The sequence below is a fragment of the Nyctibius grandis genome, chromosome 3 (genome assembly GCF_013368605.1).
Source record: "Nyctibius grandis isolate bNycGra1 chromosome 3, bNycGra1.pri, whole genome shotgun sequence".
Taxonomy (NCBI): domain Eukaryota; kingdom Metazoa; phylum Chordata; class Aves; order Nyctibiiformes; family Nyctibiidae; genus Nyctibius; species Nyctibius grandis.
Window position 1 is genome coordinate 12,497,703 of NC_090660.1, and position 124,493 is coordinate 12,622,195.

General features: G+C 43.5%; 2 protein-coding genes across 2 annotated transcripts; one reads left to right on the top strand and one right to left on the bottom strand.

The window, feature by feature from the left end:
* Positions 1 to 16,576: 16,576 nt before the first annotated feature.
* On the top strand, positions 16,577 to 56,669 carry NEDD9 (neural precursor cell expressed, developmentally down-regulated 9). The gene is made up of 7 exons (XM_068396130.1): positions 16,577 to 16,644; positions 33,716 to 34,156; positions 49,382 to 49,483; positions 50,692 to 50,793; positions 51,240 to 52,463; positions 52,803 to 52,892; positions 54,054 to 56,669. Exons 1-7 carry the CDS (start codon positions 16,633 to 16,635, stop codon positions 54,561 to 54,563), a joined length of 2,481 nt encoding a protein of 826 aa, XP_068252231.1. The 5' UTR covers positions 16,577 to 16,632; the 3' UTR covers positions 54,564 to 56,669.
* Positions 56,670 to 75,014: 18,345 nt separating this feature from the next.
* Positions 75,015 to 89,149, bottom strand: SMIM13 (small integral membrane protein 13). The gene is made up of 2 exons (XM_068397169.1): positions 88,646 to 89,149; positions 75,015 to 78,669 (listed from the first exon to the last, which is right to left on the bottom strand). The coding sequence occupies exons 1-2, from the start codon at positions 88,719 to 88,721 to the stop codon at positions 78,476 to 78,478; spliced, it is 270 nt and encodes an 89-aa protein (XP_068253270.1). The 5' UTR covers positions 88,722 to 89,149; the 3' UTR covers positions 75,015 to 78,475.
* Between the last annotated feature and the right edge of the window lie 35,344 nt (positions 89,150 to 124,493).

Consider the following 124,493-nt stretch of genomic DNA (forward strand, 5'->3'; position numbering starts at 1 on the left):
ATAAGGCTAATTTAGCTCATAGAAAAATATGTTAAGATACACAAGATTAAACAGTTTTGTGTCCTAAAGTAGCAGCCATTTATAAATCTGCATAGAGGAAAAACATAACATAGATATATTCCCAAAACTAGGTAGCAGTTGTATATAGGTCGTTCATATTCCACGAGAAATAAGGCTTGCCATTCTAAAACCACCTGCAGAGGCAAGGGGAAATTCCCGAGTTCCTTAATACTTGGTTTTTTGCTAGGTGAATTGCAATTCTAAAATACTTTTTGAAGCAGCATGAGAAGGTAGGAAACAATGACTTTCAGCAAACAAATCCTTAGCTTTAAAGAAAACCTACGGAGGGAAAATGGTGACCATCTTGACGTTTCCAGATCTTCCTTTGTTTTATCACCCAGAAGGGGATCAGCTGAAATTTCTCCACATCTGTTTACCGCTTTTTAAATGCTGAACTAGAAAGATGGAAAGATTCATAGGCGCAACTTTTGGAAAGGGGGCAAGGGGGACAATTTTTTCTCAGTAGCCACCCAGAAGCCCATCCCATCAAGGACTAGAGACAGCTTCCAACCAGAAACAGCTGTGTAAACTCCATCTGATTTTTGTCCTTTTGCAGAGGACTAGCAACAACTGCAGCAGTCAAAGATCTAAATGGAAGTAGAAGGGAAAAGAGAGAGAAGTATTTTGCTTGAATCTCTTAAGTAGATGCAATTGAAAGGTGGGAAGCAGCATGCACTAGAGGCCTGGTATCTATTGCAATCTAGTAGGAAGACACTGGACCTTAATCCAGCTCAAATGAATGTGCAGCTTTGTGGGTACGGAGTCAAGACAGGATGCAAAGTCTAGTTAGGTATCTGCCACAGAGGATGAGAGTTGAGATTTATTGTGGTGGCACCTTCAATATGAGCAGAAGCCAAAGCAAAGAGTAAGCAAGGGCTGATTTTACTAAGCACTTGGGCAAGAATCATTGCACTGCATATCTCCATTTGTCCCCCTGTCCTTATAGTTATTGTCCTATTGTCCTACTGTGCCCAGCGTGCAAGTTAAACCTGAGTCTAGCCTTCCCAGTGGGCTAGCTGCAGTTCAGAAGACTAAACCAGTGGGTTTCACCCTTTTGTGAAGAATAATGGTGAAGATTTTGTTACAGCTGGCACTACACAGCAAGCTTTCTGAGAGTCCATTTTGGTGCAGCTCTGTGTTACAACCCACAGAACAGGAAAACCACATCCTTTCTGAACGTGAGCATATGACCTAGAAACTCCCAGTGTGAGGTGTGATTTCACTCAAAAAAACTCAGAAAGACATATTATGTAGCTGCAGCTAGCAAGGTAGTTAGATTGCTGGTGCAGAGAGCAGGATATTGATGCAGAAGTTACTGAATCAGTAATGGTTTAGGGGTCTCTTGTTTTTAAGTATGGCACAAATTAGCAGAAACAAGAAACAACTGAAAAGAGTAGTTTTGCTCTACCGTATCTTTGCCTTCTGTGTGCATTCCATCAAATGAGAAGGCTTTTCAGAAGTCCTGGGAAAAACTTACTGTCTACTTTGAGAACTGAGATGCTTGACTGCAATGAACCATTTTCTGTTCCTTGCTGGACCAGGGAAGAGGCCACTTTGTATTTACAGGATGAAAGTGGCAGAGGTCACGGCCGCCTAAGCAAGCAGGCTGTGACAATTTCACAATGGATGAATTTTCACTTGGCTGATCCTTAGGGACCAGAAACTGACCTGGATTTTTCTACTATTACTCTGACTACCAAATCTCTCCTGCTCCCAGAATTGCTGGACCAATATTTTACCTGGAAACAGCTCAAATATATTTTGAAGATGTGATTATTATTATTTTATGTATTTTCTCCTATGCATGTCTGGTTTCTGCCAGAATAAATGCACTTGTGGACAGGGAGATGCAGGGCTCAAAATCCAGCTCAGCTTTGCTGAGCCAGGACATTTGGGTATCTTGGCCATGATCCCAACAAACATTCAGGGGTTAGATTCAAAAGGTTCAGGCACCCAACTCTCAGTCGTCCATGCAAGGGTGGGCATAATGCAATAGGACCTATTGGATACCCCTGCCTTCCTGGAGTAGCACCTATACGTCAGCTGGGACACCCTAAGATAGACCTGTCCATAGACTCCATGCTCAGGCAACCCAGACCCGTCCCTAGCAGATCCACATCTACTTTTGAAAATCTTGCCCTCAAACATTCATATGCCTAAGTGAACTGAACCTTCAAACCACTTTGATTTTTGAGAAGGACGACACAGACCCAAGAGCAAGGGAAATCCAGCCAGGTGCTATTTGTAGCATTACAACACAGCCAAGGATATAATGGGGGAGATTCAGTGAAGATACAGCAGCCTCATCGAGCAATGTCCATGCTCCCCTATTAAGCAGTGTTGTTACAGCCGAGCAGCCAATTCTCCCTGACATTCAGCTCACGGCTGCTTGTACCTCAGCTGTTTTGCACTTCTCGTGTGATCATTAGCAAATGACTAAGTGCCTCAGTTTTCCTTCCTGCAAAATACTGGTGATACTACTATTCTACCCCAAAGGATCATCAGCAGTTCAGAGATTGCTCACCTACCACATACACCAGGGGAAAACCTGTAGTAGAGGATGCAGTAAATTTTCTTAAATGCAAGGGACTACATGATCAAATAGGTGTATTACATCTCTGCCATATATAGGTCTAGGTCAATATATATTTAAACACTAGAAGATGTTCTTTTAACCAAAATTCAACCGCAGTGTGGTCAATAAACCATTGACAGACTATAATGTATGCAAACCTTCCCTTACTTTTCCTCTGCTAAAGAACACAGTTAAATGAACCAACTTCTCCCAGCGCTCCTTTTATCATGTTAGTCTTGGTTGTGGTCTAGAGGTGGGTTCGTATTAGCATCTCAGCACTTGTTTTCTAACCTCACCTGGTCCAAAAATGTCACCCTCTGCAATCAATTCATTTTTGAAACCTTGAAGGGGAATGGATCATAGAGTCATGACTAGCAGGAAAAAAAAACAAGAGATGATTTTTCTAATAAAATGGAGCCATGATACGAATAAAAAAAACACAAATTATTTTGAAAAGAAATGGGCCAACCTGAGAAATATCACAAATTGTTTATAAATAACTAATGGAGAGAGAAGGAAGCAAAATTCTTCCAGCTCATATTAGCCACCTGGCTCTGAGCTTTGGAACTTAATACTGTTACGAAAAGACACGTCCTTGATTAGAGAGAAGGTAGTTGTGCTTTGAAGGCAGGACTCACGCTTAAGTTAAATCTTCTTGTACCCTGACAGATTTTTCTGTATCTAATGACATCATTTATGGTAAGCATTTAGAATTCATCTATATGTAGTAAGTCAAAATTATTACCCTACAAATATGAATGCAATGGTCACCTACTTCAACATAAGCTGGACTGGTCCCAAGAGGCAGTAATCACTCATAAAACTGAGCAGCTTTCAGTATAGCTTGAAGGTTCTCAACACCACCAAGATCCTGCATGAATCAAAGACAGATGCAGTCTTTAGGACGTATGGCTAGTTCAATTAAGTGGCTATATCATATATATCTATAAAAATGCCACACCTGATATATTTTAGTCTATCTGGGGAGACCTGCTTACATACAATACACCTGAAGTCTAGAACCATGATTATATAAACATGTCACATGCATGTTTGTTTTTGTTTTCTGAAATGCAGAACAAACCCTGCAAGAGAAAACAACACGATAAACATTAAAGCAGAGCTGAAAGCTGTCCAGAGCTGCAGGTGGAAAAATTCCTCTCTGCATCAGGTGTCTTTCGTTGTATCACTGTTCAAAGAAAAGGCTGAAAGATACAGATGTTCTTTACCCATATATTTGGGTGAAATACTGATAAATAGCAAGAAGAGATATAAACTCCCAAGTTTTTAAGGAACTCTCTTATTTTTCTAAAGAGTGAAATAATGAAATAACCCGTGTCAACCTCAAAGAAGAGAACTGAGTTCAGCAAACAGAGCAGCCTCAAAGCCTGAGGGAAGGGGGCAGGAGGAGCACTTGCTGCTCACCATATGAATGGCAAGCAAAGAGAAAGCAGACCTGACCTTTCAGGGAGACCTGGAAACAGCCTCAAGAGCACTGGTCATTAAAACAAAACAAAACACACAAAAAGGCATTAAGAAAAGCTCACTCCAATGGGAAGAGGAAGTGGTTTAAGGGGACTAGTTCCCAAAAAACAAAGCTCCACTCTTCCTCAGACTGCCGAGGAGTCCTAGAAATATTCTTCTATAGCATTTATGGGGCTGTGAAAACGGACAAATGTTGGCAACTACTCAACAAATGATAGTAATGAGAGGTGACATCTCTGGACCTGAACCAGCTAGCACACAATTGTCTCATTTTCATGGTGTGTCAAATTAAATTTAGACTTTAGTGCTTTGCTTGTCTTGCGCCGTTATCTCCTTTCCAGAGCAGAACACAGAAGAACATTTACAACTTTGCACTGACTTTGACCTGCAAACACAAATGCCAGCCTGCAAAAACCAGTGCTGAATCATTTCTTTTCCCAGCTGCGACCTTTTTGCCCTCCTTCCCTTTCATGTCGGTCGATTTCTTCATGAGTGGCTCTCTTGAATCTCTATCACAGAAGCATTTGAGAAGATTCAGTGGATTTGTACTTGATGAGCTGCAGGGAAATTTTCTCAGCCAGGAGCCTTTCATGTTGGGCAACAAACACAGTTCCCCTTTTCTAACAGTCCTTCTCCAACAACCATAACAACAACTACAAAACCTGCAACAGCCTAGTAACCAGTTTCACAAAACTGAAATGCCCTAAAATCTTGGGATGTTACAAGCAGACACAGTGGCAAGGCATACATGGATACAAAATAGACACCAATTTTGCCTTGGCACCGTAAGACTGGGGCAGTCTTCTCTATCTTGAGACCACAGGGATGATACCGTGGAGTCACAGCCACACTTGAGTCAGCTTTGCTAGGATCAGGATTACACCCTCTCATTCTTTTACTGAAGTAACAACCTCTTCAGCTGCGCAAACCGAACTCATCTGGAAGTACTGCTGTTGAGACCAGACACTTTAAAAGCATCGGTGCTTTTTTTGAAGCTGGTATTAAGAGTCTGATGTCTTGCTGCATCAAGGCAAAAAATATCAATCCCTTGAGCTTCAAAATTACTCAGAGATTTGGGCTTTAAAATGGGTGGGAGTTGATAGACTCAAAACAGGGCTGAAGGTAAAGTCCTTGATGTTGGTTAGTTGGTTGTGTGTCTTCAGGAGACTGTATTTGAATCTAAGACTCAACAGAGAGCAGTTGTAGAGACGGGTGAGGAAAGAGAGGTATCAAAACGAAAGCAGGCAATACAAGTTTCAGGTAACTGCATAGGGACTTTTGGAGAAGAGGTATTGATATGAGTGCTAGATTAGATCTGAATTAGTCTGAGTTTACCCCAGAAGAAGAGGGGATGTCTAATACCACCTACTTCTGCTCAAGATGGAAATACCAGAAAAATTCCCTCTGCTTGTGGTATTTCAGCATTTCTGGGTTCAGAAGATCAGTATGCAGAGAAGAATTAAAATTAGGGAAAGGCCTGAACCAGAGCTCCATCCAATATCCATAAATTTGAGAACTCATTGCATATGGTGCAAACTTTGTGGATAACTTCAATGGGAGATGGATGCAGGAGAAAAAAAGCTACAATGACTTCTAAAAAATCTTGAAAAACGTAACTTCTGGAACACAATTTTGTTGCACAAGGGGACAGACTCATCAAGGACCTAGTTCAGTGAAGCACACACATACAAATGAATAAGGAAGGACTTGAGCACATGCGTAAATTTAAGCACACGTTCAATCACTCTGCTGAACACAGGGCATAGGTTCTACGACCTAGCAGTCATTTCCCATTTGGAAACCCTTGTCAGGGAGAGAAAGGGGAAGAAGGAAGGTTGTTTAGAGTAACATTTTTAGATAGATTTTTAATGGAATATTTGTTTTCTTCCACCCCGGCTCCCCCCTGCCTGCTGTCTGGGTTTTGTGTGTGTTTTTTTAATGGTTAGCAATGCATCACAGTACGGCTGCTGTTTAAATATTTGTCTGAAAAAAAAGTGGTCTGTGCTTAAGAAAAGTGGTTTGGCACAAACTGGACATTTTCAAACATCCATTTACCAGATGGATCACTTTGTTCAATTACAAAGAAAAAAAAAGATGGTGAAGGAGTTGAAAATCGAGTGGAATGTTCCTAAGCACACAGCATTGTTTACTATCTGCATGTCTCTTGGCATCCTGTGAGAAACTATCAATAAGCTCTTCAAAAATGTTCCTCTCCTTTAAAGAAGTCTGCATTTTTAACAATAATAAAAAGGCAGTAAATATACTCTACAATAGCCTGATGGAAAAATGTGCTAAAGTATTTCTATAAATCAAATGTAACAGTTTGGCATTAGCTCTGAGGCAGTAAATTTAGTAAATTAGGACCAGATGATTTTAAAATAGAATCTTACATAACTCTCTAGCGTGATATATATATTTTTTAATTTAACACAAGTTTGTGTGTCTTCATAAAGGGATCTTGGCTGCTACCAGAATGTGGTTCGGCCTTTAAAAAACATATTTTTTTTGTTATTTATCAAGTGCAGAATGTTTTAAGTATCAAAGTAAGGAGGGGAACAGATTTCTCAAAAGACAGAAAAGGCTATAATCTGTTCTGATCCACATAAGGTGTGGGGTGCTTTGTATCTCTAATGCTCCTGACCATTTCTCTCTCATTATTTTGATTAATAATAGTCTATTTCTCTATCCATCTTCCTTTTCTTGCCCTCTTTCCCTTTTTCCACAAATTCAAAGAAATGTCTCCCTCTGTTCCTCCCTGCAGTGGTTACAGCTCCTACAAATGCAACTTGGTCTGACAGACTTTTCTTTCACTCATGTGCTTAGGGCAGGAGTCAGCATTTGGGACCTTGCATTTCTTATGCTTTCCCACTTTTGATCTCTGCACCAGAAGATCCATCTCTGAGAAATAAGGAAAATTAAATGATAAGACCAGTCTAAGGAGCCTATTCCACCAGCTTTCGTCCCAACCTTTTGACCCTATCTGCACATATATACCTGAAGCCTGCTCTCCCAGCACATCTTTGACTTTCATGTTTCTGAGCCAGCATTCACACCACTAGATAGTCATGTCAGACCACTGATTATATTCTGAGGAGAGGGGACTGCATACAAATGACCTTCATGGCCTTCTTTTTGGGCACTCATCCATACCATGGTCTTTCCCTGGAAGCAACAGCTTCTGGAATAGCTACTGTGGACCCATCCCACGGCAGCTGCGCTCACTATGGCATGCTACAGTGCCTTACTTTTGAAAGCATGACTAAGGTCCTTTTACAGTGCCTACTGACTGTCTAGAGAGCCAGAGCCAACACACTCTATCTCAAAACTTTAAAGTTAAAGGGGAGCCTTTCCAGTACCCTGACACTCCCAGGGATTTTTAGCAATGCCTTCCAGATGCACATTTGCCAGGACCTTATGGCACAACAAATGAGCTAAGCCCCTCCTCAAAAGCCATGAGTACACATGGAGATCTTTACAGATCTTTACAGCTCCCAGACAGGGCTGAACTCTGAGGTGGCAAGGAGTCAAATCCTTGTGTCAACCCTTATGACTCAAGCCCTCATCAGACTTCAGGAGCAAACACCATGAGTCAACCGGGATGTGAGGGAAAGGGCAGACAGAGCAGAGAACGTAGGTGTCGAAGGAAAGACCAGCAAACGGTTGTGTGCAGCTTCCTTTCATGTGATCCCAAGACTGGTGCTTCTATCAGTTGTGCAAGTGAAAGTATCCAGACTGAAGCAAGCAGAAGAATAACTGTGGTGGATACCCATGAGAGCTGAGTTATCTGCAAGCGCTGCCTCCATCAGCAGAGACAGTCTACTATGAGGAGCCAATTAAGCCAAAGCCAAGGCTTGGGATGCTACGCAGCGTGGGCCAAATCCTGGTCCCAGTGAAGTCAAGGGAAGCTTTGCCAATGGGAACGTGCTCTGTCCTTTTCACCCTGTCTTTGGCTACCCTGTTGCTGGAAGCATTCAGAGTTTGCAAACGATAGCAATGGAAAAGAGAGGGAACAGAGTTCCCACGTTCCTTCTCTTCTAGTATTGTTTCCTGAGAGTCCTGCAACACGCAGTAATGCAATGATCTTTTCTTTAAACGACATCGTCCTGAATTGCTTGTTAAAAATAACAGAAGAGGAGGAGGGGTTTGGAAATCAGTCATTTTCCTTTAAAGAATGATTTTGTGAGAGCAGACCATAAACAGATTTAGATGGCAGCAAAGATAACCATTTTTGGCAGTTTTGTGGAGATGCAAATTTACACTGAGTATGAGATGAGAGTTTAAACACCAACACCCAAAGAAGAGAAAAATAAGTCGGACAGTGTGAGATGTTTCACGTGCTGTTCTCTGTTGTTATGGATATCAACTGACCTCCACAGATCTGACTGAGACGAAAGAGAGAAAAGATACTCACTTTCCTACTGTATATCCTCTCTCCAAACACTTCCAAAAGAAGCACAATTCCTCAAGCCTCAAATCAAACCAAGGCTGATACTTCACGGGAAGCTTGGTTGTAAAGGCGAAACAGGAATGTCCCCTTTGGATGGATCTTTTTTTAAAATATCCCTAATTTGCATTTTGTTAAATTTTCATTTTTGCTTCCCCTCCTCCCACTGGAAAGAACTGGTTGCTGGCTAGTGGGCAACAACCCAGCTGCTGGCCCTACCAGCAAGAAATGCTTTAGGTACTATGAAAGACTTGCTGGTGAGAGATGGGGAGAAGGAAAACGTGAGGATATAAAATACAACAACAGCAGATTACCTTTGGTAAAAGAAGTGTAGGACATATTCAACAGAGGGTTCCTAAAACCAGAGAGAACAAAAATAACAGGCTTTGCAAAGAAAATGGACACAGTTGGCTAGTCCAGTCATAGGACAATTCCTTGGATGATGTGTAAAGCTGACAGACAATTAACAGTCAGAAGAGACTATATATTAATGTCAGTTTTGAGTTTTTGTGAAGTTAAAGTAGTGTGCATATTGCAAATCGGGGGAAGGGGAGAGTATTTAGACAAGGGCTTCTTTGGTCCTGGGTCCCTGAAATGGAGCTCAGATACAGAAATGCTCTGCATAGAGAATTCATGGGATTTCAGGAATTTTGATGCAGTATTTTAGATCTATGTAATAGATGTGTAAGGACTTCAACGCACACCCCTCTTTATATGCCATTTTGTAGCTTCATGTTTCTGTACAACATCCGTCCACATAAATTCAGAGGAAAGTGCTGGCACATGTGTTTGGAAGCGGGGCTCTCCACCCTGTCGACTGCAGGACTGGGAAGGCAGAAGGAGCAGAAGGAGAGGCAGGCAGGAAGAGTAGGCAGCAGCAGAGCACCAGAGACTGGAAAGAGCAGAGCCATGCACTACCGTGTTCAAGACAAAGCTTCTGAGGTGGGAATTGCTCTGTGTGTGTATGCATGGAGGTGAGAGAGATGGCACCTGCTGAGAAAAAAACATACTGATGCTAGTCTACAAAACCTTGTCTTTCCAGACATCAAACAGGATGTCACAGGAAAGCAAACGTTTTTACTCCAGACTACTGTTTCCTAATTAATTGTCCACACTCACACTCCTGCTTTCATGAAGGAACTCCTTTGCAGGTGGGTTATGTGCTATTTGAGTCAGGACTTCATTCCCACAAACCTAGTATGCTGGATGCGCGTATTCAAAAGAGCCTGGGGTGTTTCCAAACTGGGATCACAGTAATGTGGTGGGCTGGTTGGCCTCCACCAAAAAAAACCCCAATGCAAAAACAAGAAGAAAAGAAAAGCCTTACTCAATTCACGCCTATTTTAACAATTTTAATATCTGATGGAATAACATAACATGATCCACCTGGATAAAATATCAGCTCCAGAGTTTCACCCAAACTGGGGAAAGTTCAAGTAGAAAGTTCAGGTAAAGATCTGAGCTTTTGGATGCCAGCACTATGACTTCTTATGACTGCATGAAAAGCTTCACATGCCTAAGCTTTGCGCCTAAGTTTCTTGTCTGAGGCAATTCCGGTTTCAATTCTGGATTTCTTTCATCTTAAACAAGCTGTGATGGCTAAACATACATTTCCTCTTGAGCAACCTCCCTGTATTACATTTATCATATTTCATCCACACAATCGTGAACCAGAGAGAACAGAAGGCTTTTGCAGTCTCCATAGTTGTGCTATTTCTCAGTTTTTCTTAAGAAAAACAAAAAAAACCCTCTTTTGGCATCCGTAGGTTGAATGGCATGCACGCCACACGTCTGGAAGCAAGCCTGTATTTTTTAACCCATGTATTAAAAATATTCAGTGCCGAAGGGGAAAATAAAGGAGTGTGTTCTGCGAGCATGACTGTTAGACTGGTTTGTTTGTTTGGGAAATGAATAAGCCTTTGACAGTATCTCTGGAAGGAACAGGCCAGTGCGTGCTCCATCCTGACATTCTTTTCCCTCTCCAGTCTTCCCCGCATACCTTACATATTTCTTGTCCTCCCAACACCACCGGCTCCTGGGCAGGCAAGCACTGGGGACTCAGTCTGCCACAGCCCTGCACCTATCTTGAAGCCACCAGCTTCTGCCATCTCTCCTACCCAACGCACCAATGCTATCCGCACCAGCACATATTAAGGTTCGCAGAGCTCTTACTTGCTTCAGCTTTGCAAAGTGCATGTGGCAGCTCAGCTACAATTGCTACCGTCTTCCACAAATTCCTGCTGAGAACATGAAGTCGCCCTGACCCACACGCTCTACACCAGACGGATGGCTGAGGAGCTGCTGTGCTGCACGGACCTGGCAAAGCTATTCTTTTCCATCCTCATCTGCAGTTAGTACTCAGCATTGGACCAGAGATAAATGTACTTAATTTTGATTTTACATTCTCTCCTTTCCTTTCTCTGGGGTGAGATGGGTCCCTCGTGCTGTTTTAATAACGATTCCACCGTTTCCCTTTCCTGTGTTCATTTACCCCTGAGAAGGTGACCGCCTGCTTCTCGTAACAAGTGAAAATCGTAGCTGTATTTATTTTCCTTTTTTTTTTTTTAACTGAACAGACTTTTCAGTTTTTGTTTACTGGGTCAGGCTGGTGGCTTAGTGACAGCCAGTGCCAGAATACCTAAACTCCAACTGCCTTCCGTGATTTCTCAAGCTAACAAAGGTTGGATTCACTTTTGAAACCTTTTGGGTGGGAGGACACTGGTACATTTCTTTCTGGCTGGCATTTGAAGCAAAACAGAGAGAACAGAAGGAGCTGCATTTATTCCCTTTATCTGAAGGAGGGTCACTAAACAGGGCCTTGATGGTTGACTTACAAAGTTAAATGAGCGATTCCTGAAGAAACACTGCATGAAATGCCCTTCTTGAGAACGTGAACAGCTTTTGTGCTTTCTTGTGAAAGGAGGTGGGATGCCTGTAAGATTAGTTCATATATATTAAAGGAAATGCAGAATTCTAGAGCAAGGCAAGTGAACTAGCTCTGTGGTTAAAAGCCTTCTTAGGTAGAATGGCAAAGGACAGTCAAATTTAAAAAGATACTTCTGTTAACAATTTTTATTCTCACAATTTGACCCTTGCATTTAAACCTGATTTTAAACACTACATTTTTAAACCTGCATTTAAACACTACAGCGACCGCTGCCCACGCCTCTGTCTGCCAGGACAGACTTCTGTTACTGTTAAATGGAACAGACCACTTGCTTGAAAAGATTTCCATTGCTGGCCAAAGAGAAACAGAGCAGACTTTGTTTTGATTTGCTGAAATGCAAAATATTCCCTTCTTTGGGTGAGAATGAAATCTTTTTCTCATTATCTCCTAGCGAGGTGGGAGAGGGCTCCTTTCCGTGCAGACAGAGACAGAAGCCTGCCCACATCAGTGGTGAATTTTTGTTAACGTTCTTTTCAGGAAACAGCAGCGTTTCATCTTTTTTAACAGATTTGTCCAAGCAAGCAAATTCCACCACTCTGAGTGTGTATAAAACCATTCTATACTCAAGAAATTCCATCCACTGCACACCCGCTGAACCAGTCTGGGTAGCGTTATAGAGGCAGCAGGACCAAGCTAATTACCACGACTCCTTTGCTCATAAAGTGCAGTGGCACTATAACTAAATTAGTTTTAATCCCAATGCCCTGGCCAAGTATCACAGCAAGAAGTGATGCAGATGCCACACAACATTATCCAAAAGATAGTTAGGGCTTTGTGCAGGAAAAAAAAGAAAGATAGCTCAGTGTTTCCCAAACACAGAGCTCACAGACCCTTCCTGAAAAGACTCTCTCAACTGTGAGGGAGACACTCTGCTGTGTCTCTCTTTTCTCAGGTTGTGCCATGGGGAAATAGGAACAAGGGATTTTTGTTTGAATAACCTTTCAGAGCAGGATATCTGTCTCGTGTTCTTCTCCTATCAATTGTCACAGGGCGATAGCTGCCTGATTTGCTTCAACGGGTACCCCCTTCCCAGCCCGGCTGACAGCTGCGTTTCCCGTTGTGTGCCGAGGGTCGTGGCGGGTGAGCTGCAGAGCCTGGCTGACAAGCAGCCCCTTTGGCTGCCCTACCGTTTCACCTACTGCTGTCCCCCAAGTACCCCAGAACCCCAACTGGCAATCAGGAGGGCACTGGGAGGACATAGGCCAGTGGTGCGGTGAGAAATAAAGCAAGCGATAAACTCACCAGGATGGTGTATGAGAGTAGCAGACAAGCAGTAGGTTGTCCAAATGAGCAGGGAGTAATATTAATTGCCCTCGGCAAAAGCAAAGAAACAAACAAAAGCCATTGATGTAGGCACAAGACAAAGTCACAGAACCCATTTGCTACTCTGCTAGAATTGCAGCAGCATAAAATATGAGGCGGTGAATCAAGCCATTGCTGTGCTGTGAAGCAAAAAGACACATTACATGAATTACCCTCCTGAGAAGTTCAATAGGGCCCTGTAGTTATAAATCCTGGCAATATAGCTCAAGCTGCCTCTACAACACAGACATCAGTAATGCCAGGTCTTGTCTTCCTCATCAGCATGTTCCATTGTACTATTGAGCTGATTATCCAAGGCAACCAACTCAAAACTTTCCTAGACTACACCTGAAATACAATATTACATAGTAAAGCCATGGCAGTCGACAAGGTCATCAAGAAAAGCAAAGTGCTTGCACTAACCACGAATGCGTGCTTGCCACAATCCTGACTTCTTACAGCAATGCGTCAAGGTTAGAGGATCATATTTACAAATCGCTCTTTCAAGGTATATCTAATTGCCGATATCCGTGATAGATTGGGGACCTCCACCACGCTGCTAGCTCTGCTAGAAGTGTTGCACTAAGTGGGAGTATTTCACCCCTGGGGAAATTAAAAACTCCCTCAAAGTGCAAAGAAAACCTAAGACGGTAAACGGAGTAGGTGAGAGAAGGGGAGGGAGGGTGCAGGAATAAAATGAGCAGTGGGACTTCACTGAGGAGGTGGTGTGCAATGGCAATCTCTTTTTCTCCCTGTAAAATACCAACTCTTGTATCTGCTGCTTCAGAATTGTAAAGTATAGCTATCAACACCCACAGACTTCGTGTTTTCGTGACCCTAGTATCATTCCAGTGGCATCTAATTAAAAGTTTTTAATATGAGTCATGGAGAGCGATAAAGGCAAAACAATATATAAAAGGGAACAACCCAACTAGAATTTTACATTAACACGTCTGTTACCTCATATTAAGATCAGTCAGGGACATTTTACATACATTAAAAACAATGCAAGCTAAAACAAAAGCAGAAGGCACAGCTTCTCAAACATGCTTAGGTTTCAAAATGTGATTGTAAAGCATGCTGAAAAAGGGAAAACGCCAGTTACGTGAAAAGTATCACTATTGGCGGGATGACTGGAAACCAGATGCACTCTGCATTTAAATATAGGTGAAGCCAGAAATATGATTCTACTTTTCTTATTTTTGTCTCTGATACGTTTCTGTTTCTTATTAATGTGGTTTTACAATCTTTAATGCATTTGTCTTCATAACAGTGGTGCCACATAAAGAGATTATACAGAGTTTAGTCAAGGAAGGGGATTTGGACGCTAGTCCAACACCATTTTCTTTTTCATCTAAAAAGAAAATCAAAGGTCAGTTAAGAAACACTCCAAAGAGATTTGCACTCTCCTAATGGTAAGCTAGTTATGCATAATCACTGGAAAAATTATTTTGTTAAATAAAGTGTCTAAGGACACCACATACAAATTATTCTCTTGCAACTCTCCAAATTTCTTTTGATGTTACACTTAAAACAACGCTGCCCCAGACTTAGCAGATATAAAATATTATCTACTTCAAGTATCTTCTTGGAAAATCACAAGAATCAAGAGCAACAACCAAAACAGACAGAAAAACCCAGAGAAAAACCCCTACGAGGGGTTATAGCCAGTGAAGCTATAGCTCTGCATAGGGAGCCCAGTCACAGTGGCATGCTCTGCACCACAGAAGGCAGAAGCTGACTTTTCTCACTAATAGCTGGGACATCTTTTGTACTGACAGGGACTCATACCACGGAACTATTAGGGCATGTGCAGTCAAGAAAACAGTATAGAAAAAAATGATTTTGCATGCATTTAGCAAATTTATATAGTACAACCACATATTTTATCCTGGAACCAGAGAGCAGAGAGATTACAGATAAAAGTACAGCATTCTTTAGAAGCCATGAAGGCATTTCAGCAATAGGATCCCTCTCTAGAGGATTAGTCACATGAGAATTTAAAGATATCACTGTGCTATGGAATAAAGTTACGTTTGTAATCTAGTAGCGCAAGATTATTCTTTGCTGTTTTTCCTTAGGCCACTAGAAATAGTCTTGAGTCCATCTGTGACCTAGAAATGTTGGGTAAGATCCAACTTGGGCAAAAAGGAGAGAATTTATTTCCTGTTCATCTAAACAAGCTGGAGTATGTCCCACACACAAAGATTCCTATTTGTTGCACCATATTAATCATGCCTCATTAAGGAGTCCGACTTAAAAAGCATGGAGGATCACTGCACATTTATTTTCCCTGCTCTTTCCTGCCCCCAAGACAGCAGAGTTAATTATTACTCTCTTCCAAATAATCCTTATTTGCCATGGTCACTTTTTATAACAGACATCTCCGGATCATTAAAGCCATCTTAACCTCTGGTGTCTAATCAATTTTTAAATACCAGGCTCTTCCCAGGCAAAGTGAAGAGTTGGCATTTTGATTCTAGAGGTAATAGTTAAGAGACCATATTTTGGGGACAAACGAGAACAAAAATCGATTAGAAAGATGGGAATGGAGCTGCACAAAATGTTCAACCCCTCCAAAAGCTGCACAAGAAAAAGGCAATTACGGAAGGGAAGGATGGAAGGGGTTTCACAGCACCAGGTGTGTTTGGCAGCATGCAGCGGGGTCCGTGCAGTCCGGCTGGTGGGGCAGGCCCCAACCCTGCAGGCCCCAGCCTAGGCCAGGCTGTGAGGGGTGTTTTTGGTGCCTCGCCACTTTGTCACTTGAGCGCCACTCTTCCCAGGGCTGCCTCCACTGACAGCCTGGGCACTTTGAACCTTGACAGGCCCAGAAATCCCCCAGCACAGGAGGCAGCAGCCGGGGCGGGGGCGGCAGACAGAAGGCCTTTTGTTCTGAGGGTCTGTTTCATGCGGAGAACTCGAAGTGAGCGGCTTTGAAAGGGCACGGGCAGAGTGGCCGGGTCACGATAAGCAGGGCTGTCAGCCCTCGCCCTGTGCGGGGCTTTCTCTGCCTCTACACGGAAGGGAGAGCTCTGGGAGGCTCAACATAAGAAGGACATGGAGCTGTTGAAGCAAGTCCAGAGGAGGGCCACGAAGATGATCAGAGGGCTGGAGCACCTCTCCTATGAAGAGAGGCTGAGAGAGTTGGGGCTGTTCAGCCTGGAGAAGAGAAGGCTCCGGGTAGACCCGGAAGGCTGCTGCCTTCCAGTACCTGAAGGGGGCCTACAGGAAAGCAGGAGAGGGGCTTTTTACAAGGGCAAGTAGTGACAGGACGAGGGGGAACGGTTTTAAACTGTAAGAGGGTAGATTTAGATTAGATATTAGGAAGAAATTCTTTCCCGTGAGGGTGGTGCGACACTGGAACAGGTTGCCCAGAGAGGTTGTGGCTGCCCCCTCCCTGGCAGTGTTCAAGGCCAGGTTGGATGGGGCTTTGAGCAACCTGGTGTAGTGGAAGGTGTCCCTGCCCATGGCAGGGGGGCTGGAACTAGATGATCTTTAAGGTCCCTTCCAACCCAAACCACTCTTTGATTCTATGATAAGGGGGGCACAGCCCGCCCCAACCCGCCTCCTCAGCCCGCTCCCCTCAGCGACTCCGCCGCCCCCTCGGCCCCCGCGCGCGGCACCACCGGGGGCGGAGGGGAAGGCGGGAGGGCGGGGCCGGCGAAGGGCCCACCTTGTTCCCGAGCGTGGCCAATGGGAGGGCGCTATGCAAATGAGCGGGGTAGCCTGGCCGCCGGGCGGGGAGCGCGGCCCGGAGAAGCGGCGGCGATGCGGCGGGCGGAGTGACTGCGCCGCGGGCACCCTCAGCGCTCCGCAGCCATGAAGTACAAGGTGAGCCGGCGGCGGCGGCCGGGGCGGGCGTTCAGCGGCTTATGGGCTTGTCAGCCTTCGCCGAGGGGCCGCATCCCTGACAGGAGGCGGGCGGCGGCCGGCTCGGGGCTCCCCTCGGCACCCCCGAGGGCAAGCGGGTACAGCCGTTGGCCCGGGGGAGGTGGCCAGGTCTCCCCTCGCCTGCTCCGGCACCGGGTCTCCAGGCACAGAGAACACAAGGGAGGTGCCTGGGCGGCGGGGAACCGAGGGGACTGAAGCGGGGCGAGCAGGAGGGGACCCTCGGGGTGCTCTGGGGTGGTGGCGATGAGGGGGGAGAAGGGGGTTTTCTCCCCCCCGCAGCGCTGCGGGTGCCCGGCCGATGGCTCGGCGCCTCCCGCTAACGCCGGCGCTGGCTGACGGGGCGAGCCCGGTACCTCGGGCAGGGCGGGTTCGTGCGCGGTGCCCAGCGTCGGTTTGCGGTCGGGTACCGCCGCTTCTCCCCGCGGTGTCACTCGCCCGTTCCCAGCCCTTTGTGAATGGCTCGTTATCACAGCGCAGTGCTTCAGGGCGGTGGGTTTGGCGGCTCACAAGCAAGGAAAAAAACCCAATACAACCGTATATTTAAAAAAATGGGGTAGCCTGTGCACCTTTCCCATGTTAAAAGGTTAAGCTAAATCACTTATTTACCAGAGGGTTGTTTTTTTCTTTCGGAAGACACAAACGTGGAGGCTTGCATCCTAGTAATACTCTACTTAAAGACGTCTGGGCAAGGTCCTGAATTGCCCACAGGGCATTAGATTACTGTGCAGACATACCGTAATCGTGTGCGATTGGAAAAAAAAGGAGGAGGGAGGAAAAACTTTCCTTCCTCCGCCAAAAATAACTCCAGCATCAATAAAAGGGCGATTTGGAAATGTCACACGTTATATACTTACTTGGAGGCTAACTTGCTTTGGAAGTGAAGTCCGTCTTCTTACTGAATTTAGGCAGTGTAGTGTAAAAGAGCCCTGATGCTATAACATTGCATAAGGCTTATAAAGCTGGGCAGAATGAGATGTGCGGGTGATACTTAGGTAAACATACGTGGAAAAGTATGAAAATCTGTGTGTCTCTGAGCTCAGCCCAAGCTTTCAGGATCTTTCATACCCAAACTTTGGGAAAGGTCAGAGTTAAGTTTTCAAAGCTGCTGCCAGTTTTTCATGGTGGTTAAGAATAACTGGGAAGAAGAAATTGTATAAGATATAGATAGACAAAGATACTCCATGACTTTGAAAATTTTGATCTGGATCTGATGGCCTTTTTTTTTTTAATTCTATCTCAAACAAGTGACTGATTTGAAGTCTCAAATCAGATTAATCTCCTGTCCTTTTCTCCTCACCCTTTCTACTCTACCCCTTCAAATCAGTTCAGATAGACTTTATACCTGCTTAGAAAAGCTGTGTCTCTTACCACAAAACATCAGGCACTTGGGGATAGAAGAACAGTGTCAGTGTTAGTCCAGAGCTCATAAACTGCTTTCCAGCTGCCCATGGCTAAGTGACGCTTGCATCCCAGTGGCAAAATAATGGTCCTGCAGAGTTATACAGCTTCCTGACTTCTAGTGTCACCATCCATCCGTCCTCTGCTGCGAGGAGATCATGCTTCATATGTAGCCCAGTGGCACTGCAAGAATAGGGACCGATAAGGTGGCTCAAAAGGAGGGAGTCTTCCCTGCTCTGTAATGTTTCCTTTGCCCTGTCTGGTTGGAATGAGCATTTTGGTTTGGGTTTGTGATTACATCATTCTAGACAGAGAAAGCTAGACAAAGAAAGAACAAGCCATTTAAAAAAAAAAAAAAAAAAGATGACTGAGGGTTTTGGCCTCAAAAACCTTGTCGGACTAGGGTGTTTATTTTCCCTGGGAAATGTGAAGTAGTTACTTACACTGTTTAACTAGGACAAACATCCTTAGATCTCTTCTCCCTGGAGTAACATATAAAGAAAATACCTGCACATTCAGTCTCTGTTATTTTCTTTCTTTCTTCTGTTTTTCTATAGGAAAACAAAAGTCCTGTAGTTTTTATCATACACAGAAAATAAAGGAAAAGAGCATGCTTATGGCCATACCATCACTTCAGAGGTGGCTTAGCTTCCAGGTGCAGAGTTGGGTCTATTTAACTGCTCCTGATGTTATATTGGGGCCTGTCATTCTTTACTTTCATTGTGATAGTCCATAAGTTAAGGCCTCATTTAATGAAATTATTGAGTTGCTTGTTATAGTTTAATTAGAGTATTAACAGTTGGACAGAACAGGAACTGACTCACGTGTGAGACCCTGAGTACGTCTCTCCATCACTCGTGGCTTCACTTTCTGTGTGACTAAACCCAAGGTCCTTTCTGGTCTAGAAATCCTTTCTGCTACTCAGTCTGCCCTTTTTTTGCTCAAAGATTTTGAAAACTTGTTCCCTCTCTTCTTTCACCTAAGTTTCTTTTATTGTCCATCCCACTCTTTAAACATTCTTCCAACATAATACTCAAATCTGAGTCCTCCGAAAGCCAGTGGGAAAATCCCTGTGGATTTCAGCAAGTTCAAAGTTTTGCCTTATGTATGTCTCTGTACTTCTGTCTGTCTTTTGCACACTGTGTGCAGTTCAGTGAAGATGTGACTGTTTAAAGCAAAAGACAAATTTGACCTCTGGGTAGGTCCTGTTGTACCATTCATGTCCTAATTAATTATTGGAGAACACAAAAGTTAGAATAACTGAGCCATAGGAAATGTTAAGCATAACAAATACTTGTATGTTGGTTTTGAGTATTTCTTAGTCCTACTTGTCTAAAAGCTACTTTCAGAAACTAATTCCTGTAGGGTGCAGTTGTATTATGGCAATACCCCAGTTCTTCACATGATGACAACAGCATCCTTTTGCGCTAAATCTCCACGTACCACAAAACTGCATCCCATCAAGTTCTCACAGGATGCCATTCCAGTGTTCTGTAATCCGGAAGGCAGGATCAACCCCTTCTGAAACCAAACCCAGACTGTCATTCCAAGGATGAAGCAGTTACAGCTAAAATGTACTATGTAGGAACAGAAGTACCAGTGGGTTACCATGATCAGAGAAGAACATGGATGGGAGAGGATACATCTGGCCAGCAATTCCAATACCCTTATCTCAGGCAATAGGAGAGTGACAGAAGCAAAAGGGAAAAGACATTATCATAAGAAGGCTTTTGTAGCTTGTTGGCTGTTCACAAGCAAGACAGAAAAGAGGGGGAAGGAGAAAGGGGAACTTACCTGTTTACTAAAAGATCCGAACAGTTAGTGAAAGAGGAGAGGAAAAGAAAAATACATTCCTTACCTCATTTGAGCCAAAAAGAATGACGTAGATGTAAAGTACGAGGTCTTGATTATCTATTTTTAGACAATTTGTTGGGCAAGGAAGAAACCGAAATAAATGGGGTTTGAAATGCCTGCCATTTGTGCTAAGGCACAGTCCGGTAATATATAGACTTGATTATAATGCCTGCACGCCAAGATAAACAAAATAGTGTCACTAGGAAGAAATACTATATTCCCAACCAGGAATGCTTGTGGAAAGCTGCTTGTAACCCTGGCAATGAAAGACTGTGTCGGGCCATGTCAAGGGAAAAGAACTGCCTGTACTTTACTAACCAAATCCTGTTTTGTGTATTCCTCACACTCCTCTTTGTTTTCCTTTTTTTTTTGGTAACTCAGCAATCACAGGGTGACAAACGTAGAAGTAAATAGGAACTGTAAAACCTTGTAAAAGGTAATACTAGAGGAACAAACCAACCAACGGAAAAACTGTCCAAGTTTGTGCTGTCTCTGCTGCCGTTGTGAATTTGCGATGGAAGTTTTGTGATTTGTCTCTCCTCTGTGCGTGTATGGAGGGAGGTGGCAGAAGTCTAGCAGGGTCAGGCCTAAATCAGCAGCAGCACTAGCGAGATGTAGCAGTAGGACTGTCTCCTTCCCAAAGCTGGGAGGGCCACTGTCATTTTCAGATTCCTGCTCTTCCCCACTGTGGCCTCTGTGTGTGCCCCCGCTCCCTGTAGACTTATGTACTGCTTATAAGCCTCCAATTTGGGGTCAAGTATGTATTTGTGTACTTAATAGAGGTAACTGCCTCAATACCTCAGGGTATTTGAGAAACTCCCACAGCAGAATTCTGTTCTGTCAGCAAGATAGCAAGGTGCTGTTAATTCTGTTTTACAGATGGAGGTGCTGAGGCTTAGGGATGTTACAGGACTTGTTGCAGAGGAAGAAGAGCCACCACACAAAGCATTACAGCTAACAGCATGCAGTTTTTTTTCATGATTTCTAAACTTCTGTGTTTTTATGCTAACAGCTGCTCATGAGTAATGTGGCTGTTAAGTCTATTTCATCAAGAAACTGGTAGTCTAGTCTGTCTCTGTCCAGTAGTTCCTAGTATATGATGGGGAAGCAGAACTGCCACGTGAACAGTCTTCCTTATATTTTGATAGTTCCAATTCAGTTTGATCCTAGATAGTACAAGAAGCATTGGATACTAATCTGGGGGTTTTGCTTGTGCTTTTAAGATCCTGCTAGAGGTTGCACTCCCATTAAACTATTAGTTTGCCTTGAGATACCTTGACCCCACATTAGACCTTCCAAACAGTGCCATATGATCACAGAAGATCCAGAGGGGGTCTTACCGGATCAGAGAACAGGAGAACTACCTAACAGTAAGACTTTATGGAAATATCTTTTGCAAAGGAAAAATTAAAGTACATTTCAGGAGAGTTCTGCACCCTTCTAAGCCAATAACAACTGTTTTGCAGAACACAGGCTAGCCTTTGGAGTAGTCTCATGAAGCATTATTGTGAACTCATTAAGTGTTGGACCACAATTTGTAAGACCACATACAAACTCACCTTTGGAATCTTATGATCTCAAGCGCAGCAACAAGCAGGGTTAGAAAAGATTATACTTGCACTGATATCTTATCACTGAACATTGAACTCCTACAAGTGGTGGCTCAGGAGTTTATATTGTTGAACTGCCTGTGCTCCATTACAAATACCAGAGTCACTGCAGCAAGGCCAGGTGCATCTAGTGACCCGAGTAAAAGTTCGAATGAGGCAATTCTCCTGAGTCACACACACCTCCATGCACCATGACTGGCATGGGTGTACCTACTAGGTACTTTAGCCAACTTTAGAAACGGTAGGAGGCAAGAAACCTATTTGTCTTCTCTCCAAGAGCTTGCACTTGTGGTAGTCCTCAGGCAAGCATGAGGTCCTGCTCTTGCACCGAAGTGCAGGAGAAGAGGATGTTCCCTCAGTATCTGGAAATAGCAAACAGCCTTGTGCCTCTGTGCATACAAAGAGTAGAAAACCATGACTGGGGCATAGGGCTTCCTCCGTGTCATATTGCTGTTATCAAAGATGTTAGGGGCATGGGAATGACTTGCATACAATAGATGGGCTTAGGTGACTCGGGGGCCTAGGTAAAGTCACTTTTGTTCTGCTCATTTTCTTTGGACTAGCTTATTGCAGACATTTAAGTACTTAAATCCCATTCATACCAACAGCAATTAGGAACTGGCCTGTCCCTTAAGATCTAGAGTTTAATTTCATTTTTAAAGCAACATAAGCACCTAAGAGGAGCATGCACAGGTGTCTGCCTTAACTGCAGCAATGGTGAAGAACCCTTATCTTCTACTGTTCCCATTTCTGGCTGCATTTGATGGAGACAAGTAGCCAAACTTCTTGAGACACTGAAGTCTCCACAGCTCTCTAGGAGCCTGCATTCAGTGACATTTGGAATTGTAAATGTGGAAGTCACTTTTCAAGGTGCTTCTTTATGTAACGTGCTCTCTGAGCATCCACAAAAGCAATGGACATTACCTGTTACAACAGTACTCTGACTACTGAAAGATGCTGTATGCTAGGTCTTCAGTAGGATTGATCAGACAGTCCTCTGGGACTGTACTACAAAAAAAAAATATTTATAGCATGTATTCAGCAATATTGGTTAAGTTGGGCTACTGCTGAGTAAAGCTGCAATTAGAGGTACTCCTTGCTGCCTGTAAACGGCTGCAACACTCGGTATGAGTGAAGCTGGGTCACTTTATAGCAGATAAGAATACAGCCCTTGAATATTGCCGCATGTCTATCACAGGCTGTTCTTGGCAAGTGACCTTTTCCTTTTGGTCTAGACATTACAATAGTGGAAACTGTCTTAATTTTAAGGAGTTCATTTTTCCACAGCAGATTTGGACGTAGCCTGAGTTTGACAAGAAACAGGACTGCTAAAGCTATAGTTTGCAGTCCTAGAAACACAAGTGCATAGCATGACAAAAATTGTGTATTTTTTTTTCTCTCTAGGGATGAGGCCCGTTCTTGCCTTTCTGTTTTTGTGTTTGTTTTAAAAACACTTCATTCACAGTCAGAGTGGATTAGCCTGCCCGGAAAAGGAAGAGTAATAAGAATGGATTTACCCTACAGGAAAGCAGGCAGCGCATCGGAAGCCCTTTCTTAAGCAGTCCTCATTCATAGCAAGGTTGGAAATTTTAGCAGGAGCAATACTGTGAATCATTTGGTGACAACAAACTTTAGAAAATGCTGAAGGATCCTAGGAGTAAATCTCAATTCTTCCAATGAAGGTCCTGCTTAGTTGAGGGCAGGGGGAAGAAAATACAGGCCATGAAAATTCAACGATTTTCTTTCAAAGGAATTTTTTGATCCAAAGGGTTAAGTGCAAAACAACTGGAAGCGTGCACTCTGTTTAACATACAGCTTGCAGTAGGTAGGGCCATGAATGCCCTTGTCCTATGGACTTTACATCCAGTTAAAATGCTTAGGGTAATAAACCAATTTTTACTGTTATAGAAGGATCTAGTTTACAAGCAGGTATCTTCTCTTTTTTTCTCTCTCCCTGCTTATACTGCTTTATCTTGTTTGCAGCCCAGAAACTGCACAAACTGATCTCTCACGCGATCAAGAACACAGTTTGAAGTTGTATTTCAGTCTGAGACTAAGCATAGTAACTATGACTGGTTAAAACACACCCACACACTCTCCCTTTCCCTTCTCCAGGGCTATGCTTCCCTAGAAAACGTCAGCTTGCCAAAATTGCGCTGTTCTGGGAGGCTTGTTGACTTTTGGCCAGTGCCCTGTGGTATGGAGAAGACCCTGACCAAACCTGGCCGAGCGTCATCTGCCAGCTAGGACCCTGCTCCCCCTGGAAGTGTGTCTGCTCCACAGGCAGCTTGCTGCCTGTGCCCCCACCAGCCTGCTGAGGGCTGGCAGGAGCCTGGAAACATGAGTTCCCAAGCTTGTTTTTCTTCCGTAAGCTGGACTCTCAGGTCATCCCAAGTTGCGGCTGCTGTGTAGTATCCCAGATGGTGACACTAAAGTGACAGAGAAGGCTGGCTTTCCCTTCTATGGAGAATTTTTGGAGAGACTTGGGGGAAGAGCATGTCCCAGTTCAGCTAAGCTCTAGATTAAAAAATAAAAAAAAAAAAAAAATCTTCCAAAGCTGAAGACATAAGACAGAAATAAGTTGGTGACAATACTGAGGTCCTGTGTCTACACAGCTATGGTTTCTTGACAATGGAGTTGTGATTGTTTCCCCAGAGCTGCACAGAGAAGGGTTAAATTTGGGAGGAGGTTTTTTTTGGGTTTTTTTTGTTTGTTGGTTTTTTTAAGAAAACTTTGTCTGGGAGAAGACTGCTCACAAATGCCAGAAAATGGAAAACTGAGAACTCAAAACACACGTTTCAAGACTCTCTCTTTTTTTCCATCCTTTTCTTTTTCCTTCTGCTCTGCTCCTTCAATTCTTAAGCATTCAACATCCGATCTCCTTTCATTAAGTTTTTAATTGCTTGCCTGAGGGAAAGAGGTTAGGTTCTCCATCTGCATTTTGATGTACTGTGGTTTAATCACAGTGAGATCATATTTACTCTAAGGCTATTGTTTGCATGCTGTATTTTTTCCCCTTCCCCCCCACCCCCCCGTTGATGTCACAGAAGGCACACAGCCCTCAGACAGATTTGAAAAGGCTTGTTAAAGTCATGGAACTAGATCACACCCTTCCTTGGGTGTGGGGAAAGGAAACTGGTTAGGAGGGTAAAACATACAGAGAAAACTTTGCGAGTGAGGTGTGATGGAATTTCCCAAAATATTAATAGGTCTTGAAGGTAAGTCAGGGGTGTGGTTTGCATTCCCAGAAAGAGCAAAGAAAATGGTATTTCAGCACTCCTGTAAAACCCCAGAAACTCAAGGGGCAGGGGAATAAGATCAGGATATGTCATCAGTGGATCCCTGCTCTGCTTCACTGTAAACGTTACAGTCGCTAAGTGTGTCAGCCTTCTGTGATAGCTCCACAACAGGGTGGGTGGTCTGACAACACAGGAGCAGCCTGCATTTAATCTCAGGGGTGTTCCCCAGGGCTGAGCAAAAGAGCATTACCTCAGATATGCCCTTTATGAGCATAGCTATGACGTGTTGCATCTCACTGCACAGACTCCAAACAGAGGGTTGCTATGTAGTGAAAGGGAGTTGCCACTTCTGTTAAACCTCCCCTGCACGCTCACTGAGCGCCTCAGAGGTTTTGTGCAATTCAAGTGGTGTTTGTGACACAGTACATCCATCCTTCACCACATCAGAAACAGGAGGAGTAAATCAACTCCTTGTTTAACAACTGACATAAAATTATATTTCTCTCATTACCTTTGTAATGCCCACGAAAGCAGAGCAGCACCCACACACCTCACATCCCCTCTAACTAAAGTAAAATAAAACCGGCCAAGCCAAAAACCAAAACTCAGTTAAGAGGCAGAAGAACATAATCCGAGCAAACAAACAAAGCCTGGCGTATTGTCCTTCTAGCCAATGCAGAGTTATCATTTTGTTGCTCTTAATAGATACAGAGACAGAAAACTTCCTTTTCAACTCACTTGTCCAGTTTGAAACATCAGGCACGGCAATAAGCTGATGCACTCAGCACAGAACGATGAATTATTTTATTCACACAGGCCAAAGCTTCAATTAGGATCTCTTGCTCTAACCTTCATTTTTGCTTTTTTCCTTTTTTACTTGCCCCCCCCTGCCCCCCTTTCTACCCTCCTAATTCCCTCTTTTGGATTCCTTCCCAAGTTGCAGGTTCATCACTGTGCCTCAGTTTCACAAAGTACTTTGCCAACTGCCTACAAAAAACTGGATACACAAATATCTCCTGTTTGCTTAAAATGGAACAGCTATGCTGAAACAAAATATCTCAGACCAGAGAGCACTCGATCTCTCACATGTTTATGTTGCATTTGAATCCCAGTCTTGGGTGAACTGATGGACCACATCAGCATCTTGGGCAGGAGCGTGAAGTGCCTGGGGCCCTAGTCGGTCTGCTCGCTGCCTGCCGCCCCTGCTGGGTAGGGTATTGTGCCTCCAAAACCCACCGGTAAATATATCTGGAGCATGACAGCCATAATGCCTACTTTGGCTTACCCAAGTGTGAACCAGTAAGGAGGGGACATTCCCTTTTTTCATCCTTACTTTCTGCATAACTGGTCACACTACAAGTTAAAAAAACCATCCAGAACAAACTCTGAAATTCAGACCTCTCAGGCCAGACAGAGGGGTTGGGAAAGCTTGGTGGAATGCTGAAGGAAGACACTTGCCTTTCTCCCCTACAGACCCAAGGTTTTCCACATCACAACCTCCAGGCAGCCGGTGTACTTTAGCGTGACTGACAACCTCTATTCCAGAGATGCATGGGACTAGGTCACAAGGATACTTAGGGTGGATGAAGATATGTCCTCCTTCAGGCTCTGCTCAGGCTCTTAACCTCATAGCTTACTCATTAGCTGTAAAATCAGCCTTCCAAATCAGTGCATGGAAAACTGCCTTAATTTCCATCCAGCAGGACTTGTAATTATTTGGGCTCGCAACACTTGACCAGAAAAGTGTCCGCACTAAAACAAAACTTGTTTTTTGGTGGAAGAAAGCAAGAGAGTGCCTAAAAAGCGCAATTGTGGGCTTTGCCTGTAAGTCAACTGAAACATTACTATGCTGAGCATTTGCAGCCAGGCTCCCTCTTTTGCCGTTAGCTGTGAGCCAAGGAAGCTCACGGTTCCCAGAGCCAGCAGACAGACCCACAGTCTGAGCTAGATGCTAAGGACCTTTTGGAGTTCTCTTGCTGAAGTTGTGGTGACTGCAGCACCCTGGTAGTGCAGCGAGCTCTTTCATACATGCTGTGGTAGCACTTCCTGCCTCCTCTACACAGCTATCGACTTAAGATAAAAAAGTACCTGCTCACAGCTTGTTGCTGGCTGTTAGCTGTTACAGGGCTGCACGCGGGTGGGGGCTGTTACAGCCAAGCAGCAAGGCGCCATCTCACACTCCATTCCCCACGTCAGTGCCCACAGGGGTATGTCCAAGAACATGCCAGCTGTCATGTCCCACCTGTGAGGAGGTGGTGGGGGCGGTGACTCAGATTCACAAATCCCCTTGGTTTGGATTAAGATGAGATGACACTCAAGGTCCGTACATAAACATCTACTTTAATAAACAATCTCTGTGAGACAAAGGTCCCCCTAAAGCATTAACACTCCTCTAATATGTCTGTTCGGGCCACCCATACCCTTCTGAGCAAACAGTTCTTTGTTTCAGGGGGTTACAAGTTAGCCTTGGTGTTTAGACTGTTTGTAAGCCCAGTTGGTCTCCTACACCAGTGCGGCTTTGTGTGTACTAGATACTGCCTTTGCTGTTCTCACTGCCTTCGTCCAGGTTTGAGGAACCAGCAACAGACATTTTTTCAAGGCTAAATGCCTTACTCAATGGCCTCTGTCAACTTGTATCAAGTAGCCTTCGTGAAAAGTTGCTTATTATAGATAGACCTATTACCTACTGTGCCTCAGTAGTTTCTTTCCTTGCAAACACAGCACAACAAATTCTTCATTTCAGGGGCAGTGACAGTGAGAAACAGAAAAGGAGATGGGAGCTAAAAAGCACCAATGTTAAACTGTCCAATGACTCTTGCACTGGAGCCCTTCTGTCAGAAGGCCCAACAGAGCCTGAACTTTGCTGTCTTCTACCAGTACTGCTTGTAGTCAAACTATTTCTCTCAAAATAGAACTCAACCCTTCACTGGATTTTCAGATCAGTTCTTCAGTCTCACAGGCAAATCGTTGCTATGAGGCCTGTTACAACCACAGGGGTTTGTAAATGCTTAAACTTACTTTGGGATGGCAGTGATTCATTTTAAAGAAATCTGAAGCAGAAACAAGGTGTAATGAAAACCAAAAGGAGAGAGCGGAATCTCTGCTAAAAATATTATGTGATTGATAATTAAAATAAATCCAACCAAAGTGAAGCTACTGGTTTGTGCATAGACACTCCTTTTGGGTGTCTCCCTCCACCTTTCCTTCTTTTGTTCCTCTCTTCCTTCCCTCTCCTAAGAACATAGAAGAGAAGCCATTTTGCATTTTAAGAAACAGCTTGTCCAATAATAGAAAAAAGGGGTCCCACCCTCTTTCAGTTTGAGGGAAGAGGTGATTTTTCTGGTTTTATTTTCACATAAACTCTACACATATGAAGCAATATTTAAAAACAGGACAAAGCAGAACAAAACAACACAGCCCACCAGCCAAGCACAGAGCAGGGATCGGTATCCACAAGCCTGTGTGCTCTGGAACATCCTTATATTGCACCTCTGAGGGAAGTGACTGAAATTCTTTGAGCTTATGGTTGGTTGAACCTTTTCCTCGAGCATTCATTCATTACAGAGCTGGCTGAGGAGTCAAGTCGGCAGCCCTGCACTAGGAGCTTGGCACCGTGACACTCAGCCCTTAAAGAGTCCATTGTATTTAATCTCATAGCGTGTCATTTATTATTCCCGTGTTTGCTTCCATGGCTGTGGGCACCTCACACGGTCTTGTTACACACGTCACTGGATGTGTTTAACAGAAAGAGTAGATGTTTCCACCACTCTCTTTAACTCTTGCCTCTGCCCTCTCCTGTCACTCAGCCTCATCAACAAACAGCCTTTTCATCCTCCAAGCCACAAATTACAGAATTCTATCAGTTCCCTTTGCTGCAGGGAAGGCCAGCCAAAACAGATCATATTTTTCAAGGTATTTTCATGCATCTTTATTCATCTGCAGGCACGTTAACCACCAATTGCAGTCAGTTAAGGAGAGAGGAGACAGCTTTGACTGTCCTATAATAGACCTCATTTATGGATCTGAATCCGGCCTGTAATCCCTTCAGCATCTGAGAAGAAAAACAGTTTAGAGAGTCTTATTTTTTCCACTTCAGGTTCTCCAGGTAGAACAGCTAACACCTTTCAGGGCAGCATCTTTTGCTCTCAGTGAGGTTTCACTAGGACATGCATCCTGGTCACAAAAGAGAAAAATCTAAGGTGTGCAGAGAATATGAATGACGCCTTTCTGGGGTTTATCTAATGGACTTGCAGCTAGCATTAAAGGGAAATTCAGATAGAAATTTCAAATTCCAGGTTCACTTTACCTAGAGAGAGCCTGAAAGCTTTACTTTTGTCTCAACCAATGTAGAAAGTTGGGACCACAGGCTCTGTAATCTGCATTTAATCTAGAGACCATCCACTTCAGTACTAGTTCTTTTACACAGAGTTTCTGACACAAGGCATCAAAGTCTGTTGAGCCTTTTCCTGCAGCACGTTCCAGCTGAAATCCCCAGTCATTAGGGTCAGGCTCCCTTTCACTTTGACCTGCTGATGACCGAGGTAGCACTTTATTTAACAGAAGACTGAAAAACTTCCTTTTTTTCCCCAGTGATTTTACAGAAGATGCTTTCTACTGCACTCAAGAGTCCAAGGTTAAGAGGAGTTTAAGCTTCTTGAGAACAAATTTTTATTTTTTTGTTCTGCCTGTACAGAGTATTAATACAGTGGGGGACTGGCCCTGACTTCGACTTCCAAACATCCCAGTATTACTAGCAAGGCTAGAGGATACAAAAGCTGAATGGAATCTTTCCAGTTAACAATTAGTTGTAGAGGAGCACTCATTAACTGAAGTATGGCTACTGTAACACAGCGGGCTCAGGAGAGTGGAGCTGTATATAGACTGCAGGTACTTTCAGATTTTGAGGAGAGCACCACTGCACCTATCATGCAGCTGATTTAATTGGACCAAAGGAGAACAACAGACACTTCTATCCTTAATCTTATTAAAAGAAGGTGGTAGCTTCCAGTGTGTTCATTTCATGAAGCACAGCTGATTTCTATGGCAAACCCAATTTTTTTCCCTATCTAGGATCAGATCATTTCTCCCCTGCCATTACAGAACTTGAATTTGTAGTTCTGAATCTGTTGCCCTCCTTTTTTTTTTTTCCTCTTTGTATTAGAAATATAAAGGAACTTCTGTGCAACTTGCCAGTTGCCAAAACAAGCTCCAAGACAAGCTTCTCATCAGCCCTTTCTCTATTGCCAGTTTGTTTAGGAAATGGACAAGGGTTTTTTAGCACTTAGTCATGCAAAGTCATGCCTTTGCCTTCCCATATCAGATGTTAGCGCTTCTTTGGTGCCCGTTTTACAGACAGATGAGGATCCGTGCCTCCAAGAACAAGTCCAATTAATTCCAGATAACCCTCCCCAGCTGATGAGACTGGTAAGAGGGAGTGCTGAGATGTGAGCCATGGTGCCCACAGTATCCAAAAAGTTATTTGAATTTGTCAACTCAATCCAGATAAAGCCCACAAGTGTTGAGGTGTGTCTTCGATCGGGACTTCTTTCTGTGTGTGGAAAAGCAGAGACTACTATTTTGATCACTGCAGCAGGTTAAAGGGACCTCTGTGGTTTTCAAAAGCTTTCCTGATGACCTTCTGTGGTGACAATTTCTTTTTTCTCAAGACTGACTCAGCTGACTAATAAAAGCAATGGTGACACTGTTCCTGAAGCTCATATTAAGAAATCCTGTGAAGGAAGACTGAATTCAGGGAAATACGCAACACACAAAAGGTTTGCTTAGCAGGAACAGTGTCTGTGTTGCTGGCAACAAGCAACAGGCTTAGTGTTTCTGATCCCAGTGCTTATTTGGAGGAATATTTTGCCCGCTTCACTGCTTCATCAGTGGCTGATGCTGGTGGCATGGCTCTGGGCTATTTAAAAGGCCTTGGGGAAATTGCTGCGAAACAAGTGGCAACCAATTAGTATAATTCACATGCTGGTGCCTGAGCTAACACTGACAAGAAGAATCTGAAGCTGTTTGCAGCAGAGAAGTTCTTGAAGCACATCCAGAAAGTATTAACAAGCTGCACGCCAGGTGGTGAGAAGGTCACTGGGACAGAGATAGTGAGCAACTGGAAAAAAAAAAATTTCACATGGGAACTTTTATCTGCTCTAATTCTACAACCGTTCCAGCTTCGTTCTGAGAATTGCTTTGCTGTAGAAGCTACTCAGGCTTTTCAAATACCTTTAATCACCAAAGTATAAAAGAATAAGCATTTATCATTGATTCTGCCCGCTTGTTTTTTGCCCCGTCCCTCCCCCTCTAATCTTTTTCTTTAAACAACATCCTCTGCAAAAGTCCCCTTTAAGTAGTCAGCTGCACAGGCTGAGCTAGCCATGTTAGTGTATTTTGCCTGTGGAAGGTGCATTAGAAAAAAATGTACAAAGATAAGAGATAAACTTGAATATTCAGACTAGACGGTGGGAGCTTTTCTTTCCTGAGCTCCTTGGGCAGCCTGGTCAACACAGCAAGAGCGCAGACATAGTGTTCAAGAAGAGATCACTGGTTTTGACCATGCTAAAGGATAGTTTTACACTTCTGCCAAGGCATGGACAAAATTGCTCCCTGCTTTATCTCTGTTCACATTTCTTAGTGATGTTGACTGATGACCTGAGGAGATGTACATCAGAGAGAATGGTGGGCCCCAGTGCTGCTGTTTACATGGGGGTTCAAAATGGCAGTCCTGCTTTTCCAAGCCATGGCTTAATTTATACTGACCTCACTAATGATGCTGATGAAAGACAAAGCCAGGGTTTCTCATACATTTGAAAGCTGATCCCCCATTCAGAGAAGAGAAAACTGATCTCATGCACCCTGTTTCAACACCATGTCTTGGTAAAAGCATATTCCTCTACCTTTTATGTGACATCTGAGCTTCCCCTTTCTCCATCCACCAGTCAGCCCTTCATACAACCTCCTGGCCGTATGCTACACTTAAGAAAAGTTGAACTGAGCAAAGTCAAATGGAAGTCTGCTGTCTTGATGAAGCACAGAGATGATGGGAAAACATCAGTGTGTGTCAATGGGAAAAGATATAACAAGTGGGGCATAAAGAGAAGAGTTCTGATATGTCCAGGAAGGAGGATAAATATGACAGATAAAACCACTAAACTGTACTTGACGCTGTCCCTTTAACAGAGGGAAGATAAATTTTCAAAGCAGCTGCACATCCTATGGTACGGTGGATTAGCACCATTTCAGTTTGTGTTCTGCATCCAAGTACTTTAGCTAGAATGCTCCAGATCCAGGGCTCCCTATATTTTTTCAGGTGCTTACAATTACTTTATAACCATCTCTGCTGACTGCCTTCACCGAAAAGCAGGCAGGCATGGAGCAGTTGTTGCCAACGCATTTGGGAACATCACCAGAGCCAAGAAATTAAAGTGTTCACAGCCTTTGTGAGGGGTCCAAGAATATCAGTATAGACAGCCCGTCTACTTTCCATTGAATACCTAAGCTTGGCCAATTATTCAGAACTGAATGTGCCATACAGGCCTGCAAAGAAAGAGAGAAGGGAGCTGGTTCAGTCCAGGAGAGGAGATGGCACTTGTTAGTAACACACCTGTACCCCAGAGACCACAATCTTGACATCAGCTCGGAGCTGGCTTAAAAGTTCTTAGCAGAGGTACTGCTGGTAGCATAGGCACAACAAAATGGAGGTCAGGCAAGCTGCAAAGCCAGCCTGAAACACTAGGGAAATGCTTTGAAGTAGACCTGTGTGAAGTTCCCTTTATTAATGTTACTGCTCCACTTGACGTGATCAAGCAAAATGCATATAAGAGTGCTTCAACTATGTTGACACAAGTCAAAGACACTCCTTGGCTGCCCTTAGGCTCCTCCCAAGGTACGTATAGACACACTCTATGGTAATGTTTGGTGCCTAAATTCTTACGCTCTTTGATGTAAGGACAGGCCCACGTAGATTGGTACAGCTTCTCCAAGGGCAAAGGCATGACTCCAGCTGGGGTCACTGGGTACGTTTTTTTTTTAAATAATGTTCTCTTCAAGATCTTTCTACAGAGAGTGGGACTCTGAGGAACCTCGTCCTTTGAGGTTGTGGGGGGGTTTTCTGTGGAGGTGGTGGTTTTGAGGCAGTAGGGCAGGAAGCTTTTTACCCGTTAAGCTAGTGCTATGCTGTGCTGTGCCACCGAGGAAGTTTACAGAAAGAACGAGAAGGCACAGAGCTACATACCAATGTGAGCATCACAGTTCAAAAACTGTGACATTTTGTCAATTTGTATTTTAGGGTGGTTTTTCTCACCAGGTGGTCTACAGATCCCTGACTTTAAGGAGCCTGCAGGTGGCAGCTAAGAAAAGCCAGCCTGCGGCCTTTACACTAATGGGATCTGCACCTCTACTGGAAAGTCTTTTGGGACCCTGCAAATGTAAAAATGTTTGGAAACAACTGCTCTGGATTATGTCCCCGAGAGTCTTGTTCAAGTTTTTTTTTGTCCCAAGTGTTTTATGTATCAGCTAGCTAGCTGTAGCAGTATGCAGAGCACATTAATAGGGAAATCCATGTCAAGAGATGAAAGTAGAAGCCCCTAGTCACAGGAAGAACATCTCAATGCAAGAGCAGAACTCTCCTGACTTCTGTCCAGGTGAACAGACGATATAAAGAGCTTCTATCTGACCTAGTATTACTGGAAAAGTTCTCACTAGCAGTGTTGCTAATGCATAAGCCTCTCATTTCTCCAAACAGGGACAGAGATATCCTGTGCTGCATAATTTTCTGTTATTCTGATTTTCTGCACACTTCTTTTTCAAATTCAGTTCTTATTTCTCTCCACCTAGAATGTGCTTGAAGTTTTAGAAAAATTCTAGCGTGTTTGTTCATTTATTTTTCTTGCCCTTCTTTCTCCACAGAATCTTATGGCAAGAGCCCTGTACGATAATGTCCCCGAATGTGCAGAAGAGTTGGCCTTCCGCAAAGGAGACATTTTGACAGTGATAGAACAGAACACCGAAGGTCTTGAAGGATGGTGGCTTTGTTCCTTACATGGCCGACAAGGCATCGTTCCAGGCAACCGTGTGAAACTCCTGATAGGTCCTGTGGTACAGGACAGTCCTTCTGGCCAGGATATGTCCAATTCAGGACTGATGCACCAGTCCTTCAACCAGCAAAAGATCTACCAAGTGCCAAGCTCACATGCCTCAGCACGGGACCCTGTCTACCAAGTGCCACCTTCCCATCTGAATCAGGGAATTTACCAAATACCCACTGGTCACGGTCTAGTGGGACAAGATGTTTACCAGGTGCCACCCTCCATGCAGAGATGTATTGACGGTCCAGCTTTGACTAACAAGGTGCGTGCATTAGCTTTCACGTCATAGCTCCAAAGCCAGGCACTTGTGCTGACCACCAATGAAGTGGTTAATGTCTAGTGATAGCCTGTGGACTTTATGTATATATATTTATCCTTCCTATATCTTAACTATATGAAGTTACAGGATTAATGTTACTGCTGCGGGAGGAAAGAAAGGTTCAGTCCTTACCAGCTTGCTTAATTCGCAACTGAGATACATAGTAGAGCATTTTGGAGCTGTGCTACTGCAGCTGCTAAAGGTGAGGGGAAGTGCGTGATCTTGGGTCCTTACAGGCTCCCCAGGGAGACTGAAGCACATCTGGCCTGTGGCACTCTTGCATTATATTCTCAAAGGAGAGCTGCTGCGGTAAGATTAACTCTCCCACAAATTAATGAACAGTTACATCATCTGCCCAAGTAATTTTTATTTAATTAAAAATGATATACTGCCTTGCTGCAGAAGTCCCAACGGGTCTAAACTACAAAGAGAAAGCAATGATTAATGAGACAAGGGCTGCACTTGGAAGAGTGAGGGAGCAAGAGGATGATGATAATAAGGGATGCTTTAATACCAAACCTAAAGTTTGTAAGAGTGCGCTTGATATTTATCTACAGCTAAATTTCTTGATTGAAAGTGGGAGCTGCTACAGCTCCATGATGCAGCCATTGTTGCAGCAGCTGAGAGCTCCCAAAGGTCCAGTGAGAGGCGTTGCATTATGTGGGTCCCCCCCTTATTCCTGCTGTCCCTCTCAGGCTCTCCCCATCTCCTGTCATTCCCTCATTTTACCTTCACAGGGTACCTGCCAGGTACCCTGGTGGCAACACAGTGCCTTGGTGGGTGAAAAGGGTTAGGGAAGGTACCTGAAGGAGGAAGGAGATTGTCCTGGCCTTCCAGACCCCTTATTGCCAAGCCAAAACAAGAAGTTCATGCAGTCCCTCCATTCCCAGCTCAACAGCTCCAGCTATTAGCATCCTCCTTACCTTTAGAGCTTAAAGCATAGTATTTATATCCAAGTTACACGAGCAGATGATGTCTCTGTCAGGAAGTTCCTGACTGGTTTAAACTTTCATCTCCTAATTTAGATTGGCAAGACAGTCTGTTTCGTGTTTTTCCTCCAGCTCAGCCCCAGCTCAGCCTTTTTCATATCAGGTCTTTGGAAGCCATCTTCTAATGTTTTTATTTCCTTGTTATAATTTCATTTTCCTTGATAAGAATAAATGGATTTTTTTTTTCTCCTGAGCAAGAGAAAAAGATCTGTGAAATCATTCCAAGTCAAGTTATAAAGAAGTTTGCTCAGCTTTTCCACAATTATTCTTTGTGGGGTGTGCAGGAAGATAAAATGAGAAAATTGCACTTGCTGCACAGGCAGAGATAGGATCTTCACTGGAGCAATTACGTGAGTTTTCTTGTGAAATCTCACATCTTTTCTCTCCTTTTCTCCCTTCCCTATAGACTAGATAAATCTTTTTCATGGACAGTACAGTTTACCTGGTCACAATAGCATTTAGATACCCTCCAAGGTAGTTAGTGAACACCTGGTAAATAGCCTATTGATGTGACAGCACAGGATAGATCACATCTTGGTGTATGTCCGCCTGAGACATCGTAGCGCTGTGCAGAGGCGCCTCAGCTGGCTGGCTTCGGCCACAGGAGATGTGCCGTGCTGCAGAGCTACACTGAAGTCAGTTGGGAAGCCCAAGATACTAGCTCAGAGTAAGTGCTATGTACTTTAATTTTAGGACCTGACCTGTCTAAATGACTCTTAGCATACCTTACTTGGCATAATGCAAGAGTGTGTGTACTCTGCACAGTGAAAGCCTGAAAGGAAAAAATTCTCCAACTGCAAAGTCTCTTCTCCCTCCCCCCCCAACCTCTCCAGCTGCACTGAAACTAATAGGACATTCTGCGTAAACCTGGTTGCTACAGGGACTGTGTTAAACCCTAGATACACTGAGAAAATTGGAACAGAGATTTCAGTTAAGTGCAAACTTCTTGATGAGATGCAAAAATCAGCGGCACTAAAGCACCTGTTTTCTCTAAGTTTTTCTGCCTAGAAATTTTTCAGCAAGTTCGAATATGCATTTTTCTGAATTCAGCACATCTTAGAAAACTAAGACCATTTATTTGGCTGACTTATAACTTGTTTCATTTAATTTCTTGCAACTTATGGCAGGTCAGCTATGCTGCATAAGAACAGATGGCTACGCTGCCAGCTGTAGAATAAACTAAACACACACATTTATAAAGCATTTTACCCTCAGCAAAGTAGTTACCAACCTGCTTAGCACTAACCAATTCCTGTTACTTAGGATAGGATTGCCTTAATCCTGGCTTTAAATTTATTTAGCCTAAAAGCCCTGAGACTCAGTATTTACTGTGTATTAGTGGCAGCCTTGCTGGATGGCAAACCTCATGGCAGTGTCCTGCTTTCATCAGAGGCAGATGTGTCTCTGGTCCCTTGGAATGGCTCAGTTCTACACTAAAAAGACCCCATTGGGATTGAAACCATGATAGGCAAGAGAGAACTGTAGCATGATTAGTAACAGAAGAGTCTGAGGTAGAACTGCTCCATTCTTTATCATCCTAACCTTACAAAAACTGATTTTTACTACTACAGCTGCAACTGTCTGCTAATGCCTTTGTGGAAGAAAAGCCCAGTTAAGGGGAAGCACTTTAGCACTTGTCTCCTTTGAGGAAATAGTCTGTCCTCCAAATCCTCCTCCTCCTCTAGGGATCAGTAAAAACAATCTTTAGTATTAAGGAAAGCTGGAAATCTTGAAGATTTGATTTTGGAAATCTTTGCTTTGACTTCCAAAATGATGAATCGTGTTTCTCAGACTTGTGACACCTGCCCCAATGGCTTGAGTGAGCCCCTCTGCCTTCTTCCATCAGCAGAAACAGCTGGATAGCAAGCTGTGCCTTTTGGCAGTTTTAAGGACTTTGAAGGGTTTTGCTATGTGGTTGTCCTATATGTAAGTCTTCTCCCTTCCAATAGCAGTAGCTAGAGAAGACCATGTCCTCTAGACACCATTCTAAGCAGGACCAGCAGTGGTTTCTATCCTGTCCATTACAGATTTGCCTGTTTTTCTTGTGCAAACGTGTGGTTTGGCTGCCATACAAGTTTTACAGGCAAAGCTTAGGAACTGCTGTCAGGCAGGAATTGTCTAACCTCAGGCAACAGTAAATCAACAGCAGGCATGTTCTAAGGCTGTGCTGAGGTAACGCATCTCGTTAGCCAGAAAGGCAAAGCAAGTCAAAAAGGAGTCCTGAGGCAGGTAATTACAGTGATGAATTGATTCTGGCCAAGCTAGTTGTTGACAACAGAGCTGTATTGGCTCCTTCTATCAAACAGAAATACCACATTCTAGGGTGAGTTTTCACCCTACAAATGACAGAGATAATGAGGGATGGTTTAAAATTAGCCTTGGTTAGCCCCAAGCTTTTATAGCTGTGCTGCAAGTTTAGTCACAGAATGGTTACACCTGTAAGCGTGAAGAGTATCTGAGGAGCATAAAGATACAAAAGCTGCATCGTAGAATTTATTCCTTCTCTCTGTGCTCTGCCTTCAAACTTACTCTCTTTTGCTGCAACCAGCAAAGAGAAGGAACCTTCAGACAAATCTGACATTCGGGAAATCTGGGTTTTATCCTTGCCACAGACTTCTGCATAGTCTCGAGTGGTGTTTTTGCACCTCAGCAATCTTACTTGCAAAATCTGAGAGGTAATTATGAGGGAACTAATTATGTACACAATGCTTCGAGAGCATCCTTTGGGAAAGGTGCTGCCAAAGCACAAAGCTGCTTTTGCCTCTGTGATTAATCACTAGCTCATACATGAGCTTTAAACGAGGGAAAGTGACATGTAAAAAAAGTCACCACTGTAATTTAAACACTCTTTTTCTGGTTCAGTGTTTCCCCTGGCTGATCTGTTGTGCGTTCCCTACCATCCTGAAAACAGCATTGGCCAAAAAATTTAAGGGAAACATTTCTTTGTTAGAAAACAGTTCTGACAAATTCTGATAACTTTCTGTAGGAACCAGTAGCTTTCAGGAGAACTTTTGATCAAGCGAAATCAGCACAAAACAAAATATGAGGCTGATGCACCACAGCTGTTCGACCAGGGAAGAGGCTGCACTACAGTGGTTACTGGCCCTGAACTACAGCTCCCACAAGGCATGGACTAAGTCAGGCAAATAGAGATCATTGCCAACTTGGAACACATCAGGTTTTTTTGTTTGTTGGTCTGTTTGAACTAGAACTTTACAGTTCAGGAAACACTCAGATTTATCCACCTTTTAAAAGTGGATAAAGCAGAATAAGGAAGGAACTCATTCACACATGAACATCCCTGGCCTATTTCCAAGTATAAACATGCCCTTGACAGATCAAGGGTTTCACACCCTGCCATCCTGTGATCTCCACCTTTTTCAAGAGTTCACAGCATTCAGCAGGAGGTTTGGGTAAACCATGGCTAAGGGAACAGACCTTGTTCCCTGGTCTTTCTTTATGTCAGAGTCATGTTGGCTGAATCCCTGAGAAAGTGGAAACACCACCCCACAAGCAGCACCACCCTGACAGTTCTGGCACAGACTTCAGTAGCAGAAGCCAGTTAGCCACGTTATGACGTTTTTCCTTCCAATTCAACAAGCACTGTCTTAGCTGGGAGGAAACAAACGGCTGCATATGACGTTTGTTCCAGATATAAGCCTGCCTTTACATTATTATCTTTTTTCTTGCCTATTTTCAGATTTGTGAAGCACAAAGAGATGTACATTAAGCATAGTAAAGAGTTGTATGGCAGATGTATTTTGTCATCGAAAAGAACAGGAGCGTATCTAGTATTCTGTAGTTCGTTGGCAAAAATGTATTTACATTCCAGGGTAGAATAATGTCCCCATTTACCCTCAACCCTGAAATATCACAGTTTCATTTCCTACAGTTTACTTAAATGGGCCAGACAGTCATCTTATAGTCCCTCTTTTCCTCTGCTTTCACATTACAGATTCTGCTTTGGGGATTTTTATCCCTCGTAACAACATATTGCTTCAGTGTTGTAAGTGCTGAACACACAGCAAACTGCTGAGTGCAGCGGGAATGGTAACATACACCTCGACACACAGTGCTCTGTTTCACAAAGTGCACTCTGAAGGATGAAATCTAAAGGATGCAAACTCAGTGGTAAAAACAGCACACAGCCTTTTCCTTAGACTCAGGAGTTTCACTTGTAACTTTCCGTGTGACATTAATAGGAGAAAAGCCATTTTACTGATAAAAAGCCTGTACAGTTAATCTGTCCTCAGTGGTCTCCATGAAAACCACTGAGTGAAGAAACCCTCATCCACAAGTCAGAGGCAGTAGTTAGTCACTGATCTGATTTGTACAGAAGTATTTTAAGAAAAAGACTGCATTTTATTAGGCTGAGCAAACAGATGAGCTCAACATTACTCCCCATTTCTCCCTAAGCACAGGGCTCTTTTTAATCAGTTCTATTTGTAGACCAGGAGGATGCATTTTTTCCCTGTAGTATCAGAAAGAAGGCCAGTCCTGCAATCTCATCCACCAACTGAGGTCCCCAGGGACACAAATCTGCCTGCACAGGCAGAAGTGCAGGATCAAACCTTAGCGAAAAAAAAATAATAATAAAAAGAAAGATGCAAGCTTATAGGCTCTTTTAGCATCAGAATGTCATCATTCCACATGTCTGGCGTGAAACATTTCCATTCTTCTTTTAAATAGCAGTGGTAATATATCAGTTAAAAAAAAAAAAAAAAAAATCTAAATTAAGCTTTCTCCCAAAACAGATCATTAGAATGGAATCAAAGTGAAATGAATGTAGTTAAATTCTTAGGAGACAGAAACCTCCTGTAAGACAGTCCATCCCTAATCTTTAAAAGACACTAACATATTCCCATCAGGTCTTATCATCACAACTTTTTTATACACACAATCAGTCCTGACTGAGGTCTGCTGTAATTATTGTATAGATGCAACAGACAATTACAGATGGAGTTTATATCTGTTTAATAGATGTCTGTACCGTCCATAAACTTGCCAAAGCAAGCTATGCTAATCTAAACACCAGTTAATCGGAGCACTTGTCTGTACAGCTACCTTGAGAAACCCATACAGAAGTGGAGACACGAGTATAGCTTGTGAGCCAGAGAACCTCTACAAATCAAATTAAATTGAGCTTCTTCCTGATGGAGGTTTTATTTGACTACTTCTCTCGGAGCAACATAGTTCCCAACCTAAATGATTTAGGTACACTTCCATTGTGTCTGTCCAAGGGTACCTCTGACATCAGTCTTGTGGAATTGAAACTCTTTGGCAATGCTTCATCTCAACCATTTTTTTTTCCCTACTGGGAAATGCCAATTCACCAAAACTGAAACTGAGGACAGGGAAGGATCTGTTCTGAGAAATGTTGTAAAGAAAGAAAGAAAATATCTGAAGGGAAACAAGAAGTCATGGAAATACCCTACTTTAACAATTCCCAAATGAAGCTTCCCCTCCTGCCCCCCCAACTTTCCATCTAGGAATTCAATATAGGAGGGAAGAAATAACAGAAATAAGATTAAGCTCCTCAAAAGAATTAAGACAAGTTGTTTGGACTGAACCAAACTGATACATTGTTTGTGAGCCTTTAGGATTTCACATCATTCACAACCATAAGACCACTCTGCCCTACCTATCCCAGCACCTCGTCTTCTCATCCTTTTTCTTCATTTCCTCTCCTCCTCCAAACCTACCCTAAATTTAGGCTTCAGTCTTTGAGACAAGACAGTTAGAGTAATACCAGTGTAGAAGACAAGTGCATGTTTGCCAAATGGTTCTTCATGTGACAACTTTTTGAAATAGGAAGAGTAGACAGACTGGGGTGGCCAAAGCAAGACTCTGCTTTAAATATTTATCATGGGCAAGATACCAAAATGCTGAAGTGCTGAGTTTCGCCACACACTTCTCATTATTTAAAACTCCAGCTCAAATTTAATCACAGGTTTCTAAAGAATACTTCATCAGATAAACATATTTCTCCACTAGAAGAACTTACCACACAATAATTTGGGGATTTTGTTTGTCCGTAAGATCCATCCACAGACATTTATTTCAGAGTGCATGCGTGTTCTATCACCAGTACTGTAACACGTCAGCTCATTAGCCCTGTTGGCCAACACATGCAGAAACGATGATGTCCCTGTCTGTCTAAAAATGAGTAATTGTCATGGAGATGGCACTGGTAAAACTCTTAGCAAGACAACTGGACAAGTATCCTCTCTCACGCTTCTCTTACAAACAAAATATACCCATTATTATTAAATTATTAGCATTTTTATCTCTTGTTCTCTTCCTCTCAAAAAATGGGACATCCTTAGAAGTGTTGGTTCGACTCTTTTTAATCACATTTTGTAAGCAAGAATGACTCCACCAGAAGCTAGGAAATACCCCTTCTCAGTCAGCCTTGCGATTCGAGGCCAGCCAGCACCAAGCCTGTTCCACTGAAGCAAGCAGAAATGTTGCTTATAACACAACTGGCAGAGAGCCCTAGAGTTGTTGTGCGTTAGAACAGGAGGAGGTAACAAAAGCATCATTAAGAGAAAAAAAAACAGGCAATAAAATCTTGTCAGTGACAAAATTATTGGGCTTTTTTTGTGCCTTGTAATGCTCATTTAATAAGGTCTGTAGAGAGACAGACCTTTGTATTTGCATTTAGTTTGTGATCATGAACACCAGCAGCAAGCAAAAATTCAACACCGTAATCCAAAGCTACAGCTGATGCAAGTCATCACCATTCCACTGGACTTAATACAGCCCTGTCACTTTATGCTAATTGGAGCTTAGGTCATTTATGTAACTCCATAGATTGTTAAAAAAACTTGTTTGGAAAGACAATGAACCTGCACTTTGGATTTAGGAAAAATACAAAACTGAAAAATAGCGTAATGAACCTGCTTTTGTGTGCTGGTTAATGGAAAGGGTCACACCAGGAGCTGAAGAGTCAGGGTTAGGCTAGTTGCAAAGCAGTTGGCTACGCCCGTATCACCAGCAGTTGAGGGTTTGAATCAAGACCAGCTCATGATTTCACATTTTTCATTTTAAATCAGTTTCACAACTTCTGCTCTACATCTTCAAGACTCACAACCCAAAACTTGCATAAATCTGATTGAAATAATGCAATCTGAAAAGGAGAAAAAAAATGTAACACCCATTTTCATTACTTCTTATTTGCATTACAATACAGTGGGGGCATTTTTTAAGACTGAGCATCTACTGGTGAGGCACTTCACAGCCACATTTAAAAGTTTCTGTTTAAATCCTTGAGCTCGACAAGTTAATAATTTTTAATTTAACACACCATGAATCAGTGACATCTGGACATGCTTTAGCCCTGAGAGCACGTACAGTTACACTAGAAAAGCAGATCTTCATAGATACAGGTCTTGGCCAACAAATGGACATAAAGCGCAAGAGAAAAATAAGCGGGTATTTTGAAGGTAGAAACAACATCAAGAACTATAAATCTGTTCTGTATCAGGGTAGTATTTGTCACTTATCCTTATCTTCACACATCTTGAATATTACTTCTCAGAAAATTCACGGGGGAACACCCAATCAAAGACGAGTGGCAGTGCCACTGTGTGTGTTGATACCGCATTTCTTTCCACCACACAGCAGAGCTGATAACTCACTTAGCCCAGGAAAGAAAATACAGTCATTTCTGGTGATTTCCTCTTGCCTTGCAGAAACGTTCGTGCTCACAGCACTAGAAACAACTCATAGTTCCAGCCACAAGCCTGGTGCATTAGAAGAAATACATCTGTAAGCTTCCTCCCCTCTCTTTCAGCTTGTGAGCCTTGATCAAAAGCTCTCCAATGGTTCAGTCTGGGCAGAAAATACTCTACTAGAGCGTTTTATAGTGGCCCAATGTTCATACATTATTTAGGCTAAAATAAAGTGTTATGATTTGATAATCCTAAAACCTGTAGCAACGTACAAAAACATTTATAAGAGGGAGTATCCTTAGCACAAGTGAGAATGAAACTCCAATCTTTATTCACTGACAGCTAGGAAACACGTTGTATGTCATCATACATAGCAAACAAGGAAGTCAAGGCTACTGCTTCATGAAAACATTTTTGCTCTTTTTTTTTACAACAGACAATACTAAGTGATACAATAGGTATTACTGTCCAGAAATTCATTATCAGTCACTGCAAATCTTGATGCAGCTTGCAAAAGACGGGAGAGCAAACACTATGTGCTTTCTGTAAGAAGGACAGGGTTTTAGCCAGCTAACCAGGTTCTTTCAGATACACAGATTACCTTAGAGACTCTTTTCTTTAACACAGCTTTCTTGCAGTTCAGCTTAGCCACAGAACCTTTCCCAAGAAAAAACATTTCAGGAGACGCACATGGCTTCCTAAGGACATGCGGCAAAACAGAAAGAAGGGCAGAGAGGTGGCTCAATGCCTGATCCAGCATCATTCAATGGCTCCTGCCTTCCAAAGGACTAGGAGTTCAAGAAAGTAGGGATTACGTTTTTCCCCCTATTATAATGTCCTCATATTCTCTTTGGCTATTTCATTCTCCTTACAAGCTTCAGAGAGCCTAGGTAGCTGTTATATATCCACCTAAGAGGCTTAGGGACAGAATTTCATCAACTAGAGCTTGGTATTAAGTTTACAGAAATACTTTACAACAGAAAACAAACATGATTTTTGTTTTCCTTTACTTACATTTTGATTCATTTTTCCCATCTCCAAGCTTTATAACAGCCCCATTTTATGTACCACCACTTGGCCTCCTCCAGGGCAGGACTCTTCTCAGGGTAGGCTACAGGTGATTTTAATGGATACAGGACTGACAGCTGAGACTAGCAGCAGCTGATGGCAGTAGCTCATCAACTGCTGGGAGTTACCCATGGGGTGAAGAGGAGAGCATCATGGGGGGAAATATATTTTAATACAATTCTTCATCCAGATTTAAAATAAATATATAAAATTTACCTCACATGCCTCTTCTTTTCCACTTCCAAAAAGCACTGATCTATTTTAAAAGCAGTCAGCAGGCATCAGCAGGTTTTTGGGGTTAAGAGGCCATACTGGGAAATAGCAAGCCACCCTTTTCAGCTCCGCTGTCTGCCTGTGGTTTGAGTGGGACAAGGTGTTGCAGAGGTGCAACGTACCTCTGCTTCAGTTCTCTCGCCTGTAAAGCTCAGCAAAGCTTGTTTCCCATCATTCTGCATATCAAGCATTGCTGTTGACGGGAGCAGGCCGAATTCTGCCCTCCACAGTGCTGCTGTAAATTCAGAGTAATTCTGTTACTTCAGTAGGTTTATTCGCTCTTTGTCCGTGTTAAGCAATGTAAACTGCAGCGTTGTGCATCTGCTGTAAGCACGAGAACCGTCTTGTTGCTGCCTTAGTTAGGAGTGTTCTCTATTGCAGCCTAACATCCATTTTAATCCTAGAAGAAATAGAATGGGGTTTTTTTCCTTATATTTAAGGAAAAGGGATTTAATGAACCACAGGACTGGATATTTTGCAAAGTACATGCACATTCAGCTCTTTTTCTTGGTTAGGAACATGCCATTGGCATGGAAAAGACCCGAGTAATTGCTTTTGGAAGAGCATGGTCTTCAGCAAGAACAGAACAAACTTTCTGCTCAATTGTCTTTGTTTTGCAGTACTGAAAGTTTGAAGTAGTCTCATTACGTGTTTCACCAGAGCCAAACCTGGTCGCCGTTAGTCACTCTGCATGGATTAAGCGGTTAACAATGTTTTGAGAATGTTGGGCTAGATAGTTTGTGGGAACACCATCTGTTTCCTTTAACGCATAAACAAGGAAAATTACTGGTTTGAAATGCAGGATTGTTTAAACTCGGATGACCACAGGCATTCTTAAAGGAGAAGAGGTAAAAGGAAAAAGAATCCTCATGAGGTCTGTAGTTCGGCCACATTCGTTAGGAAATAAATTCCTAAGTACCAGACAAGGCTGCTATCCCTGTTCCAGAAGTGGGAGAGGGGAACTTTTCTTTTGCAGCCACTTCCTTCCTTCTGAAGTCCATCTTCAAAACTAAACTGCCATCAAACATTCAAAACCGTAAAAAATGTTTCAACAGTGCATTGAAAGGGCTGAGCATCCCATTCAGAAGCAGCAAGTTCATTTCATATATTTATGGGTGAATATCCAAAATCAAAAGTTACTTCTGAAAACAATGGCTTTGGTACCTTTCTTACTTCACCTACCCAGCTACCTCCCTCCTCCTCATACAGAAGAAGCAGCACAACCACATGTCCTGGCTTCCCATGTGAGGTGATGTCTTGAGGACATAAGAGTCAGAACAAATGCTCCGTATTTCACGTTTTGTCAGGTAGCATGGGTATTCTTTTAATTACTGTTACAAAATGTTTACCCAATATATGTTTTGGTGATAAGCTGCTTCAGTTCTGAATTGACTAGGAACAAGCAGTCCAGAGGCACGTTTAACCTAATGAAAAGTGTTGGAAGGGAAGAGGAGTGGAGGTACAATAGGAAACGTTCTTGTACTCAGTGCAGACCAGATTAGCATTTGTAGAGGATTTTATGGCGAAATCGCTCAGAACACGTTGTTACTGGATAATGATCCTCCACACAGGAAAACATACCTGAGTCACTGGGAGAAAAAAGTTGTCTTTCACATTATCAACAAACCTTAGTTGTTGCTGGGTTTCTTAAAGTGGTATTTTTCTGTCTTTTGTATAGCTTTTTCAGAAGCCTAAAAAGGAACAGATATAAAAGCCTCTGATGCATTTTTATTTGGAAAGTAAATGCCACCTTAAGTAGAGTGCGCTGCTAAGCACAGCCCTGCAGACAGCTCAGTCTTCTGTCCGCAGTCACCCATGTAGGCAGGCTGGACTCATGAATACCCAGAATCAGGCACTTGGTGCTTTAACCTCTCACTTGCGTTGACAGCAGCCGGAAGCACCCAGAGCAGGGGTTTGTTTCACTCAAATAAAGGAGTGACCCTGCTTGACCACTGCTTCAGGTTAGTCAAGTCTGGGAAAGAGCAAAAGTGTCAAGATACATGACAAAAAAAGTCCTGCAGCGCTGGGTGAAACTGGCTTCCTTCATCTGGCCAGTCTAGCTTTAGTGTAGTTCTTTAGGATTGTATCATAGCACAGTAAATAAAAACAGCAGCCTTGTAGTACTGTAACCTTTCATATAGCATCTGGTATGTCAGCCTTTTTTGAAAAATGGGAAAGGTGTCTAAGGATGCGCTACAAGAGTAACCACAGCTGCATGATACTCCTGTATGCAGAGTGAGGGAGGAGCTCATTGTAAATACTGGGCATGAGCACAGCTTCTCTTCCATGTATGTTCCAGGCTCCATGGTGTAAGGTTATCATCTGCTTTGCCACTGGGGCTTCTCTTTACAAAAGCAAAATATCATATTTAACTATAAGAAGAGCAAGTGGTTTTACTTGTGTGTGCTGAGGGACATGGCTCAGTGGTGGACTTGGCAGTGTTAGGTTTACGGTTGGATGCGACGACCTTAAAGGTCCTTTCCAACCTTCTATGACTCTGTGCCTTATTACCTGTGCTGCTCGGATCAGCTCCCTTTTTATATTAGAGGCCTGTGACTTTTCTTTGGGTTTGCTCATGGAAATTAATTCTCAGAGCAAGGAGAGAGTGGTGGTGTGTTGTATCCTGAATGAGTTTAGGCATGAGATGAGTAGGACAGTTATTGCTGAGCCTGTGTAAAGGCGCTTCTCTAAAAGTGCTGTGCAAACCTTGGAGAACTGAGGTGCCATGAAGCTTCTGCAGAGGTGCCATACATTGCCTCCATGGGCAAGGCTGTAAGAGGCATCACACATCTGAGGCCTGGAGGTGATCTGGTCAAATTCTACTCCCGCTCTGGATTTAGGATAGAGTTCAGCTTCTGGAGTAGACCACAACGGAGCAAGGGTTTATAAAAATTTCAGACTGAGGGACCAATACCTGTCTTTCTGGAGCCTGACACAGCCTGACCTCAGCCTGGTCCAGCTAGGCAACAACCAGCAGGTAAAGCAGAGCCGAACTGCACCGGTCCTCCCTGCTTCCAGGGCTGGTGTGGGGCCTCTGGCTGCCCGCCATGAACAGGCTGTTTTCTCTTCTCTGGGATGGGCAAGCAGTTTCCCGGCATATTAGCAAGCAGCCCAATGCCACAATGTTCACAGTAGCAGAAGGTTTCGTGAAGATGGGCTACCCCCGAAACAGCCCTTTGTTTTTACCGTGCATTGTCTGTTCTCCCGGAGGATCATTTTTAAACACCCAGTGACTCATAGAAGCAATGCCATGGTTGTAATTTTGGAGCCCCTGGAAAGAACCTCTGAGTAAACATTGTTTAAAACCAAATCCTTCTGTTCCTCACTTGTGTGGAAAGCATTTGAATGGCAGCACCCAACTGGAAAAAAAAAAAAAAAGATGCAAAAAATATATGGCAAACTGTGCTACTCTGATCACTAGCCCTCTTTGGCAGAAAAAGCGTGAGGAAGCAATGTTGGTACAAGTTTCTCAGGCAAACAAAATAATCCCAGTATTAACATGAGAGGCTGCCCTGGGAGGGATAATGTCTGGAGTGATCTGTTATGGGAAGCTTCCAGTAACTTAAGGGAGAACTTTAAAGAAAGTTCTGTCTGTAGATACCTTTTACAGTGCAGTAGGTGACTCTGTGGGAGAGGAATGGTCTGTCATAAATTCAATACTTTTTTAGATTCTTTTTAAAAAGCTCTTATATATGTGAGCCCTATTAACCGCACACCTAGTTCAGCAGGAGTTTTCTCGTGGGCAGCAAACTGACCCAGCACTCTGGAGACTGTATCGCTTCAGTTCCTGTGCTCTGATGCTAATTCAAAGAAAAGCAGCTGCAAAACCCACTGTCTTCCCCTGTCTTGCCAGGCGTGGATGTTCCTCCCTCACCTAAGGCACGTGCAGTCAGCACAGTGGCTGGCACCAGAGTGCACTGCCTTGGGCTGCTCACATTGAACCCGACCTGTACAGTGTACTGGTATGGCAGTCGCCTCAGGGGGAAAAGCCAGTGGTTGTTTCATGCTACAGGGACAGAGATTACACAGCAAAAACTGTTACAGGATTTTTACTGAGTATTTGGGCAGAAACTCTGTTGCACGTCTTGCATACGTTTCCAAAGACGGTTAGGTAGCTCCGGTAGAGAATTCTCCCCAGCCGAGTACAAAGCCACATCTTGTACAGGCCTGTGTAATGTGCCGTTTTATGCCTTTGGGTTACAGTATTTATATTTTTTGTCAGAGCTAAACAGCACCAGCAGAGAAGTTAAGATGTCAGCACTTCCACTATAAACCCAGCTTTTCATTGGGGTTAGGTAACATTTATTTTATACCACACTATACTGAAATTCTGCTATGCAGGTGCTCTTTAAGACATAAGGCATTTATTTTTCACCAAATTTTATTTGAAGTCATTATGGTAGTTAATGGTTTAGAAAATGTCAGAAAATGTAAATTCTAAGCTGCCTTTTTTCAGAGGCTGTTCTTGCATTATGTACTTCAAGAATGGCTTAACATTTCCTATCTCTTAGGTGCTAATATAGACAAACCAAACGGAGACAGCAAAATTGAGTGTCCCACTTGGGAAGGTTTAAGCATAGCCTTTCTATGTAAAGAATTTCGAAAGCCACAGCTCACACTCAGGTCATCCAGGATGTTGTGCTGTGGAGCACAGGAACACAAGACATCCTCCCAGACCATGCGGGAAATACCTCCGCAAGTAAAGGGGTAGACTCCCAGAGCCTGAACGTAGTATTTTAAGCGTCTGTCAGTGAGTGGGGACACTCAAGACCTCAGTAGGATCAGCGTGTACATAGCCCTGATCTCAGTGAGTGGGTGGTGAAACCATCACCTCGTGTGGTCTGTGCTAACAGGCGGTCAATGGGAAGAAGGGACCAAGATCTCTTAGACCTGCTGGAGAATCTGTGCTTGACAAATAGGAGATACTGTAGCACTAGCAAGCAGCCTTGTAGAAATGGTCTGAAAGGAAAATATGGTGCTTTTGTAGCTACTAACAGTCATTTTGCGGTGTTCAACTATCAGAAGTGTATGTAGACTTGTGTTACTAACATTGCCACATAGAGCGTGAATGTTAGTACTGGGTTGTTTATACCCTGTGCAGTTACAGAGAGAACATGCCAAGATCCTCAGAGACTTATGTTTCCTCTTTTTCTTTTATCCCACAGGTAATAACTCCAGTCAGGTCAGGACAAGGTTATGTTTATGAATTCCCTTCCAAATACCAGAAGGATGCCTACGATATCCCCCCTGTTCGCCCTCTCCAAGGGGTAGGTACCAATAAAACTGCTAACAGCACTGACAGGGCACAAAAGGTGATGAATTTCTACCAGAAGTTTACGAGCAAAGCAAGTTCTCTCATTTCAGAGAAAAAATATGTTTTAATTAGATGCTGTGGCTTATTCACAGAGCGCAGAAGTATTTCAAAGTTGTATTTGATGTTGACTGAGAGTTGGCAGCACACCAAACGCAGAAGTCCCATTTGTTTTCTGTGTTTTGATCAAAGAGTACATCTAAATGGAATAAACTTGCTGCCTGGGAACAATTTTTTTTCCCTTACTTTGTTGTTGCATAGTTGACAGTAATTCACTCAGTGAGGGTAAAATTATTGCCTGGATGAACAGCTACTATGCAGGGAGTTGTTTTCACCACGTTATCTACTGCACCATGTCACTGAACTTGAAATATATCTTTGTTCTGGGGAACACCCTTAGCATTCAACCCCAAAGACCACAAACATCTAGAACGGATGCTTGCAGGACCTGTAACTCAACAACCCTGCATCTCTCCATGGCTCTTTGACAGAGCAGCTCCTCTAGGGAACAACACTGAAGCCCAGTAGTACATAATACAGACTGACACCGAATGGCTGGAATCGTTGGGAAGTTTGGGTTAAGAGACATTCAGACAGTGGCCTTAGACCACATGCAGAACCCATTGTAATGTAGGACATGCCACCAAGTGGGATACTTGAAACATCTGACAGCTGTGCTCTCTGCTATTAAGACAGCTCACACTGCACCTGATAAAGCAGATTGGTGATGCTGACAGGGGCAGCATTAGTTTTGGAGAGTTTAGTGTGTACTAGTACAATGTTATTCCTTAACCCTTCTAATCTCTGTCAGTAAGAGTGTGATCAGTTCTGTTCACGTGAATTATACTGCTCCCCTGTTCACCCCAACAGGTTATCTGTGATAGACTGGCCTTGATTTAACTCTCGGGATGGAAGTCAGCCGTGACTTCATCTCTCCAGCCTGCTGTCCACACAGGTGCCCAGAGGGGACGTAGCAAAGTGCGTTTCCTCCTAACTGTCCAAAACACCAGGCAAATCCAAGCAGCTCTCCCATATGAAACAAAGTTGAAGAGCTCTGATCATCTCTAGGCTGTTTGAGAGAAAACATGGAAAACAAGAAAATTCATCTGAGATCAGGCTTTCCTGAGGTGACGTGTTTCTGTAACCAGTTTATTCTTTCTTTAGGTATATGACATTCCCCCCACATCGGTTAAGGGGCCTGCGCTTCCAGTTCCCATGGGAGAAGCAAAACCTTTAGGAGTCTACGACATACCACCTGCCAAAGGGGTAAATATTACACTGTTTCCACAAGATCCTGTATTTTCCTGTCTGACCAAAGACATGTTTAAACAAGAGTACATGTATGATCCTGGAGGAATAGGAGATTCAGTACTTTAAAGATTTCCTTAGGTTTTTAAACTGTTAAAACTGGTGAAGTGAAGCACTGCATCAAAATTATTAACGTTATGGAGTGTGACTTGATAATCAGACCTACATTATCCTTGTGGCAGTGTGCTGCCTTTTGGATTTTGCTGCTTATGAGAATTTGCATCAAGATGAATGTTAAAAAGTGGGATATTAGGACTGACGCTCAGTCAAACTTAGGCTAAGTAATTGACTCCATGAAAGTCAAGGGCAGATCTTCCATCCCAGCATTTTATAGGCCGTATGGAAGATGTAAAATATTTTGCTATTTTAGCCAAAGGTTTCATGGTTTGCTTTCTGTGATCCAGGTCTATGCTTCACCTCCATCTGCATGCCGAGATGATACAGGCCTGAGGGAAAATTTCCAGGATTTTTCGTCTCCAGTGGGCCACAGTGCAAGACCAGAAGGAGTATATGATATTCCTCCTCCCATCACCAAAGCAACTGGGAAAGAACTTAATAAATTTTCTCCTGAGAGCCTTTTCTTGCCGGATGGAGTGCCACAGAAACAGAGTGTTTATGACATCCCTATGAACCATCAAAACCATTTTCTTGGACAGCAAATCGCACCTCAAAAAGATGTTTATGATACCCCAAGGGGAATTGCATTCCCAGGACAACAGACAGGACTCAGCGAAAGTCTCATCTCAGAAGGAAGAGAAGGTGTATATGATGTGCCACCACCAGTCCTCCAAGACACTAAAGGCTTACAGGATGTGACTGATGGGATAAATAGGTTGTCTTTCTCCAGCACAGGAAGCACAAGGAGTAACATGTCCACATCTTCATCAACGTCAAAAGACTCTTCTTTCTCAGCATCAACTGCACAGGACAAAAGACTAATCCTTGATCCAGACAGTGCTATAGAGAGGCTTTATCGCCTCCAGCAGATGGTGGAGACAGCTGTCAATAACCTCATGGCCTTCGTTACAGCAGACTGGCGGTCTTATGTATATATGGAGAAACACATCAATGAAATTCACACTGCTGTGGATAAGGTGGAGCAGTCGCTTTTGGAGTACCTCCAGTTTGCGAAAGGATCAGCAGCCAATGCTTCCTGCCTATCCGAGTTCAGCCTCCTCAACAAAATGAGGAGGGAGGTGCAAAGGCTGGAGGACTCTCACCAGATCCTTACCCAAACCAGTCACGACTTGAACAGCTACAGCTGGTCTTTGAATGTTCTAGCTGTCAACAGACTGCAGAACAAGTGTGATGACCTAGACCGGTTTGTTATGGTGGCAAGGACAGTCCCGGACGATGCCAAGCAACTGACCACTACCATCAGCATCAACGCAGAGGTGCTCTTCAAACAGGCGTTGAGCAGCTCACGCTTCAAAAACATACCGGAGAATATAATGAACACTCCTGACTACGTATATGACAATCCTCACATGCAGCGTCACGGAGAAAGAGCACAGAACCACTGCAGTTCCCTTCCTCCACTCCTGAGTAAAGGTCAGCACCCTCACAATACCACCAGTGAGAGCTCAGAAAAGAGCTGGATGGATGACTATGATTATGTTCACCTGCAGGTAGGTAAACCCAACACCTTGTTCTGCACAAGGCCGAGTAAGAGTTGTCTGTGGTTTTTGCAGAAGCTTTTTGCAGGAAAGCAGCAATCAGGTTGTCACGCTGAGACGTGTTCAAGAGTAATTTCACCAGGGTGATTACTTCCACTCTAATAGGACTGTTGCATACATAATAGCAACAGCCTTTTGCTCTGCCACGCTACCCTTTTCTTCTCCATGAGCTTAGTGGTGCACTACTCGTGAAAAAGCCAATACAAAGAAGCCTGTTACTTGACCTATGAGTTGTCATTTAGCTTGGGAGCGGTTTTGGTTTAACACTGTGTCATGTGTTATGCAAAACAGGGGAAAGAAGAGTTTGAAAGGCAACAGAAGGAGCTGCTGGAAAAAGAAAATATCATCAAGCAGAGCAAAATGGAGCTAGAGCACCATCAGGTACGCTCGCTCGGGTGCAATAATCACATTGAAATGCAGTGTTCCTTGCACGTAAGGAGTACTGGTCAAATAAGGCAGGAGGGGCCCTTCCCTTAGCAGCGTGCAACTGGTGGCATCGTGGCTGTGAGGTGTGCATGAGTGCCAGCACACACAGTTGGAAAAGTCCCATGTGCTAGATGGTGAAGACGGCAGGTATTGGGTCTTGGCTAAACAGGGTAGTTTCTTTCCAAGTGGGATTTGTGCCAGTCAGGCTCCACCATTAATGGATTTATCAGTGCAAAGGACAAGTGTTTAGAACGACATCTCTTGTGGCAGGAATAAGCCTTTCCCTTGAAAACTTATTTCCAGCCATCTCAATTTAAAAGACTAATTATTTTTTTATACAATGCACCATTATGGGGGGCCCAGTGTATACATATAATAAAAAGCAGTCTCTCTCTCCAAAATTTTACCACAGAGGAGAAGCAGACTTCCGCAATGTCTCTCAGTGGGTCGGTCACAAAACCAGCTTGAGAACTTGGCTTTCCTGACCTGCAATCCAGTGCCTTAATCACTGGACCCCCCTGAGTACACGTGCCACCTGCACATGTTCAGTGAACATCAATACCATTAACTTAAATACTGTGCTTAACACCACTTTAAATGCTAAAAAAGTAGGTCATACAAGATTGAGGGCCGCAACTTTGCCCTCATTAATTCTTCAATATGTTGTTGCCATTAGTACAGCAGAAAATTGTACAAGCAATGTGGAGGTGAGAGTTGAAGGTTTGTCATCTCAAAATCCCCCAGAGCTGGCAGCTTTTTCAACATTGTGTAGGAGTCGATGCCCCTTGGATCCATCTCTCTCACTTGTGATTTCAGAATATTCCAAATGAGCAACAGCCTGTAAATTCAGGAGGGGTTTTTTTTAAATGCAAATGAAATATTTTAGATGTTTTTTTCTTCTGAACTCTGTGAATTTGGATTTATGGTAACCAAAGCACATGATTACCCCTCACTCTCCAAGATAAGAGATCCTAGAAAATGTGTATGTACTACTTTTTATTTAGCATAAGGTCAATCTACAACACCCAGGGGCGTCCTGAGGCATAAGGTGAGACTGTAATACATAACATCTTACGAGAATATTCTTTGAAGAGAACCGTTTTATCTGCCTTTCAGATCAATCAGTTTCAACGTCTGGAGCAAGAGATCACAAAGCCAGTAGAGAACGACATCTCCAAATGGAAGCCACCTCAAGCTCTCCAGACTGCAAACAGCACTGCCACCTCCCGTGACAGCCAGCTGCTTTTATTCTATTCTGACCAATGTGAGACTCACTTCAACTCCCTGCTCAATGCCATCGACGCCTTTTTCAGTTGTGTCAACGCTTCTCAGCCCCCCCGAATCTTTGTGGCTCACAGCAAATTTGTCATTTTGAGCGCTCACAAACTTGTGTTCATTGGGGACATGCTCACGAGGCAAGTGACGACTCAGGACACACGCAACAAAGTGATGAACTCCAGCAACCAGTTGTGTGAACTGCTGAAGAGCGTTGTTCTGGCTACCAAGATGGCTGCCTTGCATTACCCCAACACAGCAGCCCTACAGAAGATGGTGGACCGAGTCACAGAGCTGTCTCGTCACGCCCAGTTGTTCAAACTCTCGCTGGTCCAAATGGCCTCCTTATGAAAGCCAGTGGAATCGAATCTGTGAGCAGCAAAACAGAAAAGCAAACAAACTGGAGCTATTTTTATGTAAATGTTTTTTTGTTTGTTTGGGTTTTTTTTTTAGATTTTTTTAATGAAATATTTTAAATACATTCTTGTGCGTTAGAGAATCTAATGAAATCAGGGATCTGGGAATATGTCTGGTTCTGTATTATGTTTCTAATACACATTTAGATTTGCATACACTGCATATATGTATATGTTGCTACATTCCCTAAAACGTCAATTAAGCACCTTAAAAATTACGCGTCGGGTAAGCAGAGCATCTCTTGTATATACTGCCCGTTTCCTCAGTATATTTGTTAACTGGATGCTGCACTCTTCTTCTTTCATTCCATCTTGATTTTGGCACGTGGACTTGGTTGTGAAACCTACTTGTAGCAATCCATGAAGCAAGCGTAATGGTTCTCATAGAACTCCATTCTCTTCGTAGAAATTACTTTCTATAGGTTTTTCCCATGAAATTTAACTCCCCTCTTGATGTTACTTTGTTACGTACAGCATTCGATCATTCTGACTAGCATATGTGCACCACTGCAACAAGCAACACATTCAAGCAAGGCATACAGACAGCATTTGGGAGAAAAGCCTTTTTAGGTCATATAAGGAACAGAACCTTCTAAGGAAGAAGGCAGAATTGTGTATATTTAATATCTTATGGCATTAAAATTTTGCTATTTCTAACAACTGAGCAACATGGGATTTCAAAACGTGGATGGATTCCCAGCAATGTAAATTCATACACGTTTACCTTGTATGTCCTTCCATTGGCAGTTATATTTAACAGTCAGGCTCGAAAGCCTTATTGTTCATGGACTCAGAGTTATGCTGAGAGCATCCCAGCATCCATTGGGCTCACCTTTGAGGCTGCAGATGAGCAACGTCTCAAAATACCAGTCCCTTCCAGAGGGATTAATGTACAAATTGTAATTTGTATGGAAAGAAAACCACTTAATTTGAAATAACAGATATTTAAACATCTCTATAGCATATACACAATTTAATGAAGAAATAGCACTTATTTTTCTAGGAAACATTCTTGGGAATTAATTGCATCTACTGCAATTCTGACTTCCATTCAACTACTGGGATTTTTTTCCAAATTCTGTTGCATAGGTGCTGGTCTTTCTGCACTGCACTGTGGCCAAAAATGACCTCCTGTTTTAATGGGCCCATTCATCAGTACGTACACACAATCCCCCCCAGCAATTTTCAATTTAGAACCTTAAAAGTTGTTAGCAGAGTGGTAGACTCCTTTAGAATTTCATGTATGCTGGCAGCTCCAAACATATATATAAGCTTATTGGTCTTCGTTGCCTTTTGTGAACCTCCTAAAAATAAGTCACAGAACACCATTTGCCTGTGGTCCTCAGACTAAAAGCCGTGCTTCAAAGCAAGCAATAGCTCAGGTAAACTCCAGGTGATTCTGGCATTTTTAAAGCAGAAACACTACTGTCCTTGCATAATTCGAGGTAGTCCCACATTGATGTGTTCTGAGCGTTTGCATCAGCAAGCAGATCACTGGTAAACACACCGTAGTGAGACCAGTAGCACCTAGAAAACAGGCACTTCTGCCTAACTTCTCGCTTTCCCAGTTTGTATCTGAACACGTGCCTTATTGAAATGGGATTTGTCATCTTAGATAACAAAACCATTTCAGCAGTGTATGAAACCTTGCAGCCTTAATGTATTGTCTCCGACTAAAGACCGCTCTTAGCTACCATAATGTCGCTTCCAGAGTCTGCAGGACGTTCCTGTAAGGGCAGCAGGAGCCACCACAACCTCAGCTGGCCCAGGATGGGCTCCAGGGCTTGGCTCTGGCCTCACATCCAGCAAGGGCAGTTGTGCTATTGTAAGCGACAGCCAGTTGCCGAAAAGCAATCCACATGAACCTGTTTTGTGCTCGTGGTGTTTGGGATTCGTTTGGATTTCCTTGTCCATTTTTCTTTTCACTGTATATTCTTGGAAAGTGAAAAAGTGTTTTGAAGCTTAGTGGTTACGTTGATAGTTTGTGCTTTCAAAAGGAGAACCTTTATTGCAAGCCTGTATCACAGTTTGTAATCTTGTAGAGAGTCATTTTAAAATTATTACATGACTAGCATTTTTTATATAAAAAAGCGACGCTTGGTCTTATTTTTTCTTGTTTTCAGAATCCTCTAAGCATATTAACAGGAAATATTGGTGCTTGCTAATACTATCAAAGCCATTCTAAAATGAGGAGTTCACTTTCCATCTTTTCACTGCTCAGTGCTTATAGTGTGAAGTGAGAACATGAAGATATAAGAGGGGACAGACAGTTTCTTTGCCTGTCCGGAAGCAGCAGGTGAAACATTTACCCAACTCAGCTACACAAGGCATCAAGTCCAAAATACAACCATCAGGGTCTACACCACACCAGGCCACACTCCTGCCCCATTCCCAGTGTCCATTCCTGCTGCGTGAGCTGCATCCCGAACCACCTCATCGTAGCACAGGCACCGGTCCTTGAGATGGACAGGGCAGTTCCTCTCAACACAATCCCACAATAAGGGAGGTGGCAGGACACAGATGTGACTGTCCACCCATTCTGGCCTGCTCCCCCTCTCCAGCATTTACTGGTGAAGCCATGATCCACGCAGGAACTGGAAGGTAACTTTGCTCAGTGTAGCCATCCTTCCCCCCCAGCCCAGTGGTAAGAGCACCCTTCTTCTACATGCCAAGTTGAGCATTATCTGGGTGTGGGTTCCATCTGAAACAACCACATGGCTTTGAGGATCACAGAGCCTTTCCCAAAGGTTATTTTCCCATGTCACTGTTGCCAAGGCACTGCCCTACCTCCTGTCAAACACCCTAAGTGCGCAAGGAGGAGAGAAAAAGCCTGGGACTGGCTCTGTGCTTACACCAGTTCTCAGCTGCCAACAAAAGCCGTTCCTACTGGGGAGTGTAAGCGCAAGGAAAGCCTCGGGATCGAAGCGCTTGGTCCTTGCAAGGGGACAGCCAGTGATGGAGGGTTGCTTCCTGGGAGTGCTCCATTTTGTGCCTTTGCTAAATTTAAAAAGGTCAACTAACAACAAAGGAGAGACTGGACAACCAAAACAGTTCAGAATAGAAACCAGAGCCTCCTTGGTCTCCTCCCTGAGCCACAGTGTCCCCACACAGTAGCCAAGAAACTGCTGCTGTTTGGCAACCAAGTTGACGGCCAGTGTGAAATGACTGTCTGATGTCCAGTGTGAGGAAAAAAAGCCTGCATCACACTCGTGGCAAATGTGGAACACGCTTGGCTCCTTACTCCAGCCATTAAGTAAATACCAAAAATGCTTCCATTCTCTTCCAGGATGATGAGCGAGGGAGAAAGAGGAGAGACAAAAGCCACCCTTGAAAGGGGCAGGTTTTAGAGAAATTATCAATTCATACTGATACATGACACAGGACATGCTTCATTGCACCCCATACTGCACAACCCCCTGCTGCTACCTCTACCGTTTCTCACAAGCCAGGACTGTGCAGCTGCTATGTTTTCATTAGCTGTGCGTTGCTGCAGCCTTGGCAAACCCACCGTCTGACATTCCAAGAAAGGCAACACGAGTGAAGGAAACCAGGTTCCTACACCATCGCTTGATGCTAGATTACAGGCCAGCATCTTCACATCCCCCATAACTTCTAGGCCCTAGAGTCTTGGCACTCACTGACATGTACATCTGGGCCATGTTTCAGAAATGTCCCTCCCAAATCTACTGCCAGCGCTCTCCAGAGTATTGCTGCACCAGTAACACCTTCCCTCTGCCCACGAGCCAAGCATCTGTAGCTGTTCTGCTCCAAATCCAGCTTTTCCTTGTTGAACCCCGCTTCCAGGCTGCCCGCTCCATCTTAACATGCCTCAGTCTCAATCAAAAGGCTTTAGAAACTCATAGGATTTACTCCAAAGGTAGTTCTTAACCCTCCCTTACCCCTTTCTCCTCTCACCATATTCACAGCATTAGTCCACATTTAGACAGGAATGTTCATAGGGCAAAGATGGAGTCTTGCCAGTCTCAGAGGACGACACAGTGTTCCTCCCAACTCAGAAATGTGCCTATTCATTTCATCTTAACCTGTTAGCTGGCAGGTTCGAAAGCAACATATACACATCACTCTTAAATCAACAGAGCCCTTTTTCTGCTAGAAGATTTTTCCATCTCAGAGACGGGCTGTCCAGATAATCTGGATTTTTTTTTTTTCTTTTTAATAATTTCTTTTTGTTGTTTGCACACAAATTCCACCCAAGACAGCAGCTTTCTCTGTCTGAGGAGCCCTGGATATAGCTGTGTGGCTTTTCAACATCAGAGTTAATATACAGTTATATCTAGCGCTGCAAAGTCCTCCCAGAACTTCTGACTCAAAGAGGATGTTGAATCCAGGCTTGAGAGTACCTGGATAAACTGAACGGCAGCAGGAGAAAAATCTAATCCAGCCCTATCACAAACCTGCTGACTCCAGAGGCAGCAGGATTGACATGAGACTTAACCTTCTGGGAGTTAGCATGAGGGCTAGCACAGGCTCTTAGTAACTCCTACTGCCTCAGTTTCCCTCCAATGAACTGCCCAGAAGCAATTTTACTTTGATTAAATCAGAGCTAACTTTGGAGTGTACTTCACATCACTAGTAAGGCCTGATCATGCCGGGCATGCTGCTGGCTGTTGGAATCGCTTAGGAAACGCAAGGATATTGTTCTCCCTTCAAAAACCAACTATTTAGTCTTCAGTGCCTGTGAGTTATGCAGGGCATGAAATAATCAGTCAGCAGCCTGACCTCGAAGGAGACACCTTCCCAGGGCATTGCCTTGTGCCTCGGGAGCAGCTGGGTTCAGAGCAGGGTGCTCTTCATCCCACCACCTTCCAGGTCAGGGGCTAGGACCCCTTAGGGGTGGCCTCCCAGGGCAAAGGACCAACAAGGACAGTTTCAGGTCAAAATGTCAGGGCACGGCTGGGCACGCACACTGCTGGCTGTTGCAGAGCCCTCCTCTTCAGCCTCGCAGGGCAGCAGAAAATCAGGAGCTGGCAGTTCTGTGGCAAGAGGCGAGAGAAAAGCTCCTTGTGCCTCCTGAGAAACCCACGTCTCTACAGCGGCATCGTCTTGGCTCGCAGTTGCCGTGGATTTCCAAGCAGGAGAAGCTGCAATGCTCCAAGGGAGAGGCAATGCTGAGCAGAACATGACTTTCCCACCTCTCCTGAGGTTTAATTTGCAATAGTAACCTCCTCACAGGAGTTTGTCCTTCAATTCTGTCTTTTCAGCAGACAGTATCAGGCTCAGCCTGAATGGATCTGCAGTTTGCTTTCTTCTTTCTGCATCTCTGTGGGTTTAACTTCTGACCCTGCACACCCACAAGCGAAGTCCATCAAGTCAATGTTCCTCATAGGAGTCCGCCGTGTTGCTGTTGACCTCTCCATCTCTGCGAGTCCTCCGAGTCCCTGCTGAGGGTGAAGCCCAGCACCTGTGAAACCTGCGCCCAAGGAGCACTGCTGCAGCTGCAAGGGACTCGGCACACCTACCTCCTCCCTGGCAGGGGTTTGTTTTTCTCTGCTGAACACCAAGAGACACGGTATCTTTTTCTGCACAAGCAGCAACTCAATACATCAGGCTGACGACAGCAAAAGCAGAGCGGGGGAGCACGAAGTATCAGGTCTACAGGAGAGATATAAAGCTCATCTCATCTGCAACGCGCTGCCTCGGCTTCGCGGCACAAGCAGCAGCAGCCACCTCCGCACGCAGCGGGCTCCCAGAAGGCTGCACGTACCATAAGCCCAAACAAAAAATCACAGTTCCCTGGTGGAGTCACCATCTCTGGGAGGAATCACCTCTGGGAATCACCTTCCCTGGGAGGTGGTGGAGTCACCATCTCTGGATGTGTTTAAGAAAAGACTGGACATGGCACTTAGTGCCATGGTCTAGTTGACAGGGTGGTGTCAGGGCAACGGTTGGACTCGATGATCCCTGAGGTCTCTTCCAACCTGGTTGATTCTGTGATTCTGTGGTCCCATGCACGCTCGTGCCCACAGGGTATCAGCTCCTGTCAGCCAAGGGAGGGATGTAAAAATCTTGCTGCTGGGTGGGGGGGTTGTACCCTGAGATCAGGGGGATATTTTTCTCCTTCCCTGTCATCTCCCTTAATTACAGGAAAAATGATCAGAGCTCTTTCCTTGATGCAAAGCTGCAGGAAACCAAATCCAAGAGGCCCTTCGTAGCTTCCTACTTTGCTAGCTTTATCTTGCTCAACACCGCAGCCAGGGCTACCCAAACCATTGCAACCAGGAAGGCTCAATAACAATGTCCCAGAAGCATCTGCTATTTATATAAAGGCAGACTTAAGCGTGGTTAAGTGAAGGTTACAGTGAAGGACTGTCACGGTTTAAAGCTGGGCTAGCTATTAACCAGGTGGCAGATGCTCTCTGTTAACCCTCTCCCCCCCCCCGCCCCCAAGGGAAAGGGAAAGGGAAAAGGGAGAGAGACTTATGGGTTGAAAAGTTAAAACAGTTTTAATAAACTATAATAATGAAAAAGAGTATAATAACAATAATAATAGAAATAATCAAATATATACAAATATATACAAATATATACAAATATATACAAATATATACAAAGCCAAGACTGAGAGCCTGGAAATCCTCCTCAGGCAGAGTTGCTCCCCCCAGCACGGGCAGAGGGGAAAATGCAGTAGCTCCACCCAGCACGGGCAAAGGGCAAAATGCAATAGCTCCCCTGCCATCACACCTGCAGGCTTTTAACTGGAGAATTGGCAAAGCTGGTACCAATCAGTGGGAGACAGAAGGGCCCCTCCCTCCTGGGCCCCACCTCCAGGAGGCAGGGGGTTAGTGATAAATAGGAAAGTGAGAATGATGTGTATGGGATGGAATACCTTGTTGGTCAATCTTGGGTCACCTGCCCTGTCTACTACTCCCTGCAGGTACAACCCCCTTCGGCTCTTTACTCGTAAGCAGTGACCTTGGGTTCTCTAAGACTATTTGGCCTGGTTTGAGCCAAACCAGGACATTCCACCCCTTATTCCATACCATTCATGTCATACTCAGATCACCACTACCTTTTCATTTTCAAATATATATATACATATCACTAGTCTATGATTCATCTTTATGCAAAAAGTCCATCAAGTTCATTTGGTTCAGGATTGTGGGTTTGCATCTGGTTAGCAGTCTCTCAGCAGTCTTTCTGGCTAGCAGTCTCTCTTTTGTCATGGTTCGTGCCCACGGGTTGCAGGTTAAAGATGTCAGACTCGAGGAGGTTACTGGACGCCACTTGATGAAGCTAGCTCCGGTCGCATCACCACTGTCTTAACCTAAAAGACACTTATGCAGCAACAACATACAGTTCAAAATTAAGTAGTCTCACCCAGAATCAGATCACCTTCAGGGACACATCGGACTTCACCATCTTGCAACATCACCCACCAAGTACATCCAGGTCCCTGAGCAAAAGCAATCCCACGAATGGGTTTACCTTTGCCCGTTACAGGAAGAATCCAGACAGTTTTTCCCAATAGATTCCTTTCATGCACCACCGGGACTTTATCTCCTTCTACTGTATGTAGAAGGTCTGACTGAGCAGGGCCAGCTCGATTGATAGATCCCCTGGTGTTAACTAACCAGGTAGCTTGTGCCAGATGTTTATCCCAGTTTTTAAAGGTTCCACCCCCCATTGCTTTCAGGGTAGTTTTTAACAGCCCATTATACCGTTCAATTTTCCCAGAGGCTGGTGCATGATAGGGGATGTGATATACCCATTCAATGCCATGCTCTTTGGCCCAGTTGTCTGTGAGACTGTTTTTGAAATGAGTCCCATTGTCCGACTCAATTCTCTCTGGCGTGCCATGTCGCCACAAGATTTGCTTTTCAAGGCCCAGAATAGTGTTCCGGGCAGTGGCATGGGGCACAGAGTATGTTTCCAACCATCCGGTGGTCGCCTCCACCATGGTAAGCACATAGCGTTTACCCTGGCGGGTTTGAGGGAGTGTGATATAGTCAATTTGCCAGGCCTCCCCATATTTATATTTCAACCACCGTCCCCCATACCACAAAGGTTTTAACCGTTTGGCTTGCTTAATTGCAGCGCATGTTTCACAATCATGGATAACCTGTGCAATAGAGTCCATGGTTAAGTCCACCCCTCGGTCACGAGCCCATCTGTATGTTGCATCTCTCCCTTGATGACCTGAAGTGTCATGAGCCCACCGAGCTAAAAATAGTTCACCTTTGTGTTCCCAGTCCAAATCTATTTGGAACACTTTAGCAGCTTGATCCGCTTGTTGGTTGTTTCGATGTTCCTCAGTTGCCCGACTTTTAGGTACGTGAGCATCTACATGACGTGCCTTCACGACTAGTTTCTCTAGCCGAGCAGCAATATCTTGCCACAATTTAGCAGCCCAAATAGGTTTACCTTTGCGCTGCCAGTTGCTTCGCTTCCACTGCTTTAACCACCCCCACAAGGCATTTGCTACCATCCATGAGTCAGTATAAAGATACAGCCTTGGCCACTTTTCTCGTTCAGCAACGTCTAAAGCCAGCTGGATGGCTTTTACCTCTGCGAATTGACTTGATTCACCTTGTCCTTCTGTGGCTTCTGTGACTCGTCGTATAGGACTCCATACAGCAGCTTTCCACTTCCGATGCTTTCCTACAAGACGGCAGGATCCATCGGTGAACAGGGCATACTGCTTCTCATCCTCTGGTAGTTCATTATATGGTGGGGCTTCTTCAGTACGTGTCACCTCAATTAAGAAATGGATTCGTGCTGCTCACAGGGACTGGACCTTCATTTCTCCTATTCACACTTGGGAAAAAGGAATTTGAGGCCCATCTACCCTGGCTGCGGTCCTGCTCACTGGTAACTGGAGCAGCCATCCTCCTAGAAAAATTCTCTCTGGTATTTCTTTTAGCTTGCAACTCACGTACTCGTGCCTGTAGGGTACTGGTAGGTTGTCCATGCCACCTGTTCATGTCCTCCCCATAACCACGCAGGGCAAACCACAGGATACCTCGTGATGTGTTCCGTTTCCTTTGAGCTGGTCCTGTAGGAGAACGTTTTCTCTTAACAGCTGCAACGTGCGCCTGTGTAGGTAGAGAGTCAAGTTTATTCTCGATCCTGGACAGTTTGTCTGACAGTTGTTTCAATGAGTCCTTGTTCTCCTTAGTCAGTTTTTCCACAGCCGAGATGCGTGCCTGCAGTGGGGAAGAAATACTATCTTCATACTGTCGCATACAGTTAGCCATTTCGCCCACAGTAGATCGTGCCATAGCATCTTCTCCCCATACTAATATTGACAATGTATGGGTATATGTCGGTGGAGCATTCTTCACAACCTTCCGGAACATGGATCGGTTGCATTCCACTTCATCAGGATCTACAGGATCTACAACTTCCCGTGGGTGTCTATAAATGATCTCTCTTGCACAGCCAGTTCTCTAAGGTAGTTAATACCTTTTTCTATAGTGGTCCATTTGCTTAGGTGACTCATAACATCATCTTTATAGGGATACCTGCTCTTTACAGCTGACAAGAGTCGCCTCCAGAGACTGACAGTGTTTGACTTTCTTGCAAGCGCCTTATCAATACCACCATCTCTGGACAGGGATCCCAACTGTCTGGCTTCTCTGCCATCTAATTGCATGCTGTCTACCCCATTATCCCAGCATCGGAGCAGCCAGGTAATAATAGGTTCACCGTCATAACGGCTGAAGTCTTTCCTTATATTTCTCAGGTCCTTCAGGGATAAGGAGTGGTAGGTTATCTCTACGTCCGAGTCCTCTTGTGATAGTTCTGCTTTAGAAGGACCTTTCTTCTGTGATGGGTCTGCTTTAAAAGGACGATCGAGGAAACTCCCATCTGTGTCAGGCCCTAACTCTGCCTGAGAAGGGCCCTCACCTGGGTCATGTGATGGCTCTGCCTTAGAAGGCTCTGAGTCATCATTCTTCACTTCACGAGCTGATTTCTTTTGGTATTTCTTCCTGGTTACAGGAGCAATTGGTACAGATTCGATAGATGCTGGGGTCTGAGTAGATGCAGTGGCTGTCGTGGGAGTGCTGAGAGTCTGAGTAGCTGCAGTGGCCATCTTGGGGGGTGTAGCAGCTGTGGTACAGGCTGCCAAGGTTTCAGTGGGTTTAGTGGCTGTAGCGGCAGTACACACTGTAGGATCTGAGGCTGTAGCGGCAGTACACACTGTAGGATCTGAGGTGGCTGCATAACACCTACAACTGTCCCTGCACCGATATTTAATCTTATCCCACATCAGAAACACATTCAGGACAACCAAAAATAAAAACATACCACCTAGACAGCACCATCCTAATTTCACAAAATCTAGTGGCATCAGCTTGGCAGAAAAGGAAAAGGTACTATTTCCCGAAGTAAAACTGGAAGTGTAATCATTAACAGAATCAGCTAAAGGACGCCTGGAGCGTGCAGATGAAGTCGCCGCTAATGATTCACGATTAAAACTGCCCATCATTGTGTCATAGAGATAAGAGATCGGAATAGGAACTGCCCAGTTTATCACAGCATAAATCAGTAGCAAACCCCATACCAAAACAATACATTTTGACCAGCGCCCACTGCTAAACTGCATGTAAACATTCATAAGAAGCAAGCAATAACACAGTGCCCACGGCAGGTAAGGCATCATTGCAATACTCAACTGTGAAAGAAACTCCATAAAAAGATGAGATAACACAGCATTCAAAAATGACATCACCATTTTCACTATCTGTTTTAACTTTCCAACCCCTCCTAAATCTCAAAGGAAGAAATCTGATACTCTCTCAGCTGAGTTCTCCAGGTCTCCTCCCACCAGAGCCAGGATTCAACTTATCAGAGCAACCTGTTGGAGCTTCTCTCGTGCCCCACGTTAGGCACCAATAAATCTGTCACGGTTTAAAGCTGGGCTAGCTATTAACCAGGTGGCAGATGCTCTCTGTTAACCCTCTCCCCCCCCCCGCCCCCAAGGGAAAGGGAAAGGGAAAAGGGAGAGAGACTTATGGGTTGAAAAGTTAAAACAGTTTTAATAAACTATAATAATGAAAAAGAGTATAATAACAATAATAATAGAAATAATCAAATATATACAAATATATACAAATATATACAAATATATACAAATATATACAAATATATACAAATATATACAAAGCCAAGACTGAGAGCCTGGAAATCCTCCTCAGGCAGAGTTGCTCCCCCCAGCACGGGCAGAGGGGAAAATGCAGTAGCTCCACCCAGCACGGGCAAAGGGCAAAATGCAATAGCTCCCCTGCCATCACACCTGCAGGCTTTTAACTGGAGAATTGGCAAAGCTGGTACCAATCAGTGGGAGACAGAAGGGCCCCTCCCTCCTGGGCCCCACCTCCAGGAGGCAGGGGGTTAGTGATAAATAGGAAAGTGAGAATGATGTGTATGGGATGGAATACCTTGTTGGTCAATCTTGGGTCACCTGCCCTGTCTACTACTCCCTGCAGGTACAACCCCCTTCGGCTCTTTACTCGTAAGCAGTGACCTTGGGTTCTCTAAGACTATTTGGCCTGGTTTGAGCCAAACCAGGACAAGGACAAGCAGAAAAATCTGAAAAAGGAGATCAGAGAGGAAGGGAAAAAAAGAAAAAAGCCTGCTCTGGCTTTAGATTATCTTGCAGAAAGGAATCAAAGTATTGCTTAAAAGTTTTTGTGCAGGTAGAAGTCTCCAGGGCATTCCCCCGTGCAGTGATTCAAGTCTGCCTTTATTCCCAGTTAAGCTCAAAGAGAAAAAGCTGCGAGGGTAAGTGGCCATGAACATGAAAAACAAAAACCGGACTTTTACTGTTTTTTCACACCATGCTTTGTTTTCATGAAGGATGGTAGGAGCAGCCCACCCAAAAGCCTTTTATCTCAGGAGCTGATTTGAGCTGGAAACAGGTACCTGTAATTAACTTGCATTCCAGAAGGGGAGAAGTTAGCTTACTTGGCTTTTCTTCATGCTGCATTTCAAAGAGAAATTAATTTTTGATAAATGAGAATGAGCATGTGCATTCTGCAGTGCTTGACCTCCAGTTATTTTCAGGCCCCACTGCTCATGACACAGCTTTCGGTTGTCCACTCGGAGATTTACTCAAGGAATGAGCACAGCCCTGCTGGCAACTTACATCACTCCCATAGGAATTGCTCCAAGGCCCAAAAGGACATCCCTAGAGCAGGGCTTCACTGCACAGGACACCTCAATCCCCTGCGTATGTACACAGAAGGAGGTGGATGTGAGATCCCCCATTTCCATCCTGCAGCAGCAGCAGGTGGAGCTGCCTCTGCACACTGGGGAGGTAAGGTGGAAATCCACACGTGCCATGAATGTGGGCAGTACACAGAACCACCAGCTCCATCCAAGGAGTAAAGCTGCTGAAGAGAAAGCCTCTTTCTCGCTCCCTCCTTTCTTCTCCATAGGGATGGTGATGCTCAGAAGTGCCCCAATTTGGCCCATCTCTGCTGCCAGTGTGAGACACCCCATATGCAATTCATCTTGCCTACCTGAAGACATTTGTATGTGAGATAATATCAGGGTCCCCTTTAAACTGGATAGAGGCCAAGCCATATGATTAAATCTACTTTAGGATGAAATAAACCCTCTCCAAGCTCCAATGATTAGATCTCCTTAGGTCTTCAAGGGCAGCTGAGACAAGGAGCTCAGCTGCAAATGACCATATCATAGGCTCCTAAATTTTGCGGATGATGAATCCTAACCCCCAGACCCTACACCTGCCTCCTGAAACTTGGTGTGGCCACATATATCATTCAAGTCACAACCTGAACACTAAAACACCTTAGAAACTCACGGACTCCCACTGGCCCAGCAAGCTTGAAGCTGGTATTGGTACCAAGGTTTCAGCAAGTCAGAGCGGTCCTGGAACCTGAGCCTGCAAGTGTCACAACCCACATCCGAGCTAAATCCTCCCAGTCCTGCCACCTGTGCTCAGGCAGCCTCCAGGCTTTGGGATCAGACCCAATCGACCAAAAAGTGCTCTGTGCCAGATGGGGGAAAAGCTGGACACGCAGGTAGCTCACACCTCTGTGCCTCCAGTCTCCCAGCAGTTTTCTTGCCAGCTCTGGGCTCGTAGCAGCGCAGAGTCCAGGTAGTTACAGAGAGCTTACTTAGGAGCTCACAGCTCCCAGCCTGAAGGCGTTCCTGGGTTGGGTTGCTCTTCCTTGTACCGGGGCGGAGAAACACAGGGGACAGGGCAGGAAAATCAGGCAGATGTTCTCAGGGTCACAGAGATGGTTGTTTAGGTGATGCTTAGCTCCCCTTCAATAAGCAATCCTGCGCACGTCCCGGCCTCGCTGGCAAAGTGTAATACACTAGTTCAGACACTCATTTCCAGGGAGAGCGTGAGCCAGATGCAGAGCTAAGTAGCCGCACATCTGGAGCAGATGTGCTTTGGCATGGGAAGGGCTGAATCACCAAGGAAGGCTAAAGGAGCTTCATGGAATTGAACAGCATTTGATTTTGAAGTGTGGGTTTCAAAATGATGTGCTGACAAAGTGAGTTTGCTTTCTTTTACTAGTTAGAAATGTTTTGTGAAAGTTCATTTCCATTTACTCCACTGCCTCTCCACAACCAGCACACATGGCTCATCCCATTTTTGTCTGTTTTTTTTTTTCCCCTCGTATGGGGACGAGGATGACACAGCTGCAAACAACATGTACCTTACACAGCGAGTACGGACATCCAGCTGAATGAGTTTCCACTTCTACAGCGTTTGCACATTTTTGTTTTTCTCTTCACAATATTTAGGAACAAATTCTCAAAGAGCTTGTTCTCAACGCTTTATCTAATGACACAAGCAAAGCCTCATATCAGCAAGGAACTGCCTGTGCAATGAACTGCAGGAGCAGCTGGCAGCGCAGGAATAAACAGCCAGGTATTTGGGCACTGTTCTCATTAGCAGTTAACCAGACAGGGAAGCGTCGAGACACTCACAAGCTGCTACTATACCACAAACCAACAATGCTGCTGTTGGAGGAAACAAAAGCAGCCCCTGAGAGGCCAGCACAAGATACCAGACCATTACCATGCAGTCCAGACTCCTGCCATTGCCTAGTTTTCCAGCAGATGAATCTGCCTCAGGCTGTGCTAGCGCAGGGGGAAATCGCACAATTCATGTATTTCATATGGAGCCTTTACATCTTATCAGCTACTTATCAGATGGGCTCTGCTACACGTAACTTTTTCTGCTCAGAGTTCTATAATAGGGCAGTAGCACAGCAGCCTGGGGCATCTCTTCCAAACCAAACCAAAATCTTTGGAGCAACCCGTCCAACCCACTTCACAAGGAACAACTTCAGCAGAAAATACCAACCTCCACTTCCAGGCAAGGCAACAGAGAATAAAATCTCCATACCCTGTGAACATCACTCAGTTTCCTATCCTTTAAAAAAAAAATCAAGTAGAAAAGTGAAATACAGTGTTTTCTACCTGAATGCATCCATGGCTTCCCAGGAGGAAAGTGTATGACAAGCAGCCAGAACACCTCAGCAGGCTCCTCTTCCTCAGCAAAGTTTCTTTTCTGCAGACACAAAGATGAAGGCACAAGCCTTATGCACAGAAAAGCCACTACTGTGGCCCCATCACCAGCTGAGATGCATCTATTTTTAAAGCTCATTCCAAGCACACAGCAGCGAGTCCTCCAGGCCTGATTTGTCTCTAGCCCTTGCACTTTAGGTAAAGAACACAATTTTTTTTTAAAAAAAAAAGAAGATAAAAAAGAGGCTTTCTAAACCCTATCTTTTGCACAAGTAGAAACTAATTAGCTTGTCACAGCTTCCTTATACAGGTGAAATAAACTACAAGGAGGGTGGGACAGTCTCACACCTGCTGACTGCAGCACAAAGCCCAAAGGCAGAGCTGAGCTCTGATCTCTGCTGACCCTGCTCGGTGTGCAGAGCGTCCCAGGCCATGGGCACGGGTGGGCAGGAAAGGCTGTGGTCTCCTCCCGTGTGCTGCACTGAATGCTGGTTTCTTGCTGGTTGTTCATGGCAATAAACACAGCAGCTATTTGTAGAACAAAGGATTTTTTTTTTCCTTCTGGACTTTGGAGATGTTTTTAGCTGAGGGGATGTGTGTGTGCCATGTTCCATGGGTTTTGTTCTCTGAGCATCTCTAGCTATCAGCCTGGCAGCATTTAAGAAGGTAAAGAACTGCCCTGTTGGATCAGGCCATGGTGCACATAGCCCCATATTCTAACAGGGGCAGATGGGTATGTTCAGGGAAAACTCACAAACCGGACTCTCCTTAGTGCTCACAATCATTGGACCAGGGATGTTAGGAAGTACAGCCCTGCTTATACCTCTCATTCTCTTATGAACTTGGGATTTGCCCATGGAAGTGTCCATTAGCCTGTATTTGCAGGTTCACAAACATATCTTCATGACCTCCTGTGGCAGCAGGTTGCAGCCTTTCATTACCTACTGTATGAAGTGCTTTTGTTTATCTATGTGGGACATCTCAAGAAACCTGTTGCTGCAGCCACCACTGAAGTACTTGGTGTTCCTACAAAAAACACCGCTCCTGTCATGTACCTGCATCTTGAAACAGTGTCCCCAGTCTGTTGTGTCCTCTTCCCAGAGCAGGAAGGTGCCCACACACCTTTTCCTTTGCCCACACACTGAACTGCACCAGCCCGACACTCTCTTCCCCTCAGAACACTTTCTTCCTTCCCCTAGGACAGGCTCACCCCGCTGTCCCTCACAATTACTTTTGAAGCATTCTCCAGTCCTGGTTGAAGTGTGGTTGACGAGCATGTCTCACCTAATGTGAACTGAGAGGAAGGGTCTTGGAGATGGGAGAAAATCCAGCATGATTGTTGTATTCCCTGATGTGGTGGATGAATCTGGGCTAGTCAGCCTCAGGGTGGAGTCCGGACAAGAGAAAAATAGAAGCCCTGTCTGTTTTAGGACTTTAACAACACATGCAAGAGGCCGGCTTCAGCTGTTCCTCCTGCTGGCCATAGGGCAGAGGCTTCTTCCTCCTGCCCAAGCCCCTGCAGGGCTTGCAGGCGGCCACAGCTGCAGTGGTCCAGCGCATGGGCAAGCAAGTCCTTTCCAGCGGTGGTCCCATGCCCCCAGCAGCACTCCTGCTCCCCTTGGAGCTGCCTGCTGCCAGATGTAAAAGCCAGTGTCACCCTCAGCCCTGCTAGGTGATTACAGACAGCTCAATTTTTAATCCCAACACATTTATTCTCAGTTTTGAGTTAGATGGTCTTGCCAAGCGCTAGGGATGGTTAACACAAGAGCAGCAGCCCTCCAGACCCAAACAGCAGACGAAGGACTCCTCAAGCACACACCCACACAGCTGGAATAACCCTTGTTTCCTTGGCAAGCCACACAGACTGAAAAAAATAATTTTTTTTTTATTTTTGAATGCCAGCAGCTCTCTAAGGGTAAATCAGCAGGATAACTCAACACGGCTCCCACTGTATCTCTATCTCATTTCTCTCCTCAAGGATTTTGGTCTTTACTGCAAAGAAAACGTGACGTGGGATCTCTGTCCCCAAGTCTAATATTAATAATGGGGGGAACATTTTAGAGCGAGCTGATCATGAGCCTTTGTTCTACCTGCTTGGTAACCAGGAGGATTTAGAACAGCTCTGGTGGGGTGGCATTTCACCCCACATCTCTGCAGTGAAACCCTGAGAAGCACGAGGACACGCAGTTGTGAACTGGTTTCGAAGAGATCTGGATGGCAGGCAGCTTGCCCTTGTGATTAGTCTGGGGGAAAAACCCACAAACCAAACCATTTCTTCAAGCTGCCGTTGACAACATTACAGTATGTTTGAAACCCTGAGATGTGAAGAAATGCTGCTGTGATGTTTTTTGGGTTTTTTTCTTAAATACGGTGAGAGGTAAGAAAAGCAGATCCCTCTTGGAACTTTTGAGACCTCCCTTCTCAGGGCAGATAATTTTTGAGGTCACTCGCCTTTACAAAGCAAAATCCAGTGTTCCTCCTGTGTCGCAGAGCAACGCGCGAGCCCCCCTAGACACAGGACTCCACATGTCCCACAGCTTTTTGGCATGAAGCATACAGCCAAACAAGAACCAGGCTCAGCCCCTGCAAGGAGCCCTTGTACTTCCCAACCCCGCTAAACACCAGCAGAATTACTAAAAACAGCAACAGCAAACGCAAAGGAGCTCAGCGGCGTTGGCCCTGATGGACACACATCGTTCCTCCTGCGAGGTGGCCCTCTACCCGCAAAGCTTGAAGACCCGTGCCATCTAGTGGTGAAAAGCCAGCCCCAAAGCTCCCTTTCTGCCCAACTCCGATACAAAAAGCCTCTGGGGTTTCAGACTGGATCTGCGCTGTGAGCAATTCACCTGTTTAAGCAGCCAGTCCAGGGATAAGCACTTTCCCCTGCCCACGCCGTCAACTCCAGGATTCAGGAGAAACGTGAGGACACCTTGGACAAGGAAAAGCAAAATCAAGTCTGCCCTCAGTATCTGAATCCTTTGGAAAGTGTGAAAACTAAGGCTGCAATAAGCATCATTGCTCGTACTTAAATGTCGCAGTTGTTGGATATACCTTGTGATTTTGGAAAATAGAGACGCTAATGCAGAAAGTCAGTAGCAGACCTGCAACTCAGAGCCACAACGTGAAACTCCCAGCTCCCTGCCTTCTGCCTTGGCACGCTCTCTCCGCTGGTCTGGAGGAAGGGTGAGCATTTTCCCACGTGGCAGTAGTACCTGTGGCCAGTTGTTTGCAAACGTGCCCCCGGCCCCACCAGCACCAGAGGTCGACCAGACCTGTTCTGTTCCTGGAAAGACAAAGGTCAAGTTGTGCCAGGATCAGAAGTCACAGCAGATGCGGTGTCGTCCAGCCACAAAACCAAGAGGGCTTTAGGGGGTTATCAGCGTTGGAGGACGCTATTGATGCTGCAGACCCAGCATGCCTGAGCTAACCGTGCCGTCCCTCAGAGCCGCCTGTTCATGCCTGGCAGACACCAGCACCCTATGCCAAGCTCAGTCCTCTCACAACCGCTCAGGTCCCCAGGCGGTGTCTCCTGTTTCTTCCAGGATGTTCTCAAAGCGGAGTCTTACAGAACTTGAGGGCAGCAACTCTTTACATTCTTAAAAGCCAAAACCACTCATGTTGGAAACAACTGGTGTGCAAGAGACTTATTTTGACACATTCTACCGTGGCAAGGATGTTGCCTGACATTTTTAAACACAGAAAAGGCTAACAGCTGATCAGCTGGCATTGAAGGGCTGATTTTGAGATACAGGAACTGCAATTAACTCAAAATAAGCAGTTCTCAGAAAGACAGAAGGCTCCTGATTACATCCTGAAATAAGAAGGAGCAGGGCACTGTGCTAGGAAGTTCAAGACTGACTGTAATAAAATAGCGTTAACGTAGCCCCAGTGGTTCAACCTAGCAGAGAGTAGTAGCAAAACTTGCTTCAAGCCAGAGCTAGCGTTATTTGTGAGCAAACACGTTGCTGACAGGAGGCTTTCAACTCCCCATACAAGAAGTTAAAATACTCTGGCACAGAGGAGAGGAAATTGATACAGCACACAGCAAGCTATCCTCCTCTGCAGCGGGTCTGAGGACCCAGGTTACACGTACCTTCTCCTCTTGAAGCTCTGCAGTCATCATCTGCACGGAAGGCTGGAAGTTTTAATGTGGTGGGGGTGGAAGTCGGCTGCATGACTTGTACAGACCCAGGCGTGAGGGGTTCACAGGTAAGTACCTCTCAGCCCACAGCTCCCTGACACAGGGTACTACCTTCTCACCCCTCCAAGTTCAAGTACACTGCCAGCGTTCAGGATGAGGCCCTGTGGCAGCACACCCAAAGCATGCTAGCAGAGGGGGGCACACCACAAATGGTACGTGCGCAATACTTTGACAACAACCTCGAAGTGAGAACATTTTGGCCCCATCCCATCCTCGCCTAGCTACTAGGGTCTCTTTGCTACCAAAGTTAAAGGAACATTTGTATTATCCATTTCCCATTGCGGAAGCTGAAAAGCCCTGGGAATAGAAATGCAGGAAATAAAGCCCAAGATGTATTTCATCGCAGTGTCCTCATTTGTAAAAACCAGGACATTAATCTTGGTTTGAGTTCTACTGATGAGAGCTCTCCTGCCTTTCAGAGGCTTCTCCCCCAGATTTTCATAGCTGTACATCCTCCAAAGGTGACCGCACCCCAACAGCACTGGTTAGTTCTTCTGTTCGCTCCGTGATGCTGCTCTGCCCACCCACAGGTCCATCTTGCCCTTCCTTTTGCTGGAAACCAAGTCCAACATCACTACATGTCAAAGTAAGTCCAAGACCAGATGCAAACCGTTCTCACAGGCAGTCTACGAAGCACTGTGAAAGAGCCTCCATTCTATCCAGCTTTCAGAGAGAATGCTCTATTAATTACAAACATGCATAGAGATAACAGAGATGCTCAAAACATAAGAGCTTCTGATCGACATGAAGAATACAGCTAACATACATCTTAAAGGTTTAATATAAACCCCAGCATATTTACACTGCCAACTTCCAGCCTAATCCTGCGTAAAAACCTCCATATAAGTATTACCCAAGCAAGATGAAACACTGCTTGTGTTTTACAAAGATTGTGTATTTTAATTGTGTAGGATCAATGCCACAGGAGAGCCCTGACAGCACACAAGTGCCTGTGGGGAAGGGGCAGTATCAGTTAAAACAGCCTTTGGCAGAACTTTTGGCAGAGTTGTACAATGGCACCTTTATTCATTCCAGGGGAACAGACCACAAAGCGTTTCCTTGGGATCGGTACCCAGGTAGACAAGCAAGCATGTCTTACAAGCACCTGACACCAGTAGCCCACCACTGATCATTCCCACTTACATTAACCCCCCAAACACACACCCCCACATACAACTCGAACTTTTTGAGGTCAAAAGACCCAAGTGCTCAAGTTACACAATGCCATGGCATTTTACTGTACTCTGTTAGAAGCCCGTTTTTACAAGTGAGAAGAGTAGGACAACAGCAAAACAGCTCACTCCCTCTAGATGGAAGATGTTGGTTTTTTTCAAACTCTTCTTTTAGTCTCTTATTATTCAGTAAAAGAACCCAGGATTCAATTTATGTATTTTAGTTAACAGAAGCAAACAGGGATGAAGCATGTTGTCATTTCCTTCTCCTGTACATCTTCAATTCCAAAAGAACTTCCTACTTTACCGACACACTTACTTATGTCAACTTTCAAGGATAAGGCAGAAAAACCACCTTTAATGGTCACTCTACAAGACATACACTAACTTGCCCTTTAAAATGAAGTCATTTGTAGGTATTAAACCAGCTAGAACACGACTTTTGACAAGTTGTTTTTTGTAGTATTGCACACTCAAGCAAGAAGTCTTATTCTACAGGCAAAATCCCGTTCAAAAAAAAGTCAGAAAACCACTCAGGTCAAATATTCATATCAAGTCTGGTTACTTTATTTTTCATCTGTGCAGTCAGTTAAAAGAACAGTTAATGACGAAAACAGACAACCACAGATGCTTTTGGTACAGTATCATTACACTGAAGCACAAATGACCACACTGAACACATTCTTTATGGTGGTCATTTCCAAACAAAACAGAAGTACGTACACAGGTCTAGTTCAGTGTAAAACCTGGTAGTAAGCAGCGAGTTACTCACAAATGGCAGCACAGTACACGGCATTTACTGCAAATAGCCACAGCAGCAGCGCTTAGTGGATGAACTGCATAGAATTAGCCTCATGGGCAAATGTTAAATCACCATGATAATAAACTTAGTGGCTACCTAACAGGTCTGAATTATGCAATTCAGCATGAACAAAATGGTTTACACCACTCAAATTTTAGCAACAGCTTTTGTATTTTTTCCACCAGTCCACTGTGTTTGTTCCGGCCTTCATTGCAGTAACTGTTTTCAATTAACTGTCACATATAATATCGGTAATTACTGCTTATTCAAAGTTACACAGCCCCTGCAACAAAAGTGATATGACTACATTTAAAATAAAAGCCCAAAATACATTCAAGAGAATGGCTGCAACAATAAGGCAATAAAGTTTTAAAAATAGATCCTACTAAACAAAACAAGACCAACCGTGTAACCTGTTGCCTTCATAAGGTTTCAGACTTGAATGGGTCAGTTCAAAGTTAAGTGCTCACCCACCAGTAACGTTTCAGAAGTACATTGGTAAAAATATTCAAAGACATGAGTATGTTGGACTGCCAGCAATCACAACCCAGGTCTTATCACAAGTACGCTTTCACACATACACCTTTGCTTTTACAGGTTTGCATGAAGTGCCCTGTACAAAGATTCTACTACATACTCCTTCAGGAAAAAATTATGCATTGACAAAAACATCAGCATTCCAAAATTCTTTCAAACCACATAATATAAACCTTTGGCCTGCTACTAATAAGATCATTAAAGTTATACACTAGGCAGACAGCGTTATTGGCAGTTATGTCACAGCAACATTAAAAAAATAGCATCAGCTGTGTAAAAAAAAAAGCATCAGCTGTGTAAAAAAAAAAAGACTGAAATTTAACTTTGGGGAGTGAAATGTACACCTACATACAGCAAGGAAGGGAGAAGGGGAAGTTTGGCTAGAGCAGATGAGCTACCCAGAGGTTCCACGTCCATCTTATTGCATATTTGATCAGTGTCAGTATTCAAACCCGCATGGATTTTTCCTTCATTATCTTGCTCCAGAGTCTTGATTCTTGCACCTTTAGAGCTACCCTGACTAGCTATGTATATTGCTGTAACGTCACATTTCTTCACAGCTACCAGACTGAGCTAACTTATCTCCGCCAGGGATACTACAAGCATCAGCCTTTTGCCATCTGTGCACTGATGTCTAGGTAAAAGCATAGTGGAGTGTCAATATCCTACGTCAGTATAAGAAAAGAAAATCTTTATTTGTACGTCTATATTAGCAAAGCTCAAGACAAAGATGCTAAAGATGTTTCTTAAGAAAAATGTACCAGTACTTGGTTAGCACTGCTAAACAAAGTCTTGTCATGTGAAAAGACATACAGACACAAGAATATCGTGACATTAAGTTGGGCAAGGCAAACAACTGAAAGCAGCAGGGAATAGAATCCAATTGCTTTTGCTCAGTTGGAATAAACGGAAATTTTACTAATTAAAAAAAAACAACATCATTAGGCATTCACTTGCCAGCAGACATGATAGAGGAAGGAGACTATCAATATTTCTACATGTGTTCAAAGGGTATGTGCAGAGCACTGCCTAATCATGCTTGAAAATGTAACTCTGTAATGCAGAGCATGCTGATACATACATGCTAGTAAACAAAATAGACCTTTAGACTCCAAAGGAAGGTCAGGGCTGATCTTATATATTTTAATACCGAAACATCCAAATCATTTGATGAAGTGAATGCTCTCATTAGCTTTTGAACAGTATTCACAGAGGACAAATTAAAACATGAAGGCACTAAAAGAGTGCTCTTTTCCCAGATGTAGGCCTACTTGACAAAAAAGCTAAATGTTGCTCCTTTTTAGCCATATAACTGAACCAAACCACAAGTTTAGAAGTCATAGGTTTAAACTTCTTAGCAGCTGGAAGTACAAGACCAATTTCGTAGTCCTGTTTAAGTTTTCATACAGGGAACAATGATCCAAACACCACCACATATCCAACCTTTGAGAGAAAACTGAGGCTGTTCATGACAAGACCTGTTAGTAGCGCTCTCTCATACACACATCAGAGGTGGTACATCCATGTACCTCCTCTTTCCAAAGATCTCATGCATCAATCTTCAGAGTTGCTAGCTAAACAGAAGTGGAGCTCTTCATTCTGAAGTGCAATGTCAAAATAGCTGTATAACTCATTCTCAAAGAAAACAGGAGCAACTGCTTATTACCAGTAAAAATTAAGTCCTCCAGCAAACATGAGGTACCAAATTCATTGCTATAACACTATCAAAGTGTTACAGTGACATCTACTAAATTGGTCAGAATGCCTTAACCGGTTCCAGGAAATGTTATGTCAGGTACCATATACCTGATGTAAAGGTGTACGAAGTGAACTAGAGAAGTGCTTAGTATCCAACAACCAAAGATGACACTTCAGAATACTAATCAGTGAGTACATAACCTAAGCACCTTCCTCTCTCCAACACAAGTTGGACTTAGAGTAAAAGGTTCAGGAAAAACAGACAGAAACCTAGCAGGACTGTTTAACCGGTAACCCTTCTTATGCCAAAACCAAGAAAAATGGTCATACCACCAAATTCCTTTTTTTGCCTTTTTTTTTTTTTTTAAGGATAAAAACCTCCAAATCATGTGCATCTAATATTGATTTTTCATATTTCATTTATACTTTTATATATATAAGAATGTAACTAAAATCTCACTTTAGAATACTTTCTAAAGCAAGATATTCTTTCAACCGTTTTTCATGTTCACATGCATTCTCAAGGTGGAAAATATATATTCATATATAGCTAAGGAAATAAAACTCAATTTCACTACATGTAGTTACAGTGATGTGAAGAAAAATAATTTAGAAGCCATTTCAAATCTGAAATGTTTACTATGTTTAGACTAATGCAAAGGCTAAGCCTATGGTCCAGGACCTGTTTTTAATCTGTGTGCAGAGATAGGAGATACAGCAGCTCAGCATTTTTCTGATGGAGATTTCTCTCCACCCCTCCTTTCTTCCAGTATTCTATGACTTGCTGCTGAAGCCCTCCCTGAACCTCTACTGAAGTAGCATACATCGGTAGTTCAGAAGTAAAGGTCCACAGGTATTAATATTACCTCTTAAGTCAGTTTTTCAGTAAGATCAAACCACTGAATGACACAGTGTAGAGGTGCTTAACCATTCATAGGTAGTCAGAAGTTCAACAGAGTACTTTAAGTTGTGTCTTCTGTAGGTGCCCTTCGCTGTCGAGCAGATTTCTGTCTACCTCTCTGAGGCGAGGGTGGAGTCTCCTGTTCAGCTTCAGTTTCTGAAGGCTCGTTGTCTCCCTGCTGGGACCCTGTATCACCTATCAATTCTCTCAGGAATTTGAATTTAGACAAAAACAATTGCCAGACCACATACCAGCCTGCAAGAGAAGAAAAAACATACTGCTTAGTTACTTCATACAAATTAATAGTCAGCTCTCACGCAAAGTATACCAGAAAAGTGAGAAAAAAATTTATCAGCTCCCATCCTCTAATTGCCAACTCGCAACCCCAACACCCCTCCACAACACACCCACTCCTTTCTAGTCCTACAAATACCAATTCAACCTGTTAGAGTTTGTCCTCAACCAGAAGCAGAGCATTTAAGCTCAAGGCAAGGACCTACCCATTCTGAATTGTACTGCCACAGCAAGCAGTAGGTGACTAATCACCATTGCACAGATAAAGGTCTTAACTGTGAGGAGAAAAGGAATTTCTGTGGTTATACCTAAAACAAGGACTCAGGATTCATTACACAGGCACTGTAAAAAGGTAGCACTAGAGTTTTTACCCTCGCTTAACAAACACATCATTCTGAAAATCACATTTTAAAAGCTGCATTACATAACCACTATTAAGCACACTTGTGGAGATGTTGAAATCAGTACAATGTTTTATAATAAAACGTATTTTGAAACGCACAAGGTCTTCCTTATGTTCACTAAAAGACCACATTTACCCAATATAAGGTGTTCCCTCACCATGCCCAAATCCTATTAAAGTAAAAGTAACAGTCTCTGATAAATTTATGTTCTGCTCCACTGCTAAAATGCTCTGGGTTCCCAAACTATGCAAGTAAAGAGTTGAGATGGTCACATTTCTAGAATCTCTCTTGAAAAATATTTAAGATCCAGCTCCTCATCTCTCTTGTATAAGTGTTTCTATAACAGGTAGCCAAGGAACTTAAAGCAGATACAAATATATCTAAACCTGAACCAAAATCTTCCTTTTAAAAGGTTTCCCTTATCTAAGCATTTAGGTCAACAGAGATTGGAGTTTTAACCAGCTGAGAAGTAGGGATATCCCTTTCTCTCTAGCTAACCAGTCAAGTTTCATCGTCCATAGAACAGGAATGTAACTTCTCTGTGAAATACACAGATAAATAGCATAAAATTTAAGCAGCTATTTGAAAACGTATGCTATACAAGCATCATTTGCAACACCAAAAACCATCTGTCTTGCACAGAGCTATAAATTAATACTCCCATTCTCTGTTCAGAAGATCTTGCTAGCTATTCAGGCCTATACTGCTGACATATGCAAATATTAAGAGCCCTGTTTTACAGAGCTAGGGAAACCCATCTTCCCAATTACACAGCTGTCGGCAGAAACAGACTTCTGAGTGTGGACAACGGGGGCGTATTAGGGGAGGGGAAGAAAGACTAATAAGTGGCATTTGTGTAACCACAGCACCACTCTTTCTCTTCCTCTTCTGTAACTGGAGTCATGCCAATACTAGCAGGTCATTGCTTAGGATGAAACAAGATCCCACCCTTTCCCTCCCTCCTGGAATACTTTTCACATCCTGCAGACTTTTAATTTCTATAACTTCTCTGCTGCTGAGAAGAGCTGGAGGAAAGCTTTTATATGACAACCTTTTATGATCTAAATTAATTCCTAAAGCCTACACCAAGTATTTCCTTTTCCATTAATACCTAAACCTTTAAATAACTTGTGGTTAAATTGAATCTGATGTCCCACAAATACATTAAATCCCCCTGCACCTAGAAAAAACCTCAATGGCAGATGTCTGGGTTTGGCTTCTTTTTACTTTCAGTTCTAGAAGTAAAAATTGAACTAGCAACTTCCTGAAAGTTGTTTCCATTGCGGGGTATTTCAGGTCTCTGGGACCTTCCATGCTTTGTATGTTCTGAAGACCATAAATCAATCCATTCTTCTCATGGGTCTAAACATCATTAGAAGCAATCGAATGTCAAAAAGCCATGCTCATTTCTAGTCCACATGGGAAAGAAAATGCATAAAATATTCCAGGTGAATACAGGACACTTGCAAGAAAGTGAGACCTAAGCAGAATATTACAAGCCATTTAAAAAATGTCTTCAACTCCCCTATTTGTTGACAAAGTTTGAAACACTAGACTTAGAAGTACACAAAAAGCATGCAGTACATTCTACTAAATCCACTTAAGCATATGGGGGCAGGGGAGAAGTCTCAGCCACAAACTGTTTGTTTTGGTTTTTTTTTTATTTGTTTGGGCTTGGGTTTTTGTTGGGTTGTTTTTTTGTTTGGTTGTTTAAAATCCTACTTAAAACACCTGTAAAGTGAATTACTGTGAAACAGATACATTACTTTCAGAGAACCACCAGGCAGGGAGGCAGAAGGAAGAGCCAAAAATTCAGGGCCTTCCCAAAAGAGTTACAGGGCACTTTACAGAAGCATGACTTGAATATATTTGGTATAAATAAATATCCCATTAAGGGAGGTATTTCAACTTAGGCTAGATAAAGCAGACCACATGCTTCCTCTATCACTGCAAACAGGCCACTTAACACACAGAATTACTATTGGAGGCGGGGGGCAGAAATACTAAAGAATATTCACAGTTCATTCTCAGACACTCTCAAGAAAAGCAGCATTAATTTTTTTAAAGCTTTGAGTTAGAGCACAATGGTCTGAGAATCTGAAATACCCAGTACCATCGACAGACTTTAGAGTGCTCTACCTCAAGACTACAAACAGGACAGTGTAAATAATCAGCCAACAAGACTGGTCACAGCCGACAACCAACCAGACCAATGATAATAGCCAGGTGAAACAAACCACAGTGCAGCACATTGAAAATTACAACAGGCTTAGCCAATGGTAATAGTGGGTGGGCAACCAGACCTGAAAACTAGGGTTTCAAAACCTCACAAGATCTCACAGACTGTACCAGAGACATTTAGGTACAAGGCAATCAAAGTAGAAAGATTTCTTTCATTTGCTCTAGTTACAGTGCCAGCTTGGATGGAAAGTTAAAAAAAAAAAAGTCCCCAAAACACACACACTTGTCTGAATCAAGACTGCCTCTTCAGCTGAGGCTCCCTGTTGCCTCACTCTTACTAAACACTTCAACAAGAATTTCCTTGGAAATAACAAGACTACTAAAGAACAAGTTATTCTGGGCAAGAGAAACTCTCTCCAGCAACAATATCAACTAAATACACCATTAAACCAAACCACACAGACAAAGCCTGGAGGCAGATTCACAGTACTGAGTTACTTCTCAATAACAAGACAATGCATTTTCTATTAATTTCGCAGCCTCTTAAGAACATTGCAAAATGGTAACACCCAGCATCATGCCATACTGAAGAACTGCAAGTTACATAATAGCGTATTTTTAAAAAGAAAATAATTGTAAAGTAATTTAAAGTACACAAAAGAGGAAAAGTGGTCATTTCCGTGCATTCTTATCTTTATGCAGCTCAGTTTAGCTTTGCAGCTTTTTCCTGTAGAGCTCTTCCTGGGCCGGTAACTGACACCACCAGTTTGCATCTCAAATGCTTTCACTTCGTTCAGCGAAGCCGCTCTCAAAGAAGTCCTACTGGTTTAACTTCACCACACACAAAATGTTTGTTTTGAATCAGTCTTCCAGTGCTTGCTTTATTTTCCTTAGACATTTGATTCACCTTTTCAAATCACCCTTAGCTTGACTGAATCTGTGGAAGTCAAACAGCATCCCCACAAGACATCCTCAGCAAACAAGCAGTGATGACATGCATACAATATTTCTACATTCATTGGTGAAAGAAGTTGCCTCTCAAAGAAATAAGCCAGATCCAACATTACCTCATTGCAATGCAAAGCAGGGGCTTCAGCTCTGAGTGTAGCAAATACCTGAATCCAGAGAGTCAGGAAATCCTGTCTACCACAGACAGGCAGTATTTTGCATTTAGGCAAAATAGCAGCTCCCAGCCTTGCAGAGTTTAGTACTTACTAAAAGCTGGGAGCCACTGTCTCACTTAAAATGCCACAGCCAGGTGCCATCCAAAGACATTTAAGCCACATTTGGCACCGTGCCATCGGTATGTCATCCCCTCTTATAAATCATGATGCAATGTGTTTGTGAAGATGGGACCATGAGTCAAAGCCTGTTTTACTGACTCATACATAGATGTATGTAACATCTATGCAATATCAGGATGTTAAACAGATTTTATGATTTGACTATGCTTCATTAAAGCTACCTTTTCTGTTACTTCCCACACAAGCTCTTAGTTCTCTATAAAGGGGAAAGAAACAAAGTCATCTGACTACAGTGTTACTCCCCCTCAAAAGGTGACGGGTACAAGTCTCAGGTCCATGTATTTCATTCACCTTGTACTGGCTTGTACACAAAAGCTAATGGAGGGTTTTCTTTACTGGACAACACTTTCCTCTTCCATTTGAATCAGGAAACAAAACAAACAACCCGGGCTAATATGGAGTGCTGAGGTAAAGCAACCTGATTCTTCTTGTGCGAAATACAAATGAAACCAAGAAAGGAAAGAAGGTGCTGCGGTAACGGCACAAGACAGAGTCTGAAGATCTGGCTTCTATCTCTGACCCTACTATGGACTTCCTGTGCAGTCTTGCAAGATCATTTTGCCTCTGTGTCCCTACTGATTTGAAAATAGGATTCTATTACTCCAGCACATGAAGACTAATTTAGAACTGGGGTATCACCAAGGGGAATGTTGCCTGTATTCAAACAGGCTGAAATGTCTATTACAGAAAATGTTAAGCAGCTATAGCTGAAAAAAAGGAGCACGGAGCTCTAGATGCTAACCTGAGATTTGGAAGAACAGGCTTTTACTCTGAGCTCTGTGTCAGATGTCTTCTGTGACCACAGACAAGTCACTTTAATGCTACGCCATTTTTAAGATGTAGATAATATACTGCCCTAGTTGATAGTTTTGCTATGGAGAAGATCAGACTGAAAGAGGCATACACTACTCTGATGGAGTCTATCTAAACTTCAGTAAGGCATTTGACACTGTCTCCCACAGCATCCTCCTAGACAAACTGGCTGCCCGGGGCTTGCATGGGCGGACTCTTCGATGGGTTAAAAACTGGCTGGATGGCCGAGCCCAGAGAGTGGTGGTGAATGGGGCAAAGTCCAGATGGAGGCCAATCACTAGCGGTGTTCCCCAGGGCTCAGTTCTGGGGCCGGTGCTGTTCAATATCTTTATAGATGACCTAGACGTAGGGATTGAGTGCACCCTCAGCAAATTTGCAGATGACACCAAGCTGGGTGGGAGTGTCGATCTGCTGGAGGGTAGGAAGGCCCTTCAGAGGGATCTGGACAGGTTAGACAGATGGGCTGAGACCAACGGCATGAGGTTCAACAAGAACAAGTGCCGGGTCTTACACTTCAGCCACAACAACCCCATGCAGCTCTACAGGCTGGGGGAAGAGTGGTTAGAAAGCGGCCCGACGGAAAGAGACCTGGGGGTGCTGATCGACAGCCGGCTAAACATGAGCCAGCAGTGTGCCCAGGTGGCCAAGAAGGCCAATGGCATCCTGGCCTCTATTAGGAATAGTGTAGCCAGCCGGTCTAGGGAAGTGATCGTCCCTCTGTACTCGGCACTGGTGAGGCCGCACCTTGAGTACTGTGTCCAGTTCTGGGCCCCGCACTTCAAGAAAGATGTTGAGGTGTTGGAGCGAGTCCAGAGGAGGGCGACCAAGCTGGTGAAGGGTCTGGAGGGTCTGACCTACGAGGAACAGCTGAGGGAGCTGGGGTTGTTTAGCCTGGAGAAGAGGAGGCTCAGGGGTGACCTTATTGCAGTCTACAACTACCTGAAGGGAGGTTGTAGTGAAGTGGGAGTCGGCCTCTTCTCCCGGGCAACTAGCAATAGGACAAGAGGACACAGCCTCAAGCTTCGCCAGGGGAGGTTCAGGTTGGACATTAGAAAGAATTTCTTTTCAGAAAGGGTTATTAGACACTGGAATGGGCTGCCCAGGGAGGTGGTGGAGTCACCATCTCTGGATGTGTTTAAGAAAAGACTGGACATGGCACTTAGTGCCATGGTCTAGTTGACAGGATGTGTCAGGGCAACGGTTAGACTCGATGATCCCTGAGGTCTCTTCCTACCTGGTTGATTCTGTGATTCTGTGATATTGGAACAACAGAAGACATCAGGTCACACAGTGCTTAGTTCAGCACGACTCCTTAAACCTGGTCCTGTTTAATGCAACATTCTACCACATACTGCTTGCTGACTGGTCACAACGAAACTGCTCTCTTCCCATCTCCCACTTGTAACAGTTTCAAAACTCAACTTCATGTTAAAGGGTATTTTTCTCTTTATTGCTGGTCTAATCAAGCATGACTTTCCTCATCTTTTGAGCTGTTTTACAAGATTCACTCATTTAAGATAATTGCAAAACTGTTTAAACAAAGCATTAAATAAAAGTTATTCAGGTAGAATTCAGGGCTCAAATGTTTTCCCATCTGCAACTGAATTCAGACTTGTGAAGCAAACCACACATTTGTTTCAGTACTTCGAGTTACATGATTTTTGCTTAAGGTCATGTCTCAAATGACATCTCATCAGCCGTTCTTGCCAAATGAGATGAACACTTCCATCTGTTCCACTGAAGGCACTTCTGCAATTTCACATGCCTCCATGCATTACTACATTGGGAAAATAAAACAAATACAGAGGTCAGCAGTACTAGAGTTCACCTTGGCTGATACTTTATCTTATCCTATATCCTTGACTACGCATGAGTTCCTCCTGCCTGCAGATGAACATGGAATACAGAAAACCAGCAATGAGACCACCAGAAAGAAACCAGAGAAAGGAAATCAGAAAAGGTGGGAATAAAAAAAAAGTGCAAGTAAGTTACCTTAGTCCCAGTTTTAAAAGAGCAAATGAAAAATTGCTATGTTTACAGTCCCTCAATGGTTTCTATGTCATATGTGATCAGTTTATAAATAGAGATGTTGCTAACTGCAAGCCTTCTGTGCTTCCTAACAAATTCAGATTAACACTGAAAGTAGCAGTTGCAAGCATCCAGAAGTGTTTAAAAGAAAAAGAAATTGGGTCATTTATTCAAAGTACTTTTATAGAAATAAATGCCTAATTCAGGCATAAACATTTGCTTTTCACATGGCTGAAGAACTGGTCCAAATAAATTCTGATAGTTTATGCTTTGAATTTTGTCTTTCCACTTTAGAAAAAATGATAAAATGAATTTTTCCCCATTATTTAAGTTTTGATAGCACTTATCACATCATATTTGTGATAAGCAGCAGAAATCCACATGATCCTAGATGTCTCCTGGATATTTAAGTCTATTGTTCTCTGCAAGCATTCACACCATGAGTCCTTTTATAAGCCACTCGAAATCCAAGTTACACCCCTTTAGACTCTTGACCCTCTAAGTCCTTTTCATAAGGCTGTTTCAATACCTCTCATCAGATGGCTGTAAAATATTCTTATCATCAGATCAAGCTTACTCGAGATTATATCCAGCCATTCTTGTGTCAGGTTTGTCCATTACTTTGCATATCTCACTGGCTGGCATTTACTCATATCCTGTCATACGTAGCACTCAGTTTCCCTGCAAGTCTAACAGGCTGTAAAGAATAGAGACGTGCAGGTAAGAAGGTGGATAAGAAACTGCCTATCACTGGCACACATAAACAATTAAACTTGAAGCAGCTTGTACTCAGTTTTTTCTAATAGTGGTCTTGAATATTGAATATTCTTGAATATTCTTGTTTTCCTTGAATATTTTCCATTAATAATTACAGCACAAGAACTAGAACTGTACCAATATTAATTAATAAATGCTGTATGATGAGAAAAAACCAGTACCGATACTGTAAATCATTATCAAATCCTATTAAGTCCCTTCTAACAGGTTCAAATCACCCCCAAAAAACAATGAATGTGTCAGCTTCCTGTGTTCAGTACTTTTGAAATCTAGGTGACTTTTAGCAATCATTTTATAAGCTCTGCTACTGTTGAACGTAAAATACAATGAAGGATTCAAAGCAAAGTATTAACTGAATCCAAGTTAAATGTACAATACAAAACTCCAAACTGCTAAGTATTTATAAGGCACTTAAAAATAAAGTCATTTGTTAATTACTTTTGCTCTCTTTAAGCAAGAAAGCACTAGAGGGATGTTTAAGTTAGCAGGCAAAGTTAGAGATCCTTAGCATTTCAATTACATTTGTCACATAGAGACAAAAGCAGAAAGGCCTGGAGAAAATGATCCTGGTTTCTGATTTTGAACAGCATGTTGTAAAATCATTTTAATCTTTCAGTGAGAGAGTAAGCAAAGATCTCATACGCATACTCTGAAAACATAAAAACCCTAGCAAATACCACGTTTCACCTTTTAAAAGATGAAAAGTGTCCAGACAACACCTAATGAGTGTATAGAAACTTGAATAACTATCCACTTAGGTCACCGTTTAGTCTGTAACAATGGACAGTACAGGATGGACAGGAAAAGAGCACAAGACCAGGGGAAGTACACAAGGTGCACCCTCATACACCCTTGCAGTCCCAGTTATCTGTATTTCAGAAGTTGCTTACCTGAGTATTAGCACTATGGCTTAAAGATGTTGACCTTTCTTCTATAAACTTCAAATGACAACAAGTTTCAGCATCCAAAATATTCTTTGTTAATGAGCTTGCAACTAATTTCCCCATTGTGTAAAAGAAAACTTTTTGGTTTAAGCCTGTTGCTTGATCATTTAACTTTATGTATTCCAATTCCTCTGTAATGATGAAATTTCACAACCATTCCCACTTCACCTTTTTCATTCTACTGTTTTATAACCATCATCCTTCCTCCAGTCATCTGTTTTCCAGGCTAGACAGATTTAACCTATTTAGAGTTTCCTCATGCAGGAATCATTACATAGCTCTCATCATCCTATCTTTTTAAAAAGAAACTAGGATTTTTGTTTTAAATAAGGTAATACGCTTTAACAAGCGAATACAGTGAGACACAGACACATAGTAGATTCCTGTAGCAATATGATGACATTTTCTGTTTTATTTTAAACTTCTAATGTTTGATTTGCCTATTTGCTTGCTACAAAGCATTAAACAGATTTTGAAGAAACGCTTGCAATTACTTCAGCTAACCCTTTCTTTGGGATACTAACAGCTCAGTCTGGAACCATTACATTTCCCCACATAAATTATGCATGCATACATTTCACACTTCTTATGTGCATTACTCCACACATGTTAATACTGGATTTCACCTCCCATTTTACCATCCAGTCCTTTGATATTGCAAAATCTTTTCACAATGCTTTGCCATTTTGACCACAATTAACAATTTTTTAAAGTATTAAATGTCAGCTGACTCTTCACTTTTCTCCCTTAGTTTTCAAAAATCATTTATAAATCCATCTGGCATTTCCCTTTTATCTCACAAGCCTTTCACCACAGGCTGCGGCATAGTTTGAGTTTGGTGGTGGTTTTGGGGGTGTTTTTTTTAATAGAGCTCTAAGTTCAGCATATTGATCACAACACCCACACGCACTGCACTGCTGGTTTCTTCCAAGAACTCCAGCAGACGTGGAAGTCATGCCTCCCACTGAAATAACCCCTCTCTCTTCATTAAAAAAAAAAAAAAAAGCGCAAGTCTTGGATCCACGTAAGGAAAAAATCTCTTCAGAGCTGTTCACAATCTATTCTAGCAAACATGTCAAAAGCTGAGGGGTATCAGTAGGAAGTTTACTTCTTCCATTCCCTTGCATTTCAGTCCCGTGTACAAGCTGCACACAGTGATTGCTCGGCAGTCCGTTCACTAAAAAAGCTGTCAGCTTCAGATTAGTCACCGACTTAAGCTCTGGAAGCATTTCAAGGCTCGAAATTATTTGGAAACAAAGAGGAGGAGGCGCTGCGAACCACACACGCTCCCCCACACCCCGAGGCACGGTGCCTTTTCGTTTCCTTCAGTCAATCTGAGCAAAGAGGAACCACCAGAGATTGAGAAAGCGGGGGGGGGGGGGGATGGGGGCGGTGCGGGGGGGGGGACACGAGCACCGCACACCGAAGCCAGACCAGCCCTCCCGCACCTCCTCGCCCCCCGCCGAGGGGAGCAGGCGAGACTCACCGCACAGCATGAAGAGCAGCACACAGGCCAGGGTAGCCACGATCACCAGCAAGGTCAGCCCGATGCTCTGCCACATGGCGCCGTCCGCCTCCCCCCCGCCGGCGGCAGCGGCGGCAGCGAGAGCCCCTCCTCGAAGACGCCTCCCCGCCGCGGCAGCCGCCCGGCCGGGCTGGGCCGAGCCCCACCGGCGGCCGTCAGGGCCCGCTCAGCCCTGCGGGAGGGGCGCCAGGGGCGGTCGGGGCCCGGCCGGCCCCTCGGCGGGTCACCCCGCAGCGGGCCGGCTCAGGCGCCGCGGGGATGAGGTGAGGGCAAAGGCCCGCCGGCGGCTACGGGGAGGAGGCCACGCCTCACATCGCTGCCCGCTACCCCCGGGGAAGGCAGGGGGCAGCTGCGCGGCCCAGCCAGGAGGGCGAGAGGAGCCGAGAAGACCCGGCCTGAGGCGGCGGCACCAGCCCCGTCTCCTCCCGCCGCTCCACAACCCGGCGCGAGGAGCGGCGGCAGAAGCGGGGCGGGCCCTCAGCGCGGCGCAGGGCGGGACGCGGTGCACGCCGGGAGCGGTAGTTCGCCTCCCGCCCCAGCGGCCGGAACGGGTGGGCGCCCCCCCAACAGGGACAACAAGTCCCGGCGTGCCCCGCGCCGCCCGGCGGCCGCGGCAGCCGAGTGCCGGCCCCGGCCCGGGGGACGGCCGAGGGGTGGGTGGCTGCGGCCCCTGCGGAGCGGGCCTTGCTCGGCCGCGCGGGGGCGGCCCGCCGCCGCGGTGCCGCCGCTGCCTCAGCAGGGCAGGCGGCGCTGAAGGCCGGGTGGGCTGGGCGGGTGCCCGGCCAGGGGCCGCGGCCTGTAACGGCTGCATGAGGCGGAGGGGAGAAGAGGGGAGCAGCCGGTGTGGTAAAATACAAGTGCGGCCGTGGCTGAAGCCCTGGGCAGAACAGAAAGTCTGTAGCACAGATTGCTCCGCGTGCGGTGATTTAGATCAGTCATAAGGCTGGGGCGACCTGACCTCTAGTTCCTCTTTCTCCCTCTTGTCACTGCTGCCCTTGCTCCCCCCTGTTGGATCGCTAAGGGGACAGCAGGGCTGCCAGGCCTCAGCCAAGGCAGCGATTTCACATCTGTGCCACCCCAGTGTGGTTCAAATTCCGCATGACCTTGGTTCTTGCCCTCTGTTGACATTGTAGTCATACATCAAAGCCGGTCTGCACGTGCAGTCCCCCATTCACAGCCTTAAATTTGCTGTCACTTCACCAAAACGAACCAGAGTTCTCTCTTTCCATTCAACCCCGCCTCTCCCAATGTTCCTGACCCTGTTTAATACTCTGCCTAACCCACTCATCATGTCATTTGCCAGTATCATTTTACCTGAAATATCTTTTCTGTTATTTCTCAATAAGCTTGCACTTTGACATACCTCCCGATCTTTAAATGTCACTCTAATTCTAGCCTAAGCAGTTGTTACACATAACTTAAGCAAGATTTCTTCTGTGTTGCAAACAAACAGCAAACCAGTAATCGTTGCTACCATATTAACTTTTGAAAAATATTTAAGCTCCCTCATAGCTACACTGTTCTGTTTCTCTGATTTTTTACTTATCATCTACAGGTAGAGTGAGTTCTCTGGGTATGGGATCATCACTTTCCTGTAAAGCAGCTGTCATATTTTAGGGCTATTAAAATATTTCATATACACCATCCTATGGTTCCAAACTGTTTTACTAATAGTAGTTGATTAATTCACATTACATCCCCAAACATCACAGAACTGCCCAGCATTCATAACTGAAGAATAATCTTGCAATTAAGTCATTTTGGAGTGACAAATATGATCCCTGTACATAGATCATGTATAGACATGGATATATATACACATGGATCATATATACATGATCAGATATACATGATACCATCCAAGGCAATAAACTAGGAAATAAAGATGAAAACAAGTAGCAATTAGATTTCTCATATTACAATGCACAGGTAGAGGGCCTTTTAATCAACATATGTTCAGTTCGGAAAACCTTAATTTTATTTATTTAATTGTCCCGTTCTCTGAAATGCAACTCATCCTTTCTCTAGCTCATCCACCGAGTTAGTCACCTTATCATAGAAGACCATCAGGTTGTTAAGACATGATTCCCCATTCGTAAATCTATGTTGACTCCTCACAAGTATCTTCTTGGCCTTCATCGTGTGCTTGGAGATGCTTTCCAGGAGGATTTTCTCCATGACCTTTCCAGGGACTGAGGTGAGGCTCACTGGCCCGTAGTTCTCCAGATCTTCCTTCTTGCCCTTCTTGAAGATAGGAGTGATGCTTTCTCTTGTCCAGTCTTCAGGGACCTCTCCCAGTCACCACTGTGTCTCAAAGATAATTGAGATTGGCCTCACAATGACTCAGGCAGCTCCCTCAGCACCCATGGATGCAACCTGTCACGCCCTGTTGACTTAGGTATTTCCAGTTTGTTTAAGTGCTCCCTGACCTGGTCCTCCTCCACTGAGGTTAAGTCTTCTTTGCTCCAGACTTTCCCTCTGGTTTTGGTGGCCTGAGACTGCTGAAGGCCAGTATGGATGAAATCACAGAATCACAGAATCACAGAATGTTAGGGATTGGAAGGGACCTCGAAAGATCATCTAGTCCAATCCCCCTGCCGGAGCAGGATTGCCTAGACCATATCACACAGGAACGCGTCATGACTGAAGCACTGCGAGGGGTAACTGTGGGTGTTACACACTAACCAAGCCATGAGATAAAAGGAGAAACACTTCCTCCTCCAACCATTCGGTGAATACAGTCTTTGTTATCCTATTTTTCCTAATACATCAAATGAGGCCTTTTATTTGGGCCACTTGGAATGTGTTGTGACAATTGAAACATAGATACAGATTTCCATCTGAATGAAAGAACCCAAATATAGTATTAGATGTATTTTATCTAAGACTTTTCTTCAGACCAAAGTTAAATTATGTGAACACATAAACATCCGTCCCACTAGATATCATTTCAGGTGCTAATGTGCCAGAAATCTGTACCAATACCAGCGATGATACATTTAGGATACGTGAGCTACAATGTGGTTATTGTTATTTTTCAAAAGCTGGTGAAATCACACAAAAGAAAAAAAGATTAGTGTTAGATGAGGTTTTCTAATCGCTGAAGTTCAGAAATGAGGTTGTTCATACAAATCTAAGCTTGCTCTATCCAGTTCCTTATGTGTATATGTGCAAGATGGAGTTACAGAATTGACTATAGCTAATCCATTCCCTGAAGAGGATGGAAAAACTCACTGATTATATCATTATGGTCTTTTATCCATTATTTTGCAACACTTGCTCACTGCATACTATCAATATTCTACACTTAATGCTTTTTCCTATGATAACAAACTTTTCACATCTTCTCTCTCAGTGTGTTTGACCACAAACGCCTTATGTTTTGGGGGTGGAGGAAAGAGGACGGTCAGGTCATCAAGCAACAAAGGGACTGCAGCACAAGCCTGGTGAACAGGCATTTAGAGGGCCTCTGCCAAACAGTACACCAGACCACGGGTTGGGTGAAAGCAGCAGCATGTGACATGCTTCCACAGAGCAGCAAGGCCACGCAATGTTGCAAATCAGAGAGCTAAAGGCTAGTGACAAGAAGAGGGAAGCAGATGCTGAGGGCACAAGCCTTATTTTCAGGGTGTGAGAGCCAATGCCTCTAGACTAACCAGTTGTTTCACAGCAGTCAGTTAACTAGTGTTTGTGTTTGTGTAGCAAGACAAGGTGAGGGGTGTTATTATCCCTCCTTCACCAGGGAGAGGACTGAGGCTGAAATATACATTTGCAGCATCAACCGATTTTGGATGTCCCCCTTTCGGCCTCCTTTTCAGCTGGTATATGGGGAAAATCTCATGTTTCCCTTGCATGTAATTTATTTGTAGCACAGCTTTTGCTGATGTCAGGTGCAGCTGTAAGCGCTCAGCACTTTGACAGATCTACGCTCAGTTACCTTGAGGCAGACAGCGGAAGGAAGAATAAAATAATTGACTAGCTGTAGTAAAAAGATATTTAAATGATCTCCCATAACCACATAGAAATTATGTTATATAAGATATGTATTCTAGTCCTGGAAAGGAATTTCAGCCACTTTAACACGATTATCTTTGCTTCTTTTCCAGACCCTTGCATCGTTCGTGGCCTCCTGTTCGTTTATCATCCGCACTGTGCATTGATGAAGCAGGAGTCTTGCCAAAGGCTATGGCTGTAAATAAGGCTTATTAAAATGAATATGCACAAGAAAAGCAAGTTAAAGTAATGCAGGCAGTTTTTGTTCTATGTGTCCTAGCTTTTTCATCCTTCTCTTGGCACATACAATATCTTTAAAGGTAACTGGCAACCATACCAACTACTGGAGCCAAAACAACATCTAGGAGCTTGACTGCCTGTCACTTGTACCCCAGAAGCTGGCTGGGTAGTGATAGTTCATGTGGAAGGTGCAAAGCATAGACCTTTCTTCTCTTCAGAACACCCTTGGTGATCTCCCTGGCACTACCTTTCTTTTGGCATTAATACATTACTATTTCCCAGGGGCAGGAGTACAGAGAATGGCTTCCTTCCACCCCTTTCCCTCCACATTACGTTGTCAGGCATCACACTGTGAGCTCTTTGGTGTAGATTTCAACACAAGCAAGACCATGATCCCAGACTAGGACCTCCACAGGCTCCCCCTAACGCTAAATACTGGCATGTGTGAGAGAGATCATTCAGGTCCATCCACAATTCCCAGCAAGTTAACTCCACCAGACTCCTCACAGGAGACATGCAGGCAATGAGGAACAGCGCATCTAAATACGGTCTTTTTGTTACAACTTGGCTTCAGTTTTTGGTTCAGAGTCATCAATCTTTTCACAGTTCTTGGCTGCCTTAAATGAACAATATGGACTATTTATATAAAGATGATAAGCATAAAAGGGACGAGAAAATTCTATTTATGTAAATTTAGAAAATCCCAAACTACACAACTAAACTGTATCTGTGACTGCAGCCAAGGACTTCCCCTGCACACATCGCAATTGCACAGCTTTAGCGAAGCCTGTAAGAGTAAATACCGGCAGTGTTACTTTGTTCCAAAAGAGGGTGCTAAAACATAATATTTATTACAAAAACTGCAAAGCTGCGCAATTGTTGAACTCAGTACTTCCTCCAGCGTTAAGTTTATTGTGGCTTAGTTTTTATTTTACGTGCTCGCAGCTGGCAATTTAATACAAGTTTTAGCTTTAGCTGTACAGACATATTACACCAGCTATAATTTCAAAAACAAAAAGCGTAAGAAAAAATGACATTATAGAAAGAACTAACCACACCAGAGAAAAACGAGGACAAACATTCAAATCTGTTTTGGTAAATTACAAAATCTTTTCACTTTAGCCTGATTACTCGGATTTGATTCAATGCAGTTTTATTACCGACAGTTAAGCACTCACTGAGAGTTAACAAAAATTCTGTCACATTAACCTCATAACTCCCCGTGATGTCACTAGCAGAACTGAGATCTTTAGGTACATTATCATTGTTCTGTGCCAATAAAATTAGAAAATGAAGGTATAACAAAAGAAAGATAACCTCTTTCATCTGAGCTAACTGCTCAGGGAAAGAAGAGACATTTTGCCAGTGAGTTGGACAGGTGCTACTGACACAACGGTTTAGTGAAACAGGCAGGGCCTGAGTTTACATTCCAGGTTTTGGAGGAGATTGTGATCAAGAGTAGTGATTGGCAATGGGAGACATGGTGGATTTCACTTTTCTTTTCCAAACTACAACTTTATCCTCATTGAAACTTAGCAGGAGCTGAGAGTAGCTGATAGTTGGATGATCAGTGGTACCTTGTCCAGCCTGTTTCCTACTGAGCTGCAAACCCAGTGGGACCTGACAGCTCCAAAGTCATTGCAACTCAGAGGTGCTTTTCCTAAGATGGAGAGATATTCAAAACCTGACTGAACATGGCCCTGGGCAACCAGCTGTAGGTGGCCCTGCTTGAGCAGGGTTTGGACCAGATGACCTCCAGAGGTCCCTTCCAGCCTCAACCAGTCTGTGACTCTGTAAGTTAGGCAGCTTGTGTTGAGGTTCAACCTACAACAACCCCTACACCAGTGGGACTCAAGCTGTCTCCCTGTGGTATTTCACTGTGCACAGTAGTTGTGTAACAGCATCGGCCCAGAATTAAGTCCTGTTTTAATTGCCTCCACTTAGGCTCCTTGTTTCCAGGGAATTTCAGCTGGAACTAAACAATTCCATTTTTCCACATGTTGAGTTACTTTTCCGTGTTTCCTCTCAGCAGAACACACTGTTCAGCAACCACTCAAAGCTAACTTGCATGGCAAGTTCAGCAACCACTCAAAGCTAACTGCTGTGCTCAGTGCCCGGGATCCAACTAAATACATGGCATCGCCCTCCATACAAAACAGATGAATCCAAATGCTGCCGCAGTCCTTAAATCTCCAAATTCAGGTCATTAGATAGGTGTTAAAAATATCTGTAATACTATTACAGCTGCTTCTAGATGCCATCAGAATCCTATTTGCTTCCTATGTGTGTCTTCATTGGAGACATGATTGTTTTGATAAAAAATAGAATTGCTACTATAGAAGGAAAGTACATTAATTAGTATTAATATAATGCATCAGGTACAAGGTACTCAAGAAATTAGAAATGTTACGTCTTTACCAAACTTGAACATATGTTTCCTTTCTGGTTTAGCCAAACACAAGCAAGAATAAAGAAAAAAATGTTTTGTATTACCATGTTCTTAGGTCCGGATTTGGCTTGACCCTCTAACTCCAGCCTGTTTGGACTAAAAAGAAATTGGAATTAAAACTGTGAGGCTGAAGCATTCCAATGCACTGAGTCACTACTATGTTTCTCTGTCAGTCAGCTTCCAAACTGCTCCTTGCTCTGCAGCACCTAAAGAGTAATCTCTTGGACAAAGAGGACAGTTTTCTGCTTAGGGAACAACTTCTCTGTGGACAGAATGGATGGCAAAAAGTATTTCTTTTCAATATTTCAAGATAGTCTATAGTAACACAGGAAGAAAGAAATGAATAACCTATCAAAAAGATGAATTAGAGGAAAGGCTGGCAGGTCAGCCTCGGGAATTACAGCAGTTCAGTGTAGACTAACTCGCCGGAATTTGGAAGCTCAAGCAAACAAGTCTGTGTCTATAAAAGTGGGCTAGAAGTTACATGAGGACACACTTTCACGTGAAGCTCCTGGCAGTATTGTTTCTGGACAGGCAGGCAGCCCTGGGAAGATAGCCATTCTCACAGCCTTTGGAGTATCTCTGCATCTAGCTCCAAGAGAAAACAAGGGGTGAAGTAGTACATGGACAAAGAGCCTAAGGAAGGAAGACTTGAGGTTTAGAACATCAGCGCTATATTTTGGACAAATATAGCCCACCTATACATCAAGTACACTTTAGTGTGTGAAGGTGTTACCTGTCCTGCACCACACGTGGTCCCCTTAGCTTATTTCCACCGCTTGTGCCACTGAAACAAGGAAAGACTGTTCTCTGAGCTCTGGTCAACAAAACTCTGAACAGCCAGAACTGAGAGGGCAGCAATGGGAGCCCATGTAGGAACATGTCATTTTTGACAAGTTTTCATTTAACAAATATAATTAAAATGAAGAATTTTAATATTTTAAGAAAGATTATTTTGATTTCATGTGCCAAAGACTACTTTATTAAAAACAGGGCAAAGAAGCTGGACATTTTCAATAAGCTTTGATAGTTTAAATAAATGTCTTATAGGAGATACAAGGCTTTGTTAGCATCTAGAACAAAAATCAGTTTTGAAGGCATGAAATTTTGTGCTTGTTCCCCCAAGCACAAAGCCTCTCCTCTTCCCTGACCTTTTTCTGTTTTATATGAGTGACAGAATTGTGACGGGGTCCGTAGCTCCTGCTCTGTGTGATTTTCACCTCTTCCCTAGCCAACCTAAATAAACATTTGCTTATCAGTTCCTGCCTAACAGACAGATCTCCAGGGAGATGCCACAGTTAGGTGGCAGGGTGACATCGGTCTCACTTTGGCACAGTGTGTGGAAGATTCAGGGCTTCAGGTCAGAGAACTTCAACTGCAAATACGAGTGCTGGGCTATTGTCCGAACCCTCTGCTGAGTACAGCAGAGACACCCCAGGACCACAGCAGCCAGCCAGTGCCCCTGGCCGCTCCCAAACCGGCCTGTCAGAGGAGACCTCTCTGAACCGAATCTTCCCAGCGGTTCTGTCAAAGGCCGGTGGCCACCATCCGCGGTGACGCCCGGGCCGGCGGTGGCACAGCACCTTCACCCCCTCCCCCTGCTCAGCGGTTGCGCGCCCACCTCCCCGCGGCTGCTCACCGCCCTCCCTCCCCTCCTCTCTGCCTTTGGCACTCCTCCCGCGGGCGGCGGGGACCCGGAGGAGCGCAGGGCCGCCGGGCACCGCCGCAGCCGTGCCGCCGGCAGCCGGCCCTCCTGCCCCTGCCCGCCCGCGGGGGCGGGCGCGGCGGGGCCGGGGCCGGGGAGGAGGCGGCGCCTTATAGCGCGGGCGCGGCGGGCAGCGCCGGCACAGCCCAGCCCGGCCGATACCCTGGACAGCGCCTCGCCCTCGCCCCCGCGCCCGCGCCGCCGCCGTCGCCATGGTGAGTGTCCCCCGGCCGGCACCGGGGACCCTGCCCTCCTCTCCCCCCGGGGCTGATCGCAGCCCCGCATCGCCCTCCCGGGCCTGACTGCAAACGAGCCGCCACTGCTCTTCTTGCCTGCCCGCCCCCCGCTCCTCTGGGGCCGGCTGCGAGCGGGGCCCCGCTGCCCTCCCTCCTCCCTCTCAGGCGCTGCTCCCCTCGCTCCTACGGGTCAGATTCGGGGCGTGCTTTTTCGTGGGGGGGAACACACATGCCCTCAGCTCCCCGCCCCACGGCGAGGCACCCGGGCGGGGGACGGGAGGGAGACCCGCGCCCGGCCGTGCCAGGCGGGGAGTCGAGAGGCGAGGGGGGGGGACAGGCAAAGGGAGGAACGGGGCCGTGGGTGGAGGGAGGGAGCGATGCGCAGCCTCCTCGCACGCGGTTCCCCGGGCGGCGTGCGGGAGCGTGCGGTGCCCCCGCGGCCCCTGCTTCCTTCCCCGCTCCGAGCAGGTGCATTTTTCCCTATTTCGAGGGGCGTTTGAGCGTGTTACATAAACAGATTGTTCCCGGCGGTATGTTAATAGAAGCTCCTGTGTTAGTCATACAATCTGTAGTGGAACACTTCCTTTTTTTTTTCCATGTAATGAATGAACAATAGAGTTTTAGATTCCAGTTTAGCATTTAAGGGAGTTAAAGTGGAACGATGCAGTCACCTATTTAGCAAGTAGGACCATTTCCCCACAGCGCATCGTGTCTTTGCAGCCATAGTAACTTCCCCAAAGGAGCTCATCCTGTTTATAAGCAGTAATGCATTAAGAGTGATGCTGACCTTACAAATTAGGACAGTATCATACAGGTATTCTGTAGCCTTGAAGTCTGAGGTACAGTGGGGCTGAATAACTTGTCCAAGCTTCTCATATCAGAAGCTTGGGACATGATTGACAATGGAATCTAGTTTTTCTTTCATACGATTTAACAACAAAAATACTTTTTTTTTCAAATGTCTTTGCATCATATGTAGTAAATTCTGCCTTCCTTGCATAGAAATCGGTTTTGAGTCCCCCTCCTCCCAGCGATTCAGACGTGAATAATATTCACATAGTTTTTCCATGAATTAAGTAACTTGAGTCCTCTTCCTAACAGTCACGTATCCGTCCGCTGTCAGTCTGAATCTGTTTCTCCTATTTAGTCTGTTTGCAATCAACTCAGACTTAGATTTGAAAAGACCCTGTTGAAAAAGACCAGAAATGGTGCAGCAGTTTATGCTGTCTAGGAACCCCCAGAATAACTTTCCACTACGTTATTGAATTCCTACTTCTTATCATGGAGGGTGGGACATCATAAACACAAAATATATGACTAAATTACCATAACTGCACAGAGCCTAAGTTAATACCAGCCATTGACAATGTCTTCCTTATGATATAGTGAAGGCGGTTATGAAGACACCTGGTGTTGCAGAAGGTAATGTGCATTATTTATCAGTAACTGGTACAGCTAACATCCAGGTGCTCAGAAGTGCTGAGTCAACTGGAAAGAAAGTTAAAATAGCCTGAACCAGTTAAAATATTTCATTTTGACTCCTTCCAGGGCTTAGATGAAGTCGGTTATACCGGTGCAAATCAAGGAAAAATTTTTTGGTAACACAGGCATTGGCAACTTTGTATTTGTACTAATGGAAATGATAGCTGAGTCCTTCCCTTAACCTGTTATTTCTGGTTCTCACAGCTGTTTGATTAACCTTGAAATTGTTCTTGAAACAACTGGCAGCAATATCCAGAAACAGCCATTCAGAGCTACGCATGGGTTTCTATTAGCAAGTTTTGCTCTTCTGTATCACAAATAATATCTCCAGTGTTGAAAAGTTGCTGAGATTTCCCAAGCCTTGTTACTCATACATACAGGCATTCTCGGGGGGACAATGGCCAATTTGGGAAAATCCTTAGAACGGTATAAAGGCTGAAGGTTGCTTTGGCTCTAGAAGTTTGAAAGAGGGTCCTTGGAACATTAGCTAGTGAATCTAAAACCTGAGCTTTCGATGAAAACTGTTGCAATGATGTCAATGCAGGTTTAAAAGTTACAGCACGTCGATGTCTATATGGACCTGGAACTTGGGGGTGAGGGGGACACACGGACGTAGCAGGATACTACCAAAGGTATCAGGAGCAAATGAATGACAAACATAGATTTTTGGCCCAAGTAGTGGGAACAGTATTTGAGCATTCCCTTCTCTAGTGGCGTAGAAATAAGCAGGTGTATGTTGCTAGTGTCCTGTCAACTCAGCTGAGAGTTTCCTCAGCATTCTGCGTGTTCAATCACTATTATTTGTAGGAAGTAGCATAAGGAGACTTTTTTTCTTAAACTTCATTTTGCTAAAGCAGCAAACAGTGGCCTTCATCAGGCTTTCAGTGTTTCCTCGGCATCCCCACCGTATGAGGGCAACCACAGTGGGATGGTTCTTCTGTTTATGTGGTTCACTGCAGCTCTACTTACTTGGGTGAATCTAGGTCAAATTACACTGGCTCAGGATTTGGCTGCACCCTTGAACTTTAAACCGATTATAAATTTTGATTTGTCAGTATATTTTCCATGGGGTCAAATCCCACTTTTACAGAGTGTATAACCTTGCAACAGTGCGTGGCAACTAATACTTACAAAGAGGCTAGGTAACACTGAGGTAAGCATAAACATGAGGACGGTGTGAAGCTGTATTTAATAGGTTCAAGTATCTGTACCTCTGCAATAATCCAGTTGCAGAGGGGTTATATAGACAGGAGCTAGAATATTTTTTAAATTCCCTACAAGACTTTGATAACTGGTGTAATCTGAAATCAATGAAGAAAGACACCTAACTCTTCTAAGCATTCATAAGCATCGTGGCCACCATATCAGGGTATGATGCTTATTGTGGGCATACACTGATTGCAGGTCATACAGAAAGGGCCCTAGACAGCAACAAATCTCTCTTCTTTGTTGGCGGTAGCCAAAATAAAACCTTGCCTCATTGTCCATTAGAATTTGTGAATTGCCCGGAGCACCTCCTGAAAAAGAGTATTGCAAAGACAATGTTCCAGCTCCTGAACATTGACACACAAACTGGAAGAGAACATTTTCTGTAGACAGAGATCAATCCAGCACAAATCAATGACTGACATGGGAGCCAGTGCTACAGCACCCACTGCCAACAAGATCTCTCCAGCTCCATCAGAGTGAAAAGGTAGCAGACTTCAGCTGCCCTGCCATCTAGAACCACAGCAGCAAGCCAGGGTTGTGCCAGCTGATACAGAATTAATAAGCTATGAGAAACACACTCAGAAACTGCATATGGAACAAAGGGACATAAGTACTTGCACAGAAACTCAAGAAGACGCACTGAAGCCTTTTGCACATGATGGGATTGATTAAAAAAATCCCAGGACCTGAAGTATGAGTCTAGTGTTTCATTTGGATAGTTAGTTTTACATACCTGCTTATCAAAACCTGCATGCTGGCCTTGGTGTTGATTTCTTTCATCTCTAGGAAGATCCTCTAAGACTGATCATTGTATCTTCATCACAGGCAGTCTAAGCTGTGAAAAGAAAGAGACTCCTGTTGTTCATCAGGCACTTGATTTTGTGTTCAATTAGTTTAATAGCATCTCTTGACTTCTTTATTGAAGAAAAATGTTAATCAATCAGACGCAAACACTATACAATTGAACTTCTGACTCAATTAAAAGTTGAGGGAGGAAAAACATGAAAACCTGCAGTAGTATTTTCTTTAGGTATTAGTAAACTCTGGATTGATGTAAATATAAAGGCCTGGTTTATTCCCTGATTTAAGCCAGCTTCAAGTGTAAATCAACAGATGCCATCAGGTAGGATTGTTGCCTGATGTTTTCATGCCATGCTATATGGGAGGTTTTGTTAATCGCTGCCTGTAGAACTGATTTAGAAGTCGAGGCACAGATAGGTGTTTAGAAACAAATCTCATACAAATGAAGTTTGAAGTTCACATTCAATGATATAATAATATGTCACAAGTGCAGCCTGACTTGTAATTGAAGAAGGTGAAGGAGAAGGGAGTGAAATTAGGAAGGTGAAACTAAGTGTATCACTGGTTGTTCAGAGCCAGAAACCTGTTGGGATGAGTCTGTCTTGTAAGCCAATGGTGGAAGGGCACGAGAAGGATTGCCCAGCTGCAACAGAGAAGCAGCACCCTGTGAGACTGTAACTCTGCTGCATTATAAATGCAACGCTTCAGACTTCAAGCATATCAAATTTATCAGCCAATTTGTAAGTGCTTCATAACAGCTGAGCTTATAAATCCATTATCTGCATACACCCCCCATGGCTTGCCTTATCATACGCTAAGTACATGGGCCACAATATCTGAGTGACTGAATCTTTACCCACAGGACTGCTGCACAGCTGACAAGTAGAGTTCAATATGAAATAAAATGAATACTTAGGTCTTCCATGGGGCTTCTTATCTACCTGAGTAACAGCAAAAACCACTTTAGTTTTGAGGGCTAGCTATGCTCAGATCTAGGAGGATAAGAGGGAACACTTGACATCCTACATCTTCAAGAATATGATAATTAACATTATATTGGCTCTAATACTGAAAGTACCCTGATTAGCTGTCAATCTAACAACAACTGATTTTTTAAAAATATTAAGTTCTTCTATCTAATGACTTTTAAACAACATTGCATTTCCTCTTCCTCAGTCAAAACTGACCATAATAATATGGTAAATGTCAGATGTCCCAACCTGAAGGAAATCAAGCCCCATGTGGCAGAAATTTCTATATGAAGATGTGTAATTAGAGAATAAAAATTTAAGATTGTTTTCATCACTCTTGGGAGACATTTTGAGTCTTTCCCCTAAGAAGGGCAGATATGGAAATGAAACAAGAAGTACTTCACATTCTGTGTCATTTTAAAGCCAAACACAGCAAGAAATGGAAGCTGGAAGTAGACTGGCCAAGTTTTAAACAAATATCCTACAACCAAGCACAATGAAGCTCAACAACACCATTCTTTCCTTAGTTCTTAAAGGCTCCCTAAAGTATGCTCGTCAGTAGTTACCATTCATGACACTTTGCAGCTAGCAAAGACAATGTGGTACAGCAACGTAATGGCAGGAGTAACTTACACACACGCAGAAAAGCCTACAGCTGTTTTTATTTCCCCTATGTGACAATAACTGATGCAGTTCACAGACATTTTGTGTCATTAGGGCCTCACCATGCAGCACAGTCATTAGCATTTTTATTTTGTTTTGAGAAAAGGGTCAGTCTGGGTGTTTCCATGGTATAATGGGTTTAAGAGTTTTGGGCTTTAGAATTCCAGTTATATGTGGATTAAACTCTAGGATACGTACTGTCGGGGTTAACAGAGGAAGGGAGCTAATTAGCTTGTGCACCCTCTTATCCTGTGCCAGCAGACTGCGCTCTATTATTGGGGTTCCACACACTTTTAAGAAGAGCATCCTTGGAGTTCATTAGCCTGATTTAGGGTTTTAAAAGAGGTAAATTTAGAAGGGTTTTGGAGGAGGAGACATAAAAGAACTTCCATACTCTCTTTTTGTGTTCCTTATTAAACTTGAAAGTCAACTGTCATTTCCTTTCCTCTCCTCACCCAGTCTTCTTTAATCATGACTAAAGTCCAAAACGTGAATTAGCATTTGAAATCCAGGTTTTTGCCCTCAAGGATTTAAGGGAGAAAAGGAAAAAAAAAAATTAAGGACAAGTTAACAGAACAAGAAGATATTTTCCTCTTCAAATGTTGTTTTGTGTTCTCAAGTGGCACTTTGGAAAACAGGCATCAGATTCCGTTTCTTCATTTCCCTATATTACACATGCATTTTCACAGCCAGCTTGAAGTAAAAAAAATACTGTATTTCTTGCATTTTGCTGTGAGCATAGATAAAACCATTCCAAAAAAGCATTGTGCCTTCAAACTGGCAGGGAATAAATGGTTGGCAAAGACGCCGAGGGTTATTTCCATGTCAGGGAATTGGCACTTCCTTTGGTAAGGCAGTTCTGAATAACACCATCCACACCCGCTTTCTCTCCCATTGCTGGCTGCAGCCAGCCAAGTTACTTCTGTTGCAGTTTAAGAGGTCAGGTGTGAGACTGTGCAAGTTCTGCACCTGCTAGAAGTTGGTATTTGTGGCAGAACAGTATTTATTATGTACACAGTTTAATTTTTTCAGTGTTTGTTAATAGTCTATTATAAGCAATTCCAGAGGGAAAACCATGAAGGCTATTTTCATGTTTACATGCTTGTCAATCTGTTATTCAGATCTCCTTATGTACAAAGTAGTTTAATCAGTTTGCACTATTGACTGGCTACTCAAAATTACCCTACTCTCCAAATTTGGGAGCTTTTCTAGTATTAAAAAAAAATATTCTATGCAATGCTTATAGGAATGGCTGCATCTCTCCTGTCAGCTGTTAGGATTATGCACTTTCTGGGAGTATCATTACAGTCACTTTGCTGTTACTTCAGAGACTGAGCTGTGGCTTAAAATCTTAAAATCAGCCCCTTTTACCTAGAAGTCTTGAATAAACTTCTTCCTGAGATGTATCTTTTAATATTGACAGAACGTTATACATGAAGCCAGACAAAAGCCTCATCATTTGAATTTTATGAAGGAAAAAGAAAAAGGCATCAGAAAACAAACGTATCAAAAAAGAGTTCAGATTAGCAAAGTTATTATAAATTCCTTTCTTCTTCCCACCTTTTACTGCTGCTGAAAGCAGAAATGAGAGATGTCTTCCAACCTGCCAGTATGCAGGTGGCTTCAATTTCAGCAGTTATCATCACTCTCCAAACAGCAGACACCTTATTTTATGAGAGTTACTTAAGAAATCCGAATCTCCGCCCAAAAATCATGTCCTTCCATTGAAAAAGGTATTGCAAGGCTTTGGATCCACCCTCAAAAGCACCCCTGGAAATTTTCATCTTCAAATACTGGAGCTACTGGCTTTATCTGGAAGCTTGATGATTAAGAGCCCTGAGAAGATAGCACTGAATCAGTCCATCCCCAAAACCAGACAAGTCAAAGTGTATCACATCTCTAGTTTTAGGTTATTTTCTTCAATTTCCAGAGCCCTCTTTTCTGGCAGAAGGTTAGTTACAGTCTAAGATATTTTTTTTTTTCTAATATGTGTCAAAAGCATCACAGGATGTTCATGCTCCTTGTTGAAAGCTGAGATACAGCTTGTGATTTCTCGGTGCTGAAACATATTTGAAGCTTGGCTCAAAAATAGGCAATTTGTGAGAGAGAAAAGGTAGCATTTCACTTTATTCCTCTGCTAAATACCAGTAGCTCTCCATTTCAGTGAAAAGTGACACTGAGAACCTTTTGTTTTTAATGCAGTTAGTTCTTCCTTACTGCTGGAGACTTTCTAAGCCTGCATTTTAATAGTATTTGCAAAAAAAGCCTTGAAAGATAAAAGACTAGATGAAAGTTATTTTGCTTACAATAACTAAAAGAAAATCTCAAAAATATCCCCAGAGTCTACCCTGGAGGGAAAAGCACCACTTTTTCCCCTTTTACATTTACTAAATTACTAGCATAATGTTATTTCAAATGGAGTATCACTGAAATGTCCCCTCAGGACTACATTTAATACAAATTTTTTCACAAAATAATTTATTTTTCATCAAGCAGGAAGTAATTTCCTTCTGTTTGCCAGACACCTTTGGGAGATGGCAGAATTCAGATCAGAAAGTGTTTTGATGGAATGTTGCAAAGTTGATAGCCAAACCAGAGAACAATGTCACGAGGACAGGTGTAGAAGGGAGAAACAACACAACACTACCCCATTGTGCCTCCAGGTGTGTTTTCATGAGTTTAAAGGAGTGTAAGTATTTAAAAACTCTGCCTCATTAAACCTTAGGTCTTGCTGAAAGCACTTAAAAATACGCAACAACTCCTGAGCACTCAGTAGGATAAGGAACATCCTGAATAGCTAAAAACAAGAAACCCGTATCAGTCCTCTAGTCTTCAGCAAATTTAGGGGTTCATATGCACTTGTTTGTTTTACAAAGGCATCCCCCCACCACTCAGTGCTCCCCCTCCAAATACGAACGGCATTGATAAGACACTGATGCAAATGTGATTCTCAGAGGTTCTCACTGGATGCAATAAGGTGGTTATTTAAGTGAAGATGATACAATATTGTTGAAATAATGATGTCATGTAAATTAACAATAGTGAGCTCAATAACAAAGCACTCACTGCAACAGCGGCATCTGTGTTGCAGAAAGCAAAGTGAGATCATTAAACACCTATGACGCTTCATTCATCAATCCAAAATTAGGAGAGGTTTGAGAGTTTGTTACCTGAAATGATCATAGAATCACAGAATGGTTTGGGTTGGAAGGGACCTTAAAGATCATCTAGTTCCAACCCCCCTGCCATGGGCAGGGACACTTTCCACTAGACCAGGTCGCTCAAAGCCCCATCCAGCCTGGCCTTGAACACTTCCAGGGAGGGGGCAGCCACAGCTTCTGTGGGCAACCTGTGCCAGTGTCTCACCATCCTCACAGCCAAGAATTTCTTCCTAATATGTAATCTAAATCTCCCCTCTTTCAGTATAAAACCATTTCCCCTCATGCTATCACTACATGCCTTTGTAAAAAGTCCCTCCAGCTTTCTTGTAAGTCCCCTTCAGGTACTGGAAGGCTGCTATAAGGTCTCCCTGGAGCCTTCTCTTCTCCAGGCTGAACAGGCAAATGATCTTGCACTTTGGCTCAATAAGCCAGATCAACATTCAGTTGATCAGATCTTCAGGTAATACTGCAGGTAACTGAGCCTAAATTACGAAGGAGAAATGTGCATAGTCAGAATGAAGGAAGCATTCAATTCAGTTAGAGCCCTCAAATAACACAGTGCTTCTGCCTAGCTGGAAAAAGTACCAAATGACATCTTCAGACATCACCTCCTGGTTTCTTTCCTAGCATCTTCCTAAAAGAAATAATTTCAAATGGATGGATTTTCTTTAAAACCAGTAATACTTGCAATTCTTTTATTTTACTTGCTTACTTAACTCTCATGGCTGTCACACATTTGCTCCCTCACCACGTTTACAGATCTCACAGAGTTAAAGATTTTTATTTCTTGCTATGGTCTCTTTTCCAGGGGAAAGTCTCTTGTTGCTGCTTTTTTCTGTAATGCCTTAATTCTCTATGATATTTAGTAATGAGATTTACCATCATCATCTTTGCCACTTGTGTAACACAACACATTTTGCTGGCAAATAATTATTCTGTGTCTGTTAGTTTTCCTTCCCTTTTTTTTTTTTTTTTTGAGGAGAGAAGCTTCCCATTTTATCCGTCTTTAAGGATATCTGTAGTGATACTTAAATCATCTGCAGGTGCCATCAATGCTACTTCTAACTTGTCCTGTAAAACAAATGTATTTATTACATTTACTTGTAAGAAATTGTCATCTCTTCAAATAGTTATTCCCAACAACCCACATTTAATGCAAAGTAAGAAGTGATACTTCTTTGAAGCAGTAGGAAAACTAAAGAGACTTGGAGTATCTCCTTCACTTGTTGGAAACTTGAGCTCATGAGGATATTAATTTTCTGGAAAGAGGTACCTGACCGGTGCCTGTGATGTATATCAGGTCTCAGACAGTTCAAGCTGACCTTGGCAGCAACTCTGTTTTCACAGAATCACAGAATCACAGAATGTTAGGGATTGGAAGGGACCTCGAAAGATCATCTAGTCCAATCCCCCTGCCGGGGCAGGATTGCCTAGACCATATCACACAGGAACGCGTCCAGGCGGGTTTTGAATGTCTCCAGAGAAGGAGACTCCACAACCTCTCTGGGCAGCCTGTTCCAGTGTTCAGTCACCCTCACCGTAAAGAAGTTTTCCTCATATTTATGTGGAACCTCCTGTGTTCCAGCTTGCACCCATTGCCCTTGTCCTGTCAAGGGATGTCACTGAGAAGAGCCTGGCTCCATCCTCATGACACTTGCCCTTTACATATTTATAAACATTAATGAGGTCACCCCTCAGTCTCCTCTTCTCTAAGCTAAAGAGACCCAGCTCCCTCAGCCTCTCCTATAAGGGAGATGTTCCACTCCCTTAATCATCTTCGTGGCTCTGCGCTGGACTCTCTCTAGCAGTTCCCTGTCCTTCTTGAACTGAGGGGCCCAGAACTGGACACAATACTCCAGATGCGGCCTCACCAGGGCAGAGTAGAGGGGGAGGAGAACCTCTCTCGACCTGCTGACCACACCCCTTCTAATACACCCCAGGATGCCATTGGCCTTCTTGGCCACAAGGGCACACTGCTGGCTCATGGTCATCCTGTTGTCCACTAGGACCCCCAGGTCCCTTTCCCCTACGCTGGTCTCCAACAGCTCTGTCCCCAACTTGTACTGGTATATGGGGTTGTTCTTGCCCAGATGCAGGACTCTACACTTGCCCTTGTTATATTTCATTAAATTTCTCCCCGCCCAACTCTCCAGCCTGTCCAGGTCTCTCTGAATGGCTGCGCAGCCTTCTGGCACACCAGCCACTCCTCCCAGTTTTGTGTCATCAGCGAACTTGCTGACAGCGCACTCTATTCCCTCATCCAAGTCATTAATGAATATATTGAATAGAACTGGTCCCAGAACCAATCCTTGCGGAACTCCGCTAGACACAGACCTCCAACTGGACTCTGTCCCGCTGACCACCACTCTCTGGCTTCTTTCCTTCAGCCAGTTCACAATCCACCTCACTACCCGATCATCCAGACCACACTTCCCAGTTTAGCTGCGAGGATGCTGTGGGAGACCGTGTCAAACGCTTTACTGAAATCGAGATAGACCACATCCACAGCTTTACCATCATCTATCCACCGGGTTACATCCTCATAAAAGGCTATCAAGTTGGTTGAGCAAGACTTCCCGTTGGTGAAGCCATGCTGAGTGCCCCTAATGATTCCCCTGTCCTTGGTGTGCCTAGAGACAGCACCAAGAACAAGTTGCTCCATCACCTTTCCGGGGATGGAGGTGAGGCTGACCGGTCTATAGTTACCCGGGTCCTCCTTCTTGCCCTTTTTGAAGACTGGAGTGACACTCGCTTTCCTCCAGTCCTCAGGCACCTCTCCCGTTGCCCACGACTTAGCAAAGATGATGGAGAGTGGCCTAGCAATGACTTCCGCCAGCTCCCTCAGCACCCGCAGGTGCATCCCATCAGGGCCCATGGATTTATGGACATCCAGGTTGCTTAAATGGTCCCTGACCCAGCCCTCATCAACCAAGACAGATTCCTCCTCTATCCTGACTTCTTCTGGGGCCGCAGGGGTCCGGGGCTCCTCAGGACAGCCTCCAGCAGTATAGACAGAGGCAAAGAAGGCATTCAGTAACTCCGCCTTCTTTTTATCCTCTGTCTCCAGGACCCCCACCTCATTCATCAGTGGGCCTACATTGCCTCTAGTGTTGGTTTTACCTGCAATGTATTTGAAGAAGCCCTTTCTGTTGTCCTTGACCTCTCTTGCAAGGTTTAATTCCAAGGAGGCCTTAGCTTTCCTAGTTGCCTCCCTACATCCTCCTGTCCGCTATCTGTCCTCTACAGGCCAGCGCTGAACCTCATCGATACTTAAGTGTCAAAGGAACCAATACTTTTCCACATGATCTCTACCTTTATAATGGCTGTTTGCTCTAAGAATCAATTAATAATTAAATCAGTCCAGATGGGTGTGGCAATCACTGCAATGCAGCTTTCTCATGTCCATGTGATGTCACATGGAAATTCCCAACTTCAACGACACTTGATTTTACAGGTCAGCTTAGGCTGATCCTATCAGATGATCTCCCCAAATGATGAAGAAAGCTGTGTGAAAAGCCTCTACCGAGAAAGCTGATCTTCTAATACTGGACATGATCAAGAACACACAAAACGTATTGCAAGACCAGCATACCCACCGAAGCAGTGAATGTCTCCTAGCTGTGCTTTCTTCCCATAATATTAGATATAGTGATATGCTCATCCTTCAGAATTTTTCTGGTTTTACTTTTCTTATTTAAACCAGAAGTTACTTGTAAGTGAAATCTAGCATCAAACAGGTAAATTAGAAGATAAATGTTTATTAAAACTCATAAGCTTGAAATCTGTTTGAAGTTTAATGTACAGATTTTAGATTTTATAAGCAGATCTTTTGACCTAAACCCTCAAGTTTCTTTCCCAGAGTGAATTATACTCTTAGCTACCTAATTGAAGAGCTTCCTGTACTGAGCTTTGTACCTGCATTCCTCACCCAGCAGTTAGACTGTTTTGTGCATGGGTAATGACCTCGAAGTGAAATTGAAAGGCTTTGCATGTGTGGGAAGATTAAGGCTCAAACCTTAGAGGCTTGGATCTGGACTCTCTAATCCACAGCAGCACGCTACAAACAGCTCCTCCTCTTCCATTCTTTTCCTTCCCCTTTTTCCACTTACATCCCTATGAATAGTTCAGAAAAGGGCCTATGCGTTTGGGCAGCAACTAGGCAAGAAAAGGTGCAGCAAATGACTGCAAAAAAAAGAACAACCCATTTCTCTAATGGTCAAATAAACACAAGAATTCCTTCACACAGACTATAAGAACAAATCTGTAAATTGAATGTTGGTATTCTTAAGGATGTGGCTAAAGTAGGCTACAACGTGATCTATCTTACCAGTCTCTGAATGGAGAGCAACACAACGAAAACACGCACACACATTAACCTGCAGCACTAAGCTACTTTACCCGATTCCTTTGTTCGAAGTTTTGAAGAGAAGTTAAAATACGAGGGCTCCATTCCTGGCAGTGGGTCCGCTGAGTCTGGCCAAGTGGACCATGGCATCCGTGTGGAGCTCTGCTGGTCTTTTCAGCAGCCAGCACAGCATTTACCGATACATGTTGGGTTATAATTATGGAATGAACACTCCCCCTCGTAGATCTCCTGCTTCTTCCAGGTCCGTTCCCATGTGGCAAAGGAATGGGAATATGTCCTGGTTTATACCTTTTATAATTCAATAACTTGAGCAGGTTACACAGAGTATATATCAGGGTAGATTCTGATGCATTGTGCCTTTGGGAAGGTAGGTAGCCCAGTTTGACTAAATGTTTATAGGTAGATTTTCCACAAAGGAAATACAACTGGGCAGAATGCATCTCTGTAGCTTTACACGAGGATTAAATAAGATATTTATGGAGGGTTTTGAAGGCAAAGCAAATGCATAGGCATTATTATGGATATATTTTTGTGGGTTATAATCCCACTTTGTTCCTTTCTGGGTTTTCTGACTTTATAGAAGTCAGTAATAAACTTAACTTACAGGTATTCTTTTTAAATATAATTCTAGTTTCACTGTGGCAGTGAAAGCAACACTTTAACTTCTAGAGCATGTGAATTTATGAAAACAAGAACTTAGTGTTTTAGCTCAGTAAAAATGCAAGACAGGGAGTTTGGTTTGGGGGATCTGTACTAAAGAAGTTACTACAAAAGCCAGCCAAGGATGTGAACATCTGTCTGCTCCTGTTCCAGCTGTGCCAGTAGATGAGATTACCTCCCCCAGCACCATCCTTTTGCTGGAGATCACTGTCCTGCGTGTCTCCTCACATGAGCTTTGAATAGCATTTTTTACTCAGGATGAGCCCAGTTGCCAAAGAGCTCCTATTTGGAGAGCTTCCATTAACTGGAATCACTTTATCTGAAATATGTAGCTGTCATACAACCAGCACTGCCAAGAGGTCTGTGGTGGTGTTCCCAGCCCAAAGGAAGCACCGCTGAGAAGCCAACTCTCCAGCCAGCACAGCGACTCTCATGATGCCTAAAACGCAACGGCTCTCTAGCTCTGATTTGGGTTTTATTCATGCTTAATAAGGAATTCAGTGCAATTTAGTAACTGCATCAACTGCAAATAGTTTTGCTCATGAGGATGAACGTATTTTTCAGGACCATTATTTTTTCTGAAAAACTAAGGTATCCTATGCTAGAATTGTCTATTTGCTCCTAGAAATTTTTTATATTAAAATATTCTTCTGTACACATTCAGTAGCTATAGCCATTTTTAAGTACTTCAGGAGCATGAAATTAATAGTAGTGAATCTCAGAGCTTCATAATACACTGACTATATATACTGTACACAGTTAAATGATGCAAAAAAAAGTAATTTTGTTATGCACAGTACCTTTAGCATTATATATGTTACAAGCCTGTTTCACCTCCTATATCCTGACTAGGTGAATCGGTTCTTGGTTTGGTTTGGAAACAGGTATTAATTACATATATGTATATTGCTGTCAGCTTTGCCAACACCTCTCAAGGTCTTTCATTTTTGTTATGTGCTTCACAGGCTATATTCAATCTTCTACCACTGTTGTCCTTAGCAAAAGTGTGTCTACAAAGGGAATTAACATTGCAGGAAAAAGCCTTAATTAAGGAATTAATTAGTTAATAGTTAATATTTTACAACGTTCTGACTTACAGTTTTCTGAAGGGCTGCTGACAACTGTCTGTCAAAGAGTATAAGATATAAAGAAAAAAATCCTAAGGTTTTTTTAAATTATTTTTTATATTTTTATATTTTCATTTAATTTAATTTATTGTATCTTAAAGAGAGAACCCCACAGCCCTACTTTTATGTCTGTCTGGAGGAACTAGAAATGCTACCCACACGGGTTTTCAAATACTCCTGTCTTGTCCCGCCCCAGTAGGAAAGTGCCCCGCAGCACTGGTATGAGCTGTTTAAGAAACTCAGGCAAAACCGTTCAGTCGGGGAGAGCCCCAGTCAGGGAACACATTTTAGAAAATCCTTTTTGATCCTCCCTGCCTGTAACAGGAGGGTCAGGCAGTCCCTTGCACATTAATCCCCGCTATGGGGACACAGTGTTATGTTGCAGACATCTGGGACAGCAACCAAGAAACCTACTTCTTCGGCATAGAGTGCCTTTTGTCTCACTGCGCTGCCAGGATTGTGGGAAAACCAGAGCTCTTGCTTTTGGGGATTTTTTTTTTTTTTTAAGTTTCATTGTCCAACAAGCCATGAGATCCTGTACAAAGGCTTAGGATCTTCTATTCATCTTAGACGAAGTTTGTTACAGTAGAAAATTAAGAAAAGATATTCACAGTACTAGAAAGGATATGTTGTCTGTTTGTCTCTATTACTTGCTCCAGAAAAATGGCTAAACATGTACGCCAAGTACAAAATAAAGCCCTGCATGCATTATACTAACTCTTGAAACCAGCTTCTCAGCAGTGACAAAATTGTCTGCAACTAGCGAGGAAAACAAAATTATCACGATACGGCATACTCGGAAAACTGAGCTGCCTTGTAAACTTGTTGCTGTAATTCTCCCCTACCATTTCATTTACTCCCTGCCCCCATCTTGTTTATTCATTGTATGGGTCTAAATTTAGGCGGCAAGCTTTTTGCTGCAAAAACTGTGTAGTTGCATACATGGCACGTGTTGGGTAGACACTGTATACACAGGCACATCTTTGGGGAATATTCTATTCCAAAACTAAATAATCTGGTAAATCCAAAGCCTTAAAAGGGTAGTTACTCTGGTAGAATTACTTTCCCATACTTCTCAAAGTGCAGCTGGCTGTCTTGCTCTTATATAATGAGAAGTGATACACTGCTTCTTCATTACATAGTTTGGTTAAGCATCCTTTACCAAGTCTAGTTTGGAAGCAGGTATGTTAAGCTGTGCAGGCTTTCGTATTGCTGATGTAAAATTAATTCTGGTACTGACCTGTCTTCCCAATGCCTTGTAAAGTCAACAAGAGCTGAACAGACCAATAAGGAAGCAAACGTAAGAGAATTAACCTCTCTGCAAAAAAATCTCATTGGGGTTCTTTGCTTGTAACTTAAAGACCTTCCAGCTCCAAAGGAAACTTTCTCTTATTCAAGCCAGGACGAGTTTCCTAGGATTGTTGCTTTGCCTGGGAAAGTGATTTATTCACTCAGGCTATTAGAAGGAGTCAGAATTTTTATCTACCCTTTCATTTTTGACTGATTTCCTTTTTGTTTATTCCCTTGCAGTCATACAGTCTTGTCACATCATCACTGGTAGGAATTATGCTCCGTCTCAGGTCATACTGTCATTTTAAATCTGACTGTTAGAGCAAAGGAAAAATGAGGTCAATAATTGCTACCTTTTTCTTGTGAACTGACAGCCCACACCTGAGGTCTCCCTAGAGAAATCTTCTTTAATTACAAGTTAAGCTGATGTTCCCCTGTGTAGCAGGTAGAATTGAGCAGGATTACATTTAAAAGGATTGCACTGATCTGCTTTGGTGACAGTTTCATTTTGAAATTCTGATAACAAGCAAGAGGAAGGATTATAAAGGTACCGTTCTTGGGAGTGTACACGACTGACACATACTGCAAACTGGGCCACAGCAGCCACCCTTCCTTTCCGCTCTTCTTTTAAGGCCAGACAAGTTCTATTTTGAGAGCTGCAATTGCCATGTATTATTTTAGCGATTACTTAATATGATTGTAAAGAACAGAGCAAAAAAAAGTTTGAAATTGTAGAAGGGAAATCCTGCAAGCAGTAGTTCTGAAAAGGGAATTTTTCATCCTGGAGACAATGTGACACTCAGCCTTTTACAAGATAAAACAATGAAAAATGTGTAATAAGCTGAATGCTTTCAAGTACTTAAATTATGAACAGATTTTGGGAAACCAAGTAAATATTAATGGGTTCTTAAATCACTTTCATTCTAACCCATGCAATTGTAGTGCAGAAACCTTCCAAATTCCTTTTCCTCATACTTAAAAAAAAAACCAAACAGATTATTAATTTTGCAAAAGCAATTTATCTCACAATGATATATGATCTGACAGTAGCGTGGCTGGTAAAATAAGACTTAACTTATTTTATGTGAAAAATTAATATTTTCTATGACTCCTAGCAGGTTGCATAGTCCAGGAACAAAGACTGATGTCTGAAATAGCTCACATACTTACAATGTTTTCATGAAAATTGTTCTGCCTCTTAGGGCTTACTCACCTTTGGTGTTGATGGTGCTTCAACCTGATTTGAGTCCTGACAGAAGCCATAAAGCAGATACTCCTTCATCTAGGTCCTTACTTCCATGTGTGGGATGAGCGTGCATAGCACTGAGCAGGACTATAAAACCAAGCGAAAAGAGACCTCTTGTTAAACAAAACTAAAAGTCCCAAAGCAGAAGGAGCCTAAATATTAGTGCCATTTCTCCAGCTCAAACTCCCATTTCCTATGGGAGCACACCAACCATCAACCGATAAAGCGTGAGGGAAGAGTGTTTCTCCAGAGTCTCCTGGCTGTAAAGGCACGTCATGCAGCACTGAGGCGTTCATGAAGTACCCGCTTCTGATGGCAACCCCCAAAGCCAGGCAATCCAGTTTCAGGAGTTTTACACCACGTAAAATGCTGCACAACTCATTCTGCAAATATAATTGCACTAAAGCAATGCAAGCTGGGTTTTGGTCTTTCTTGATGTATTATTAGAAATCTAGCAGTACAAGGCAGAACTTGCTATTTTATTTCACTACAGCTAGAGCACAGCATTTTTAGAGAGACATAAGAACTATGGTAGTTTGTGAAGCCTTATAGTATCAAGAGTTAAAACCCAGTCTTTTGGAGGGGGAAGGAAAAAAGTTAGGAAGGTTGTTAGTTAGAAAGAGAGAATGAAAACACATACAGAAAGCTTTTACAGTTTGGTCTTCATTTTACATGACAATTTTTTAGGAAGGTGAACGTTAGGAAAGGCGAAAAGTAAATTTAATTTTTTTCCTTTCATTGCATTGGGTTATCATCTATTGCATTTCCTAAAACCATCTTATGTGCAAGAGAACTTTATCATTCCATAAGCTTTTGTTTCAAAGAAGCATCGGAGCAGTTGGCTATAGATTCACACCTGTAAAAACCAAGAAAAAAGTCAGCACTGAGATTGGATATTGCAGCTATAGATAAGGATGAGATGGATTACAGCCAAAGTGGGGTGTGCATCTGTGCTGTGGTTACAACTGGAGCACAGGCATGTTGTGTGAAAGACCAAGCATAAGTGGTCTCCTTGGGTTGGTCTCCCATCCTGAGGCGATCAGCTGAAGCCTTGCCTGGAGCTCAGAAAGCTGAAGCAGGTGTGTGCCCTGTTCTGCTCCAGGACCAACCACTGCAGGCAGGGAAGCAGAGCCCAAGAGGTGTTTTCCTTCCTGCTCCATCAGAAGCGATTCCCAGAAAGGGCAGGTTGACCCATAACCGTCAGTAACAACAGGTCTCGATGCAGAAATCAAAGGTGTTGAACCTCTGAGAGAAACGTGCACTTGACTTGTTTTTGATATGTCCTGCTAGCTTTCTGTTAGCATTCAGCACATTAACCTGGAGCTTGTGGTTGTTGCAGTATTTCAAACTCCCCGCTCTAGCTACACAGCTCTGCATGTGTATTTTTCCCCACTATGACTGACTTATGTGTGGCTGGAAACTGGGCCGAGATGCAGAAGGGAGATGATGGGGAAACATGCTACTTCTCCCACCACTAAGCCCTATTCTGCTCCTAGCACCCTCATCCGCTCATTTGTATTAAACTCAGTGACGAAGGTGCATCACTCCCAGCAGCACATTGCATCAGGCACCTGTCTTCGTCCACATGAAGAAAGGGAGCCCCTTGCACAGCGCACGCTGTTTTGGAGGGAGGGAATGAGCAAGCTCACCAAAGGGCTCTGCTTCCTCGGTGTGAGGGGGTACGAGTGCCACCTGAGCAGCACGGCAAAGGCTCTGCCTTTAGTAGGCCACCGTTTCTCTTAATGCTCTCTGTGAATAATACCCTGAGAGCCATAAGATGCCTAAGCAGGGGGTTAAGAGAGCTGTGTCCTTTGACTCTTATGTAGGCCACTCAAACTCACGCTCCACGGAGGAGGACACGGAAGCTTCTCAGCCTTCAAGCCACAAAGTCAGCTGCTTCCCTTTCACCTGAAGGAAAGCACTGTTATTTAAAATACTGGAGATAACACAGAAACAGATACCAAAGGATGGAGTTGGCGTTCTGCTACTAGCTGCTTTAGCAGAAAATGGGAATTAATTCAGGGCAGGTCTGTTGTAAGTCCCTTCTGGCCTTACTCTTTTCTGTGGAAGCCTCTAGATCTGCTCATGGGAGCTGTTGATTTGAGACTCTCTGCTGTTTCTCCACCCTGGGAAATGAGGAGGGATGTTTTCTGGGCCTACAGTTCCTATTGCTTTAATATTCCAGTCTGGTTTGGCAGGGAAACACCCACAAAAAGTACAATCAGCACAAGTGGAACTGCATAAAGGTGGCATTACTCACCAGAGGTATATGGAGACCACAGGGAAACGTGATTTAAGTGCACATTAGCCAAAAGACCAGTTTCTAACTCCCCAAAGAACAGAGGTATATTATCAAGAGGAAAGATTTCTGCTGAACTGTTGCAACCAACTCTGACAGGCAAAGACTATTTCAGTATTGAATATGAGCTCGGGATTATGTGAAATAATGAAGAAAACTGATACAGAATAAAAAGGCACTCTAAAACACTGTTCCTGAACGTTTGGGAGCAGCTGGTGGGAGAAACTAATTGAAGACCCTCACCCTTCTTTACAACAGAGCATGTTTAGGACCACCTGCCTGCCTGTACTCCAAGGAAAAAGCTGAAGATTTCAAGATTGCCACTGCTTAAATATATAGTGGCCGCACGTCTAAGCCTTCAGGCCCCGAAGAAGCCCTTTCCCTTCAGAGAGGTGTGCAGGTACCTTCCACAGACCTCAGCACACTGGGACTCACAGACAGGCTATGGGAGGCAGCACACAGAACTCCACTCTCCTTGCCATCAGGCAGCATAAGGGTGAGGAGAGATCTGGTAGCAAATTGCCTTTCCCTCTAAAGTTAGCCTGAGAATCAGTAGTCTACATAGTGTCACCGAAGCCACTACGCAGGGTGCCTTTGGAACCCAGAAATATCCCCCAAAAAACACTAGTGGGAGAAAAGAAGGGGTAGGAGGGGTTCATTGTGCATCAGATCCCTAGCACCCATCCTTGCAGTCTGCTACAGAGCACAGGCGTGCCAAGGATGCGGTTTCACAAGACGATGTGCTATTGTCCTGATTTTCAAACACTAACAGGCACAAGTGCTGCAGCCCTCAGTCCAAACTGGAGGGAGAAATATTTGTTCTGAATCCTCTTCATGGGCCTCGCAGAGAGATTCCTGTTCATTTTAAGATTTTTCTAGAAGCCCAGGCCTAATGAAGACAGCTTGCAGTAAGGGTAACTAATGAACAAAATGCTAACCAGTTTAGTTTGGGGTTTTGGGGGTTGTTTGTTTTTTTTTTTAAACCCACTGCAACTGCAGGATGGAAGCAGCAGTTTGAGTGATGCTTTTGTTTGTAGAGGTAAAGCAGAATGGCTTTGAAAATAAAAATACAGTAAATGTCTAACATTAAGTTGAAGCAACCCAAGAACTAAAAAAAAAAAAAAACAAACAACAGACTAGCATTTATGCTTTGAAGTTGCATTTTTCTGGATTACTTTTCAAAACTGCAGTTTAAATCTGACACATCTCGGCATCATGACACTAGATTTTTGCTTGGCTGAAGCACGTATCTAGGAAACTACATAGCCCTACAAAAATGCTGGCAAAGCAGGGGCAGATGTGAAGGAAGAACTAGAGGCTGCACATGGCTGTTTGTTGTCTTTATTCTTTCAGTCATTGAACTGCTTTTCTCAGGGTACCTGTGCTCAAAATTGAGAGCCCAGCTGCCACATGGTGGCTCCTAAATTCTCCAGGTGTTCGTGTTTCTAGTAGTAACAGCAACTGTTATTTCTGCACATAACTATACTGGTCTGAGCACCTAAACCCCAGGAGCATCCTTGAGCCATGCTTTCCTTGCCCCTCTGTCCCCTGTGGGACATGGTCTTCTAAGCCTGGATTTGAGATTGCTGCAGACAGACCAAAACTAGGTACCTGCAATGCCACCAAGCCCACTGCCTTGTCATTCCCATTAGTTCAATGCTTAGAGCCCTCACCTGTTGCATTGGAGACCAAGCTTCAAACTACATAAATTTAATATCTCACATCTTTTTGTGACTTCCCTAACCACTTGAACTGGCATGTGCCCCTAAATTTCTGAGCATAGTCAGCCAGGGAAAAATTGGAACTGACGTCATTCATCTCAATGTCTGGATTCTAGTCCCTGCTCAGACATACACTGAAATATTTCTTACAGAGACGAGAGCTGCAGTTGAAGAAATGAAGAAAAATATATTCCAGAGTTAACTGCTAGTCTAAGGCTCAGGGCAGATGGGGAATACAAGCTGAAAGCCCACTGACAGATTAGGCAAAGGGCAGGTGTGAGCACCGGTATCACAGGAGCACTTGGCACACTGGCTGCTGCTTGTGCACTTTCTTATCTTGGCTGTGTTTGCAAGGGAAAAGACTTGTGTAGGTACCCAGCTCCAGAAATGGTCACTGGCTGTAAGTTGCAAGCAGGAGGAGGCAGCCAGCTGCTTAGGTACCACCCTCCAGAACAGGAGCTCCCAGACCCTCTCCAAGCCCAAATGTCTGCACAGCACAGGGAGCCAGGTACCCAGGTCTTGTGCCTTGCATAGGGAGCTTGGACATCTCCCTTGGGACCATGAAGCTCATCAAGACACCTCAGCATCACGAACCACAACACTACACCCCAGACCTCTCTGAAGATTTAACTCTTCATTGCAATATACGTTTGAGTAGAGAGAATGCAGAAGTAAAAGTCAAGATTAAATTGAAGAAATTCAGTTTGCCTGTGTAAGTAGCATCTTGTTAGCATGCTCCTGGTAACTTAGACAAGTCAAATGTTCTGCCTCAGGGTTGGTGCAGATATTGCTGGCAGCCTACCCCTTTCCTGCAGGCATTGCTAAGCCACATGGTGAATTTCTCTGAATAGCAATAAAATAAGGGAACTTTTACACACAAGAGCCTTCACGTCAAAATTACAGGAACACAGGACAGAGACACTATATATTTCAGGAAAAAAACCCCACAACTTATCTGTTGTTCAAAGTCAAGCCACCTAAACAGCCCAAATGCAGTAACTGCTGAAGACAAAACCTCTGGCTGCGTTTAGCTGTGTCTTTCGGTGCTTACCAAACTTTACATCCTTTGATTAATTTTTCATATCAGAAATTGCTAGCTGGTCTTCTTATTGAGGAAGCCACTAAAAACATAGCGTTTTCCTGCAGGTAGTGTAACCTGAGCAGCTACTGAGGCAAAATCTGTGAGCCTCCCTTTCCTTTGCAGCCACCTTCCCTTTATCTTTTCACCCTCAGTAATACCATCATCAACTCAGCTTTCTCTGCAGTGACTAAATCAGCACAGGAGAAGGTGTTCAGCAGTTTTGGCTGTAATCACTGTTCAAACAGCTGTTCTCAATCCCCTCTAGAGAAAACCAGCCTGTTTATTTGATGAGTCAACTCCCCCACTGACTTACTCCATCAGATAACAGGCAGGCGTGCAAGCTACCAGCCTCGCTCAGGATGCCAGTGTGCAGTCAGTAATTTCCAAATACATGCAAAAATAACCCTCAGCTGCAAAGATATTACCCTCTTTGTCACAAGAAGTGCTGAATTTGATAATATCAACTGGAAAATGTCCAGACATTTGCACATATGCATGCAAGTTTTATTAGTGGAACAGAGCATATATTGCATCGTATGAGAAAATAATAGGAATGAAATATTCATCCCCCGTTTCAGCCATTCTGGAGCCAACACTACGGATTCCCAACATTTCTCTAGTATTTGTATATCCAAATATGTGCAGTCATCTAAAATCAGTTTCTTTAAACATGTTGATAAATTCAGATTAATTCCAGTACTGCTTAGTCACTGACTGTTTATGGAGCAGAAATCTTCAGGGAATTAAGGAAAAGTAAAAATCACCATATAGAAGATACATATACTATCGTTGTTTCAGATATCGCATTTACTTCCAGGAGCTGTATTGAAGAGCAGAGGCTGGCACCTATTTCTGGTTTTTGTCTGAAGCCTGAAATGAGATCTCTTTATATACAGAGTATTATAATTCCTGTATGGCTGTATAAGAACAAGCAACAAATTAGCTTGGATTTTTGAGATACTGAATGACATTCAAGGCCTCTGCATGGAAAAAAAAACCCACTAAGGTTTCCAAATAGCATAAGTAAGATTGAAGGCAGTTCACTCATTTGCAGGAAGTTTATTTCAGAAAGCTATTTGAAATCCACATAATCAAACAAAAAGCCTCACAAACATACCTCAGAGTGTATGTGTATATTTAATAATTGCCTTTTATTTGTCTTTTAATCACAGTTATTGTTTGTAACAGTACTCTATGGATATGAAGAACATTTTGAATATGAGTTCTTCATCCCAGCTCAGAAAAGCCTGGCACCATTGTCTCTGAATTTCAAGGATCCTTTAATTTTAGAAAAACTATCCTTAGACTAACACGGGTTACAGAGACCCCATATGCCTGTGGGCAAATTCTCCTTCTGAAGTGTTTGCGACTGCAACCACTAGGACCTAGGACTTTTGGTGGGCTCCCTAACCCATTGGTGGTCATTCCTGGTCCCAAAAGATCAAACAAGTTACTTTGGCTATAAACTCCTTGCTCCTAGACTGTGGTATTAATTCACTAAAGTAATAGCTGGGGGATTTTTGAAGATTGCCACTGGGAATAATAGCTGACAAGGACAAGCATCCACTTGTTTCTGTAAAAGAAAGCAGGTTTTTCATGTTTATAGTGGATCCAGGTAGCCTTTTTATAGCTATATAAAGAGAAATTTAAATCACTTGAGGCAGTGTTATCAGCAGGCAGTACATAATGCCTAAAGACCGACCATTGGTATTTTGAGAAATCAAAGGCATTTTGGACAAGTCAAAGGTATTTTGATACCTGCACTGTTTAGATAGCATGTACATAATTTTTGCATTGCTTATACTACTTTTACTATTAGGAAACCAGTAGACATTGGTCTCTCAGTGAAAACCAACTCTGACAAAGGTATATAAGCATAGAATGAGAAGTGATTTTTTTTGCCATACAAGCTGACCTTGAAATAGCGTTTTAAGTGCAATCAGCATGAAAACAGTAATTCACATATGCACACCATGCTACTTATTCACTTATTTCTATCTCCATTTCAAAAAACCTGAAACTCATTAGAGAGCTTTATGTTTCTTTATCATCATTGGCTTTATCCTCCCTCCCCATCTTTCCATTTGGGTGATTTGATTTGCTCAGATAACTGCATGTCTTTTTCATAGGCGTAGGTAAATAGATCTTCCACAAACCTGTCCGAAATCCTGCCAAACTGTCAGCATTGCCAATGCCCAGAACAATGTCCTGTACAACAGAAGGAAAACATGAAATACATGTTAATCTTTAGCCTTGTAACTCAAATACCTTCGTTGATAAAGGCTATTACAGCGATTTGCCAGAGAGAACCGAGTTGTCTGAGCATGTGGTTTTGTCCAGGCTGTTTTTGTTTGCTTTTCTTTAGAAATACAACAGATCATGTTGAGCAAGACATTTGCATCTAATCTGCCTAGAGGCACTATTAAGGACATGTTCTAAAACCCAGAAATATAGTCTGGTCTCTTGTAACGGTGTTGACAGGAAGGTAACAAGACGAGTCACACAAAATGACCTACCTTTTTTAAAGGTAGAATTTTTTTTTTTTTTCCATACTATTAGTACTAGTATCAGGTATATAAACAAATGTCTTGTCTTTAACAACCTTGTAAATCTGTATCTTGTAAATCTCTATTTTTCTTCCAGTAAACTGTCATCATTCAGCCCACACCCAAGGCTAAACAGTAACAGTTTTTCTCTCACCCAATGTCCTTTCCTCGAATGAGGAAGGAAATTGGGAAAAGGAGGGAGACTCATGGGTTAAATTTAAACAGTTTTAATAAAATAAAGAAGCCAATATCAATGGTAATACAAAACAGACAAAATTATACTTAGCTATAGAGTGCTGGCAAGCCACTCCAGAGATAGCAATTGTTAATAAGTTTTTTTTATTTAAAAAAAAAAAAAAAAAAAAAAAAAAAAAAAAAGAAGAAAGCAAAAACAACCCCCACCCCTCTCCAGCAGCTTTCCCTTTTATAGTGACCCTGATGTTAATGATATGTAATACACCTGTGGGCCAGCCTGGGTCAGCTGCCCTGGCTTTCACTGCTAATGGCCTTGATCACCGTGGCTGGCCACAGACTGAAACAAAATCTAACAGAAACTTGATTCCATAAATTTTATCCCCATGAAATCAGGATACTAAGATAAGCTGTAAAAAAGCTAAAAGGGAGGCAAATGCTGGGACATTTTAAAGAAGTATATTTATTTCTTCTGCTTCACCTCTTAGAAAAATTTCTATTCTCAAATTACCAATGAAAGCAAACGAGGCACTAAATTATCTAGTGCTGATTAAGATAGACCTGAACAGGGTTGGGAGCTGATACAAGTCCCCACTGTGTCATTTAAACACATTCATAAGGAAGTAGATTTAACTTTAGATTGGCTCATCTATTCAGCATGCTGTCTCCTCATCCTAGCCAGGTGTAAGAGATCAACTGTCACAAGTCGGATCAATGAAAACAGTAACCTATGCAAAAAGCAATCTTGGTATATTTTGCAGACGACACCAACTTAGGTGGGAGTGTTGATCTGCTTGAGGGTAGGAAGGCTCTACAGAGGGATCTGGACAGGCTGGATCATTGGGCTGAGGGCAACTGTGTGAGGTTCAACAAGGCCAATTGCTATGTCCTGCGCTTGGGTCACAACACTCTCTACAACTACCTGAAAGGAGGTTGTAGCGAGGCAGGTGTCGGTCTCTTTTCCCAAGTAACAAATGATAGATAGAACGAGAGGAAATGGCCTCAAGTTGTGCTGGGGAGGTTTAGATTGGATATCAGGAAAAATTTCTTCACCAAAACAGTTATCAAACATTGGAACAGGCTGCCCAGGGAAGTGGTGGAGTCACTATCCCTGGAGGTATTTAAAAGACGTGTAGATGTGGTGCTTAGGGACATGGTTTAGTGGTGGAGTTGACAGTGTTAGGTTTACAGTTGGACTCGATGATCTTAAAGGTCCTTTCCAACCAAAATGATTCTACGATTCCATTTTTTTCAAGTCTTCATTCTGCTCTTTCTCCTTAATAATTGTTCTACAATTCTAATTCCTCCGTCTAACAGTTAGAAAAATTCAGTCCCTACTTTCCATTTCAATGCAGTCGAGAGTAGATTTGTCTACAGTATTTTAATATAAAAGGAATATACATGGTTTATTATTTTGTTCTTGACATGTAAGATTAGTTTATATAATGAAAGCATGAAAGCAAGTAGCCTTGCATGCTCATTCCTACAAGTCACTTGAATCCATTAAAGTATTTTTGCAAAGCAGTCTGTTAAGTCTAACCACAAAACCATCAAGCACAAGTAGCTCCGTTTCAAATCAATGCAGCAGGTGAGCACATCACAGACAAACAGCAGTGTGGCATTCCCCAAATGGCAGTACCTTCATCGTGAAATAACAGCAGAAAAATGGCATAGCTCAAGGATATAAAAATGGAAGCAGATCTTTTGCACAGGTCCTGCACCTGGAAACGGAACCATCTCCTATGACAGAAGCCATCCTTATGCTGCTAAGGAAATTGTCTGAAATTGAGAAAACGCCTTTCTCCAGGGGCAGTAGTCAGGATCGTTTCCTCTCTGCTGCAAAGTATGAGAAATCTTTTTGTATCGTGAATCATCACCTTCATCCTCTCCTTTTTTCAGAACAAGTCCTTTATTATTTTATTAAAAAAAAATATATATATATATATATACACTTTTAGTTTCAGGGGTTGCTGGGTTTTTCTTTAAGATGAGATGAACACAGCAGCATCTTGCAAAGACAGACCTTTACGGCCTGGGATGCTGCAACACTGTTGCTGCCGCATATTCACACAAAATCTGTCCTCTTTGAACATCCTGAGGACCAAAATATAAGAAGGGAAGAAACACAAGGGGCTTGGGAGTGCCAGGAACTTCTCCCTGCCCAGACCAAAATCCAGCCCCAGCAGGGGAATGCAGAGGCCAGGGCTGGACCTGCCAGGGTACAAACGTGGCTCTTCACAAGGCAGATCTCCTAATGGTGACTGCAGCCCAGGCTGGTGTGGAGATATCTGGCATTCAAAGGCGCATGCAGCCCTTGGCAGCTCTTGCCCTGTGGAGGTGCTCAGAATCACTCTGTGTCTTTCTCCTCAGC

Bases quoted from the DNA above. Each gene is read 5' to 3' on its own strand.
- NEDD9 (XM_068396130.1), top strand. The intron at 34,157-49,381 runs GTGCGTGCATTA...TTTATCCCACAG, and splicing joins GTCCAGCTTTGACTAACAAG to GTAATAACTCCAGTCAGGTC. The intron at 49,484-50,691 runs GTAGGTACCAAT...TTCTTTCTTTAG, and splicing joins CTGTTCGCCCTCTCCAAGGG to GTATATGACATTCCCCCCAC.
- SMIM13 (XM_068397169.1), bottom strand. From the start codon at position 88,721: ATGTGGCAGAGCATCGGGCTGACCTTGCTGGTGATCGTGGCTACCCTG. The intron at 78,670-88,645 runs GTGAGTCTCGCC...CTTCTCTTGCAG, and splicing joins GCTGCTCTTCATGCTGTGCG to GCTGGTATGTGGTCTGGCAA.